Source organism: Leptodactylus fuscus (genome assembly GCF_031893055.1).
Source record: "Leptodactylus fuscus isolate aLepFus1 chromosome 7 unlocalized genomic scaffold, aLepFus1.hap2 SUPER_7_unloc_1, whole genome shotgun sequence".
NCBI lineage: Eukaryota > Metazoa > Chordata > Amphibia > Anura > Leptodactylidae > Leptodactylus > Leptodactylus fuscus.
In genome coordinates this window covers 71,748-202,802 of record NW_027439807.1, presented here as the reverse complement: position 1 = coordinate 202,802, position 131,055 = coordinate 71,748, and the positions used below count along the sequence as shown (strand labels likewise).

Here is a 131,055-nt window from a genome sequence, read left to right as displayed (position 1 = left end):
TCCTATCTACAGTCATCTGGTCACACCTAGAACGTCCAACCCTATCCTTCTATCTACAGTCATCTGGTCACACCTAGAACACCCCATCCTCCTATCTAGTCATCTGGTCACACCTAGAATATCCAACCCTATCCTCCTATCTACAGTCATCTGATTACACCTAGAACGTCCAACCCCATCCTCCTATCTACAGTCATCTGATTACACCTAGAACATCCAACCCCATCCTCCTATCTACAGTCATCTGGTCACACCTAGAACGTCCAACCCTATCCTCTACAGTCATCTGGTCACACCTAGAACATCCAACCCCATCCTCCTATCTACAGTCATCTGGTCACACCTAGAACATCCAACCCTATCCTCCTATCTACAGTCATCTGATTACACCTAGAACATCCAACCCCATCCTCCTATCTACAGTCATCTGGTCACACCTAGAACGTCCAACCCTATCCTCCTATCTACAGTCATCTGATCACACCTAGAACATCCAACTTCATCCTCCTATCTACAGTCATCTGATCACACCTAGAACACCCAACCCTATCCTTCTATCTACAGTCATCTGATCACACCTTGAACACCCAACCCTATCCTTCTATCTACAGTCATCTGGTCACACCTAGAACATCCAACCCTATCCTCCTATCTACAATCATCTGGTCACACCTAGAACATATAACCCTATCCTCCTATCTACAGTCATCGGATTACACCTAGAACATCCAACCCCATCTTCCTATCTACAGTCATCTGATCACACCTAGAACACCAAACCCTATCCTTCTATCTACAGTCATCTGGTCACACCTAGAACACCCAACCCTATCCTTCTATCTACAGTCATCTGGTCACACCTAGAACACCCAACCCTATCCTTCTATCTACAGTCATCTGGTCACACCTAGAACATCCAACCCCATCCTCCTATCTACAGTCATCTGATCACACCTAGAACACCCAACCCTATCCTTCTATCTACAGTCATCTGGTCACACCTAGAACACCCAACCCTATCCTCCTATCTACAGTCATCTGGTCACACCTAGAACATCCAACCCTATCCTCCTATCTACAGTCATCTGGTCACACCTAGAACCATCCAACCCTATCCTCCTATCTACAGTCATCTGGTCACACCTAGAACATCCAACCCTATCCTTCTATCTACAGTCATCTGGTCACACCTAGAACACCCAACCCTATCCTTCTATCTACAGTCATCTGGTCACACCTAGAACACCCAACCCTATCCTCCTATCTACAGTCATCTGGTCACACCTAGAACATCCAACCCTATCCTTCTATCTAGTCATCTGGTCACACCTAGAACACCCAACCCTATCCTCCTATCTACAGTCATCTGGTCACACCTAGAACATCCAACCCTATCCTCCTATCTACAGTCATCTGGTCACACCTAGAACATCCAACCCCATCCTCCTATCTACAGTCATCTGGTCACACCTAGAACGTCCAACCCTATCCTTCTATCTACAGTCATCTGGTCACACCTAGAACACCCCATCCTCCTATCTAGTCATCTGGTCACACCTAGAATATCCAACCCTATCCTCCTATCTACAGTCATCTGATTACACCTAGAACGTCCAACCCCATCCTCCTATCTACAGTCATCTGATTACACCTAGAACATCCAACCCCATCCTCCTATCTACAGTCATCTGGTCACACCTAGAACGTCCAACCCTATCCTCTACAGTCATCTGGTCACACCTAGAACATCCAACCCCATCCTCCTATCTACAGTCATCTGGTCACACCTAGAACATCCAACCCTATCCTCCTATCTACAGTCATCTGATTACACCTAGAACATCCAACCCCATCCTCCTATCTACAGTCATCTGGTCACACCTAGAACGTCCAACCCTATCCTCCTATCTACAGTCATCTGATCACACCTAGAACATCCAACTTCATCCTCCTATCTACAGTCATCTGATCACACCTAGAACACCCAACCCTATCCTTCTATCTACAGTCATCTGATCACACCTTGAACACCCAACCCTATCCTTCTATCTACAGTCATCTGGTCACACCTAGAACATCCAACCCTATCCTCCTATCTACAATCATCTGGTCACACCTAGAACATATAACCCTATCCTCCTATCTACAGTCATCGGATTACACCTAGAACATCCAACCCCATCTTCCTATCTACAGTCATCTGATCACACCTAGAACACCAAACCCTATCCTTCTATCTACAGTCATCTGGTCACACCTAGAACACCCAACCCTATCCTCCTATCTACAGTCATCTGGTCACACCTAGACCACCCAACCCTATCCTCCTATCTACAGTCATCTGGTCACACCTAGAACGTCCAACCCCATCCTCCTATCTACAGTCATCTGGTCACACCTAGAACGTCCAACCCCATCCTCCTATCTACAGTCATCTGGTCACACCTAGAACATCCAACCCTATCCTTCTATCTACAGTCATCTGATCACACCTTGAACACCCAACCCTATCCTATCTACAGTCATCTGGTCACACCTAGAACACCCAACCCTATCCTATCTACAGTCATCTGGTCACACCTAGAACATCCAACCCCATCCTCCTATCTACAGTCATCTGATCACACCTAGAACACCCAACCCTATCCTTCTATCTACAGTCATCTGGTCACACCTAGAACACCCAACCCTATCCTCCTATCTACAGTCATCTGGTCACACCTAGAACATCCAACCCTATCCTTCTATCTACAGTCATCTGGTCACACCTAGAACATCCAACCCTATCCTCCTATCTACAGTCATCTGGTCACACCTAGAACATCCAACCCTATCCTCCTATCTACAGTCATCTGGTCACACCTAGAACATCCAACCCTATCCTCCTATCTACAGTCATCTGGTCACACCTAGAACATCCAACCCTATCCTCCTATCTACAGTCATCTGGTCACACCTAGAACATCCAACCCTATCCTCCTATCTACAGTCATCGGATTACACCTAGAACATCCAACCCCATCCTCCTATCTACAGTCATCTGGTCACACCTAGAACATCCAACCCCATCTTCCTATCTACAGTCATCTGATCACACCTAGAACACCAAACCCTATCCTTCTATCTACAGTCATCTGATCACACCTTGAACACCCAACCCTATCCTATCTACAGTCATCTGGTCACACCTAGAACACCCAACCCTATCTTTCTATCTACAGTCATCTGGTCACACCTAGAACATCCAACCCTATCCTCCTAGCTACAGTCATCTGGTCACACCTAGAACACCAAACCCTATCCTTCTATCTACAGTCATCTGATCACACCTTGAACACCCAACCCTATCTACAGTCATCTGGTCACACCTAGAAAACCCAACCCTATCCTTCTATCTACAGTCATCTGGTCACACCTAGAACATCCAACCCTATCCTCCTATCTACAGTCATCTGGTCACACCTAGAACATCCAACCCTATCCTCCTATCTACAGTCATCTGGTCACACCTAGAACATCCAACCCTATCCTCCTATCTACAGTCATCTGGTCACACCTAGAACATCCAACCCTATCCTCCTATCTAGTCATCGGATTACACCTAGAACATCCAACCCCATTCTCCTATCTACAGTCATCTGGTCACACCTAGAACATCCAACCCCATCTTCCTATCTACAGTCATCTGATCACACCTAGAACACCCAACCCTATCCTATCTACAGTCATCTGGTCACACCTAGAACACCCAACCCTATCTTTCTATCTACAGTCATCTGGTCACACCTAGAACATCCAACCCTATCCTCCTATCTACAGTCATCTGGTCACACCTAGAACACCCAACCCCATCCTCCTATCTACAGTCATCTGGTCACACCTAGAACATCCAACCCCATCCTCCTATCTGCAGTCCTCTGGTCACACCTAGAACACCCAACCCTATCCTTCTATCTACAGTCATCTGGTCACACCTAGAACATCCAACCCCATCCTCCTATCTGCAGTCCTCTGGTCACACCTAGAACACCCCACCCTCTTATCTGCAGTCCTCTGGTCACATGTAGACTTCCCTCCTTTCTCGGGGATTGGGAGCCCCCTAGTCCTTGAGGTCAGTGGTGCACTAGAGGTTCTGTGGATTCTGGGCTCGCTATATCTCACTACTGTATCTGGCCTTGTAGATTACTTCACAGACCCGGCACTGCGAGATACCATCCTGGAGAACAGAAGCCCCCGATGTCCGCCCTCGGAGCGGTGAGGCCTGCCGCGGTGGATTACAGCCGATCCCGTCCCGTCTTATTGATCACCATCATTGATTCCAGTCTGAAGGACTATTGGAGACGTCTGCTCCTCCGCATCATCCTCTGTGGCGGAGTGATGTCTATCAGAGCCTCCTCCTACAAGATGTCTTATTATATCTACTTACAACTCGCAGTGGCCCTGTCCTCTCTTCTGCTGTTTCCATACACTCCCCCATGGTCTTCTGCTCAGGCTGCTGCGCTGCATTGTGGGAGATGTAGTGGTGATACCAGGAGCATAGATGCAGCCGCAGGCTCTCACATGTCTTAGGCACCCCCTGCTGGTTCAGGGTTTGTATAGAGCTCGTCCTGCTGCGGTGCATTGTGAGAGATGTAGTGCTTACAGAAGGTAGACAGATGTGTGACCACGTGTGGTGGGAGCCTGCCTGACATCCCCCTAGTGATTGTGCAGGTTAAGGGGGGTCCCTAGTGCTAGTCGGTAGAGTCCAAGGTGCAGCTGACCAGACGCTCCGGTCACCTTCTGCATGGTGTGTGGACCATCAGCTTCTGCTGCTCCCTGGCCATGTGGACCAGAAGAAGTGGGAGCACCCTGAAGGCAGCGACCCGTGGATGACGTCCCGTACGGCTGACACCTTCTCGGCTCCGGCTTATATTGGCCCCCCGAAGTCGCTTCATCTGATTGTTCCTGCCGCTCAGCGAGAGGTCACAAGGACCCCCACCTGTCCAGGTCAGGTCTTACTATCTATAGGGGTCGTGTACAAGCTGGGCCCCTCTCTCACGGAAACCGGACTCCCCAATGGCGATCCTGTCTAGCCAAGAAGAGGCAGTTGCTTATTTGTCCAATCCCCAGCACCCCGATCATGTGATACCCAACCCCGCCGCCATTATTCACCGCCTGTTCTGTTCCTAGAAAGCACGGCGGTCACAGGTAACCTTGGCAGCGCGGGCGGTCTCCTATAAACGGCGAAGACTTGTAAATGTGGATGAGAGGCGTCCCTCCCCCATCGCTGCCAGCTTCCAGCTAATGAAAGCCTTTGTTCCTGGCGGTCTCCCCGGAGAAGAGGATGGAAATGAGGAAGAGTCCACGGAGAGCGATGCTATCATTACACTAGATGAGGAGCAGCAGAGCGCTCTCGTAGACCACACCCTGGCTCGGGACCGTCTCATTGGAGTGTCTTCTCCATGGGTCGCTGACTCTTGGATGGTCTACACGTCTGTCTCATGAATATTTCTGGGGGTCACGGCTGAATCTCATCCAGGAGATAAGACCCTCCACTGGCATCGTCCTCCTCCACCAGGGACGCCAAAGACTAGCTGCAGGCCAAGATCTGGTTATGGAGCCAGGGAAACATGGCTGCCACCGTTACTGACGCTCGTATGTCGCCCCGTGTCTCCCAGTCCTGGAGAGTCCACGCGTGACAGACGTGGCGACCATCTTTACAATCTAGTCTTGGCATGCCGCTACTCTCAGGTGCTCTCGGGGAGGCAGTGGTGGAGGAGGATGAACAGAAGATAAGCTGCTGCCGGCGGAGGGTCTTATCTCCTGGACGAGATTCAGCTGCGGCCCCCCGAGATCGCCATGAAATATTCATAAGGCAGACGCGGAGAACGCCCGTGAATACAGAATAGAACTGCCGACGACTGAAGCAGCTCGTACACTGGACACCACATCACATAGATGGGCAACTGGCCCCTGACACCGGGAAGCCACGTGTCCAAGATGGCGGTAAAGAAGCGCTAAGAGTAGTCAGACCGCAGTGAGACATCTGCCCCCTAATGGACATGTCGATGGCGCCTTTAATAAAGATGTCATGAAGCAAATGGGGGTGATGCAGACAAGGGGTTACCCCGTTATTTAGGTAGGTGATGGCGCTATAGAAATAGTGAATTATTAGCCGCTGTCGTGTGGAAGACACGACCATGGAGGTCACAGGGATGGAGCAGGAGAAGACAACGTCGTTGGGTGACATGGTTGTATGTGAGGTACCAAATGGCCAACTATGGCTCTGCCTCCCACTTAGAAGGGCAGCTCTGGAGCACTAACCGCTGCTCCACTAAGTGAAGTCCTGGGCAGAGGCCGAGGCAAGATCTGGTGGGTTGGCTCCAAGCTGCAGAACGTTTCACACAGTCCTCGCTGGTAAACCCTGGTCACCAAAGAACTGTGGCGGTGGATCTGTCAGACCCAACAGGAACAGCAGTGGTGGCTGTGTGAGACCCCGAAGGTGGATCTGTCGGACTTCACAGGTAGATCGATGGTGGATCTGTTAGAGGCCAAAGGTGGATCCGTCAGACCTTACGGAAAGATCGATGGTGGATCTGTCAGACCTTATGGGTAGATCGATGTTGGATCTGACAGACCTTACGGGTAGATCTATGGTGGATCTGTCAGACATTACGGGTAGATCGATGGTGGATCTGTCAGACCTTACGGGTAGATCGATGGTGGATCTGTCAGACCTTACGGGTAGATCGATGGTGGATCTGTCAGACCTTACGGGTAGATCGATGTTGGATCTGACAGACCTTACGGGTAGATCTATGGTGGATCCGTCAGACATTACGGGTAGATCTATGGTGGGTCCGTCAGACCTTACGGGTAGATCGATGGTGGGTCCGTCAGACCTTACGGGTAGATCTATGGTGGATCCGTCAGACCTTACGGGTAGATCGATGGTGGGTCCGTCAGACCTTACGGGTAGATCGATGGTGGGTCCGTCAGACCTTACGGGTAGATCGATGGTGGGTCCGTCAGACCTTACGGGTAGATCGATGGTGGGTCCGTCAGACCTTACGGGTAGATCGATGGTGGGTCCGTCAGACCTTACGGGTAGATCGATGGTGGGTCCGTCAGACCTTACGGGTAGATCGATGGTGGGTCCGTCAGACCTTACGGGTAGATCGATGGTGGGTCCGTCAGACCTTACGGGTAGATCGATGGTGGGTCCGTCAGACCTTACGGGTAGATCGATGGTGGGTCCGTCAGACCTTACGGGTAGATCGATGGTGGGTCCGTCAGACCTTACGGGTAGATCGATGGTGGGTCCGTCAGACCTTACGGGTAGATCGATGGTGGGTCCGTCAGACCTTACGGGTAGATCGATGGTGGGTCCGTCAGACCTTACGGGTAGATCGATGGTGGGTCCGTCAGACCTTACGGGTAGATCGATGGTGGGTCCGTCAGACCTTACGGGTAGATCGATGGTGGGTCCGTCAGACCTTACGGGTAGATCGATGGTGGGTCCGTCAGACCTTACGGGTAGATCGATGGTGGGTCCGTCAGACCTTACGGGTAGATCGATGGTGGGTCCGTCAGACCTTACGGGTAGATCGATGGTGGGTCCGTCAGACCTTACGGGTAGATTGGTCAGACTTTGCCGATAGAGCGGAGGTGGATTGGTCAGACTTTGCCGGTAGAGTGGAGGTGGATCGGTCAGAGCCCGCAGGTATTATGCGCCGCAGTATTCTCAGTGCTACACCGCTTCCTGTGGTGACTGTAAACAAGCCTTACCTGTGCGCAGGTCCCAGACAGTCCACAGGGAGCGCCGCTCAAAATAACCTCCCCGAGCAGATTCTACATAATGACTGGTCCTCGGGGGCGGTGTGTGTCACGTAGGCCAAACAAAGAGACGGCAACTGGGAGACAGACGTCACACGTGTACAGCGAGCTCCTGCCTGGCCGGCACACGCTAAAGGGTTAAAGACAGGCCAGTGCCGATCCCTGCGGAGAGTCCGGGCCGGATTATCGGATGGACGGCGGTTTGTAATTTAATATTCCTGGGGGCCTAAAGCACCCCTGAGAGGGGCCTCAGACTGAAACACCCCCCCCCCATCCATTGCCACCACCACAGCTGCCGCCTCTCGTACCCCAGGCCAGATCTGAAAAATGTGGCAGAATCTGAGCAGAGACCCCCGGCGAGGGGGGGGGGGGGGGGGGCTCGGGGGGTGTTCTGGTCTAGAGCCAGGAACTGAGCGAAACTTTATACTAATGTGAACGTGCCCGATACCACAACAAGAGGTTAGAGTAGAGGACCCAGCAGCAGGGGGCGACACCACCAACCAGAGCAAACCTGGTGTGACAGATCTGATTGTAAGCTCCTGGGCCACAACTAGAAGGGACGGCCGCCTCGTACCTGCTGGTGGAGGAGACAACACAAAGACCTCACACGTGTGACCACACCGCAAAGTAACACTGGCACAGACAGACTGGAGGGAGAGGAGCAATGTGCTGCAGATCTAGTGAGACATCACTGGTGTAATACTCTGCAGAGCACCATGTAGTGTCAGGAGGGAGAGGAGCAATGTGCTGCAGATCTAGTGAGACATCACTGGTGTAATACTCTGCAGAGCACCATGTAGTGTCAGGAGGGAGAGGAGCAATGTGCTGCAGATCTAGTGAGACATCACTGGTGTAATACTCTGCAGAGCACCATGTAGTGTCAGGAGGGAGAGGAGCAATGTGCTGCAGATCTAGTGAGACATCACTGGTGTAATACTCTGCAGAGCACCATGTAGTGTCAGGAGAGAGAGTAGCAATGTGCTGCAGATCTACAGAGATCACTGGTGTAATACTCTGCAGAGAACCATGTAGTGTCAGGAGGGAGAGGAGCAATGTGCTGCAGATCTACAGAGATCACTGGTGTAATACTCTGCAGAGCCCTATGTAGTGTCAGGAGGGAGAGGAGCAATGTGCTGCAGATCTACAGAGATCACTGGTGTAATACTCTGCAGAGCACCATGTAGTGTCAGGAGAGAGAGAGTAGCAATGTGCTGCAGATCTACAGAGATCACTGGTGTAATACTCTGCAGAGCCCTATGTAGTGTCAGGAGGGAGAGGAGCAATGTGCTGCAGATCTACAGAGATCACTGGTGTAATACTCTGCAGAGCACCATGTAGTGTCAGGAGGGAGAGGAGCAATGTGCTGCAGATCTAGTGAGACATCACTGGTGTAATGCTCTGCAGAGCACTATGTAGTGTCAGGAGGGAGAGGAGCAATGTGCTGCAGATCTAGTGAGACATCACTGGTGTAATACTCTGCAGAGCACTATGTAGTGTCAGGAGGGAGAGGAGCAATGTGCTGCAGCTCTAGAGCGGTCACTGGTGTAATAATCTGCAGAGCACCATGTAGTGTCAGGAGGGAGAGGAGCAATGTGCTGCAGATCTAGTGAGACATCACTGGTGTAATACTCTGCAGAGCACTATGTAGTGTCAGGAGGGAGAGGAGCAATGTGCTGCAGCTCTAGAGCGGTCACTGGTGTAATAATCTGCAGAGCACCATGTAGTGTCAGGAGGGAGAGGAGCAATGTGCTGCAGATCTACAGAGATCACTGGTGTAATACTCTGCAGGGCACTATGTAGTGTCAGGCGAGAGAGGAGCAATGTGCTGCAGAGCTCGTGAGACATCACTGGTGTAATACTCTGCAGAGCACCATGTAGTGTCAGGAGGGAGAGTAGCAATGCGCTGCAGATCTAGAGAGGTCACTGGTGTAATGATCTGCAAATTCCCCTCCATGGTAGTGATGCTCTGCAGTGAGAATATCTCTGTATATCACCCCGCCATCCGATGTGTTGATGATGTCATCGTGATGAGTCTGTGATGTCATAACAGTATAATACCCACACGAGATCTGCAGAGCATTGCTCATCTCTGACATCCACATTGTGTTATACCCTGCAGATTATTACACCTCTGTCCTCTCTACATATCTGCAGAACATCGCTCCTCTACCTCCTGATACATAGCGATCTATCCTGCAGAGTATTACTCCTCTAGACTGGCTCATTAACCCCTCCCTGCCCACATCTAGCAGTAATGAGTGGCGGCTGCAGGCTGGCAGTGAAGGCGTTAAGCAGTGTGCTGGGGGGGAGGGGGCTGTTCGGCGCTCTGCCCTCCCCCGTGAGGATCTGCTGCCTGGGGGGGGGACGCACGACATTGTGTCACAGACAATGGAGAGAATGGCAGCCGGCAGGTGTCAGGTTGTGGCAGCAGGAAGAGCCCCCTCCCCCACCGCCGCCTTCTATAGGGGCACAATTCACGTGCGACACTTATCCCGAACCTCCGAGCAAAAGCCGCCCCGCTGCGCGCAAACATTGCTACATGTCCCCTGCCTGCGCCCAATCCCAGAGCGCCGCCGCATCACGTGACCGCACACACAACACGCAGCTTCATCCAATATGGAGGTTGTTTTTATTACAAACGAGACGACGTATCCAGTCCAAAAATGGCGCAAACCGCCACGACACAGCAGACGCCACAGAGCGGGCTCAGTTTGTTGTGGACTTTGGGGGAGTGCTGCCATCTGCTGGTGAATCTGAGGTAATGCCACCTTCTGGGGCTGATTGTGAGGTTGTGTCGCCCTCTGCTGGTGATTCTGAGGTGACTCCTCCCCCTGCCGGTGATTCTGAAGCGACTCCGCCCCCTGCCGGTGAGGCAGTGTTCTGCGCTTGCTTGGACAGCCAGTGCTTGTACCGTTTGGTCTTCGGTTTCATGTAGTGCGCGACGTCCATCGGCACCCGCACCGTGTCAAGGCCGTTCACCTGCGAGGACAACCAAAAATTAGACGGTAACGTAACCCCAAGATGTCCCCTCGGCCCCCCGAACACAACGACGGGAGGAACAAAGAACGTCTTAGTCTCCACACTCCATGGACATCCCAGCGTGTAATGCCTCACTCCTCCTGTGGGGGCGCTGCATAGAAACTACAACAATGAGGTCCCCAAACTGATGGATCCAGCGGCCATGTTATAGTGGTGTCAGTATGGAGCAGACGTGACTGATTGTGGAGAGAACGTCCCTGAGGATACAGGTCATGTGATAACAGGGTGACTTGTGATTGGCTGACCCTTGTGTGGGCAGCCACGATTGTAGGAACTCACCGTCACTTCACACCAGTACTCGCCGAACCTTGTGATGGGCTCATCGGGGATCTTCAGAGCTTCTATAGGAGCCACCACCCCTAGCTGGAGAGAGGAGACGTCTGGTCATCACTGGTCACAAAACACTGCACATGCATGTCCACCTCACCCAGAACATGTCCACCATCCACAGGACCCCAATGGCCACCTCAGACCTCACCCAGAACATGTCCACCATCCACAGGACCCCAATGTCCACCTCAGATCTCACCTAGGACATGTCCACCATCCACAGAACCCCAATGGCCACCTCAGACCTCACCCAGAACATGTCCACCAGACCCCAATGTCTACCTCAGACCTCACCTAGGACATGTCCACCATCCACAGAACCCCAATGGCCACCTCAGACCTCACCCAGAACATGTCCACCAGACCCCAATGTCTACCTCAGACCTCACCTAGGACATGTCCACCATCCACCAGACCCCAATGGCCACCTCAGACCTCACTTAGGACATGTCCACCATCCACAGGACCCCAATGGCCACCTCAGACCTCACCCAGAACATGTCCACCATGAGCAGTGACCCAACCCACTTGCACCTGGCGGACGGCTGTATTGTCTAGTACTCGCTCCGCCATGACGCCACACAAGAGGTTCCTCTTACGTTCTTCAGCAGATGTCGCGCCACAATCTCCTTGTCCAGCTGCCATTTTATACTCGTCTTCATTTCCACCTTCAGCCGGGAATTCTCCAGATATTTCACTGTCTGGAGGCAAAAATCAGAAATCGTGATCAGTGACCGAGCTCCCCCCCCTCCCCCGTGCACAATATGGCGGATGACGAACGGCTCATCCCAATTAGCAGCTTCTTCTTCTATCTTCAGTAAATCCTACAGCTAATCCGCCTTACAGGAGAGGCCGTATGTGCACACTGTGTGCCGCGGGGGGAGGGGCTCACATGTCCCAGCACCCCCTGCTGGTTTACTGGATGTACCACACGTTCTCTGCTGCGGGGCATTGTGGGAAATGTAGTGTTTATACTGGAAAGAGCACAGGGCGGGGCTATATGTACAGCACACATCAGTGGGTGGAGCGCAGGGCGGGGCTCTATGTACAGCACACATCAGTGGGTGGAGCGCAGGGCGGGGCTCTATCACACATCAGTGGGTGGAGCACAGGGCGGGGCTCTATGTACAGCACACATCAGTGGGTGGAGCACAGGGCGGGGCTCTATGTACAGCACACATCAGTGGGTGGAGCGCAGGGAGGGGCTCTATATACAGCACACATCAGTGGGTGGAGCACAGGGCAGGGCTCTATGTACAGCACACATCAGTGGGTGGAGCACAGGGCGGGGCTCTATGTACAGCACACATCAGTGGGTGGAGCGCAGGGCGGGGCTCTATATACAGCACACATCAGTGGGTGGAGCACAGGGCGGGGCTCTATGTACAGCACACATCAGTGGGTGGAGCGCAGGGCGGGGCTCTATGTACAGCACACATCAGTGGGTGGAGCGCAGGGAGGGGCTCTATGTACAGCACACATCAGTGGGTGGAGCGCAGAGCGGGGCTCTATGTACAGCACACATCAGTGGGTGGAGCGCAGGGCGGGGCTCTATGTACAGCACACATCAGTGGGTGGAGCGCAGGGCGGGGCTCTATGTACAGCACACATCAGTGGGTGGATCACAGGGCGGGGCTCTACGTACAGCACACATCAGTGGGTGGAGCGCAGAGCGGGGCTCTATGTACAGCACACATCAGTGGGTGGAGCGCAGGGGGGGGCTCTACATACAGCACACATCAGTGGGTGGAGCGCAGGGCGGGGCTCTATATACAGCACACATCAGTGGGTGGAGCGCAGGGCGGGGCTCTATATACAGCACACATCAGTGGGTGGAGCACAGGGCGGGGCTCTATATACAGCACACATCAGTGGGTGGAGCACAGGGCGGGGCTCTATATACAGCACACATCAGTGGGTGGAGCACAGGGCGGGACTCTATGTACAGCACACATCAGTGGGTGGAGCACAGGGCGGGGCTCTATCACACATCAGTGGGTGGAGCGCAGGGCGGGGCGCTATGTACAGCACACATCAGTGGGTGGAGCACAGGGCAGGGCTCTATGTACAGCACACATCAGTGGGTGGAGCACAGGGAGGGGCTCTATGTACAGCACACATCAGTGGGTGGAGCACAGGGCGGGGCTCTATGTACAGCACACATCAGTGGGTGGAGCGCAGAGCGGGGCTCTATGTACAGCACACATCAGTGGGTGGAGCACAGGGCGGGGCGCTATGTACAGCACACATCAGTGGGTGGAGCGCAGGGCGGGGCTCTATGTACAGCACACATCAGTGGGTGGAGCACAGGGCGGGGCTCTATGTACAGCACACATCAGTGGGTGGAGCACAGGGCGGGGCTCTATCACACATCAGTGGGTGGAGCACAGGGCGGGGCTCTATGTACAGCACACATCAGTGGGTGGAGCGCAGGGCGGGGCTCTATATACAGCACACATCAGTGGGTGGAGCGCAGGGAGGGGCTCTATGTACAGCACACAGTGGGTGGAGCACAGGGCGGGGCTCTATGTACAGCACACATCAGTGGGTGGAGCACAGGGCGGGGCTCTATGTACAGCACACATCAGTGGGTGGAGCACAGGGCGGGGCGCTATGTACAGCACACATCAGTGGGTGGAGCACAGGGCGGGGCTCTATGTACAGCACACATCAGTGGGTGGAGCACAGGGCGGGGCTCTATGTACAGCACACATCAGTGGGTGGAGCACAGGGCGGGGCTCTATGTACAGCACACATCAGTGGGTGGAGCACAGGGCGGGGCACTATGTACAGCACACATCAGTGGGTGGAGCGCAGAGCGGGGCTCTATGTACAGCACACATCAGTGGGTGGGGCGCAGGGCGGGGCTCTATATACAGCACACATTAGTGGGTGGAGCACAGGGAGGGGCTCTATATACAGCACACATCAGTGGGTGGAGCACAGGGAGGGGCTCTATGTACAGCACACATCAGTGGGTGGAGCGCAGGGCGGGGCTCTATGTACAGCACACATCAGTGGGTGGAGCACAGGGCGGGGCGCTATGTACAGCACACATCAGTGGGTGGGGCACAGGGCGGGGCGCTATGTACAGCACACATCAGTGGGTGGAGCACAGGGCGGGGCTCTATATACAGCACACATCAGTGGGTGGAGCGCAGGGCGGGGCTCTATATACAGCACACATCAGTGGGTGGAGCGCAGGGCGGGGCTCTATGTACAGCACACATCAGTGGGTGGAGCACAGGGCGGGGCACTATGTACAGCACACATCAGTGGGTGGAGCGCAGGGCGGGGCACTATGTACAGCACACATCAGTGGGTGGAGCGCAGGGCGGGGCTCTATGTACAGCACACATCAGTGGGTGGAGCGCAGGGCGGGGCTCTATATACAGCACACATCAGTGGGTGGAGCGCAGGGCGGGGCTCTATATACAGCACACATCAGTGGGTGGAGCACAGGGCGGGGCTCTATATACAGCACACATCAGTGGGTGGAGCACAGGGCGGGGCTCTATATACAGCACACATCAGTGGGTGGAGCACAGGGCGGGGCTCTATATACAGCACACATCAGTGGGTGGAGCACAGGGCGGGACTCTATGTACAGCACACATCAGTGGGTGGAGCACAGGGCGGGGCTCTATCACACATCAGTGGGTGGAGCGCAGGGCGGGGCGCTATGTACAGCACACATCAGTGGGTGGAGCACAGGGCAGGGCTCTATGTACAGCACACATCAGTGGGTGGAGCGCAGAGCGGGGCTCTATGTATAGCACACATCAGTGGGTGGAGCACAGGGAGGGGCTCTATGTACAGCACACATCAGTGGGTGGAGCGCAGAGCGGGGCTCTATGTACAGCACACATCAGTGGGTGGAGCACAGGGCGGGGCGCTATGTACAGCACACATCAGTGGGTGGAGCGCAGGGCGGGGCTCTATGTACAGCACACATCAGTGGGTGGAGCACAGGGCGGGGCTCTATCACACATCAGTGGGTGGAGCACAGGGCGGGGCTCTATGTACAGCACACATCAGTGGGTGGAGCGCAGGGCGGGGCTCTATATACAGCACACATCAGTGGGTGGAGCACAGGGCGGGGCTCTACGTACAGCACACATCAGTGGGTGGAGCGCAGAGCGGGGCTCTATGTACAGCACACATCAGTGGGTGGAGCGCAGGGGGGGGCTCTACATACAGCACACATCAGTGGGTGGAGCGCAGGGCGGGGCTCTATATACAGCACACATCAGTGGGTGGAGCGCAGGGCGGGGCTCTATATACAGCACACATCAGTGGGTGGAGCACAGGGCGGGGCTCTATATACAGCACACATCAGTGGGTGGAGCACAGGGCGGGGCTCTATATACAGCACACATCAGTGGGTGGAGCACAGGGCGGGACTCTATGTACAGCACACATCAGTGGGTGGAGCACAGGGCGGGGCTCTATCACACATCAGTGGGTGGAGCGCAGGGCGGGGCGCTATGTACAGCACACATCAGTGGGTGGAGCACAGGGCAGGGCTCTATGTACAGCACACATCAGTGGGTGGAGCACAGGGAGGGGCTCTATGTACAGCACACATCAGTGGGTGGAGCGCAGAGCGGGGCTCTATGTACAGCACACATCAGTGGGTGGAGCACAGGGCGGGGCGCTATGTACAGCACACATCAGTGGGTGGAGCGCAGGGCGGGGCTCTATGTACAGCACACATCAGTGGGTGGAGCACAGGGCGGGGCTCTATGTACAGCACACATCAGTGGGTGGAGCACAGGGCGGGGCTCTATCACACATCAGTGGGTGGAGCACAGGGCGGGGCTCTATGTACAGCACACATCAGTGGGTGGAGCGCAGGGCGGGGCTCTATATACAGCACACATCAGTGGGTGGAGCGCAGGGAGGGGCTCTATGTACAGCACACAGTGGGTGGAGCACAGGGCGGGGCTCTATGTACAGCACACATCAGTGGGTGGAGCACAGGGCGGGGCTCTATGTACAGCACACATCAGTGGGTGGAGCACAGGGCGGGGCGCTATGTACAGCACACATCAGTGGGTGGAGCACAGGGCGGGGCTCTATGTACAGCACACATCAGTGGGTGGAGCACAGGGCGGGGCTCTATGTACAGCACACATCAGTGGGTGGAGCACAGGGCGGGGCTCTATGTACAGCACACATCAGTGGGTGGAGCACAGGGCGGGGCACTATGTACAGCACACATCAGTGGGTGGAGCGCAGAGCGGGGCTCTATGTACAGCACACATCAGTGGGTGGGGCGCAGGGCGGGGCTCTATATACAGCACACATTAGTGGGTGGAGCACAGGGAGGGGCTCTATATACAGCACACATCAGTGGGTGGAGCACAGGGAGGGGCTCTATGTACAGCACACATCAGTGGGTGGAGCGCAGGGCGGGGCTCTATGTACAGCACACATCAGTGGGTGGAGCACAGGGCGGGGCTCTATGTACAGCACACATCAGTGGGTGGAGCGCAGGGAGGGGCTCTATATACAGCACACATCAGTGGGTGGAGCACAGGGCGGGGCTCTATGTACAGCACACATCAGTGGGTGGAGCACAGGGCGGGGCTCTATGTACAGCACACATCAGTGGGTGGAGCGCAGGGCGGGGCTCTATATACAGCACACATCAGTGGGTGGAGCACAGGGCGGGGCTCTATGTACAGCACACATCAGTGGGTGGAGCGCAGGGCGGGGCTCTATGTACAGCACACATCAGTGGGTGGAGCGCAGGGAGGGGCTCTATGTACAGCACACATCAGTGGGTGGAGCGCAGAGCGGGGCTCTATGTACAGCACACATCAGTGGGTGGAGCGCAGGGCGGGGCTCTATGTACAGCACACATCAGTGGGTGGAGCGCAGGGCGGGGCTCTATGTACAGCACACATCAGTGGGTGGATCACAGGGCGGGGCTCTACGTACAGCACACATCAGTGGGTGGAGCGCAGAGCGGGGCTCTATGTACAGCACACATCAGTGGGTGGAGCGCAGGGGGGGGCTCTACATACAGCACACATCAGTGGGTGGAGCGCAGGGCGGGGCTCTATATACAGCACACATCAGTGGGTGGAGCGCAGGGCGGGGCTCTATATACAGCACACATCAGTGGGTGGAGCACAGGGCGGGGCTCTATATACAGCACACATCAGTGGGTGGAGCACAGGGCGGGGCTCTATATACAGCACACATCAGTGGGTGGAGCACAGGGCGGGACTCTATGTACAGCACACATCAGTGGGTGGAGCGCAGGGCGGGGCGCTATGTACAGCACACATCAGTGGGTGGAGCACAGGGCAGGGCTCTATGTACAGCACACATCAGTGGGTGGAGCGCAGAGCGGGGCTCTATGTACAGCACACATCAGTGGGTGGAGCACAGGGCGGGGCTCTATGTACAGCACACATCAGTGGGTGGAGCACAGGGCGGGGCTCTATCACACATCAGTGGGTGGAGCACAGGGCGGGGCTCTATGTACAGCACACATCAGTGGGTGGAGCGCAGGGCGGGGCTCTATGTACAGCACACAGTGGGTGGAGCACAGGGCGGGGCTCTATGTACAGCACACATCAGTGGGTGGAGCACAGGGCGGGGCTCTATGTACAGCACACATCAGTGGGTGGAGCACAGGGCGGGGCGCTATGTACAGCACACATCAGTGGGTGGAGCACAGGGCGGGGCTCTATGTACAGCACACATCAGTGGGTGGAGCACAGGGCGGGGCTCTATGTACAGCACACATCAGTGGGTGGAGCACAGGGCGGGGCTCTATGTACAGCACACATCAGTGGGTGGAGCACAGGGCGGGGCACTATGTACAGCACACATCAGTGGGTGGAGCGCAGAGCGGGGCTCTATGTACAGCACACATCAGTGGGTGGGGCACAGGGCGGGGCTCTATATACAGCACACATTAGTGGGTGGAGCACAGGGAGGGGCTCTATATACAGCACACATCAGTGGGTGGAGCACAGGGAGGGGCTCTATGTACAGCACACATCAGTGGGTGGAGCGCAGGGCGGGGCTCTATGTACAGCACACATCAGTGGGTGGAGCACAGGGCGGGGCGCTATGTACAGCACACATCAGTGGGTGGGGCACAGGGCGGGGCGCTATGTACAGCACACATCAGTGGGTGGAGCACAGGGCGGGGCTCTATATACAGCACACATCAGTGGGTGGAGCGCAGGGCGGGGCTCTATATACAGCACACATCAGTGGGTGGAGCGCAGGGCGGGGCTCTATGTACAGCACACATCAGTGGGTGGAGCGCAGGGCGGGGCTCTATGTACAGCACACATCAGTGGGTGGAGCACAGGGCGGGGCACTATGTACAGCACACATCAGTGGGTGGAGCGCAGGGCGGGGCACTATGTACAGCACACATCAGTGGGTGGAGCGCAGGGCGGGGCTCTATGTACAGCACACATCAGTGGGTGGAGCGCAGGGCGGGGCTCTATATACAGCACACATCAGTGGGTGGAGCACAGGGCGGGGCTCTATATACAGCACACATCAGTGGGTGGAGCACAGGGCGGGGCTCTATATACAGCACACATCAGTGGGTGGAGCACAGGGCGGGGCTCTATATACAGCACACATCAGTGGGTGGAGCACAGGGCGGGACTCTATGTACAGCACACATCAGTGGGTGGAGCACAGGGCGGGGCTCTATCACACATCAGTGGGTGGAGCGCAGGGCGGGGCGCTATGTACAGCACACATCAGTGGGTGGAGCACAGGGCAGGGCTCTATGTACAGCACACATCAGTGGGTGGAGCGCAGAGCGGGGCTCTATGTATAGCACACATCAGTGGGTGGAGCACAGGGAGGGGCTCTATGTACAGCACACATCAGTGGGTGGAGCGCAGAGCGGGGCTCTATGTACAGCACACATCAGTGGGTGGAGCACAGGGCGGGGCGCTATGTACAGCACACATCAGTGGGTGGAGCGCAGGGCGGGGCTCTATGTACAGCACACATCAGTGGGTGGAGCACAGGGCGGGGCTCTATGTACAGCACACATCAGTGGGTGGAGCACAGGGCGGGGCTCTATCACACATCAGTGGGTGGAGCACAGGGCGGGGCTCTATGTACAGCACACATCAGTGGGTGGAGCGCAGGGCGGGGCTCTATATACAGCACACATCAGTGGGTGGAGCACAGGGAGGGGCTCTATGTACAGCACACAGTGGGTGGAGCACAGGGCGGGGCTCTATGTACAGCACACATCAGTGGGTGGAGCACAGGGCGGGGCTCTATGTACAGCACACATCAGTGGGTGGAGCACAGGGCGGGGCGCTATGTACAGCACACATCAGTGGGTGGAGCACAGGGCGGGGCTCTATGTACAGCACACATCAGTGGGTGGAGCACAGGGCGGGGCTCTATGTACAGCACACATCAGTGGGTGGAGCACAGGGCGGGGCTCTATGTACAGCACACATCAGTGGGTGGAGCACAGGGCGGGGCGCTATGAACAGCACACATCAGTGGGTGGGGCACAGGGCGGGGCTCTATATACAGCACACATTAGTGGGTGGAGCACAGGGAGGGGCTCTATATACAGCACACATCAGTGGGTGGAGCACAGGGAGGGGCTCTATGTACAGCACACATCAGTGGGTGGAGCACAGGGCGGGGCTCTATGTACAGCACACATCAGTGGGTGGAGCGCAGGGCGGGGCTCTATGTACAGCACACATCAGTGGGTGGAGCGCAGGGCGGGGCTCTATGTACAGCACACATCAGTGGGTGGAGCACAGGGCGGGGCGCTATGTACAGCACACATCAGTGGGTGGGGCACAGGGCGGGGCGCTATGTACAGCACACATCAGTGGGTGGAGCACAGGGCGGGGCTCTATGTATAGCACACATCAGTGGGTGGAGCACAGGGCGGGGCTCTATGTATAGCACACATCAGTGGGTGGAGCACAGGGCGGGGCTCTATATACAGCACACATCAGTGGGTGGAGCGCAGGGCGGGGCTCTATATACAGCACACATCAGTGGGTGGGGCACAGGGAGGGGCTCTATATACAGCACACATCAGTGGGTGGAGCACAGGGCGGGGCTCTATATACAGCACACATCAGTGGGTGGAGCGCAGGGCGGGGCTCTATATACAGCACACATCAGTGGGTGGAGCGCAGGGCGGGGCTCTATATACAGCACACATCAGTGGGTGGAGCGCAGGGCGGGGCTCTATGTACAGCACACATCAGTGGGTGGAGCGCAGGGCGGGGCTCTATGTACAGCACACATCAGTGGGTGGAGCACAGGGCGGGGCACTATGTACAGCACACATCAGTGGGTGGAGCGCAGGGCGGGGCACTATGTACAGCACACATCAGTGGGTGGAGCGCAGGGCGGGGCTCTATGTACAGCACACATCAGTGGGTGGAGCACAGGGCGGGGCTCTATGTACAGCACACATCAGTGGGTGGAGCGCAGGGCGGGGCTCTATGTACAGCACACATCAGTGGGTGGAGCGCAGGGCGGGGCTCTATGTACAGCACACATCAGTGGGTGGAGCGCAGGGCGGGGCTCTATGTACAGCACACATCAGTGGGTGGAGCACAGGGCGGGGCACTATGTACAGCACACATCAGTGGGTGGAGCACAGGGCGGGGCACTATGTACAGCACACATCAGTGGGTGGAGCACAGGGCGGGGCTCTATGTACAGCACACATCAGTGGGTGGAGCGCAGGGCGGGGCTCTATGTACAGCACACATCAGTGGGTGGAGCACAGGGCGGGGCACTATGTACAGCACACATCAGTGGGTGGAGCGCAGGGCGGGGCTCTATGTACAGCACACATCAGTGGGTGGAGCGCAGGGCGGGGCTCTATGTACAGCACACAGTGGGTGGAGCACAGGGAGGGGCTCTATGTACAGCACACATCAGTGGGTGGAGCACAGATTTCGGGATAGTCTCACCATCTCGCCCGTCCAGGTCTGTTTTCTGCCTCCAAGCTCACCCGACTGCTGCAACTAGAATGAAGAGATAAAAGCATCAGTAAAGCAGCCGCCCCCTGACCTCACCTGGCCCCGCCCCCACAATCACCCCACCTACCCACCCCAACCTTCTCTCCCTACATATTCCCAGTCCTTAGCCTCCCCTCCACATGCCCAGTCCTTAGCCTCCTTCCCCTCCAAATTCCCAGTCCTTAGCCTCCCCCTCCACATTCTCAGTCCTTAGCCTCCCCTCCCCCTCCACATTCTCAGTCCTTAGCCTCCCCTTATGCCCCCATCTTATTCCCAGTCCTTAGCCTCCCCTCCCCCTCCACATTCTCAGTCCTTAGCCTCCCCTCCCCCTCCACATTCTAAGTCCTTAGCCTCCCCTCATGCCCCCATCTTATTCCCAGTCCTTAGCCTCCCCTCCCCTCATGCCCCCATCTTATTCCCAGTCCTTAGCCTCCCCTCCCCCTCCACATTCTCAGTCCTTAGCCTCCCCTCCCCCTCCACATTCTCAGTCCTTAGCCTCCCCTCATGCCCCCATCTTATTCCCAGTCCTTAGCCTCCCCTCCCCCTCCACATTCCCAGTCCTTACCCTCCTCTCCCCCTCCACATTCTCAGTCCTTAGCCTCCCCTCATGCCCCCATCTTATTCCCAGTCCTTAGCCTCCCCTCCCCCTCCACATTCTCAGTCCTTAGCCTCCCCTCCCCCTCCACATTCTAAGTCCTTAGCCTCCCCTCATGCCCCCATCTTATTCCCAGTCCTTAGCCTCCCCTCCCCCTCCACATTCTCAGTCCTTAGCCTCCCCTCCCCCTCCACATTCTCAGTCCTTAGCCTCCCCTCATGCCCCCATCTTATTCCCAGTCCTTAGCCTCCCCTCCCCCTCCACAGTCCTTAGCCTCCCCTCCCCCTCCACATTCTCAGTCCTTAGCCTCCCCTCCTCCTCCCCATTCTCAGTCCTTAGCCTCCCCTCATGCCCCCATCTTATTCCCAGTCCTTAGCCTCCCCTCCCCCTCCACAGTCCTTAGCCTCCCCTCCCCCTCCACATTCCCAGTCCTTACCCTCCTCTCCCCCTCCACATTCTCAGTCCTTAGCCTCCCCTCATGCCCCCATCTTGTTCCCAGTCCTTAGCCTCCCCTCCCCATTCTCAGTCCTTAGCCTCCCCTCATGCCCCCATCTTATTCCCAGTCCTTAGCCTCCCCTCCCCATTCTCAGTCCTTAGCCTCCCCTCATGCCCCCATCTTATTCCCAGTCCTTAGCCTCCCCTCCCCCTCCACAGTCCTTAGCCTCCCCTCCCCCTCCACATTCCCAGTCCTTACCCTCCTCTCCCCCTCCACATTCTCAGTCCTTAGCCTCCCCTCATGCCCCCATCTTGTTCCCAGTCCTTAGCCTCCCCTCCCCATTCTCAGTCCTTAGCCTCCCCTCATGCCCCCATCTTATTCCCAGTCCTTAGCCTCCCCTCCCCCTCCACATTCTCAGTCCTTAGCCTCCCCTCCCCCTCCACATTCTAAGTCCTTAGCCTCCCCTCATGCCCCCATCTTATTCCCAGTCCTTAGCCTCCCCTCCCCCTCCACATTCTCAGTCCTTAGCCTCCCCTCCCCCTCCACATTCTCAGTCCTTAGCCTCCCCTCATGTCCCCATCTTATTCCCAGTCCTTACCCTCCTCTCCTCCTCCACATTCTCAGTCCTTAGCCTCCCCTCCCCCTCCCCATTCCCAGTCCTTACCCTCCTCTCCTCCTCGAACATCATTTTATTTTCGGGGGAGGCGTAGACCGCCATTCCTTGGGCCAGCAGTTTGTTCCGCCCCATTCTCTTGTCCACCAGCACCGTGTCTCCGCGGCTGCCCAGCTCTGGAAGAGACAGAAGATAATGGCGGCTGCCTGTGGCCCTACATAGAGCGGAGCCCCAGGAGCCCGGCCTTACGGTGCACGTTCTGTGTGAGGATCAGCTCCATCTTCTCCTTCGTGCCATGCTTGGTGTCCTCCAGGACCCGGTAGATTCGGTGTTTGCGGGGGTGGAGGTACGGCTCCTTCCCCTCCTTGGCGAGTGGCACATTCCACCAGCGCTCCACAACCACCGTGCCCTGAAACAACCCCAAAATATCAGGTCAAATGTGGGGAGGGGCCAGGGGGGTAATTATATAGGGCTAACTGGGCAACAGGAGAGGAGGCTGTGGGAGGAGACAACAGGTGTCAGGGGAGGGACATGGGGCTGTGGGAGGAGACAACAGGTGTCAGGGGAGGGACATGGGGCTGTGGGAGGAGACAACAGGCATCAGGGGAGGGGTTTGAGACTGTGGGAGGAGACAACAGGCGTCAGGGGAGGGGTATGAGGCTGTGGGAGGAGACAACAGGCGTCAGGGGAGGGGCATGGGGCTGTGGGAGGAGAGAACAGGCCTCAGGGGAGGGGCATGAGGCTGTGGGAGGAGAGAGCAGGCGTCAGGGGAGGGGCATGAGATAACAGGTATCAGGGGAGGGGCATGAGGCTGTGGGAGGAGAGAGCAGGCGTCAGGGGAGGGGCATGAGGCTGTGGGAGGAGAGAACAGGCCTCAGGGGAGGGGCATGAGGCTGTGGGAGGAGATAACAGGTGTCAGGGGAGGGGCATGGGGCTGTGGGAGGAGATAACAGGTGTCAGGGGAGGGGCATGGGGCTGTGGGAGGAGAGAACAGGTGTCAGGGGAGGGGCATGAGATAACAGGTATCAGGGGAGGGGCATGAGGCTGTGGGAGGAGAGAACAGGCGTCAGGGGAGGGGCATGAGGCTGTGGGAGGAGAGAGCAGGCGTCAGGGGAGGGGCATGAGGCTGTGGGAGGAGAGAACAGGCCTCAGGGGAGGGGCATGAGGCTGTGGGAGGAGATAACAGGTGTCAGGGGAGGGGCATGGGGCTGTGGGAGGAGAGAGCAGGTGTCAGGGGAGGGGCATGGGGCTGTGGGAGGAGAGAACAGGTGTCAGGGGAGGGGCATGAGATAACAGGTATCGGGGAGGGGCATGAGGCTGTGGGAGGAGAGAGCAGGCGTCAGGGGAGGGGCATGAGGCTGTGGGAGGAGAGAGCAGGCCTCAGGGGAGGGGCATGAGGCTGTGGGAGGAGAGAACAGGCGTCAGGGGAGGGGCATGAGGCTGTGGGAGGAGAGAACAGGTGTCAGGGGAGGGGTATGAGGCTGTGGGAGGAGATAACAGGTATCGGGGAGGGGCATGAGGCTGTGGGAGGAGAGAACAGGTGTCAGGGGAGGGGTATGAGGCTGTGGGAGGAGAGAACAGGTGTCAGGGGAGGGGCATGGGGCTGTGGGAGGAGAGAGCAGGTGTCAGGGGAGGGGCATGAGGCTGTGGGAGGAGAGAGCAGGTGTCAGGGGAGGGGCATGAGGCTGTGGGAGGAGAGAGCAGGTCTCAGGGGAGGGGCATGAGGCTGTGGGAGGAGAGAACAGGCCTCAGGGGAGGGGCATGAGGCTGTGGGAGGAGAGAACAGGCCTCAGGGGAGGGGCATGAGGCTGTGGGAGGAGAGAACAGGTGTCAGGGGAGGGGCATGGGGCTGTGGGAGGAGAGAACAGGTGTCAGGGGAGGGGCATGAGATAACAGGTATCAGGGGAGGGGCATGAGGCTGTGGGAGGAGAGAACAGGTATCAGGGGAGGGGCATGGGGCTGTGGGAAGAGAGAGCAGGTGTCAGGGGAGGGGCATGAGGCTGTGGGAGGAGAGAGCAGGTGTCAGGGGAGGGGCATGAGGCTGTGGGAGGAGAGAACAGGCCTCAGGGGAGGGGCATGAGGCTGTGGGAGGAGAGAACAGGCCTCAGGGGAGGGGCATGAGGCTGTGGGAGGAGAGAATAGGCCTCAGGGGAGGGGCATGAGGCTGTGGGAGGAGAGAACAGGCCTCAGGGGAGGGGCATGAGGCTGTGGGAGGAGATAACAGGCATCAGGGGAGGGGCATGAGGCTGTGGGAGGAGATAACAGGTGTCAGGGGAGGGGCATGAGGCTGTGGGAGGAGAGAACAGGTGTCAGGGGAGGGGCATGGGGCTGTGGGAGGAGAGAACAGGTGTCAGGGGAGGGGCATGGGGCTGTGGGAGGAGAGAACAGGTGTCAGGGGAGGGGCATGAGATAACAGGTATCAGGGGAGGGGCATGAGGCTGTGGGAGGAGAGAACAGGTATCAGGGGAGGGGCATGGGGCTGTGGGAGGAGAGAACAGGTGTCAGGGGAGGGGCATGAGATAACAGGTATCAGGGGAGGGGCATGAGATAACAGGTATCAGGGGAGGGGCATGAGGCTGTGGGAGGAGAGAACAGGTATCAGGGGAGGGGCATGGGGCTGTGGGAAGAGAGAGCAGGTGTCAGGGGAGGGGCATGAGGCTGTGGGAGGAGAGAGCAGGTGTCAGGGGAGGGGCATGAGGCTGTGGGAGGAGAGAACAGGCCTCAGGGGAGGGGCATGAGGCTGTGGGAGGAGAGAATAGGCCTCAGGGGAGGGGCATGAGGCTGTGGGAGGAGAGAACAGGCCTCAGGGGAGGGGCATGAGGCTGTGGGAGGAGAGAACAGGCCTCAGGGGAGGGGCATGAGGCTGTGGGAGGAGATAACAGGCATCAGGGGAGGGGCATGAGGCTGTGGGAGGAGAGAATAGGCCTCAGGGGAGGGGCATGAGGCTGTGGGAGGAGAGAACAGGCCTCAGGGGAGGGGCATGAGGCTGTGGGAGGAGATAACAGGCATCAGGGGAGGGGCATGAGGCTGTGGGAGGAGATAACAGGTGTCAGGGGAGGGGCATGGGGCTGTGGGAGGAGAGAACAGGTGTCAGGGGAGGGGCATGGGGCTGTGGGAGGAGAGAACAGGTGTCAGGGGAGGGGCATGAGATAACAGGTATCAGGGGAGGGGCATGAGGCTGTGGGAGGAGAGAACAGGTATCAGGGGAGGGGCATGGGGCTGTGGGAGGAGAGAGCAGGTGTCAGGGGAGGGGCATGAGGCTGTGGGAGGAGAGAGCAGGTGTCAGGGGAGGGGCATGAGGCTGTGGGAGGAGAGAGCAGGTGTCAGGGGAGGGGCATGAGGCTGTGGGAGGAGAGAACAGGTGTCAGGGGGAGGAGCCTTCAGCCAGCTGGCCCATCAGGGGGAGGAGCCCAGCGGTGTGACCTACTGTGATACTGGACTACCTATGGGTATGGTGGCTTCTGCACTGTGACCAGAGTAACACGAAGCCCCGGGCCCCCAGCTCAGGGGCGGATGCAGGGCCGGGCGAGCCGGGCAACCGCCCAGGCCTAACAAAATGATCCCGGTCTGCATGTCCTGACTTCCTACGGACGCCGATGAGCTGAACACATAGGCGTTTAAAGCAGGAGCTGTCACAGCTCAGCTCCTGCTTTAACGCTGAGCTCCGGCATTTGTAGCCGCGATGTGATGACGTCACATCGCGGCTACAATATGTGTATGAGGGAGAGAGCTGCGGGGGAACGAGGGAAGGCGAGTGTGTGTGAGAACAGTATGACACTGGGGCAGATGAAGGGGGGAGAACGGCATGACACTGGGGCAGATGAAGGGGGAAGAACGGCATGACACTGGGGCAGATGAAGGGGGGAGAACGGCATGACACTGGGGCAGATGAAGGGGGGAGAACGGCATGACACTGGGGCAGATGAAGGGGGGAGAACAGCATGACACTGGGGCAAATGAAGGGGGCAGAACGGCATGACACTGGGGCAGATGAAGGGGGGGTAGAACGGCATGACACTGGGGCAGATGAAGGGGGGAGAACGGCATGGCACTGGGGCAAATGAAGGGGGAGAGAACGGCATGACACTGGGGCAAATGAAGGGGGGGGGGGGAGAACGGCCTGACACTGGGGCAGATGAAGGGGGGACATGAAACTGTGGGCAGATAAAGGGGGAGAATGGCATGAAACTGGGGACAGAGATAGAGGGGGGGGACATGAAACTAGGGGTAGATGAAGGGTGTATATGAAACTGGGGGAGAGATGGAGGGGGGACATATAATTTACGGGTGACTGTAGGAGGATTATACTGTGTGGAATCACATGAAAAATTGATGGGAATGGGCGGAGTCACCATAAAAGTGGGCGGGGTCTAATTTGCTGCACGTTTTATTCCCTCTTTCTAGTCTGTTGGGAAGTACAGGTTAGAAGGGCGAGACTCCCCGGTAAGTAGGGCCCCGCCAAAGTCAATTGCCCAGGGAAAACCCTGGATCCGCCACTGCCCCAGCTATAATGCACTGCTCTCCTAATAGTGGGCCCTCGAGGGCCCCGGGCTCATTGCACCCCCTGTGTGTGACATGGCCGCTTCTTACATATAGTAGACAACCCATATAAGGAGATGTTACCCATGGCAACCAATCACATGACGGCTTTCATTCTCACACACCGCTGACATACACCTAGAAGCTGGCTGCTGATTGGCTGCCCTGGCTTCCTCACGAGACACAGTATGGCGGGCCGGGGGCTCAGGGCGGTGCGGTGGGCGCACTCAGGTCACTGCAGGGGCTGACGGGCACTCACCCGGATCTGGGTGACGGTCGGTGACCCGCGGCTCAGGAGGCGGCTGCACGTCCTCAACATCCCGGCGGCTCTGACATCCAAGGGCAGCACATGTGAAGCGGCGGCCAATCAGCGCCTGTCCTGAGCGTCACGTGACCCGCAGGCGCTCTATAGTCAGCACAGTGATGAGTAGAGGGAACAACTGTCATAGCAACGAGACGAGGAATTGTCTCCAAGCAGCGGCCGCCATATTTCCTGAGTCTGAGATCCCCTGCCTGAGGCTTCCTGTGCCTCACACCTCAGCCCCTGCAGTGCAGCCTCCTGGACATCAATCCCTTCAGGTCTGAGCTCGGGGAATATAAAACATGGCTGCAGTTCATTACCCCTGAGGTCGGCCCCGGCCATCTTCTGCTGGGTGCACATTCTAAAAATCTGTATCTCTATCTTGTATGTGCGGCCATTCCGTCTCCACGGAAACATTTGGCTCTTCCCGATTCCTTTACACCCTTCATAGGGCGCCTCCTGCAGGATAACACACGTCACAGACTGAACAATGGCGAGCTGCCCCATTCTTGGTTCCTCCTGGGCGTGGCTTGTCTCTTCTGCTAGTGATGTCATCAGTGACCTCACACCCTTTATAATAAGCCGGATCCTGGTTCTCACAATCCTGAGGAGGCCGAAATTTCAGGGTGTAGATCCTACAAGGATGACTGACAGGTTATATCAGGCCAGGGTGGTGGAGGGGGTGCTGTCCTGGTGGTCACTGATGACATCACAAGTAGAGCAGACAGGCCACGCCCAGGAGGAACCAACAATGACCACCATTGCTCTGACATTCTCCTGTAGGGACTACAATACTGTGCACACGTCCTGTGTCGTACACGCTATACACCTGCGCACGCGTCCTGTGTCGTACACGCTATACACCTGTGCGCGCGTCCTGTGTCGTACACGCTATACACCTGTGCGCGCGTCCTGTGACGTACACGCTATACACCTGTGCGCGCGTCCTGTGTCGTACACGCTATACACCTGTGCGCGCGTCCTGTGTCGTACACGCTATACTCCTGTGCGCGCGTCCTGTGACGTACACGCAAAAAACCTGTGCGCGCGTCCTGTGACGTACACGCTATACACCTGTGCGCGCGTCCTGTGTCGCACACGCTATACACCTGTGCGCGCGTCCTGTGACGTACACGCTATACACCTGCGCACGCGTCCTGTGTCGTACACGCTATACACCTGTGCGCGCGTCCTGTGTCGTACACGCTATACACCTGTGCGCGCGTCCTGTGACGTACACGCTATACACCTGTGCGCGCGTCCTGTGTCGTACACGCTATACACCTGTGCGCGCGTCCTGTGTCGTACACGCTATACACCTGTGCGCGCGTCCTGTGACGTACACGCAAAAAACCTGTGCGCGCGTCCTGTGACGTACACGCTATACACCTGTGCGCGCGTCCTGTGTCGCACACGCTATACACCTGTGCGCGCGTCCTGTGACGTACACGCTATACACCTGTGCGCGCGTCCTGTGACGTACACGCTATACACCTGTGCGCGCGTCCTGTGTCGTACACGCTATACACCTGCGCGCGCGTCCTGTGACGTACACGCTATACACCTGCGCGCGCGTCCCGTGTCGTACACGCTATACACCTGCGCGCGCGTCCCGTGTCGTACACGCTATACACCTGCGCGCGCGTCCCGTGTCGTACACGCTATACACCTGCGCGCGCGTCCCGTGTCGTACACGCTGTACACCTGCGCGCGCGTCCCGTGACGTACACGCTATACACCTGCGCGCGCGTCCCGTGTCGTACACGCTATACACCTGCGCGCGCGTCCCGTGTCGTACACGCTATACACCTGCGCGCGCGTCCCGTGTCGTACACGCTGTACACCTGCGCGCGCGTCCCGTGACGTACACGCTGTACACCTGCGCGCGCGTCCCGTGACGTACACGCTGTACACCTGCGCGCGCGTCCCGTGTCGTACAAGCTGTACACCTGCGCGCGCGTCCCGTGACGTACACGCTATACACCTGCGCGCGCGTCCCGTGACGTACACGCTATACACCTGCGCGCGCGTCCCGTGTCGTACACGCTATACACCTGCGCGCGCGTCCTGTGACGTACACGCTATACACCTGCGCGCGCGTCCTGTGTCGTACACGCTATACACCTGTGCGCGCGTCCTGTGTCGTACACGCTATACACCTGTGCGCGCGTCCTGTGTCGTACACGCTGTACACCTGCGCGCGCGTCCTGTGACGTACACGCTATACACCTGCGCGCGCGTCCTGTGACGTACACGCTATACACCTGTGCGCGCGTCCTGTGACGTACACGCTATACACCTGTGCGCGCGTCCTGTGTCGTACACGCTATACACCTGTGCGCGCGTCCTGTGACGTACACGCAAAAAACCTGTGCGCGCGTCCTGTGACGTACACGCTATACACCTGTGCGCGCGTCCTGTGTCGTACACGCTATACACCTGTGCGCGCGTCCTGTGACGTACACGCTATACACCTGTGCACGCGTCCTGTGTCGTACACGCTATACACCTGTGCGCGCGTCCTGTGACGTACACGCAAAAAACCTGTGCGCGCGTCCTGTGACGTACACGCTATACACCTGTGCGCGCGTCCTGTGTCGTACACGCTATACACCTGTGCGCGCGTCCTGTGACGTACACGCTATACACCTGTGCGCGCGTCCTGTGACGTACACGCTATACACCTGTGCACGCGTCCTGTGGCGTACACGCTATACACCTGTGCGCGCGTCCTGTGTCGTACACGCTATACACCTGTGCGCGCGTCCTGTGTCGTACACGCTATACACCTGTGCGCGCGTCCTGTGACGTACACGCTATACACCTGTGCACGCGTCCTGTGTCGTACACGCTATACACCTGTGCACACGTCCTGTGACGTACACGCTATACACCTGGGGGTGGTTGGTTTTACTGACCACCTGTATGTGGCTGCCCTGACTCCTCCGAGGACCCCGGTAGCCATTAGTCCTGGGTGGTTCAGAGTGATTCCTTAGAGGTGGAGCAGCCTAGTGGTCGGAAGTAGCCATTACACCCGAGCACATAAATATACTCACTTTGCCATGAAGTGGGCGCCTGTAATCCAAACCTTCACCCCGCTCCACCATTTCCCTCCAGGATCCTTGTAGGATGACCCCGCTCCGGCCTCCGGTGTTTCGCCGTCTCTGCTGCCCCTGGCATTCCTGAGATGAGGCGTCTGCAGTTACGGGTGGAGTCGGGACAGTCACATCTGAGACCCCTGACCACGGTACAGTGAATTACTGGGGGAGGGGGCAGCAGGGTCTCTCGGATTGGAGGGGGGGGATATTAATAGACCACTTTCCTCCAGGCGGGCAGGTTGTCCGTCCTCACAGATGCAGCCGCTCCGGCCATGACACCAGCTCTCCTCCAGTTCCGATACGAGCAGGGACAGGACACCCTCCACTGGTTCGGACTCCTGACCCATCAGCGACTCTTTCTGGACTCCGCAGCCCAACTTCTGGAGCAAGCCGAGCCTGAGGGGTAAGGCCCCAAATACTCCATAGGTAACATTATACTCCAGTCACATCCAGAGCAGCACTTAGGGTTGAGAGCCTGAACGGGTCATGTGGTGCTCCTATCTATGGACATGAGTCCTCTAGAGCATATCGTGCAGCTTAGGATGTGACTGGAGAAGAGATTACACTAATTCTCCATTGCACGAGAGATCGGAGTTACCGGCCCTTTCCTCATTCGCAGCCTGGCAGCCATCTTGGAGTTTGTGGAGGTGAAGATGGAGGCAATTTGGGTACTTGTAGGAGTCAGAAAGGAACAGCTGGAGAGAGGTAAGGGGAGGAGCCTGGCGGTGGGTGGGGTTACACGGCGGAGGTGCTGCAAGTGACGGACGCCGCCATGTTCTCCTTATGTAGGTCGTCTCCTCAGAGCTTTCAGTTACGTCGGCTTCGAGGTTGTAAGGCCGGAACAGCGGCAGTGGCTGCCGACCTGCAGCGACAACATCTTCCTGGTCTACGTGATGGACAGGCCGCAGGATAAAAGCCTCCAATAGGAACAAGCTGTGAGGAGGCAATAAACGGCGCAGTGGGCGGAGTCTGGCAGTAAACAAACAGAATAACCTTTATTATTAACAAGAACTGTATGTACAACTGGTAAACATGGAGAACTGGAACGTGTAAGAACGCAAAGTGCAGCAACGGGAGGAGCTCAGGGCTAGTCTTCTATCACTATGACATCACGGCTGGGACTCAGGAGCGGGTCTGTGGAGAGAGAGCAGAAGGGTCAGCAAGAGAGTGTGGTGGCGGGCCAGGAGAGGAGCGTGGCCATAGCCCGAGGGCGGGAGAGGGCCAGAGGGGGAGGAGAGGAGCGTGGCCATAGAGCGAGGGCGGGAGAGGAGCAAGGTCAGAGGACAAGGGTGGGAGAGGGCCAGGGGGGGGGGGGGGGGAAGAGGAGCGTGGCCATAGACCGAGGGCAGGAGAGGAGCAGGAGAGGAGCAGGGCCATAGACCGAGGACGGGAGAGGAGCGGGGCCAGGGGTGGGAAAGGAGTGTGGCTATAGACAGAGGGCGGGGCCAGGGGGTGGGAGAGGAGCGTGGCCATAGAGTGAGGGCAGGAGAGGAGAAGGAGAGGGCCAGGGGCAGGAGAGGAGCAAGGTCAGAGGACAAGGGTGGGAGAGGGCCAGGGGGGGGGGGGGAAGAGGAGCGTGGCCATAGACCGAGGGCAGGAGAGGAGCAGGAGAGGAGCGTGGCCATAGCCCGAGGGCGGGAGAGGGCCAGAGGGGGAGGAGAGGAGCGTGGCCATAGAGCGAGGGCGGGAGAGGAGCAAGGTCAGAGGACAAGGGTGGGAGAGGGCCAGAGGGGGGGGGGGGGGGGAAGAGGAGCGTGGCCATAGACCGAGGGCAGGAGAGGAGCAGGGCCATAGACCGAGGACGGGAGAGGAGCGGGGCCAGGGGTGGGAAAGGAGTGTGGCTATAGACAGAGGGCGGGGCCAGGGGGTGGGAGAGAGCCAGAGGGGGAGGAGAGGAGCGTGGCCATAGAGCGAGGGCGGGAGAGGAGCAAGGTCAGAGGACAAGGGTGGGAGAGGGCCGGGGGGGGGGGGGGGGGTAGAGGAGCGTGGCCATAGACCGAGGGCAGGAGAGGGCCAGGGGCAGGAGAGGAGCAGGGCCATAGACCGAGGACGGGAGAGGAGCGGGGCCAGGGGTGGGAAAGGAGTGTGGCTATAGACAGAGGGCGGGGCCAGGGGGTGGGAGAGAAGCGTGGCCATAGAGCGAGGGCAGGAGAGGAGAAGGAGAGGGCCAGGGGCAGGAAAGGAGTGTGGCCATAGACCGAGGGTGGGGAGAGGAGCGGGGGCAGGGGCAAGAGATGAGCGTGGCCAGGGGGCAGGGGCGGGAGAGGAGCGGGGCCATGGGCCGAGAAGGGTTTTGATGAAGTGCAAAGAGGACAGTGCAGGGGTGGGAGGAGAGTGAGGTGGAGTAAGTGACAGACACCATATGCTGTGATAAGTGCAGTGCACCCCCTCCCTCTGTCAGGACTACGGGCTCCACCGGTGACAGCCATGGGGGCCCCTGTGACTACGGCAGCACAGTGCTTTAGTGAGACCCGTCCTCATCTTTTCACCATCAGGTCACACTGTATTTTACCAGAAGCCCTCGCCTCCTTTTTTCCGCCCATCTGAACCTCCTCAGCGTCTTCTTCGCTGTCTGAGCTGATGGTGATGACGTCTCCGCTGGTGAAGATGGAGCTGGTGGAGGCTTCGTCAGTCAGGTAGTAGAAGCAGCCACGGGGGGAGTAGACGCTGCTGTCCTCCAGATTGGAGGACACAAAGCTCTGCCCCTCTGAGGCGGTGCAGGTGGAGCAGGACATCTCCCCCGAGGTCCCAGAAGATGAAATAGAAGAGCTTGTGTTCTCAGGGGACGGGCTGGAGGTGGCGGCCGGGGCGAGGGCGCTGTTACCAATATTCTGCTCCAAGCTGTCCACTTCCTCCATAGACTCCAGGCAGGGTGAGGGGGAGGAGATGCCGCTCTGCGGGGGGTCAGGGCTGGGGGTCACATCTGCTCGCATCATCTCAATAGACCCATCTGGGATGTAGGTATCCAAGGGTTAACCAACCAAGATGGCGGCATCATTCACAATACTAGACAGACAATGAGGACTAAACTAAGGCTGAGGGGCTGTCACCATGGGGTGGGGGGGATGACCCTGGACCCCCCCCGCCAGGCTCGTACTCTGCACTCACCAGATGCCAGGCGCCCCTCCTCCTGCCGGCTGGAGAAGCTGCCATGTTCTGACCTCATGGACAAGTTGGTGACTTCTTCCTGCAGGGGGCAGCACAGAGTGAGCAGAGAATGCAGAGTGACAGTCAGCAGAGGAGGAGGAGGAGGACACTCACCAGGAGACGAGACACCAGGGATTCATCTTCATCGGCTTTCATGGGGCTGAGCCGATACTGTACAGCATGGCCCTGGCGGATCAGCTCCAAACCGATGTCCAGCATCTGAGAGGAGAAGGACAACGGCCAGAAGATCACAACCCCGGCCAGACATCATATCCCATCCTATAGCCACTAGTTATGATTGCAGCTCTGGATGTGACTTGTGGGTAATGGGGGGGGGGGGGGTCCCTGGACTCACCGGGTCACTGCAGGGGTCATACAGTCCGATCTGGAAGCAGCGAGACCCCCCGGGAGACGGAAAGCTGGAGATTTTGGCCAGCAGCGGCTTCCATTCAGCGCAGTGCGACAACGTGTCAAAAGCGTCCAGGGCTGGATCAGACCAAGCGCCCCCTGCCAGGAGAAGAGAGCGAGTAAGTGCCCCTGGCCCAAGATACCCCCAGTGTGTGGGAGGGGCCCCATATTACAGGATACCCCCAGTGTGTGGGAGGGGCCCCGTATTACAGGATACCCCCAGTGTGTGGGAGGGGCCCCGTATTACAGGATACCCCCAGTGTGTGGGAGGGGCCCCGTATTACAGGAAACCCCCAGTGTGTGGGAGGGGCCCCATATTACAGGATACCCCCAGTGTGTGGGAGGGGCCCCGTATTACAGGAAACCCCCAGTGTGTGGGAGGGGCCCCATATTACAGGATACCCCCAGTGTGTGGGAGGGGCCCCGTATTACAGGATACGCCCAGTGTGTGGGAGGGGCCCCGTATTACAGGATACCCCCAGTGTGTGGGAGGGGCCCCGTATTACAGGATACCCCCAGTGTGTGGGAGGGGCCACCTTGTATCACTGTATATAACAAGATACTCCCCTCGGAGAAAGGTAAGGCCGGACGTGGATGGTCCCGGAGCCCGGGGGGAGGCGCTATAGGACACCACTCACCTCGGGGGGCGACTCCAGAGAGGCAGCATTCAATCGCCTGGAATGGGAGACTCAGGAAGTCACTCCTTGAAAAGAACCAAGTCCCTGGTTATATGGCGCAGAAGGCGGGGCTTGGGGGAGGCAGGGCTACTGCGCCACCACTCACCGGAGCGGGAACAGGTTGTCTCTGGCCACCTCCCAGTTGTCACCATAGTCCACATAGTACAGATCCACGTTCCCATTCTTCAGGAAGCCCAGCACCTCGGCCCGGTACCAGAACCCGTCACTATGGAAAGGGGCCGCCACGATGTCACCCACCTGCAGCTCCGGCACCGCCTCCTGAGCAAGAGTGACATCATTAGAAGGAGGGGCAACAACAAAGCACGGTAGTGACATCATGAGAGGAGGGGCAAGACAGTGACATTATTAGTAGGATGCACAGCAGAGCAAGGTAGTGACGTCATGAGAGGAGGGGCAACATATGAGGGGAGGGGCAAGGTAGTGACGTCATTAGAAAGAGCAACAAGCAAGGTAGTGACATCATGAGAGGAGGCGTAAAAGATCAAGAGAATGACATCACTAGGGGAGGAGCAGCCCTTAGCACCTCCCCCTCACAATGGATCCACCAATAGAGATGTGAATTCCTCTGACATCAGCTTTGCCCGTTTTTGCCCCGGTGAGGTTAGTTTCGGCACTGATATCCCTGCCATGTCAGAGGGGCGGGGCCTTACAGCTCCATAGACTTGTACTCCTTCATCCCTCTACATCCAGGGGGTCCTCTGAGCTGAGGGGGAGTGGCCTGCATGGGCTGGGGCGGGGCCTTACAGCTCCATAGACTTGTACTCCTTCATCCCTCTACATCCAGGGGGTCCTCTGAGGGGGAGTGGCCTGCATGGGCTGGGGCGGGGCCTTACAGCTCCATAGACTTGTACTCCTTCATCCCTCTACATCCAGGGGGTCCTCTGAGCTGAGGGGGAGTGGCCTGCATGGGCTGGGGCGGGGCCTTACCCTCCTCTGCCTTTGGTAGTGGTCACTCATCTCACTGGTCAGTTTGTCCAGCTGCGAGGATCGGGATCCCAGGATCTGTATCCAGAAGTGATTCGGGTTCTCCGCGGCCGACACGTACACGTCCACGTACTCGTCTGCGCGGAAGCTGAAGTCCGGGCTTGGGACTGCAAGACAAAATGGAAGCTAGTCACGTCCAATCAGATGCCCTGCTGGGAATCATGTGACTGGGCAGGAAGCAGAACATACCCTCAAACTTGCAGACGTAAGTGGTGTCAGCCATGTTTTCCTTGGCGGCGGGGTCACTCTCTGTAGAGTCCACGGTCTGGAGAGCTTCCCTGGGCGGCGGCTGTATCTGCTCGTCCTCTGGGTGGCGCTGCTGTTCGGTCTTCTTTACAGCGATGATCTCTTTCCTGCGGGAGCGGAAGGTGGAGGACTCTGCGGCTCGGCGCTGGACGGCGGCCTCCTCCTCTGACGCCTTCTGGAGGAGGGTCTGAGCGGAGGAGGGGCAGAGGGTTATGGGGGGCACTGACACTACTACCCCCCTCATCCTCTCAGTCCCCCCTCCCCCCGCACACCTTGGCGGTCGCCACCTGCTCCCAGGTCCCGCTGACGGTGACGCATCGTGTTGGCGCCATCTGGCCGCCCTCCGCCTGGCGCTCGCAGTCGATTGTGGCCCCAGAACTTCTGCTTATTTCCCGAATCCGCTCGCCCCCGTGCCCTGTAACCAGAGGAGCGCTCACCAGCCTGTGGGGGACATGAAGAGAATGCCAGGGCAGCAGTGCAGACTGACACGGGTGTTACCTATGATGCGGCCGATAGACCTGGCGGGGTAGTGGAGCTCCACCCTCAGCGCCGCGCCGTCCTGCAGGATCCCGTGCAGCAGCTGCTGGGTTTGGCGCACTTGCGCAGGACTACCCTTGAGGGTCAGCTCGCGGTCTCCTCCGCTATTTGTCGCCGTGGTCACTTCAATGTGGGCGTGGCTTTGCTCCATCAGCTGCGGAAGAAAAACGGTAGGAATAACGGTGTACACGAGACTGTGCCATTACGTGGAGGCGCCCGGCGGCGTGACCTACCTGCTCAGCGATGGCGCCGTCCTGCCCTATGAGGAGCTCTGCGGCCCGCTGGGGGAGGGTCACACGTAGCTCGTCCTCTCCGCGGTTCGGGGCTGGAGGAGGACACACAGGTTACCGGACATGGCGGACCGCAGCGGCGGTGGCGGTCTCTGCGCAGCGCGCTCCTCACCTGTCTGCTGGGATCTGGAGTAATACACGTACAGCAGCGCCGCCCCGGCGGACAACCCCAACACCACCTGCTGCCTGGTGCTCAGGCTGGGCCACCGATCCATGGCCCTGCACACACAACTAATGGGGGTCAGAGACAACCGGCTGCAGCTGTCACCGGGACCGGACACCGAGCACTCACCTCCCGGGACACAGGCGCAGCAAGCCGGGATTTATCTCCTCCCCGGACCGGAGATGTGAGGAAGCCTCAGCTGTGGGGGAGGAAGAGGAGGAGGAGGAGGAGGAGGCACTTCCGGGTGCAGCAAGATGGCCGCGGAGTATGCGCAGTGCGCACAACACAGCAGGCGGACGGAACACTAGGAACCTGCACCGGAGGGGTGAGAAGTGCGAAATACCGTGCCGCGTGCCTCATTACTATACCTCATACCTCACTGCTGTACCCGGCTACTGTACCCCACTGCTGTGCCTCATACCTATACCTCATACCTCATAGCTGTACCTCACTACTATACCTCATACCCCACTGCTGTGCCTCATACCCCACTGCTGTGCCTCATACCTCATAGCTGTACCTCATACCTCATAGCTGTACCTCATACCTCACTGCTGTGCCTCATACCTCACTGCTGTACCTCATAGCTGTACCTCATACCTCACTGCTGTGCCTCATAGCTGTGCCTCATACCTCACTGCTGTGCCTCATAGCTGTACCTCATACCTCACTGCTGTGCCTCATAGCTGTACCTCATACCCCACTGCTGTGCCTCATACCTCATAGCTGTACCTCATACCTCATAGCTATACCTCATAGCTGTACCTCATACCCCACTGCTGTGCCTCATACCTCATAGCTGTACCTCATACCTCATAGCTGTACCTCATACCCCACTGCTGTACCCGGCTACTGTACCCCACTGCTGTGCCTCATAGCTATACCTCACTACTATACCTCATAGCTGTACCTCATACCTCACTGCTGTGCCTCATAGCTGTACCTCATACCCCACTGCTGTACCTCATACCTCATAGCTGTACCTCATACCCCACTGCTGTGCCTCATACCTCATAGCTGTACCTCATACCTCATAGCTGTACCTCATACCCCACTGCTGTACCCGGCTACTGTACCCCACTGCTGTGCCTCATAGCTATACCTCACTACTATACCTCATAGCTGTACCTCATACCTCACTGCTGTGCCTCATACCTCACTGCTGTGCCTCATACCTCATAGCTGTACCTCATACCTCATAGCTATACCTCATAGCTGTACCTCATACCTCATAGCTGTACCTCATACCCCACTGCTGTGCCTCATACCTCATAGCTGTACCTCATACCTCATAGCTGTACCTCATACCCCACTGCTGTACCCGGCTACTGTACCCCACTGCTGTGCCTCATAGCTATACCTCACTACTATACCTCATAGCTGTACCTCATACCTCACTGCTGTGCCTCATAGCTGTGCCTCATACCTCACTGCTGTGCCTCATACCTCATAGCTGTACCTCATACCCCACTGCTGTGCCTCATACCTCATAGCTGTACCTCATACCTCACTGCTGTGCCTCATAGCTGTACCTCATACCTCACTGCTGTGCCTCATAGCTGTACCTCATACCTCACTGCTGTGCCTCATTGCTGTACCTCATACCTCACTGCTGTGCCTCATTGCTGTACCTCATACCTCACTGCTGTGCCTCATAGCTGTACCTCATACCTCACTGCTGTGCCTCATACCTCACTGCTGTGCCTCATAGCTGTACCTCATAGCTGTACCTCATACCTCACAGCTGTACCTCATAGCTGTACCTCATACCTCACTGCTGTGCCTCATAGCTGTACCTCATACCTCACTGCTGTACCTCATAGCTGTACCTCATACCTCACTGCTGTGCCTCATACCTCACTGCTGTGCCTCATAGCTGTACCTCATACCTCACTGCTGTACCTCATACCTCATTGCTGTGCCTCATAGCTATACCTCATACCCCACTGCTGTGCCTCATAGCTATACCTCACTACTATACCTCATACCCCACTGCTGTGCCTCATTACTATACCTCATACCTCACTGCTGTGCCTCATAGCTGTACCTCATACCCCACTGCTGTGCCTCATAGCTATACCTCACTACTATACCTCATACCCCACTGCTGTGCCTCATTACTATACCTCATACCTCACTGCTGTGCCTCATAGCTGTACCTCATACCCCACTGCTGTGCCTCATAGCTATACCTCACTACTATACCTCATACCCCACTGCTGTGCCTCATTACTATACCTCATACCTCACTGCTGTGCCTCATAGCTATACCTCATACCCCACTGCTGTGCCTCATACCTCATAGCTGTACCTCATACCTCATAGCTATACCTCATAGCTGTACCTCATACCTCACTGCTGTGCCTCATAGCTGTACCTCATACCTCACTGCTGTTCCTCATAGCTGTACCTCATACCTCACTGCTGTGCCTCATAGCTGTACCTCATACCTCACTGCTGTGCCTCATAGCTGTACCTCATACCTCACTGCTGTGCCTCATAGCTGTACCTCATACCTCACTGCTGTGCCTCATTGCTGTACCTCATACCTCACTGCTGTGCCTCACTGCTGTGCCTCATACCTCACTGCTGTGCCTCATACCTCACTGCTGTGCCTCATACCTCACTGCTGTGCCTCATACCTCACTGCTGTGCCTCATAGCTGTACCTCATAGCTGTACCTCATACCTCATAGCTGTACCTCATACCTCACTGCTGTGCCTCATAGCTGTACCTCATACCTCACTGCTGTGCCTCATAGCTGTACCTCATACCTCACTGCTGTGCCTCATAGCTGTACCTCATACCTCACTGTTGTGCCTCATAGCTGTACCTCATACCTCACTGCTGTGCCTCATAGCTGTACCTCATACCTCACTGCTGTGCCTCATAGCTGTACCTCATACCTCACTGCTGTACCTCATAGCTGTACCTCATACCTCACTGCTGTGCCTCATACCTCACTGCTGTGCCTCATAGCTGTACCTCATACCTCACTGCTGTACCTCATACCTCATTGCTGTGCCTCATAGCTATACCTCACTGCTGTGCCTCATACTCCACTGCTGTACCTCATACCTCACTGCTGTGCCTCATAGCTATATCTCATACCCCACTGCTGTGCCTCATAGCTATATCTCATACCCCACTGCTGTGCCTCATAGCTGTACCTCATACCTCACTGCTGTGCCTCATAGCTATACCTCACTGCTGTGCCTCATACCTCACTGCTGCACTTCATAGCTATATCTCACTACTAGCCTCTGCCTGTGACTTCGTCTGCTTGTTGTTGGCGTTGATGATCCGCCTATATTCAGCAAATTGCTGCTGCCGATGGTTCACCTGTTCCGGTGTTTCGGCAGCACTTAAGCTGTCCTGCTGCTGAACTCATTCCTCGCGCTGTGCCTGTGATTGTTCCGGCATCTCAGCAGCTCGCTGGGACACCATATAATGAGCATGTTGTTGGATACACATAGAGAGATAACAGCCCTGGGACCTGAGATAAGCGGCTGCAGGAGCAGTGTAATATAGTATGTGACCATAAATCCAGAACAGTAGTGAAGCCATGTCATTTACCCGGATACAAAGTATCCAGAACAGTAGTGAAGCCATGTCATTTACTGGGATACAAAGTAGCCGATGTGTTACTCCAGGTTACAGAGTATCTATGGGACAAATCTCATCCAAATCTGCTCAGTGGTTTCTGTGTGATCGAGGAACAAACATCCAAACTGTCACATGTAGAATATTAGTAGGACTATACCTCTCTGCTGTACCTCAGTACTATATCTCATAGGGAGCGCTATACCCTTCCCGTGCTGGACACTTGCCAAGACCCATTGCTCATTGTCACCTATAGCTGCTATATTGCCCCTACCCCCCACACATGGCGCTCTACTCCCTCCTACATCCACGAGAGGGCTGATGCTGTATATCATCGTTCCGTTCTGATGTTCCGCTCCTGACTAGGCTCAGATGAGTGCACCTAATCTGTGCCGCATTTTTAGTACTCCCATTGAAATAAATTAGAGGCGTTTTTCAGGCAGAACTTGAGGTGGATTCCGCATCAAAATCTGCCTGAAAAAAAACTGTGTAATCTGACTCGCCTGTATCTGGTACCCTCAGTATAACATGTCTCCTGTCCTGTAGTGTCCTCGCCTGTATCTGGTACCCTCGGTATAACGTGTCCTCGCCTGTATCTGGTACTCTCAGTATAACATGTCTCCTGTAGTGTCCTCACCTGTATCTGGTACCCTCGGTATAACATGTCTCCTGTCCTGTAGTGTCCTCGCCTGTATCTGGTACCCTCAGTAAAACATGTCTCCTGTCCTGTAGTGTCCTCGCCTGTATCTGGTACCCTCGGTATATCATGTCTCCTGTCCTGTAGTGTCCTCGCCTGTATCTGGTACCCTCGGTATATCATGTCTCCTGTCCTGTAGTGTCCTCGCCTGTATCTGATACCCTCGGTATAACATGTCTCATGTCCTGTAGTGTCTTCGCCTGTATCTGATACCCTCGGTATAACATGTCTCCTGTCCTGTAGTGTCCTCGCCTGTATCTGATACCCTCGGTATAACATGTCTCCTGTCCTGTAGTGTCCTCGCCTGTATCTGGTACCCTTAGTATAACATGTCTCCTGTCCTGTAGTGTCCTCGCCTGTATCTGGTACCTTCAGTATAACATGTCTCCTGTAGTGTCCTCGCCTGTATCTGGTACCTTCAGTATAACATGTCTCCTGTAGTGTCCTCGCCTGTATCTGATACCCTCGGTATAACATGTCTCCTGCCCTGTAGTGTCCTCGCCTGTATCTGGTACCCTCAGTATAACATGTCTCCTGTAGTGTCCTCGCCTGTATCTGGTACCCTCGGTATAACATGTCTCCTATCCTGTAGTGTCCTCGCCTGTATCTGGTACCCTCAGTATAACATGTCTCCTGTAGTGTCCTCGCCTGTATCTGGTACCCTCAGTATAACATGTCTCCTGTAGTGTCCTCGCCTGTATCTGGTACCCTCAGTATAACATGTCTCCTGTAGTGTCCTCGCCTGTATCTGGTACCCTCAGCATAACATGTCTCCTGTAGTGTCCTCGCCTGTATCTGGTACCCTCAGTATAACATGTCTCCTGTAGTGTCCTCGCCTGTATCTGGTACCCTCAGTATAACATGTCTCCTGTAGTGTCCTCGCCTGTATCTGGTACCCTCGGTATAACATGTCTCCTATCCTGTAGTGTCCTCGCCTGTATCTGGTACCCTCAGTATAACATGTCTCCTGTAGTGTCCTCGCCTGTATCTGGTACCCTCAGTATAACATGTGTCCTCGCCTGTATCTGGTACCCTCAGTATAACATGTCTCCTGTAGTGTCCTCGCCTGTATCTGGTACCCTCGGTATAACATGTCTCCTGTCCTGTAGTGTCCTCGCCTGTATCTGGTACCCTCAGTATAACATGTCTCCTGTAGTGTCCTCGCCTGTATCTGGTACCCTCGGTATAACATGTCTCCTGTAGTGTCCTCGCCTGTATCTGGTACCCTCGGTATAACATGTCTCCTATCCTGTAGTGTCCTCGCCTGTATCTGGTACCCTCATTATAACATGTCTCCTATCCTGTAGTGTCCTCGCCTGTATCTGGTACCCTCGGTATAACATGTCTCCTGTAGTGTCCTCGCCTGTATCTGGTACCCTCGGTATAACATGTCTCCTATCCTGTAGTGTCCTCGCCTGTATCTGGTACCCTCAGTATAACATGTCTCCTGTAGTGTCCTCGCCTGTATCTGGTACCTTCAGTATAACATGTCTCCTGTAGTGTCCTCGCCTGTATCTGGTACCCTTGGTATAACATGTCTCCTGTCCTGTAGTGTCCTCGCCTGTATCTGGTACCCTCAGTATAACATGTCTCCTGTAGTGTCCTCGCCTGTATCTGGTACCCTCAGTATAACATGTCTCCTGTAGTGTCCTCGCCTGTATCTGGTACCCTCAGTATAACACGTCTCCTGTCCTGTAGTGTCCTCGCCTGTATCTGGTACCCTCAGTATAACATGTCTCCTGTAGTGTCCTCGCCTGTATCTGGTACCCTCGGTATAACATGTCTCCTGTCCTGTAGTTTCCTCGCCTGTATCTGGTACCCTCAGTATAACATGTCTCCTGTAGTGTCCTCGCCTGTATCTGGTACCCTCAGTATAACACGTCTCCTGTCCTGTAGTGTCCTCGCCTGTATCTGATACCCTCGGTATAACATGTCTCCTGTAGTGTCCTCGCCTGTATCTGGTACCCTCGGTATAACATGTCTCCTGTAGTGTCCTCGCCTGTATCTGGTACCCTCGGTATAACATGTCTCCTGTAGTGTCCTCGCCTGTATCTGGTACCCTCGGTATAACATGTCTCCTGTAGTGTCCTCGCCTGTATCTGGTACCCTCGGTATAACATGTCTCCTGTAGTGTCCTCGCCTGTATCTGGTACCCTCAGTATAACACGTCTCCTGTCCTGTAGTGTCCTCGCCTGTATCTGGTACCCTCAGTATAACATGTCTCCTGTAGTGTCCTCGCCTGTATCTGGTACCCTCGGTATAACATGTCTCCTGTCCTGTAGTTTCCTCGCCTGTATCTGGTACCCTCAGTATATCATGTCTCCTGTCCTGTAGTGTCCTCGCCTGTATCTGATACCCTCGGTATAACATGTCTCATGTCCTGTAGTGTCTTCGCCTGTATCTGATACCCTCGGTATAACATGTCTCCTGTCCTGTAGTGTCCTCGCCTGTATCTGATACCCTCGGTATAACATGTCTCCTGTCCTGTAGTGTCCTCGCCTGTATCTGGTACCCTTAGTATAACATGTCTCCTGTCCTGTAGTGTCCTCGCCTGTATCTGATACCCTCGGTATAACATGTCTCCTGTAGTGTCCTCGCCTGTATCTGGTACCTTCAGTATAACATGTCTCCTGTAGTGTCCTCGCCTGTATCTGGTACCCTCAGTATAATATGTCTCCTATCCTGTAGTGTCCTCGCCTGTATCTGGTACCCTCAGTATAACATGTCTCCTGTAGTGTCCTCGCCTGTATCTGGTACCCTCGGTATAACATGTCTCCTATCCTGTAGTGTCCTCGCCTGTATCTGGTACCCTCAGTATAACATGTCTCCTGTAGTGTCCTCGCCTGTATCTGGTACCCTCAGTATAACATGTCTCCTGTAGTGTCCTCGCCTGTATCTGGTACCCTCAGTATAACATGTCTCCTGTAGTGTCCTCGCCTGTATCTGGTACCCTCAGCATAACATGTCTCCTGTAGTGTCCTCGCCTGTATCTGGTACCCTCAGTATAACATGTCTCCTGTAGTGTCCTCGCCTGTATCTGGTACCCTCGGTATAACATGTCTCCTATCCTGTAGTGTCCTCGCCTGTATCTGGTACCCTCAGTATAACATGTCTCCTGTAGTGTCCTCGCCTGTATCTGGTACCCTCAGTATAACATGTCTCCTGTAGTGTCCTCGCCTGTATCTGGTACCCTCAGTATAACATGTCTCCTGTAGTGTCCTCGCCTGTATCTGGTACCCTCAGCATAACATGTCTCCTGTAGTGTCCTCGCCTGTATCTGGTACCCTCAGTATAACATGTCTCCTGTAGTGTCCTCGCCTGTATCTGGTACCCTCGGTATAACATGTCTCCTATCCTGTAGTGTCCTCGCCTGTATCTGGTACCCTCAGTATAACATGTCTCATGTCCTGTAGTGTCTTCGCCTGTATCTGATACCCTCGGTATAACATGTCTCCTGTCCTGTAGTGTCCTCGCCTGTATCTGATACCCTCGGTATAACATGTCTCCTGTCCTGTAGTGTCCTCGCCTGTATCTGGTACCCTTAGTATAACATGTCTCCTGTCCTGTAGTGTCCTCGCCTGTATCTGATACCCTCGGTATAACATGTCTCCTGTAGTGTCCTCGCCTGTATCTGGTACCTTCAGTATAACATGTCTCCTGTAGTGTCCTCGCCTGTATCTGGTACCCTCAGTATAATATGTCTCCTATCCTGTAGTGTCCTCGCCTGTATCTGGTACCCTCAGTATAACATGTCTCCTGTAGTGTCCTCGCCTGTATCTGGTACCCTCGGTATAACATGTCTCCTATCCTGTAGTGTCCTCGCCTGTATCTGGTACCCTCAGTATAACATGTCTCCTGTAGTGTCCTCGCCTGTATCTGGTACCCTCAGTATAACATGTCTCCTGTAGTGTCCTCGCCTGTATCTGGTACCCTCAGTATAACATGTCTCCTGTAGTGTCCTCGCCTGTATCTGGTACCCTCAGCATAACATGTCTCCTGTAGTGTCCTCGCCTGTATCTGGTACCCTCAGTATAACATGTCTCCTGTAGTGTCCTCGCCTGTATCTGGTACCCTCGGTATAACATGTCTCCTATCCTGTAGTGTCCTCGCCTGTATCTGGTACCCTCAGTATAACATGTCTCCTGTAGTGTCCTCGCCTGTATCTGGTACCCTCGGTATAACATGTCTCCTATCCTGTAGTGTCCTCGCCTGTATCTGGTACCCTCAGTATAACATGTCTCCTGTAGTGTCCTCGCCTGTATCTGGTACCCTCAGTATAACATGTCTCCTGTAGTGTCCTCGCCTGTATCTGGTACCCTCGGTATAACATGTCTCCTGTCCTGTAGTGTCCTCGCCTGTATCTGGTACCCTCAGTATAACATGTCTCCTGTAGTGTCCTCGCCTGTATCTGGTACCCTCGGTATAACATGTCTCCTGTAGTGTCCTCGCCTGTATCTGGTACCCTCATTATAACATGTCTCCTATCCTGTAGTGTCCTCGCCTGTATCTGGTACCCTCGGTATAACATGTCTCCTGTAGTGTCCTCGCCTGTATCTGGTACCCTCAGTATAACATGTCTCCTGTAGTGTCCTCGCCTGTATCTGGTACCCTCGGTATAACATGTCTCCTATCCTGTAGTGTCCTCGCCTGTATCTGGTACCCTCAGTATAACATGTCTCCTGTAGTGTCCTCGCCTGTATCTGGTACCTTCAGTATAACATGTCTCCTGTAGTGTCCTCGCCTGTATCTGGTACCCTTGGTATAACATGTCTCCTGTCCTGTAGTGTCCTCGCCTGTATCTGGTACCCTCAGTATAACACGTCTCCTGTAGTGTCCTCGCCTGTATCTGGTACCCTTGGTATAACATGTCTCCTGTCCTGTAGTGTCCTCGCCTGTATCTGGTACCCTCAGTATAACATGTCTCCTGTAGTGTCCTCGCCTGTATCTGGTACCCTCAGTATAACATGTCTCCTGTAGTGTCCTCGCCTGTATCTGGTACCCTCAGTATAACACGTCTCCTGTCCTGTAGTGTCCTCGCCTGTATCTGGTACCCTCAGTATAACATGTCTCCTGTAGTGTCCTCGCCTGTATCTGGTACCCTCGGTATAACATGTCTCCTGTCCTGTAGTTTCCTCGCCTGTATCTGGTACCCTCAGTATAACATGTCTCCTGTAGTGTCCTCGCCTGTATCTGGTACCCTCAGTATAACACGTCTCCTGTCCTGTAGTGTCCTCGCCTGTATCTGATACCCTCGGTATAACATGTCTCCTGTAGTGTCCTCGCCTGTATCTGGTACCCTCGGTATAACATGTCTCCTGTAGTGTCCTCGCCTGTATCTGGTACCCTCGGTATAACATGTCTCCTGTAGTGTCCTCGCCTGTATCTGGTACCCTCGGTATAACATGTCTCCTGTAGTGTCCTCGCCTGTATCTGGTACCCTCGGTATAACATGTCTCCTGTAGTGTCCTCGCCTGTATCTGGTACCCTCGGTATAACATGTCTCCTGTAGTGTCCTCGCCTGTATCTGGTACCCTCAGTATAACACGTCTCCTGTCCTGTAGTGTCCTCGCCTGTATCTGGTACCCTCAGTGTAACATGTCTCCTGTCCTATAGTGTCCTCGCCTGTATCTGGTACCCTTAGTATAACATATCTCCTGTCCTGTAGTGTCCTCGCCTGTATCTGATACCCTCGGTATAACATGTCTCCTGTAGTGTCCTCGCCTGTATCTGGTACCTTCAGTATAACATGTCTCCTGTAGTGTCCTCGCCTGTATCTGGTACCCTCAGTATAATATGTCTCCTGTAGTGTCCTCGCCTGTATCTGGTACCCTCGGTATAACATGTCTCCTGTCCTGTAGTTTCCTCGCCTGTATCTGGTACCCTCAGTATATCATGTCTCCTGTCCTGTAGTGTCCTCGCCTGTATCTGATACCCTCGGTATAACATGTCTCATGTCCTGTAGTGTCTTCGCCTGTATCTGATACCCTCGGTATAACATGTCTCCTGTCCTGTAGTGTCCTCGCCTGTATCTGATACCCTCGGTATAACATGTCTCCTGTCCTGTAGTGTCCTCGCCTGTATCTGGTACCCTTAGTATAACATGTCTCCTGTCCTGTAGTGTCCTCGCCTGTATCTGATACCCTCGGTATAACATGTCTCCTGTAGTGTCCTCGCCTGTATCTGGTACCTTCAGTATAACATGTCTCCTGTAGTGTCCTCGCCTGTATCTGGTACCCTCAGTATAATATGTCTCCTGTAGTGTCCTCGCCTGTATCTGATACCCTCGGTATAACATGTCTCCTGCCCTGTAGTGTCCTCGCCTGTATCTGGTACCCTCAGTATAACATGTCTCCTGTAGTGTCCTCGCCTGTATCTGGTACCCTCAGCATAACATGTCTCCTGTAGTGTCCTCGCCTGTATCTGGTACCCTCAGTATAACATGTCTCCTGTAGTGTCCTCGCCTGTATCTGGTACCCTCGGTATAACATGTCTCCTATCCTGTAGTGTCCTCGCCTGTATCTGGTACCCTCAGTATAACATGTCTCCTGTAGTGTCCTCGCCTGTATCTGGTACCCTCGGTATAACATGTCTCCTATCCTGTAGTGTCCTCGCCTGTATCTGGTACCCTCAGTATAACATGTCTCCTGTAGTGTCCTCGCCTGTATCTGGTACCCTCAGTATAACATGTCTCCTGTAGTGTCCTCGCCTGTATCTGGTACCCTCGGTATAACATGTCTCCTGTCCTGTAGTGTCCTCGCCTGTATCTGGTACCCTCAGTATAACATGTCTCCTGTAGTGTCCTCGCCTGTATCTGGTACCCTCGGTATAACATGTCTCCTGTAGTGTCCTCGCCTGTATCTGGTACCCTCGGTATAACATGTCTCCTGTAGTGTCCTCGCCTGTATCTGGTACCCTCGGTATAACATGTCTCCTATCCTGTAGTGTCCTCGCCTGTATCTGGTACCCTCATTATAACATGTCTCCTATCCTGTAGTGTCCTCGCCTGTATCTGGTACCCTCGGTATAACATGTCTCCTGTAGTGTCCTCGCCTGTATCTGGTACCCTCGGTATAACATGTCTCCTGTAGTGTCCTCGCCTGTATCTGGTACCCTCGGTATAACATGTCTCCTGTCCTGTAGTGTCCTCGCCTGTATCTGGTACCCTCAGTATAACATGTCTCCTGTAGTGTCCTCGCCTGTATCTGGTACCCTCGGTATAACATGTCTCCTGTAGTGTCCTCGCCTGTATCTGATACCCTCGGTATATCATGTCTCCTGTAGTGTCCTCGCCTGTATCTGGTACCCTCGGTATAACATGTCTCCTGTAGTGTCCTCGCCTGTATCTGGTACCCTCGGTATAACATGTCTCGGGCCTGTAGTGTCCTCGCCTGTATCTGATACCCTCAGTATAACATGTCTCCTATCCTGTAGTGTCCTCCCCTGTATCTGGTACGCTCAGTATAACATGTCTCCTGTAGTATCCTCGCCTGTATCTGGTACCCTCAGTATAACATGTCTCCTGCCCTGTAGTGTCCTCACCTGTATCTGGTACCCTCGGCATAACATGTCTCGGGCCTGTAGTGTCCTCGCCTGTATCTGGTACCCTCAGTAAAACATGTCTCCTGTAGTGTCCTCGCCTGTATCTGGTACCCTCGGTATAACATGTCTCCTGTAGTGTCCTCGCCTGTATCTGGTACCCTCGGTATAACATGTCTCCTGTCCTGTAGTGTCCTCGCCTGTATCTGGTACCCTCAGTATAACATGTCTCCTGTAGTGTCCTCGCCTGTATCTGATACCCTCGGTATAACATGTCTCCTGTAGTGTCCTCGCCTGTATCTGGTACCCTCAGTATAACATGTCTCCTGCCCTGTAGTGTCCTCACCTGTATCTGGTACCCTCGGCATAACATGTCTCGGGCCTGTAGTGTCCTCGCCTGTATCTGGTACCCTCAGTAAAACATGTCTCCTGTAGTGTCCTTGCCTGTATCTGGTACCCTCGGTATAACATGTCTCCTGTAGTGTCCTCGCCTGTATCTGGTACCCTCGGTATAACATGTCTCCTGTCCTGTAGTGTCCTTGCCTGTATCTGGTACCCTCAGTATAACATGTCTCCTGTAGTGTCCTCGCCTGTATCTGGTACCCTCGGTATAACATGTCTCCTGTCCTGTAGTGTCCTCGCCTGTATCTGGTACCCTCAGTATAACATGTCTCCTGTAGTGTCCTCGCCTGTATCTGGTACCCTCGGTATAACATGTCTCCTGTCCTGTAGTGTCCTCGCCTGTATCTGGTACCCTCAGTATAACATGTCTCCTGTAGTGTCCTCGCCTGTATCTGGTACCCTCGGTATAACATGTCTCCTGTAGTGTCCTCGCCTGTATCTGGTACCCTCGGTATAACATGTCTCCTGTCCTGTAGTGTCCTCGCCTGTATCTGGTACCCTCAGTATAACATGTCTCCTGTAGTGTCCTCGCCTGTATCTGATACCCTCGGTATAACATGTCTCCTGTAGTGTCCTCGCCTGTATCTGGTACCCTCAGTATAACATGTCTCCTGTAGTGTCCTCGCCTGTATCTGGTACCCTCGGTATAACATGTCTCCTGTCCTGTAGTGTCTTCGCCTGTATCTGGTACCCTCAGTATAACATGTCTCCTGTAGTGTCCTCGCCTGTATCTGGTACCCTCGGTATAACATGTCTCCTGTCCTGTAGTGTCCTCGCCTGTATCTGGTACCCTCAGTATAACATGTCTCCTGTAGTGTCCTCGCCTGTATCTGGTACCCTCGGTATAACATGTCTCCTGTAGTGTCCTCGCCTGTATCTGGTACCCTCGGTATAACATGTCTCCTGTCCTGTAGTGTCCTCGCCTGTATCTGGTACCCTCAGTATAACATGTCTCCTGTAGTGTCCTCGCCTGTATCTGATACCCTCGGTATAACATGTCTCCTGTAGTGTCCTCGCCTGTATCTGGTACCCTCAGTATAACATGTCTCCTGCCCTGTAGTGTCCTCACCTGTATCTGGTACCCTCGGCATAACATGTCTCGGGCCTGTAGTGTCCTCGCCTGTATCTGGTACCCTCAGTAAAACATGTCTCCTGTAGTGTCCTTGCCTGTATCTGGTACCCTCGGTATAACATGTCTCCTGTAGTGTCCTCGCCTGTATCTGGTACCCTCGGTATAACATGTCTCCTGTCCTGTAGTGTCCTCGCCTGTATCTGGTACCCTCAGTATAACATGTCTCCTGTAGTGTCCTCGCCTGTATCTGATACCCTCGGTATAACATGTCTCCTGTAGTGTCCTCGCCTGTATCTGGTACCCTCGGTATAACATGTCTCCTGTAGTGTCCTCGCCTTTATCTGATACCCTCGGTATAACATGTCTCCTGTAGTGTCCTCGCCTGTATCTGGTACCCTCGGTATAACATGTCTCCTGTCCTGTAGTGTCCTTGCCTGTATCTGGTACCCTCAGTATAACATGTCTCCTGTAGTGTCCTCGCCTGTATCTGGTACCCTCGGTATAACATGTCTCCTGTCCTGTAGTGTCCTCGCCTGTATCTGGTACCCTCAGTATAACATGTCTCCTGTAGTATCCTCGCCTGTATCTGGTACCCTCGGTATAACATGTCTCCTGTAGTGTCCTCGCCTGTATCTGGTACCCTCGGTATAACATGTCTCCTGTCCTGTAGTGTCCTCGCCTGTATCTGGTACCCTCAGTATAACATGTCTCCTGTAGTGTCCTCGCCTGTATCTGGTACCCTCGGTATAACATGTCTCCTGTCCTGTAGTGTCCTCGCCTGTATCTGGTACCCTCAGTATAACATGTCTCCTGTAGTGTCCTCGCCTGTATCTGGTACCCTCGGTATAACATGTCTCCTGTCCTGTAGTGTCCTTGCCTGTATCTGGTACCCTCAGTATAACATGTGTCCTCGCCTGTATCTGATACCCTCGGTATATCATGTCTCCTGTAGTGTCCTCGCCTGTATCTGGTACCCTCGGTATAACATGTCTCCTGTAGTGTCCTCGCCTGTATCTGGTACCCTCGGTATAACATGTCTCGGGCCTGTAGTGTCCTCGCCTGTATCTGATACCCTCAGTATAACATGTCTCCTATCCTGTAGTGTCCTCCCCTGTATCTGGTACGCTCAGTATAACATGTCTCCTGTAGTATCCTCGCCTGTATCTGGTACCCTCAGTATAACATGTCTCCTGCCCTGTAGTGTCCTCACCTGTATCTGGTACCCTCGGCATAACATGTCTCGGGCCTGTAGTGTCCTCGCCTGTATCTGGTACCCTCAGTAAAACATGTCTCCTGTAGTGTCCTCGCCTGTATCTGGTACCCTCGGTATAACATGTCTCCTGTAGTGTCCTCGCCTGTATCTGGTACCCTCGGTATAACATGTCTCCTGTCCTGTAGTGTCCTCGCCTTTATCTGGTACCCTCAGTATAACATGTCTCCTGTAGTGTCCTCGCCTGTATCTGATACCCTCGGTATAACATGTCTCCTGTAGTGTCCTAGCCTGTATCTGGTACCCTCAGTATAACATGTCTCCTGCCCTGTAGTGTCCTCACCTGTATCTGGTACCCTCGGCATAACATGTCTCGGGCCTGTAGTGTCCTCGCCTGTATCTGGTACCCTCAGTAAAACATGTCTCCTGTAGTGTCCTTGCCTGTATCTGGTACCCTCGGTATAACATGTCTCCTGTAGTGTCCTCGCCTGTATCTGGTACCCTCGGTATAACATGTCTCCTGTCCTGTAGTGTCCTCGCCTGTATCTGGTACCCTCAGTATAACATGTCTCCTGTCCTGTAGTGTCCTCGCCTGTATCTGGTACCCTCAGTATAACATGTCTCCTGTAGTGTCCTCGCCTGTATCTGGTACCCTCGGTATAACATGTCTCCTGTAGTGTCCTCGCCTTTATCTGATACCCTCGGTATAACATGTCTCCTGTAGTGTCCTCGCCTTTATCTGATACCCTCGGTATAACATGTCTCCTGTAGTGTCCTCGCCTGTATCTGGTACCCTCGGTATAACATGTCTCCTGTCCTGTAGTGTCCTTGCCTGTATCTGGTACCCTCAGTATAACATGTCTCCTGTAGTGTCCTCGCCTGTATCTGGTACCCTCGGTATAACATGTCTCCTGTCCTGTAGTGTCCTCGCCTGTATCTGGTACCCTCAGTATAACATGTCTCCTGTAGTATCCTCGACTGTATCTGGTACCCTCGGTATAACATGTCTCCTGTAGTGTCCTCGCCTGTATCTGGTACCCTCGGTATAACATGTCTCCTGTCCTGTAGTGTCCTCGCCTGTATCTGGTACCCTCAGTATAACATGTCTCCTGTAGTGTCCTCGCCTGTATCTGGTACCCTCGGTATAACATGTCTCCTGTCCTGTAGTGTCCTCGCCTGTATCTGGTACCCTCAGTATAACATGTCTCCTGTAGTGTCCTCGCCTGTATCTGATACCCTCGGTATAACATGTCTCCTGTAGTGTCCTCGCCTGTATCTGGTACCCTCAGTATATTATGTCTCCTGCCCTGTAGTGTCCTCACCTGTATCTGGTACCCTCGGCATAACATGTCTCGGGCCTGTAGTGTCCTCGCCTGTATCTGGTACCCTCAGTAAAACATGTCTCCTGTAGTGTCCTTGCCTGTATCTGGTACCCTCGGTATAACATGTCTCCTGTAGTGTCCTCGCCTGTATCTGGTACCCTCGGTATAACATGTCTCCTGTCCTGTAGTGTCCTCGCCTGTATCTGGTACCCTCAGTATAACATGTCTCCTGTAGTGTCCTCGCCTGTATCTGATACCCTCGGTATAACATGTCTCCTGTAGTGTCCTCGCCTGTATCTGGTACCCTCGGTATAACATGTCTCCTGTAGTGTCCTCGCCTTTATCTGATACCCTCGGTATAACATGTCTCCTGTAGTGTCCTCGCCTGTATCTGGTACCCTCGGTATAACATGTCTCCTGTCCTGTAGTGTCCTTGCCTGTATCTGGTACCCTCAGTATAACATGTCTCCTGTAGTGTCCTCGCCTGTATCTGGTACCCTCGGTATAACATGTCTCCTGTCCTGTAGTGTCCTCGCCTGTATCTGGTACCCTCAGTATAACATGTCTCCTGTAGTATCCTCGCCTGTATCTGGTACCCTCGGTATAACATGTCTCCTGTAGTGTCCTCGCCTGTATCTGGTACCCTCGGTATAACATGTCTCCTGTCCTGTAGTGTCCTCGCCTGTATCTGGTACCCTCAGTATAACATGTCTCCTGTAGTGTCCTCGCCTGTATCTGGTACCCTCGGTATAACATGTCTCCTGTCCTGTAGTGTCCTCGCCTGTATCTGGTACCCTCAGTATAACATGTCTCCTGTAGTGTCCTCGCCTGTATCTGGTACCCTCGGTATAACATGTCTCCTGTAGTGTCCTCGCCTGTATCTGGTACCCTCGGTATAACATGTCTCCTGTCCTGTAGTGTCCTTGCCTGTATCTGGTACCCTCAGTATAACATGTGTCCTCGCCTGTATCTGATACCCTCGGTATATCATGTCTCCTGTAGTGTCCTCGCCTGTATCTGGTACCCTCGGTATAACATGTCTCCTGTAGTGTCCTCGCCTGTATCTGGTACCCTCGGTATAACATGTCTCGGGCCTGTAGTGTCCTCGCCTGTATCTGATACCCTCAGTATAACATGTCTCCTATCCTGTAGTGTCCTCCCCTGTATCTGGTACGCTCAGTATAACATGTCTCCTGTAGTATCCTCGCCTGTATCTGGTACCCTCAGTATAACATGTCTCCTGCCCTGTAGTGTCCTCACCTGTATCTGGTACCCTCGGCATAACATGTCTCGGGCCTGTAGTGTCCTCGCCTGTATCTGGTACCCTCAGTAAAACATGTCTCCTGTAGTGTCCTCGCCTGTATCTGGTACCCTCGGTATAACATGTCTCCTGTAGTGTCCTCGCCTGTATCTGGTACCCTCGGTATAACATGTCTCCTGTCCTGTAGTGTCCTCGCCTGTATCTGGTACCCTCAGTATAACATGTCTCCTGTAGTGTCCTCGCCTGTATCTGATACCCTCGGTATAACATGTCTCCTGTAGTGTCCTAGCCTGTATCTGGTACCCTCAGTATAACATGTCTCCTGCCCTGTAGTGTCCTCACCTGTATCTGGTACCCTCGGCATAACATGTCTCGGGCCTGTAGTGTCCTCGCCTGTATCTGGTACCCTCAGTAAAACATGTCTCCTGTAGTGTCCTTGCCTGTATCTGGTACCCTCGGTATAACATGTCTCCTGTAGTGTCCTCGCCTGTATCTGGTACCCTCGGTATAACATGTCTCCTGTCCTGTAGTGTCCTCGCCTGTATCTGGTACCCTCAGTATAACATGTCTCCTGTAGTGTCCTCGCCTGTATCTGATACCCTCGGTATAACATGTCTCCTGTAGTGTCCTCGCCTGTATCTGGTACCCTCGGTATAACATGTCTCCTGTAGTGTCCTCGCCTTTATCTGATACCCTCGGTATAACATGTCTCCTGTAGTGTCCTCGCCTGTATCTGGTACCCTCGGTATAACATGTCTCCTGTCCTGTAGTGTCCTTGCCTGTATCTGGTACCCTCAGTATAACATGTCTCCTGTAGTGTCCTCGCCTGTATCTGGTACCCTCGGTATAACATGTCTCCTGTCCTGTAGTGTCCTCGCCTGTATCTGGTACCCTCAGTATAACATGTCTCCTGTAGTATCCTCGCCTGTATCTGGTACCATCGGTATAACATGTCTCCTGTAGTGTCCTCGCCTGTATCTGGTACCCTCGGTATAACATGTCTCCTGTCCTGTAGTGTCCTCGCCTGTATCTGGTACCCTCAGTATAACATGTCTCCTGTAGTGTCCTCGCCTGTATCTGGTACCCTCGGTATAACATGTCTCCTGTCCTGTAGTGTCCTCGCCTGTATCTGGTACCCTCAGTATAACATGTCTCCTGTAGTGTCCTCGCCTGTATCTGATACCCTCGGTATAACATGTCTCCTGTAGTGTCCTCGCCTGTATCTGGTACCCTCAGTATAACATGTCTCCTGTAGTGTCCTCGCCTGTATCTGGTACCCTCGGTATAACATGTCTCCTGTCCTGTAGTGTCCTCGCCTGTATCTGGTACCCTCAGTATAACATGTCTCCTGTAGTGTCCTCGCCTGTATCTGGTACCCTCGGTATAACATGTCTCCTGTCCTGTAGTGTCCTCGCCTGTATCTGGTACCCTCAGTATAACATGTCTCCTGTAGTGTCCTCGCCTGTATCTGGTACCCTCGGTATAACATGTCTCCTGTAGTGTCCTCGCCTGTATCTGGTACCCTCAGTATAACATGTCTCCTGCCCTGTAGTGTCCTCACCTGTATCTGGTACCCTCGGCATAACATGTCTCGGGCCTGTAGTGTCCTCGCCTGTATCTGGTACCCTCAGTAAAACATGTCTCCTGTAGTGTCCTTGCCTGTATCTGGTACCCTCGGTATAACATGTCTCCTGTAGTGTCCTCGCCTGTATCTGGTACCCTCGGTATAACATGTCTCCTGTCCTGTAGTGTCCTCGCCTGTATCTGGTACCCTCAGTATAACATGTCTCCTGTAGTGTCCTCGCCTGTATCTGATACCCTCGGTATAACATGTCTCCTGTAGTGTCCTCGCCTGTATCTGGTACCCTCGGTATAACATGTCTCCTGTAGTGTCCTCGCCTTTATCTGATACCCTCGGTATAACATGTCTCCTGTAGTGTCCTCGCCTGTATCTGGTACCCTCGGTATAACATGTCTCCTGTCCTGTAGTGTCCTTGCCTGTATCTGGTACCCTCAGTATAACATGTCTCCTGTAGTGTCCTCGCCTGTATCTGGTACCCTCGGTATAACATGTCTCCTGTCCTGTAGTGTCCTCGCCTGTATCTGGTACCCTCAGTATAACATGTCTCCTGTAGTGTCCTCGCCTGTATCTGGTACCCTCGGTATAACATGTCTCCTGTCCTGTAGTGTCCTCGCCTGTATCTGGTACCCTCGGTATAACATGTCTCCTGTAGTGTCCTCGCCTGTATCTGGTACCCTCGGTATAACATGTCTCCTGTCCTGTAGTGTCCTCGCCTGTATCTGGTACCCTCAGTATAACATGTCTCCTGTAGTGTCCTCGCCTGTATCTGGTACCCTCGGTATAACATGTCTCCTGTCCTGTAGTGTCCTTGCCTGTATCTGGTACCCTCAGTATAACATGTGTCCTCGCCTGTATCTGGTACCCTCGGTATAACATGTCTCCTGTCCTGTAGTGGCCCCTGGTGTTCTGCCATGGAGGTGAACCCTGCCAGTGCGGTTTGGAGCCCGGGCCTGGATGAGTCCTCACTCTCGGTGGCCGGCTTAGAGGTGAAGCTTGGATCTCTCGTGACTTTGCTTCTTCTGACCCTCATCAGCGGTCTGACCCCGCTCTTCCTCTTCAGACGTCAGGCTGCCTCTGACATCTTTGGTAAGTCCGGATAGTCGCCACTTATTCAGGAGAAGGGGCAGAGCTCTGACCACCTTAATTTTTTTGATTGCAGGCGGTCGGCGCAGAGTGCTGAGTCTGATCAGCTGTTTCTCCGGTGGCGTTTTCTTGGCCACCTGCCTTCTGGATCTGCTGCCTGACTACCTGTCCGGGATCAATGACGCCCTCATCAGGCTAAACATAACCGTGAGTATGGCGACCACCGTGCCAGGTCACATGACGGGCCGCAACGGCTGTGCCTGACTTAACTCCTTGCTGTCTGTGTCCCCAGCTCCAGTTCCCACTACAGGAGTTCGTCCTGGCCATGGGCTTCTTCCTGGTCCTGGTCTTGGAGCAGATTGTGCTGAATTACAAGGAGCCCCCGGGGTGGTCGGAGGAGACTCACTCCTTGCTGGTCGCTGACTCCAGGATCGCGCACATAGAGCAGCCGCATGTCCATGTAGACGTGAACGCCCACTCAGCGGTGCGGGCGGTGGTCCTGGTGCTGTCGCTCTCCCTACACTCGGTCCTGGAGGGTCTGGCTGTGGGGCTCCTGCAGGAGAGCGGGAAGGTCCTGGAGACGTGCCTGGCACTGCTCATCCACAAGTGCATCATCTCCTTCAGCCTGACCCTGAAGCTGGCGCAAGGCCGCCTCCGCCCCCGCGCCATCCTCTCCTGCCTGCTGCTCTTCGCTTTCATGACTCCTCTGGGCATCGGGCTGGGCATCGTATTAACGGAGAACGTCAACCCCATGCACCAGCTGGCCCGCAGCGTCCTGGAGGGCATCGCCACTGGGACCTTCCTCTACATCACCTTCCTGGAGATCCTGCCCCATGAACTGAGCGCCGGCGACCAACGCATCGTCAAGGTCATCGTCATCCTGTGCGGCTTCTCCGTCATCACCGCCATCTTATTCATCAAGATCTGATGGGTCAAAGGAAAGCCCCGCCCCTGAGGTACCTGACCCCATACTACCTGTACAGAGGGACTCCAGCCAGTGCTCATCAGTATAATACTGTCCCCGATGGTCAGGAGGAGTAGTACACCAGCAGTAACTGATATAGGACTGCCCCCTATGGTCAGGAGGAGTACTACACCAGCAGTAACTGATATAGTACCGCCCCCTATGGTCAGGAGGAGTACTACACCAGCAGTAACTGATATAGTACCGTCCCCGATGGTCAGGAGGAGTACTACACCAGCAGTAACTGATATAATACTGTGTCCGATGGTCAGGAGGAGCACTACACCAGTAGTAACTGATATAGTACTGCCTCTTATGGTCAGGAGGAGTAGTACACCAGCAGTTACTGATATAGTACTGCCCCATATGGTCAGGAGGAGTACTACACCAGCAGTAACTGGTATAGTACCGCCCCCTATGGTCAGGAGGAGTACTACACCAGCAGTAACTGATATAGTACCGCCCCCGATGGTCAGGAGGAGTACTACACCAGCAGTAACTGATATAATACTGTGTCCGATGGTCAGGAGGAGTACTACACCAGCAGTAACTGATATAGTACCGCCCCCTATGGTCAGGAGGAGTACTACACCAGCAGTAACTGATATAGTACCGCCCCATATGGTCAGGAGGAGTACTACACCAGCAGTAACTGATATAGTACTGCCTCTTATGGTCAGGAGGAGTAGTACACCAGCAGTAACTGATATAGTACCGCCCCCTATGGTCAGGAGGAGTACTACACCAGCAGTAACTGATATAGTACCGTCCCCGATGGTCAGGAGGAGTACTACACCAGCAGTAACTGATATAGTACTGCCTCTTATGGTCAGGAGGAGTAGTACACCAGCAGTTACTGATATAGTACTGCCCCATATGGTCAGGAGGAGTAGTACACCAGCAGTAACTGATATACGACTGCCCCCTATGGTCAGGAGGAGTACTACACCAGCAGTAACTGATATAGTACCGCCCCCTATGGTCAGGAGGAGTACTACACCAGCAGTAACTGATATAATACTGCCCCCTATGGTCAGGAGGAGTACTACACCAGCAGTAACTGATATAATACTGTGTCCGATGGTCAGGAGGAGTACTACACCAGCAGTAACTGATATAGTACTGCCTCTTATGGTCAGGAGGAGTAGTACACCAGCAGTTACTGATATAGTACTGCCCCACATGGTCAGGAGGAGTAGTACACCAGCAGTAACTGATATAGTACCGTCCCCGATGGTCAGGAGGAGTACTACACGAGCAGTAACTGATATAGGACTGCCCCCTATGGTCAGGAGGAGTACTACACCAGCAGTAACTGATATAATACCGCCCCCTATGGTCAGGAGGAGTACTACACCAGCAGTAACTGATATAATACTGTGTCCGATGGTCAGGAGGAGTACTACACCAGCAGTAACTGATATAGTACTGCCTCTTATGGTCAGGAGGAGTACTACACCAGCAGTAACTGATATAGGACTGCCCCCTATGGTCAGGAGGAGTACTACACCAGCAGTAACTGATATAGTACCGCCCCCTATGGTCAGGAGGAGTACTACACCAGCAGTAACTGATATAATACCGCCCCCTATGGTCAGGAGGAGTACTACACCAGCAGTAACTGATATAATACCACCCCCTATGGTCAGGAGGAGTACTACACCAGCAGTAACTGATATAGTACCGTCCCCTATGGTCAGAAGGAGTACTACACCAGCAGTAACTGATATAGTACCGTCCCCTATGGTCAGGAGGAGTAGTACACCAGCAGTTACTGATATAGTACTGCCTCTTATGGTCAGGAGGAGTAGTACACCAGCAGTTTCTGATATAGTACTGCCCCACATGGTCAGGAGGAGTAGTACACCAGCAGTAACTGATATAGTACTGCCCCATATGGTCAGGAGGAGTACTACACCAGCAGTAACTGATATAGTACTGCCCCCTATGGCCAGGAGGAGTAGTACACCAGCAGTAACTGATATAATACTGCCCCCTATGGTCAGGAGGAGTAGTACACCAGCAGTAACTGTTCTCACCTGGCTGGGGTTTCTCTGCAGTTTCTGCCCCTCTATGTTACAGAAAATGCCCCCCTAAGTATGATAAGCACAGGGGTCAGGGGGGCTCCATGTCACTTTGCACACTGTCGCCCCCCAGTGGTCAGTTTCATTTCTTACCAGCACCTGAAGATTTACTAGTGAAAAGTTTTGCACAAAAAATAGTGAGAAAAAACAATGGGGATAAGAGCGGGGCGGAGCCTGTGGTTACTATGGTGATCCCCGGGGGGGGGGGGTTATATTTTTAAGGTTTTGATCTTTTGTCTGATAAGCTCCGCCTTAATGACATTAGCCCCGCCTCCCCCTCGTTACTGCCTTGTGTCCTGTGTGACACCGATTCTTTTCGCCACAATATTAACCCCTCGGGTCCTGGTGCCATCTTACAGATTGTAGTATTTTTGTACAAGAGGTTTTATTGGGGGCCCCGATCACATGGGCGATGGGGCCCCACAGATGGGACTGTTACCACATGTCTGGGGCCCCGTTAACCCCTTCTCCTCACGCTTTGCTAGACTTGATATTTTCTAGTGGTTTTGTCACTGTGGGTTTTGTATCTGACGCCATGTTTTGTACTCGGCCGCGCCTGCTAATAAAGATCTATCATTTACACAACTCCATGAGCGGCCCGTGAGTTATTCCTGGGGAAGTATTAGGAGGGTGCACCATATCTTATGTGAGGTGAGTTATACCTGGGGAAGCATTAGGAGGGTGCACCATATCTTATGTGAGGTGAGTTATACCCAGGGAAGTATTAGGAGGGTGCACCATATCTTATGTGAGGTGAGTTAGACCCAGGGAAGTATTAGGCGGGTGCACCATATCTTATGTGAGGTGAGTTATACCTGGGGAAGCATTAGGCGGGTGCACCACAGTCTGTGTGAGGTGAGTTATACCCAGGGAAGTATTAGGAGGGTGCACCATATCTTATGTGAGGTGTTATATACCTGGGGAAGCATTAGGCGGGTGCACCATATCTTATGTGAGGTGTTATATACCTGGGGAAGTATTAGGCGGGTGCACCATATCTTATGTGAGGTGAGTTATATACCTGGGGAAGTATTAGGATGGTGCACCACAGTCCTATGGCCGAACTACTATTTCCGGTTTTGTGACCAGCCTGATGAAGCTTCTGTAATGTGTCATCATTTAGCCATTAATAAAGTTATCAGCTACTGAAGACTTCTCTCAGAAAATGTCTGAGTTTTGTGACGTCAGTCTATGGCTTGGTGTGGCCGGGCAGTAAGGAGTTACTTGGTGCCGGCCGCGCAGTGCACGCCGGGAGATGTAGTTGTAGGCCGTGCCCCGTGTACTGCTGTGCTAGTGCTAGAAACCTCATTTCCCGGCAGACATTGCGTCCCTTTGCGCCCGCGCCTCGCAGGGGTGGGCTGGATTTGTAGTCCTTTTCCGGCTCCTCCGCCACCTGTATTATGGAGTTAGGGCGGAGCAGGACTACACTTCCCGGCGTGCCTTGCGCTGTGGTTTCGCTCCCCCTCCCATCCCATCGGCGGCTGCGGAAGGGCTAGAAAAAAATGGCGGCTCCTGGGGCCAGCGGGCCGGGCTCGGCCTCCAACCCACGCAAGTTCAGCGAGAAGATCGCACTGCAGCGCCAGAGGCAAGCGGAGGAGACGGCAGCCTTCGAGGAGGTCATGATGGATATCGGCTCCACCCGGGTACTGCCCGCGACATATCGCGATATCTGACTCCTCCTGTCATTCTGTTCTCCTGTAACCTGTCAGAGATATCAGACCTGTGGCGTGTGTCATATATGTCATAGATCATACATCACTGGTAACATACATGTCATACATCACTGGTGTTACATATATATCATTCATCACTGGTGTTACATGTGTCATGCATGTCATAGATCTCTGGTGTTACATGTGTCATACATGTCATAGATCTCTGGTGTTACATGTGTCATAGATCTCTGGTTTTAAATGTGTCATACGTGTCAGATCTCTGGTGTTACATGTGTCATACATGTCATAGATCTCTGGTGTTAAATGTGTCATACATGTCAGATCTCTGGTGTTACATGTGTCATACATGTCATAGATCTCTGGTGTTACATGTGTCATACGTGTCATAGATCTCTGGTGTTACATGTGTCATACATGTCATAGATCTCTGGTGTTACATGTGTCATATATGTCATAGATCTCTGGTGTTACATGTGTCATACGTGTCATAGATCTCTGGTGTTACATGTGTCATACATGTCATAGATCTCTGGTGTTACATGTGTCATACGTGTCATAGATCTCTGGTGTTACATGTGTCATACGTGTCATAGATCTCTGGTGTTACATGTGTCATACGTGTCATAGATCTCTGGTGTTACATGTGTCATACGTGTCATAGATCTCTGGTGTTACATGTGTCATACGTGTCATAGATCTCTGGTGTTACATGTGTCATACATGTCATAGATCTCTGGTGTTACATGTGTCATACATGTCATAGATCTCTGGTGTTACATGTGTCATACATGTCATAGATCTCTGGTGTTACATGTGTCATACATGTCATAGATCTCTGGTGTTACATGTGTCATACATGTCAGATCTCTGGTGTTACATGTGTCATACATGTCATAGATCTCTGGTGTTACATGTGTCATACATGTCATAGATCTCTGGTGTTACATGTGTCATACATGTCATAGATCTCTGGTGTTACATGTGTCATATGTCATAGATCTCTGGTGTTACATGTGTCATATGTCATAGATCTCTGGTGTTACATGTGTCATACGTGTCATAGATCTCTGGTGTTACATGTGTCATACGTGTCATAGATCTCTGGTGTTACATGTGCCATACATGTCATAGATCTCTGGTGTTACATGTGTCATACGTGTCATAGATCTCTGGTGTTACATGTGTCATACGTGTCATAGATCTCTGGTGTTACATGTGTCATACGTGTCATAGATCTCTGGTGTTACATGTGTCATACGTGTCATAGATCTCTGGTGCCATCTCAGGGGTTTAGTTGATTGGTCTTGTTTGTCGGCAGCTCCAGGTACAGAAGCTGAGGATGGGGCACATGCGGGGCTCCTACTATGGCGGCTCTCTGCCCAATGTCAACCAGATGAGCAGCGGAACCTCAGAGTTTCAGGTAAATCCTCCCCTCACCGTCCCCCCGCCTGGTCCCTCACCGTCCCCCCGCCTGTCCCTCACTGTACGCCCGCCTGGTCCCTCACTCCCCCTTCTGTTATTGATGTGCCCCCCTTTACCCTACAGGGCCCCCCTCAGTCCCCATTGGAGTCTCGCAGCACCCGCCACCATGGCCTAGTGGAGAGAGTTCACCACAGAGACCCTCGCCGAATGATGTCACCGCTGCGCCGCTACATGCGACAGATATCCTTTTGTGTCCAGTCTGAGGACTTACTGTATGTGTTGGATGGTGGGGGTCCCTCAGCCACGCCCACTTAAAGGCGTTGTCTAGAACTAGAAAACAGACTTTGTCCAGAAGCAGCGCCACATGTGTCCGTGGGCTGTGTGCGGTACTGCAGGCCCTTATCTCTGTGACTGAACGCCCCCTTAATTCTCATGTTTTCCTTAATGACCTCACGTGGACAGCTCACCCTATGGGGCGTCCTATCTGTCCCCGCACCAGGAGGCGTCCTGGAGAAGGTAATATGGCGGCCGTGGGTGTGGTCACTGCACGCTTAACCCTTCACTGCACACCTCTTCCATACACCATATTATATCTTCTACTCCAGTCACATCCAGAGCTGTATCATATGCTGCTCTCTATAGACACCTTCAGAGCTGCATTTCTAGTTCAGCTGCTAGGTCCTGACTTCTGCTCCAGTCACATCCAGAGCTGCAGTCACAGTTACCTTGTTCTATAGCTTCCTGTACACCAGTGTTACTACTACATCGTGTCTTACACTCCAGTCACATCCAGAGCTGCAGTCACAGTTACCTTGTTCTATAGCTTCCTGTACACCAGTGTTACTACTACATCGTGTCTTACACTCCAGTCACATCCAGAGCTGCAGTCACAGTTACCTTGTTCTATAGCTTCCTGTACACCAGTGTTACTACTACATCGTGTCTTACACTCCAGTCACATCCAGAGCTGCAGTCACAGTTACCTTGTTCTATAGCTTCCTGTACACCAGTGTTACATCGTGTCTTACACTCCAGTCACATCCAGAGCTGCAGTCACAGTTACCTTGTTCTATAGCTTCCTGTACACCAGTGTTACATCCTGTCTTACACTCCAGTCACATCCAGAGCTGCAGTCACAGTTACCTTGTTCTATAGCGTCCTGTACACCAGTGTTACTACTACGTCGTGTCTTACACTCCAGTCACATCCAGAGCTGCAGTCACAGTTACCTTGTTCTATAGCTTCCTGTACACCAGTGTTACATCGTGTCTTACACTCCAGTCACATCCAGAGCTGCAGTCACAGTTACCTTGTTCTATAGCTTCCTGTACACCAGTGTTACTACTACATCGTGTCTTACACTCCAGTCACATCCAGAGCTGCAGTCACAGTTACCTTGTTCTATAGCTTCCTGTACACCAGTGTTACATCGTGTCTTACACTCCAGTCACATCCAGAGCTGCAGTCACAGTTACCTTGTTCTATAGCGTCCTGTACACCAGTGTTACTACTACATCGTGTCTTACACTCCAGTCACATCCAGAGCTGCAGTCACAGTTACCTTGTTCTATAGCTTCCTGTACACCAGTGTTACATCGTGTCTTACACTCCAGTCACATCCAGAGCTGCAGTCACAGTTACCTTGTTCTATAGCTTCCTGTACACCAGTGTTACATCGTGTCTTACCCTCCAGTCACATCCAGAGCTGCAGTCACAGTTACCTTGTTCTATAGCTTCCTGTACACCAGTGTTACATCGTGTCTTACACTCCAGTCACACCCAGAGCTGCGGTCACAGTTACCTTGTTCTATAGCTTCCTGTACACCAGTGTTACTACTACATCGTGTCTTACACTCCAGTCACATCCAGAGCTGCAGTCACAGTTACCTTGTTCTATAGCTTCCTGTACACCAGTGTTACTACTACATCGTGTCTTACACTCCAGTCACATCCAGAGCTGCAGTCACAGTTACCTTGTTCTATAGCGTCCTGTACACCAGTGTTACTACTACGTCGTGTCTTACACTCCAGTCACATCCAGAGCTGCAGTCACAGTTACCTTGTTCTATAGCTTCCTGTACACCAGTGTTACATCGTGTCTTACACTCCAGTCACATCCAGAGCTGCAGTCACAGTTACCTTGTTCTATAGCTTCCTGTACACCGGTGTTACATCGTGTCTTACACTCCAGTCACATCCAGAGCTGCAGTCACAGTTACCTTGTTCTATAGCGTCCTGTACACCAGTGTTACATCGTGTCTTACACTCCAGTCACATCCAGAGCTGCAGTCACAGTTACCTTGTTCTATAGCTTCCTGTACACCAGTGTTACATCGTGTCTTACACTCCAGTCACATCCAGAGCTGCAGTCACAGTTACCTTGTTCTATAGCTTCCTGTACACCAGTGTTACATCGTGTCTTACACTCCAGTCACATCCAGAGCTGCAGTCACAGTTACCTTGTTCTATAGCTTCCTGTACACCAGTGTTACATCGTGTCTTACACTCCAGTCACATCCAGAGCTGCAGTCCTGGTTACCTTGTTCTATAGCTTCCTGTACACCAGTGTTACTACTACATCGTGTCTTACACTCCAGTCACATCCAGAGCTGCAGTCACAGTTACCTTGTTCTATAGCTTCCTGTACACCGGTGTTACTACTACATCGTGTCTTACACTCCAGTCACATCCAGAGCTGCAGTCACAGTTACCTTGTTCTATAGCTTCCTGTACACCAGTGTTACTACTGCATCGTGTCTTACCCTCCAGTCACATCCAGAGCTGCAGTCACAGTTACCTTGTTCTATAGCTTCCTGTACACCAGTGTTACATCGTGTCTTACACTCCAGTCACACCCAGAGCTGCGGTCACAGTTACCTTGTTCTATAGCTTCCTGTACACCAGTGTTACATCGTGTCTTACCCTCCAGTCACATCCAGAGCTGCAGTCACAGTTACCTTGTTCTATAGCTTCCTGTACACCAGTGTTACATCGTGTCTTACCCTCCAGTCACATCCAGAGCTGCAGTCACAGTTACCTTGTTCTATAGCTTCCTGTACACCAGTGTTACATCGTGTCTTACACTCCAGTCACATCCAGAGCTGCAGTCACAGTTACCTTGTTCTATAGCTTCCTGTACACCAGTGTTACTACTACATCGTGTCTTACACTCCAGTCACATCCAGAGCTGCAGTCAGTTACCTTGTTCTATAGCTTCCTGTACACCAGTGTTACATCGTGTCTTACACTCCAGTCACATCCAGAGCTGCAGTCACAGTTACCTTGTTCTATAGCTTCCTGTACACCAGTGTTACATCGTGTCTTACACTCCAGTCACATCCAGAGCTGCAGTCACAGTTACCTTGTTCTATAGCTTCCTGTACACCAGTGTTACATCGTGTCTTACACTCCAGTCACATCCAGAGCTGCAGTCACAGTTACCTTGTTCTATAGCTTCCTGTACACCAGTGTTACATCGTGTCTTACACTCCAGTCACATCCAGAGCTGCAGTCACAGTTACCTTGTTCTATAGCTTCCTGTACACCAGTGTTACATCGTGTCTTACACTCCAGTCACATCCAGAGCTGCAGTCACAGTTACCTTGTTCTATAGCTTCCTGTACACCAGTGTTACATCGTGTCTTACACTCCAGTCACATCCAGAGCTGCAGTCACAGTTACCTTGTTCTATAGCTTCCTGTACACCGGTGTTACTACTACATCGTGTCTTACCCTCCAGTCACATCCAGAGCTGCAGTCACAGTTACCTTGTTCTATAGCTTCCTGTACACCAGTGTTACATCGTGTCTTACACTCCAGTCACACCCAGAGCTGCGGTCACAGTTACCTTGTTCTATAGCTTCCTGTACACCAGTGTTACTACTACATCGTGTCTTACACTCCAGTCACATCCAGAGCTGCAGTCACAGTTACCTTGTTCTATAGCTTCCTGTACACCAGTGTTACTACTACATCGTGTCTTACACTCCAGTCACATCCAGAGCTGCAGTCACAGTTACCTTGTTCTATAGCTTCCTGTACACCAGTGTTACTACTACATCGTGTCTTACACTCCAGTCACATCCAGAGCTGCGGTCACAGTTACCTTGTTCTATAGCTTCCTGTACACCAGTGTTACTACTACATCGTGTCTTACACTCCAGTCACATCCAGAGCTGCAGTCACAGTTACCTTGTTCTATAGCTTCCTGTACACCAGTGTTACATCGTGTCTTACACTCCAGTCACATCCAGAGCTGCAGTCACAGTTACCTTGTTCTATAGCTTCCTGTACACCAGTGTTACATCGTGTCTTACACTCCAGTCACATCCAGAGCTGCAGTCACAGTTACCTTGTTCTATAGCTTCCTGTACACCAGTGTTACATCGTGTCTTACACTCCAGTCACATCCAGAGCTGCAGTCACAGTTACCTTGTTCTATAGCTTCCTGTACACCAGTGTTACTACTACATCGTGTCTTACACTCCAGTCACACCCAGAGCTGCGGTCACAGTTACCTTGTTCTATAGCTTCTTGTACACCAGTGTTACATCGTGTCTTACACTCCAGTCACATCCAGAGCTGCAGTCCTGGTTACCTTGTTCTATAGCTTCCTGTACACCAGTGTTACTACTACGTCGTGTCTTACACTCCAGTCACATCCAGAGCTGCAGTCCTGGTTTCGGGAACTGTGTACAATTCCCATGCAGCCAGCAGGATTTTGGCTGCAGCTTTGGATGTGATTGGAGTAGAGGAGTTTATTATGAATGAGGTGCTCTGTGCCTGGTGCTCGCTCATGCTGCGGTGTCGTGTCAGTGTGTCCTCCGGCGCCCTCTAATGACCATCTCTTTTTGTTGTGAAGGACGTTCCCGTGGGGCGGCTCCCCCTCGGACACGGGACAGCTGTTCCGGCTGCCGAGTGCATTAAACAGGTGAAGCATGTTGTCGCTGTGCCCGATCCTGCTCCCCCGCTGCTTCCTGGCTTTGCTTTGCCGCTGCGCTGTGTGAGTGAGTGTTACCGTGTCCCTGCAGTGAGACGCCGCTTCGCCCTGTCTTCTGCCGCCTTGTGCCGGTCGTGCACCCATCCTGACCACATTGTGCCCTCTGTTTCCCCTCCCCCCATTAGAACAAACTCCGATTCTGCTCTGCACACGAGTGTGATGAACCCCGCCTCCAAGGAGCCGTACCCAGGGCCGTCCCAGGGGGTCCCAACCTCCACCCGGAGGAGTGGTAAGTGACTCTACACAAGTGCCATGGGGTCCAGATACATATCACATATTGGTTTACTAACAGCAGCACAGAGTATTTAAAGAGGACCTTTCGTCATCTCCATAAACTCCAGTTGTTTCCATCTGCTAATTGGCGCTGCTTCACTGATTCCGGCACCGTTGGAATTTTTTCTGTAGCCTGCACCGTTGCTGATCAATCAGCGCTGATAGGTTTGGTGTCTGATATTCTAACTAGACTCCCTAAGGATAAGTGGGTGGGGTCAGGTAGGAGCAGGAAAGGGGCGGGACTCAGGGCTTCCTATCCTAGACGGTAGGAGCAGGCGGGGCTGTAACACAGAGCTCCAATCAGGTAGTAGTAACGGACAGGGGGTGTGTCTAAGAGCTCCAATCAGAGGCGGGATTTCACCCACGTGATATTAGGGAGGCTAGTTACTATTAGGCACCAAAAGTGATTGCTCAGGAACGGTGTGAGCTAGAGAAAAAATTCCAACTGCGCCAGGATCGGCCTTGAACTGAAGGTGGTAAAGAGGTTATTCGGGACCCTGCGCTGATCAGCTGATTTGGCTGGGAGGAGAAGAACTTTGGCACCCTCCAAAGCGGTGACCACGGGGTAATTCACTTGGATAGGAGCCGGACTTCTTTTGTCCCTCCTTACATCTTCTTGTGCCCAGAGGCTGATCGGTGCAGGGCCCGGGTGTCAGACCCCACCAATCTAATACTGATGACCTATGAGGACAGATTATCAGGGCTCCTGGACAACTCCTTTAAGGCGCCGGTCACTTGGCTACCTGACACTTTGCTTTACCTCTCGGCAGCCTTCCCGTTCAGCGTTCCAGCGATAGAGGAGTCTCAGGTAGATGGCGCGCACCTTCTGAGCCCCTGCGATGCCAAAAAAGTGAGTGCCCTGTGTCTGTCCCAATGGGTGTGGGCGCCATGTTTGTGTATAACTGTAACCCCCTGTGCTCCTCTCCACAGCTAACCTCCGCCTCTGCTCGCCCCAAATCCTGTGAGGTCCCCGGGATTAAGTGAGTAGAGCCCTGCTTTATGGGAGTGGGCCGGTCCATCTCTGATATAGGGGTGTGCCATTCTTCTCATCCTCTGTCTGTAAATTTCAGCATTTACCCCTCGGTGGACCAGCCTGCCAGTGTTCCCCCAGTGGCCTCTGTGCTTAATACTGGGGGGTCATTACCGGACCTGACCAACCTGCACTTCCCATCACCCCTCCCCACTCCCCTGGACGCAGATGAATCAGGATTCAGCAGCTTGAGTGGGGGGAGCAGCACCGGCAACCTGGCCAGCACCATGACCCACCTGGGGATCAGCAAGGTTGGCTTACCCCCTGGGTATGACTCCGCAGGTAAAACCTAGACCTTCTAGCTCAGTCCTGTGACCACACGTATCACACCCCCGAAACTGCCCCATCACCGCACGTATCACACCCCCAAGACTGCCCCGTCACCGCACGTATCACACCGCCAAGACTGCCCCGTCACCGCACGTATCACACCCCCAAGACTGCTCCGTCACCGCACGTATCACACCCCCAAGACTGCCCCGTCACCGCACGTATCACACCCCCAAGACTGCCCCGTCACCGCACGTATCACACCCCCAAGACTGCCCCGTCACCGCACGTATCACATCCCCAAGACTGCACCGTCACCGCACGTATCACATCCCCAAGACTGCCCCGTCACCGCACGTATCACACCCCCAAGACTGCCCCGTCACCGCACGTATCACACCCCCAAGACTGCCCCGTCACCGCACGTATCACACCCCCAAGACTGCCCCGTCACCGCACGTATCACACCCCCAAGACTGCCCCGTCACCGCACGTATCACACCCCCAAGACTGCCCCGTCACCGCACGTATCACATCCCCAAGACTGCCCCGTCACCTCACGTATCACACCCCCCGTCACCGCACGTATCACACCCCCTCTCACAGCACACGTATCACACCCCCTCTCACAGCACACGTATCACACCCCCTCTCACAGCACACGTATCACACCCCCTCTCACAGCACACGTATCACACCCCCTCTCACAGCACACGTATCACACCCCCTCTCACAGCACACGTATCACACCCCCCTGACTCTCCCGTCTCTGGTCAGTCATTGCTGTTTGTTTGGTTCTAGGTTTTCCGTCTTCGCCCACTGTACCAAACCCTCTGAGCCGCCAGTCCCTGCAGTCCTCGCTGAGTAACCCGAATCTGCAGACGTCCCTCAGCAGCGCCTCCCTGCAGACGTCGTACAGTAACCCGTCCCTGCAGTCCTCGCTCAGCAGCCAGTCCCTGCCCTCCTCGCTCAGCAATCACTCCCTGTCGCCCTCGGCCAGCAGCCACAGCCTGCAGTCCGCCTACAGCACGCCGTCCTCCCCATCTTCATCCTCCTCATCCTCCTTCCCTCCGGCACTGAACACCTCCCCTCGTCGCAGGGTCCCTCTGAGCCCCCTCACGTTGCCAATGGCCAGTGACTCCAGGAGGCCACACCAGAAGCAGTTCTCGCCCACCATGTCGCCGACCCTGACGTCCATCACCCAGGTAACATTTGGGGACATGCCGCTCCTCGCAGCCGTCCTGTCTGGCAGACCCCGCTCATGTCTTGTTTGTTGTCATTGTAGGGAGTCCCACTGGACACCAGCAAAATGCCGGCCGAGCAGAGACTGCCGCCTTACCATTATACTCTCCCAAACATGGCCCTGCATCAGTCCCAGCAGCCTCTGCTCCATTGTCAGCAGCCCGGACACGACTCCCAGCAGCCTCTGCACCATCCCCACCATCAGCCAGTGCACGAATCCCAGCAGCCAGTGCACCATTCCCAGCAGACCGTGCACGAATCCCAGCAGCCTCTGCACCATTCCCAGCAGCCAATACACAATTCCCAGCAGCCTCTGCACCATTCCCAGCAGCCAATACACAATTCCCAGCAGCCTCTGCACCATTCCCAGCAGCCAATACACAATTCCCAGCAACCTCTGCACCATTCCCAGCAGCCAATACACAATTCCCAGCAGCCACCTCATGATTCCCAGCAGCCATTGTTACAGCAGTCTCTGCAGCGGCCTCAGCATCCCTTATCCCAGTCCCAGAATCCCCAACAACAGCCGCCATTGATGCCAAACCAACAGCAAGCCCCGCGGTCTGTAAACCATCATGGGCAGTCCATTCTGGAGGAGATTTCCCAGAAGCCTTTGCCTCAAACCTCCCACAAAAACCATCATGGGGTTCAGCCGTACTCGTATCAGCAGAACTCTGGGGGAACCTTCTACCAGCCGTCAGGAGACTATAATCTTGGCAATGTAAGCAATTGTGTCATCCTGTGCTCTCACTGACTGTCTTCTTTCCCCGTGTCTCGGTAGTGCTCTCGCTGACTGTCTTCTCCCTTCTTTCCTCGTGTCTCGGTGGAGCTCTCGCTGACTGTCTTCTCCCTTCTTTCCTTGTGTCTCGATGGTGCTCTCGCTGACTGTCTTCTTTCCCCGTGTCTCGGTGGTGCTCTCGCTGACTGTCTTCTCCCTTCTTTCCTTGTGTCTCGGTGGTGCTCTCGCTGACTGTCTTCTCCCTTCTTTCCTCGTGTCTCGGTGGTGCTCTCGCTGACTGTCTTCTCCCTTCTTTCCTTGTGTCTCGATGGTGCTCTCGCTGACTGTCTTCTTTCCCCGTGTCTCGGTGGTGCTCTCGCTGACTGTCTTCTCCCTTCTTTCCTCGTGTCTCGGTGGTGCTCTCGCTGACTGTCTTCTCGCTTCTTTCCTCGTGTCTCGGTGGTGCTCTCGCTGACTGTCTTCTCCCTTCTTTCCTTGTGTCTCGGTGGTGCTCTCGCTGACTGTCTTCTCTCTTCTTTCCTCGTGTCTCGGTGGTGCTCTCGCTGACTGTCTTCTCCCTTCTTTCCTCGTGTCTCGGTGGTGCTCTCGCTGACTGTCTTCTCGCTTCTTTCCTCGTGTCTCGGTGGTGCTCTCGCTGACTGTCTTCTCTCTTCTTTCCTTGTGTCTCGGTGGTGCTCTCGCTGACTGTCTTCTCCCTTCTTTCCTTGTGTCTCGGTGGTGCTCTCGCTGACTGTCTTCTCCCTTCTTTCCTTGTGTCTCGGTGGTGCTCTCGCTGACTATCTTCTCCCTTCTTTCCTGGTGTCTCGGTGGTGCTCTCGCTGACTGTCTTCTCCCTTCTTTCCCCGTGTTTCGGTGGTGCTCTCGCTGACTGTCTTCTCCCTTCTTTCCTTGTGTCTCGGTGGTGCTGTCGCTGACTGTCTTCTCCCTTCTTTCCTTGTGTCTCGGTGGTGCTCTCGCTGACTGTCTTCTCTCTTCTTTCCTTGTGTCTCGGTGGTGCTCTCGCTGACTGTCTTCTCTCTTCTTTCCTCGTGTCTCGGTGGTGCTCTCGCTGACTGTCTTCTCCCTTCTTTCCTTGTGTCTCGGTGGTGCTCTCGCTGACTGTCTTCTCCCTTCTTTCCTTGTGTCTCGGTGGTGCTCTCGCTTACTGTCTTCTCCCTTCTTTCCTCGTGTCTCGGTGGTGCTCTCGCTGACTGTCTTCTCCCTTCTTTCCTCGTGTCTCAGTGGTGCTCTCGCTTACTGTCTTCTCCCTTCTTTCCTCGTGTCTCGGTGGTGCTCTCGCTGACTGTCTTCTCTCTTCTTTCCTCGTGTCTCGGTGGTGCTCTCGCTGACTGTCTTCTCTCTTCTTTCCTTGTGTCTCGGTGGTGCTCTCGCTGACTGTCTTCTTTCCTTGTGTCTCGGTGGTGCTCTCGCTGACTGTCTTCTCCCTTCTTTCCCCGTGTCTCGTTGGTGCTCTCGCTGACTGTCTTCTCCCTTCTTTCCCCGTGTCTCGGTGGTGCTCTCGCTGACTGTCTTCTCCCTTCTTTCCTTGTGTCTCGTTGGTGCTCTCGCTGACTGTCTTCTCCCTTCTTTCCCCGTGTCTCGGTGGTGCTCTCGCTGACTGTCTTCTCCCTTCTTTCCTTGTGTCTCGTTGGTGCTCTCGCTGACTGTCTTCTCCCTTCTTTCCCCGTGTCTCGGTGGTGCTCTCGCTGACTGTCTTCTCCCCTCTTTCCTCGTGTCTCGGTGGTGCTCTCGCTGACTGTCTTCTCCCTTCTTTCCTTGTGTCTCGGTGGTGCTCTCGCTGACTGTCTTCTCCCTTCTTTCCTCGTGTCTCGGTGGTGCTCTCGCTGACTGTCTTCTCCCTTCTTTCCTTGTGTCTCGGTGGTGCTCTCGCTGACTGTCTTCTCTCTTCTTTCCTTGTGTCTCGCTGACTGTCTTCTCCCTTCTTTCCTCGTGTCTCGGTGGTGCTCTCGCTGACTGTCTTCTCCCTTCTTTCCTCGTGTCTCGGTGGTGCTCTCGCTGACTGTCTTCTCCCTTCTTTCCTTGTGCCTCGGTGGTGCTCTCGCTGACTGTCTTCTCCCTTCTTTCCTCGTGTCTCGGTGGTGTTCTCGCTGACTGTCTTGTCCCCTCTTTCCTCGTGTCTCGGTGGTGCTCTCCCTGACTGTCTTCTCCCTTCTTTCCTTGTGCCTCGGTGGTGCTCTCGCTGACTGTCTTCTCCCTTCTTTCCTCGTGTCTCGGTCATGCTCTCACTGACTGTCTTCTCTCTTCTTTCCTTGCGTCTCGGTGGTGCTCTCGCTGACTGTCTTCTCCCTTCTTCCCCCGTGTCTCGGTGGTGCTCTCGCTGACTGTCTTCTCCCTTCTTTCCTTGTGCCTCGGTGGTGCTCTCGCTGACTGTCTTCTCCCTTCTTTCCTTGTGCCTCGGTGGTGCTCTCGCTGACTGTCTTCTCCCTTCTTTCCTCGTGTCTCGGTGGTGCTCTCGCTGACTGTCTTCTCCCTTCTTTCCTTGTGTCTCGGTGGTGCTCTCGCTGACTGTCTTCTCCCTTCTTTCCTTGTGTCTCGGTGGTGCTCTCGCTGACTGTCTTCTCCCTTCTTTCCTTGTGTCTCGGTGGTGCTCTCGCTGACTGTCTTCTCCCTTCTTTCCTCGTGTCTCGGTGGTGCTCTCGCTGACTGTCTTCTCTCTTCTTTCCTCGTGTCTCGGTGGTGCTCTCGCTGACTGTCTTCTTTCCTCATGTCTCGGTGGTGCTCTCGCTGTCTGTCTTCTTTCCTCGTGTCTCGGTCGTGCTCTCACTGACTGTCTTCCCCGTTCTTTCCCCGTGTCTCGGTCGTGCTCTCACTGACTGTCTTCTCCCTTCTTTCCTCGTGTCTCGGTGGTGCTCTCGCTGACTGTCTTCTCTCTTCTTTCCTCGTGTCTCGGTCGTGCTCTCACTGGCTGTCTTCTCTCTTCTTTCCCTGTGTCTCGGTGGTGCTCTCGCTGTCTGTCTTCTTTCCTCGTGTCTCGGTGGTGCTCTCGCTGACTGTCTTCTCCCTTCTTTCCTTGTGTCTCGGTGGTGCTCTCGCTGTCTGTCTTCTTTCCTCGTGTCTCGGTCGTGCTCTCACTGGCTGTCTTCTTTCCTCGTGTCTCGGTGGTGCTCTCGCTGTCTGTCTTCTTTCCTCGTGTCTCGGTCGTGCTCTCACTGGCTGTCTTCTTTCCTCGTGTCTCGGTGGTGCTCTCGCTGTCTGTCTTCTTTCCTCGTGTCTCGGTCGTGCTCTCACTGGCTGTCTTCTTTCCTCGTGTCTCGGTGGTGCTCTCACTGACTGTCTTCTTTCCTCGTGTCTCGGTCGTGCTCTCACTGGCTGTCTTCTTTCCTCGTGTCTCGGTCGTGCTCTCACTGGCTGTCTTCTTTCCTCGTGTCTCGGTGGTGCTCTCGCTGTCTGTCTTCTTTCCTCGTGTCTCGGTGGTGCTCTCACTGGCTGTCTTCTCTCTTCTTTCCTTGTGTCTCTGTGGTGCTCTCGCTGTCTGTCTTCTTTCCCCGTGTCTCGGTGGTGCTCTCGCTGTCTGTCTTCTTTCCTCGTGTCTCGGTGGTGCTCTCGCTGACTGTCTTCTCCCTTCTTTCCTTGTGTCTCGGTGGTGCTCTCGCTGACTGTCTTCTCCCTTCTTTCCTTGTGTTTCTGTGGTGCTCTCGCTGTCTGTCTTCTTTCCCCGTGTCTCGGTGGTGCTCTCGCTGTCTGTCTTCTTTCCTCGTGTCTCGGTCGTGCTCTCACTGACTGTCTTCTCTCTTCTTTCCTCGTGTCTCGGTCGTGCTCTCACTGGCTGTCTTCTTTCCTCGTGTCTCGGTGGTGCTCTCGCTGTCTGTCTTCTTTCCTTGTGTCTCGGTGGTGCTCTCGCTGACTGTCTTCTCCCTTCTTTCCTTGTGTCTCTGTGGTGCTCTCGCTGTCTGTCTTCTTTCCCCGTGTCTCGGTGGTGCTCTCGCTGTCTGTCTTCTTTCCTCGTGTCCCGGTCATGCTCTCACTGACTGTCTTCTCTCTTCTTTCCTCGTGTCTCGGTGGTGCTCTCGCTGTCTGTCTTCTTTCCTCGTGTCTCGGTGGTGCTCTCGCTGTCTGTCTTCTTTCCTTGTGTCTCGGTGGTGCTCTCGCTGACTGTCTTCTCCCTTCTTTCCTTGTGTCTCGGTGGTGCTCTCGCTGACTGTCTTCTCCCTTCTTTCCTTGTGTCTCGGTGGTGCTCTCGCTGACTGTCTTCTCCCTTCTTTCCTTGTGTCTCGTTGGTGCTCTCGCTGACTGTCTTCTCCCTTCTTTCCTCGTGTCTCGGTGGTGCTCTCGCTGTCTGTCTTCTTTCCTCGTGTCTCGGTGGTGCTCTCATTGACTGTCTTCTTTCCCCGTGTCTCGGTGGTGCTCTCGCTGTCTGTCTTCTTTCCCTGTGTCTCGGTGGTGCTCTCGCTGTCTGTCTTCTTTCCTCGTGTCTCGGTGGTGCTCTCGCTGACTGTCTTCTCCCTTCTTTCCTCGTGTCTCGGTGGTGCTCTCGCTGACTGTCTTCTCCCTTCTTTCCACAGTCTCTGCTCAGCAGTCTCTTTGATGACTGTGATTTGCAGCTCTCCCCCCAGCAGGCGGGCACTTTGTCTCAGCAGGTATGGCCCCTTCCAGGCGGGGGTGCTAACAGTACATGGAGGAGGGAGGCCGCTGAGTGTTCGGGGTGGCTGATGTCTAATGTCTCTGCTCAGTTTGAACAGTGTAACATGGTGGAGGTGGGACGTCTGGGCCTGGGCGGCAGCTGCTTTCCTGGGGAGTATCCTCCGGTGCAGAACTCCAACTCCTCACAGTCTCTGAAGAAGCTCAACAACTGCAACCGACATGAGCCCATCCCCAACATCATCCTGACCGGTAAGTGTGCGCCCATCACCCGTTATCAGGTGGTCTGACAACTTATTGTAGTCTCTGTTACCCCGGCTGCCTCTCCTTTAAGAAGAAAAAGATTGGACATGTCAAAATCTAAAAGCCCGATCTGATCTCCCCTAACATCTGCCATTGGGGAAGTCAGAAGCCCACATTAAATGGTCTGCCCCCTGTCTGTCCTCCCTCCAGTTTCTGCCCCGCCCCCTGTCTGTCCTCCCTCTAGTTTTGGCCCCGCCCCCTGTCTGTCCTCCCTCCAGTTTCTGCCCCGCCCCTGTCTGTCCTCCCTCTAGTTTCGGCCCCACCCGTCTGTCCTCCCTCCAGTTTCTGCCCCGCCCCTGTCTGTCCTCCCTCTAGTTTCGACCCCGCCCCTGTCTGTCCTTTCTCTAGTTTCGTCCCCGCCCCTGTCTGTCCTCCCTCTAGTTTCGGCCCCGCCCCTGTCTGTACTCCCTCTAGTTTCGGCCCCGCCCCTGTCTGTCCTCCCTCTAGTTTCGACCCCGCCCCTGTCTGTCCTTTCTCTAGTTTCGTCTCCGCCCCTGTCTGTCCTCCCTCTAGTTTCAGCCCCGCACCTGTCTGTCCTCCCTCTAGTTTCAGCCCCGCACCTGTCTGTCCTCCCTCTAGTTTCGGCCCCGCCCCTGTCTGTCCTCTCTTTGGTTTCGGCCCCGCCCCTGTCTGTCCTCCGTCTAGTTTCGGCCCCGCCCCTGTCTGTCCTCTCTTTGGTTTCGGCCCCGCCCCTGTCTGTCCTCTCTTTGGTTTCGGCCCCGCCCCTGTCTGTCCTCCGTCTAGTTTCGGCCCCGCCCCTGTCTGTCCTCTCTTTGGTTTCGGCCCCGCCCCTGTCTGTCCTCTCTTTGGTTTCGGCCCCGCCCCTGTCTATCCTCCGTCTAGTTTCGGCCCCGCCCCTGTCTGTCCTCTCTTTGGTTTCGGCCCCGCCCCTGTCTGTCCTCTCTTTGGTTTCGGCCCCGCCCCTGTCTGTCCTCCCTCTAGTTTCGGCCCCACCCCTGTCTGTCCTCTCTTTGGTTTCGGCCCCGCCCCTGTCTGTCCTCTCTTTGGTTTCGGCCCCGCCCCTGTCTGTCCTCCCTCTAGTTTCGGCCCCACCCCTGTCTGTCCTCTCTTTGGTTTCGGCCCCGCCCCTGTCTGTCCTCCCTCTAGTTTCGGCCCCGCCCCTGTCTGTCCTCTCTTTGGTTTCGGCCCCGCCCCTGTCTGTCCTCTCTTGTTTCAGCCCCGCCCCTGTCTGTCCTCTTTGGTTTTGGCCCCGCCCCTGTCTGTCCTCCCTCTAGTTTCGGCCCCACCCCTGTCTGTCCTCCCTCTAGTTTCGGCCCCACCCCTGTCTGTCCTCTCTTTGGTTTCGGCCCCGCCCCTGTCTGTCCTCCCTCTAGTTTCGGCCCCGCCCCTGTCTGTCCTCTCTTTGGTTTCGGCCCCGCCCCTGTCTGTCCTCTCTTGTTTCAGCCCCGCCCCTGTCTGTCCTCTTTGGTTTCGGCCCCGCCCCTGTCTGTCCTCTCTTTGGTTTCGGCCCCGCCCCTGTCTGTCCTCCCTCTAGTTTCGGCCCCGCCCCTGTCTGTCCTCTCTTTGGTTTCGGCCCCGCCCCTGTCTGTCCTCTCTTGTTTCAGCCCCGCCCCTGTCTGTCCTCTTTGGTTTTGGCCCCGCCCCTGTCTGTCCTCCCTCTAGTTTCGTCCCCGCCCCTGTCTGTCCTCCCTCTAGTTTCGTCCCCGCCCCTGTCTGTCCTCCCTCTAGTTTCGTCCCCGCCCCTGTCTGTTCTTCCTCTAGTTTCGGCCCCGCCCCTGTCTGTCCTCTCTTTGGTTTCGGCCCCGCCCCTGTCTGTCCTCTCTTTGGTTTCGGCCCCGCCCCTGTCTGTCCTCCCTCTAGTTTCGGCCCCGCCCCTGTCTGTCCTCCCTCTAGTTTCGGCCCCGCCCCTGTCTGTCCTCTCTTTGGTTTCGGCCCCGCCCCTGTCTGTCCTCTCTCTTGTTTCGGCCCCGCCCCTGTCTGTCCTCTTTGGTTTTGGCCCCGCCCCTGTCTGTCCTCCCTCTAGTTTCGTCCCCGCCCCTGTCTGTCCTCTCTTTGGTTTCGGCCCCGCCCCTGTCTGTCCTCTCTTTGGTTTCGGCCCCGCCGCTGTCTGTCCTCCGTCTAGTTTCGGCCCCACCCCTGTCTGTCCTCTCTTTGGTTTTGGCCCCGCCCCTGTCTGTCCTCCCTCTAGTTTCGGCCCCACCCCTGTCTGTCCTCTCTTTGGTTTCGGCCCCACCCCTGTCTGTCCTCTCTTTGGTTTCGGCCCCGCCCCTGTCTGTCCTCCCTCTAGTTTCGGCCCCGCCCCTGTCTGTCCTCTCTTTGGTTTCGGCCCCGCCCCTGTCTGTCCTCCCTCTAGTTTCGGCCCCGCCCCTGTCTGTCCTCTCTTTGGTTTCGGCCCCGCCCCTGTCTGTCCTCTCTTTGGTTTTGGCCCCGCCCCTGTCTGTCCTCTCTTTGGTTTCGGCCCCGCCCCCTGTCTGTCCTCCCTCTAGTTTCGGCCCCGCCCCTGTCTGTCCTCCCTCTAGTTTCGGCCCCGCCCCTGTCTGTCCTCTCTTTGGTTTCAGCCCTGTCTGTCCTCTCTTTGGTTTCGGCCCCGCCGCTGTCTGTCCTCCGTCTAGTTTCGGCCCCACCCCTGTCTGTCCTCTCTTTGGTTTCGGCCCCGCCCCTGTCTGTCCTCCCTCTAGTTTCGGCCCCACCCCTGTCTGTCCTCTCTTTGGTTTCGGCCCCGCCCCTGTCTGTCCTCCCTCTGGTTTCGGCCCCGCCCCTGTCTGTCCTCCCTCTAGTTTCGGCCCCACCCCTGTCTGTCCTCTTTGGTTTTGGCCCCACCCCTTTCTGTCCTCCCTCTAGTTTCGGCCCCGCCCCTGTCTATCCTCCCTCTAGTTTCGGCCCCACCCCTGTCTGTCCTCCCTCTAGTTTCGGCCCCCTGTAACGCTCTCCTTCCTCGTCCCTTCCAGCTGTCGACTCCCCTCCCGGCTTCTCCAAGGAGATCACCAGCGCTCTGTCGGCCGTCCCCGGCTTTGAGATCGATCAGTCTTTGGGCCTGGATGAAGATCTTAACATTGAGCCTCTGACCCTGGACGGCCTGAACATGCTGAGTGACCCGTACGCCCCCCTGACCGACCCCCTGGTGGAGGACTCCTTCCGCTCTGACCGGCTGCAGTGAGGAGACTCTTCTGTCTGATCGTACCAGCACCGTCCATCATGGACGTCCGCGAGAGGAGAGCGGCGTCCGGCCTGTGTGTGGAGGAGCCTCAGTCAGCTGGGGCCCGGACACGGCAAGTCCTGGAGGACCTATGGTCATGTGACCAGACCTCCGGCAGGTTGGGGTTGTCGTATGTGCCCCTCAGGGACCGGCGGACGTCCTCAGATCTAGCACTTACACAATGGCGGATCACATCACTATGCAGGGTCGCGCTGGCCGCCATTGATGCTGATACCTGGCCCCTCCCCCACGTCTGCAGGGCCCCCCAGATGTTCTATTTTTCTAGATGAGGGCGCTGGTCACAGATATGGCCGCCGCCGCCGCCCTATTAGCAGCCACTTATTTTTCTATTTTCCGGTTGTCCATAGACTTACATGGTATATTTATTAGTAAGACGTGCCTTTATGTCAGAGCGCCCCCTATACACACAGGTAAGATGGCGGCAGCTCTGTCTGTATCCAGGTATCCCATAGTTACCCTGAAGCCTCCGCCCCCGCTCCACACAACTTTTCTATATTTCTATGTTTTTAGGTAAAACGTATTTATTGACTCCTGATTTTGCAGGCAAAATGTAGATACAGGTGACGTGTCGGGGGAAGGGTCCGACGTCTGCGCTGCGCCCCCACTGAAGGAACTTTCTCACTCTGTCCGCTCCCTTTTCTACCCCGCACTGTATAGATGTATATATTTGTATGGAAGTCGTCCTTTTTATAACATAGCAAAAATAAATGAGAAAAACCAGAAGTGGCCCCGGACTCTGTTTATTATATATGTACCAACCACCATTTATTCACCCCGGCCACAGGGTAGAGCCAGGCCCGGGTCACAATATAGGAGAATACCTAGTAATCACACGTAGTACTCAGAGCGGTCTATAGGTGGCAGTATGGAGAATACCCAGTAATCACATGTAGTACTCAGAGCGGTCTATAGGTGGCAGTATGGAGAATACACAGTAATCACACGTAGTACTCAGAGCGGTCTATAGGTGGCAGTATGGAGAATAACCAGTAATCACATGTAGTACTCAGAGCGGTCTATAGGTGGCAGTATGGAGAATACACAGTAATCACACGTAGTACTCAGAGCGGTCTATAGGTGGCAGTATGGAGAATACACAGTAATCACATGTAGTACTCAGAGCATTCTATAGGTGGCAGTATGGAGAATAACCAGTAATCACATGTAGTACTCAGAGCTGTCTATAGGTGGCAGTATGGAGAATACACAGTAATCACATGTAGTACCAAGCGCACTCTATAGGTGACAGTATGGAGAATACCCAGTAATCACATGTAGTACTCAGAGCTGTCTATAGGTGGCAGTATGGAGAATACCCAGTAATCACATGTAGTACTCAGAGCTGTCTATAGGTGGCAGTATGGAGAATACACAGTAATCACATGTAGTACCAAGCGCACTCTATAGGTGACAGTATGGAGAATACCCAGTAATCACATGTAGTACTGAGAGCAGTCTATAGGTGGCAGTATGGAGAATACCCAGTAATCACATGTAGTACTGAGAGCGGTCTATAGGTGGCAGTATGGAGAATACCCAGTAATCACATGTAGTACTCAGAGCGGTCTATAGGTGGCAGTATGGAGAATACCCAGTAATCACACGTAGTACTCAGAGCAGTCTATAGGTGGCAGTATGGAGAATACCCAGTAATCACATGTAGTACCCAGAGCGGTCTATAGGTGGCAGTATGGAGAATACCCAGTAATCACATGTAGTACTCAGAGCGGTCTATAGGTGGCAGTATGGAGAATACACAGTAATCACATGTAGTACTCAGAGCACTCTATAGGTGACAGTATGGAGAATACCCAGTAATCACATGTAGTACTGAGAGCAGTCTATAGGTGGCAGTATGGAGAATACCCAGTAATCACATGTAGTACTGAGAGCGGTCTATAGGTGGCAGTATGGAGAATACCCAGTAATCACATGTAGTACCCAGAGCGGTCTATAGGTGGCAGTATGGAGAATACCCAGTAATCACATGTAGTACTGAGAGCGGTCTATAGGTGACAGTATGGAGAATACCCAGTAATCACATGTAGTACCCAGAGCGGTCTATAGGTGGCAGTATGGAGAATACCCAGTAATCACATGTAGTACTCAGAGCGGTCTATAGGTGGCAGTATGGAGAATACACAGTAATCACATGTAGTACTCAGAGCTGTCTATAGGTGGCAGTATGGAGAATACCCAGTAATCACATGTAGTACCCAGAGCGGTCTATAGGTGACAGTATGGAGAATACACAGTAATCACATGTAGTACTCAGAGCTGTCTATAGGTGGCAGTATGGAGAATACCCAGTAATCACATGTAGTACCCAGAGCGGTCTATAGGTGGCAGTATGGAGAATACACAGTAATCACATGTATTACTGAGAGCAATCTATAGGTGGCAGTATGGAGAATACCCAGTAATCACATGTAGTACCCAGAGCGGTCTATAGGTGGCAGTATGGAGAATACCCAGTAATCACATGTAGTACTCAGAGCTGTCTATAGGTGGCAGTATGGAGAATACCCAGTAATCACATGTAGTACTCAGAGCTGTCTATAGGTGGCAGTATGGAGAATACCCAGTAATCACATGTAGTACTGAGAGCAGTCTATAGGTGGCAGTATGGAGAATACCCAGTAATCACATGTAGTACTCAGAGCTGTCTATAGGTGGCAGCATGGAGAATACCCAGTAATCACATGTAGTACTCAGAGCGGTCTATAGGTGACAGTATGGAGAATACCCAGTAATCACATGTAGTACTGAGAGCTGTCTATAGGAGGCAGTATGGAGAATGCACAGTAATCACATGTAGTATCAGAGCAGTCTATAGGTGACAGTATGGAGAATACACAGTAATCACATGTACTGAGAGCAGTCTATAGGTGGCAGTATGGAGAATACACAGTAATCACATGTAGTACTGAGAGCAGTCTATAGGTGGCAGTATGGAGAATACACAGTAATCACATGTAGTATCAGAGCAGTCTATAGGTGGCAGTATGGAGAATACACAGTAATCACATGTAGTACTCAGAGCTGTCTATAGGTGGCAGTATGGAGAATACACAGTAATCACATGTAGTACTCAGAGCAGTCTATAGGTGGCAGTATGGAGAATACCCAGTAATCACATGTAGTACTCAGAGCTGTCTATAGGTGGCAGTATGGAGAATACACAGTAATCACATGTAGTACTGAGTACAGTCTATAGGTGGCAGTATGGAGAATACCCAGTAATCACATGTATTATTGAGAGCAGTCTATAGGTGACAGTATGGAGAATACCCAGTAATCACATGTAGTACCCAGAGCGGTCTATAGGTGGCAGTATGGAGAATACACAGTAATCACATGTATTACTGAGAGCAATCTATAGGTGGCAGTATGGAGAATACCCAGTAATCACATGTAGTACCCAGAGCTGTCTATAGGTGGCAGTATGGAGAATACCCGGTAATCACACGTAGAACTCAGAGCGGTCTATAGGTGACAGTATGGAGAATACATAGTAATCACATGTAGTACTCAGAGCAGTCTATAGGTGGCAGTATGGAGAATACACAGTAATCACATGTAGTACTCAGAGCTGTCTATAGGTGGCAGTATGGAGAATACACAGTAATCACATGTAGTACCAGAGCAGTCTATAGGTGGCAGTATGGAGAATACCCAGTAATCACATGTAGTACTGAGAGCAGTCTATAGGTGGCAGTATGGAGAATACCCAGTAATCACATGTAGTACTGAGTGCGGTCTATAGGTGACAGTATGGAGAATACACAGTAATCACATGTAGTACTCAGAGCAGTCTATAGGTGACAGTATGGAGAATACACAGTAATCACATGTAGTACCCAGAGCAGTCTATAGGTGGCAGTATGGAGAATACCCAGTAATCACATGTAGTACTCAGAGCAGTCTATAGGTGGCAGTATGGAGAATACCCAGTAATCACATGTAGTACTCAGAGCTGTCTATAGGTGGCAGTATGGAGAATACACAGTAATCACATGTAGTACCAAGCGCACTCTATAGGTGACAGTATGGAGAATACCCAGTAATCACATGTAGTACCAAGCGCACTCTATAGGTGGCAGTATGGAGAATACCCAGTAATCACATGTAGTACTGAGAGCGGTCTATAGGTGGCAGTATGGAGAATACCCAGTAATCACATGTAGTACTGAGAGCGGTCTATAGGTGGCAGTATGAAGAATACCCAGTAATCACATGTAGTACTGAGAGCGGTCTATAGGTGGCAGTATGGAGAATACCCAGTAATCACATGTAGTACTGAGAGCTGTCTATAGGTGGCAGTATGGAGAATACACAGTAATCACATGTAGTACTGAGAGCAGTCTATAGGTGGCAGTATGGAGAATACCCAGTAATCACATGTATTATTGAGAGCAGTCTATAGGTGGCAGTATGGAGAATACCCAGTAATCACATGTAGTACTCAGAGCGGTCTATAGGTGACAGTATGGAGAATACCCAGTAATCACATGTAGTACCCAGAGCGGTCTATAGGTGGCAGTATGGAGAATACACAGTAATCACATGTATTACTGAGAGCAATCTATAGGTGGCAGTATGGAGAATACCCAGTAATCACATGTAGTACCCAGAGCTGTCTATAGGTGGCAGTATGGAGAATACCCGGTAATCACACGTAGAACTCAGAGCGGTCTATAGGTGACAGTATGGAGAATACATAGTAATCACATGTAGTACTCAGAGCAGTCTATAGGTGGCAGTATGGAGAATACACAGTAATCACATGTAGTACTCAGAGCTGTCTATAGGTGGCAGTATGGAGAATACACAGTAATCACATGTAGTACTGAGAGCAGTCTATAGGTGACAGTATGGAGAATACACAGTAATCACATGTAGTACTCAGAGCTGTCTATAGGTGGCAGTATGGAGAATACACAGTAATCACATGTAGTACTCAGAGCTGTCTATAGGTGGCAGTATGGAGAATACACAGTAATCACATGTAGTACCAAGCGCACTCTATAGGTGACAGTATGGAGAATACCCAGTAATCACATGTAGTACTGAGAGCAGTCTATAGGTGGCAGTATGGAGAATACCCAGTAATCACATGTAGTACTGAGAGCGGTCTATAGGTGGCAGTATGGAGAATACCCAGTAATCACATGTAGTACTGAGAGCGGTCTATAGGTGGCAGTATGGAGAATACACAGTAATCACATGTAGTACTCAGAGCGGTCTATAGGTGGCAGTATGGAGAATACCCAGTGTCACGGGATGGTTAGAGTCCGGCAATAGGCAATGTGTAATATATATTTCATGTGGAATGTATTGTCTAACCTGTTATATACATCAGTGTGTAGTTGGCTGATTAGGGTCTAGTGTGTTAGCACATTGTATGCAAATCCCTCTAACTAGTGAGGACCAGTGAGGACAATGGGTGGAGATAATCTGATCAGTGTCTCCAAGAAGATGTTGGACTGTGCATTGTCCATAGTAGACAGGGAGTCTGCTCTCCTTGGTATAGGTGAGGGGGGAAGGATCTGTGACTCAGCCCTTCCCACCCACAGATAGAGGAAGTAACAGTTTAGTATATAGATGTAGCTGGAGTTAGTATGTGTTAGCCGGCCTGTGCACAGCTCTGCAGAGAGCCAGGACTTAGTTACAGGACCAAGGAACCAAAGCTATCATTGGATTGTGACTTCTGTGGACTTATTGTTATTACAGTTGATGTGACCGCCGCCGGCTACTAACTTTGTGGATTACAATAAATTGCTGTTGTCTCCCGACCTCGTGCGTCCCTGTTGATTCAAGATATTTTCCGGAGGAAGACGTATACTTTTGCTCCGTGACAACTGGTGGCAGCGGTGGGATCAACAGCGGACAGCGAGATGGACTACAGCAGCCCAGCGATTAATGGAGCCACAACCTCAGTATACAGGAACTGGACTATGGCAAGTCTACAAGTAAGGGCCCGGGAACTAAACCTGAGTTATCAGGGAAGAACGAAAGAGCAACTGATCGAGGCACTGGAGGAGATGACCCTGCAAAGCGACCATGAGGAGGGCTGCCCCCAGGAGACTGGAGAGATACAGGAGTGGCAGGTACAGACCCAAAAGAGCAGATGGGTTGTTTTGTATGAGGAGGAATTGGCAGTGCTGGGGCTAGGAGCAACTGCAGAGCAAAGGAGTAGAGCATTACAGAGGGCTCAGGAAACGGAGAAGGAGAAACAGAGAATGGCGCATGAAAAGGAAAGAATGGCGCATGAAATGCGAATGGCTGAGATAACTACGAGGAATTATAATCAAACGTCGACCCCCAGCCCAACAGTGAGAGAACCACCATATGTCTCCCATAAACACTTCAAGACCTTTGATGAAGCGGCTGGGGATGTTGATGGATATTTTCAGGACTTCGAACACCAGTGCCGCCTGATGGAAGTCCCAGAGAAGGATTGGGTCCGGTATCTGGTGGGGCACCTACGAGATGGGGCTGCGGAAGCTCTCAGAGCCATGGACCCTAGTGATCAGCGGGACTATGAGGCCATTAAAAGAGCGGTGCAGAAGTATTATGCAGTCACTCCAGAGACCTACCGAGTTCAGTTCCGCTCTTTGCCTTACAATGGGGGAAGCTCCTTCCACATGTTCGCCCACAAGTTGAAGCAAGCATGCAAGCGCTGGCTAGAAGGAGAGGAGGCTGTCACAGTCGATAAGATCCTCCAAGTCATACTTAAGGAACAGGTCTTTTCCCAGTGCCCCGCTGAGATCCGTGAGTGGGTGCTGGAACGGAACCCAGCCACAGTGGAGCAAGCTGCTTCTCTTGCAGATGAGGGCCTGACCATCAAGCCGCAGTGGAAGAGGTTGTTTGCAGAGGAGCGGAAAACTACCACAGTCCGCCAGACACCCTTCATCCAGCCACCCACCTTTCGTGCCCGGCCTCAGGATTACAATTCCCCCTCTACCCTTGCCCCAGCCCATCGGCCTCCAGCTATGAACAACCCTGTCCCTAGACAACGACCTACTGGAAGAATGCTAGAGCGCAGATGTTTTGGTTGCGGGCGGCCTGGACATTTGCAAGCTAGTTGCCCTGTTAACATGGGGGCACGGGCCACCGTGGCATCTCGGCCTATTCACTACCTGGGAACCACTCCTAGGACAGAAAGTTTGGCCCCATTTCCAGATGACTCCATGAATGACACATCTGTTCCACCTCCAGGGGTCTATGGGATTCAGCCTTCTGCCACACATCCCGCAAACCTTCAGAGGAAGCACTTGCAGGAGGTCCTACTGGATGGCCGAACAGTTGTTGGATTCCGGGACTCGGGAGCTTTCCTAACGGTAGCGGACCCCCGAGTTGTGCGACCCGAGGCCCTAGAGGAGGGCCCTGGCATTTCTATCAAGTTGGCAGGGGGTACTCGGAAACGTATTCCTAAAGCTACCGTGGAACTCGACTATGGTTATGGACCAAAACGATGCACAATTGGTGTGATGAGCGGGCTGCCGGCCGATGTTCTGTTAGGCAACGATGTTGGAAATCTACAGTGCCACTTTGTGGGAGCAGTGACCCGAAGCCAAGCTCAGGGAGAAGCCAACATGGATCCACCGGATTTTCTGACAGATGCCAGCCCTTCAACTCTACAATTTTACCATTCAGTACCGCCGAGGGAACCAACACCAGAACACAGATGGGTTATCCCGGCAGGAGGACATATGAGCTATAGAGACTGATGTGCATTCCCCAATTTACCTGTGTAGGCCAATTGTGTCATGCACATGTTTTGAGAGGGGGAGGGGTTGTCACGGGATGGTTAGAGTCCATACTATAGGCAATGTGTAATATATATTTCATGTGGAATGTATTCTCTAACCTGTTGTAAACATCAATGTGTAGTTGGCTGATTAGGGTCTAGTGTGTTAGCACATTGTATGCAAATACCTCTAACTAGTGAGGACAATGAGTGGAGATAATCTGATCCGTGTCTCCAAGAAGATGTTGGATGGTGCATTGTCCATAGTAGACAGGGAGTCTGCTCTCCTTGGTATAGGTGAGGGGGGAAGGATCTGTGACTCAGCCCTTCCCACCCACAGATATAAGTGTAACAGTCTTAGTATATAGTATATAGCTAGCAGTTAGTATGTGTTAGCCGGCCTGTGCACAGCTCTGCAGAGAGCCAGGACTTAGTTACAGGACCAAGGAACCAAAGTTATCATTGGATTGTGACTTCTGTGGACTTATTGTTATTACGGTTGATGTGACCGCCGCTGGCTACTAACTTTGTGGATTACAATAAATTGCTGTTGTCTCCCGACCTCGTGCGTCCCTGTTGATTCAAGATATTTTCCGGAGGAAGACGTATACTTTTGCTCCGTGACACCCAGTAATCACATGTAGTACCCAGAGCGGTCTATAGGTGGCAGTATGGAGAATACCCAGTAATCACATGTAGTACTCAGAGCTGTCTATAGGTGGCAGTATGGAGAATACCCAGTAATCACATGTAGTACTGAGAGCAGTCTATAGGTGGCAGTATGGAGAATACACAGTAATCACATGTAGTACTCAGAGCAGTCTATAGGTGACAGTATGGAGAATACACAGTAATCACATGTACTGAGAGCGGTCTATAGGTGACAGTATGGAGAATACACAGTAATCACATGTACTGAGAGCAGTCTATAGGTGGCAGTATGGAGAATACCCAGTAATCACATGTAGTACTCAGAGCAGTCTATAGGTGACAGTATGGAGAATACCCAGTAATCACATGTAGTACTGAGAGCTGTCTATAGGTGGCAGTATGGAGAATACACAGTAATCACATGTAGTACTCAGAGCAGTCTATAGGTGGCAGTATGGAGAATACACAGTAATCACATGTAGTATCAGAGCAGTCTATAGGTGGCAGTATGGAGAATACACAGTAATCACATGTAGTATCAGAGCAGTCTATAGGAGGCAGTATGGAGAATGCACAGTAATCACATGTAGTATCAGAGCAGTCTATAGGTGACAGTATGGAGAATACACAGTAATCACATGTAGTACTGAGAGCGGTCTATAGGTGGCAGTATGGAGAATACACAGTAATCACATGTAGTACTCAGAGCAGTCTATAGGTGGCAGTATGGAGAATACACAGTAATCACATGTAGTATCAGAGCAGTCTATAGGTGGCAGTATGGAGAATACCCAGTAATCACATGTAGTACTGAGAGCAGTCTATAGGTGGCAGTATGGAGAATACCCAGTAATCACATGTATTACTGAGAGCAGTCTATAGGTGGCAGTATGGAGAATACACAGTAATAACATGTAGTACTGAGAGCGGTCTATAGGTGGCAGTATGGAGAATACACAGTAATCACACGTAGTACTCAGAGCGGTCTATAGGTGGCAGTATGGAGAATACACAGTAATCACATGTAGTACTCAGAGCGGTCTATAGGTGGCAGTATGGAGAATACCCAGTAATCACATGTAGTACTCAGAGCAGTCTATAGGTGGCAGTATGGAGAATACACAGTAATCACATGTAGTACTCAGAGCGGTCTATAGGTGGCAGTATGGAGAATACACAGTAATCACATGTAGTACTCAGAGCGGTCTATAGGTGACAGTATGGAGAATACCCAGTAATCACACGTAGTACTCAGAGCAGTCTATAGGTGGCAGTATGGAGAATACACAGTAATCACACGTAGTACTCAGAGCGGTCTATAGGTGACAGTATGGAGAATACACAGTAATCACATGTAGTACTCAGAGCAGTCTATAGGTGACAGTATGGAGAATACCCAGTAATCACATGTAGTACCCAGAGCAGTCTATAGGTGGCAGTATGGAGAATACACAGTAATCACATGTAGTACCCAGAGCAGTCTATAGGTGGCAGTATGGAGAATAACCAGTAATCACATGTAGTACTCAGAGCGGTCTATAGGTGGCAGTATGGAGAATACCCAGTAATCACATGTAGTACTCAGAGCTGTCTATAGGTGGCAGTATGGAGAATAACCAGTAATCACATGTAGTACTCAGAGCTGTCTATAGGTGGCAGTATGGAGAATACACAGTAATCACATGTATTACTGAGAGCAATCTATAGGTGGCAGTATGGAGAATACACAGTAATCACATGTAGTACTCAGAGCGGTCTATAGGTGGCAGTATGGAGAATACCCAGTAATCACATGTAGTACTCAGAGCTGTCTATAGGTGGCAGTATGGAGAATACCCAGTAATCACATGTAGTACTCAGAGCGGTCTATAGGTGGCAGTATGGAGAATACACAGTAATCACATGTAGTACTCAGAGCGGTCTATAGGTGGCAGTATGGAGAATACCCAGTAATCACATGTAGTACTCAGAGCAGTCTATAGGTGGCAGTATGGAGAATACACAGTAATCACACGTAGTACTCAGAGCGGTCTATAGGTGACAGTATGGAGAATACCCAGTAATCACCTGTAGTACTGAGAGCAGTCTATAGGTGGCAGTATGGAGAATACCTAGTAATCACATGTAGTACTGAGAGCAGTCTATAGGTGGCAGTATGGAGAATACACAGTAATCACATGTAGTACTGAGAGCGGTCTATAGGTGACAGTATGGAGAATACCCAGTAATAACATGTAGTACTTAGAGCAGTCTATAGGTGGCAGTATGGAGAATACCCAGTAATCACATGTAGTACTGAGAGCGGTCTATAGGTGGCAGTATGGAGAATACCCAGTAATCACATGTAGTACCCAGAGCGGTCTATAGGTGGCAGTATGGAGAATACCCAGTAATCACATGTAGTACTCAGAGCGGTCTATAGGTGGCAGTATGGAGAATACACAGTAATCACATGTAGTACTCAGAGCTGTCTATAGGTGGCAGTATGGAGAATACCCAGTAATCACATGTAGTACCCAGAGCGGTCTATAGGTGACAGTATGGAGAATACCCAGTAATCACATGTAGTACTCAGAGCAGTCTATAGGTGGCAGTATGGAGAATACCCAGTAATCACATGTAGTACCCAGAGCGGTCTATAGGTGGCAGTATGGAGAATACCCAGTAATCACATGTAGTACTCAGAGCGGTCTGTAGGTGGCAGTATGGAGAATACCCAGTAATCACATGTAGTACTCAGAGCAGTCTATAGGTGGCAGTATGGAGAATACCCAGTAATCACATGTAGTACCCAGAGCGGTCTATAGGTGGCAGTATGGAGAATACACAGTAATCACATGTAGTACTCAGAGCTGTCTATAGGTGGCAGTATGGAGAATACCCAGTAATCACATGTAGTACCCAGAGCGGTCTATAGGTGACAGTATGGAGAATACCCAGTAATCACATGTAGTACCCAGAGCGGTCTATAGGTGGCAGTATGGAGAATACCCAGTAATCACATGTAGTACTCAGAGCGGTCTATAGGTGGCAGTATGGAGAATACCCAGTAATCACATGTAGTACTCAGAGCGGTCTATAGGTGGCAGTATGGAGAATACCCAGTAATCACATGTAGTACTCAGAGCGGTCTATAGGTGGCAGTATGGAGAATACCCAGTAATCACATGTAGTACCCAGAGCGGTCTATAGGTGACAGTATGGAGAATACCCAGTAATCACATGTAGTACTCAGAGCGGTCTATAGGTTTCAGTATGGAGAATACACAGTAATCACATGTAGTACTCAGAGCGGTCTATAGGTGGCAGTATGGAGAATACCCAGTAATCACATGTAGTACTCAGAGCAGTCTATAGGTGGCAGTATGGAGAATACACAGTAATCACACGTAGTACTCAGAGCGGTCTATAGGTGACAGTATGGAGAATACCCAGTAATCACCTGTAGTACTGAGAGCAGTCTATAGGTGGCAGTATGGAAAATACCTAGTAATCACATGTAGTACTGAGAGCAGTCTATAGGTGGCAGTATGGAGAATACACAGTAATCACATGTAGTACTGAGAGCGGTCTATAGGTGACAGTATGGAGAATACCCAGTAATAACATGTAGTACTTAGAGCAGTCTATAGGTGGCAGTATGGAGAATACCCAGTAATCACATGTAGTACTGAGAGCGGTCTATAGGTGGCAGTTTGGAGAATACCCAGTAATCACATGTAGTACCCAGAGCGGTCTATAGGTGGCAGTATGGAGAATACCCAGTAATCACATGTAGTACTCAGAGCTGTCTATAGGTGGCAGTATGGAGAATACCCAGTAATCACATGTAGTACTCAGAGCTGTCTATAGGTGGCAGTATGGAGAATACCCAGTAATCACATGTAGTACCCAGAGCGGTCTATAGGTGACAGTATGGAGAATACACAGTAATCACATGTAGTACTCAGAGCTGTCTATAGGTGGCAGTATGGAGAATACCCAGTAATCACATGTAGTACCCAGAGCGGTCTATAGGTGGCAGTATGGAGAATACACAGTAATCACATGTAGTACCCAGAGCGGTCTATAGGTGGCAGTATGGAGAATACCCAGTAATCACATGTAGTACCCAGAGCGGTCTATAGGTGGCAGTATGGAGAATACCCAGTAATCACATGTAGTACTCAGAGCTGTCTATAGGTGGCAGTATGGAGAATACCCAGTAATCACATGTAGTACTCAGAGCTGTCTATAGGTGGCAGTATGGAGAATACCCAGTAATCACATGTAGTACTGAGAGCAGTCTATAGGTGGCAGTATGGAGAATACACAGTAATCACATGTAGTACTCAGAGCTGTCTATAGGTGGCAGCATGGAGAATACCCAGTAATCACATGTAGTACTCAGAGCGGTCTATAGGTGACAGTATGGAGAATACCCAGTAATCACATGTAGTACTGAGAGCTGTCTATAGGAGACAGTATGGAGAATACCCAGTAATCACATGTAGTACTGAGAGCTGTCTATAGGAGGCAGTATGGAGAATGCACAGTAATCACATGTAGTATCAGAGCAGTCTATAGGTGACAGTATGGAGAATACACAGTAATCACATGTACTGAGAGCAGTCTATAGGTGGCAGTATGGAGAATACACAGTAATCACATGTAGTACTGAGAGCAGTCTATAGGTGGCAGTATGGAGAATACACAGTAATCACATGTAGTACTGAGAGCAGTCTATAGGTGGCAGTATGGAGAATACACAGTAATCACATGTAGTACTCAGAGCTGTCTATAGGTGGCAGTATGGAGAATACACAGTAATCACATGTAGTACTCAGAGCTGTCTAAAGGTGGCAGTATGGAGAATACACAGTAATCACATGTAGTACTCAGAGCAGTCTATAGGTGGCAGTATGGAGAATACCCAGTAATCACATGTAGTACTCAGAGCTGTCTATAGGTGGCAGTATGGAGAATACACAGTAATCACATGTAGTACTGAGAGCAGTCTATAGGTGGCAGTATGGAGAATACCCAGTAATCACATGTAGTACTCAGAGCGGTCTATAGGTGACAGTATGGAGAATACCCAGTAATCACATGTAGTACCCAGAGCGGTCTATAGGTGGCAGTATGGAGAATACACAGTAATCACATGTATTACTGAGAGCAATCTATAGGTGGCAGTATGGAGAATACCCAGTAATCACATGTAGTACCCAGAGCTGTCTATAGGTGGCAGTATGGAGAATACCCGGTAATCACACGTAGTACTCAGAGCGGTCTATAGGTGACAGTATGGAGAATATATAGTAATCACATGAAGTACTCAGAGCAGTCTATAGGTGGCAGTATGGAGAATACACAGTAGTCACATGTAGTACTCAGAGCTGTCTATAGGTGGCAGTATGGAGAATACACAGTAATCACATGTAGTACCAGAGCAGTCTATAGGTGGCAGTATGGAGAATACCCAGTAATCACATGTAGTACTGAGAGCAGTCTATAGGTGACAGTATGGAGAATACACAGTAATCACATGTAGTACTCAGAGCAGTCTATAGGTGACAGTATGGAGAATACACAGTAATCACATGTAGTACCCAGAGCTGTCTATAGGTGGCAGTATGGAGAATACACAGTAATCACATGTAGTACTCAGAGCAGTCTATAGGTGGCAGTATGGAGAATACCCAGTAATCACATGTAGTACTCAGAGCTGTCTATAGGTGGCAGTATGGAGAATACACAGTAATCACATGTAGTACTCAGAGCAGTCTATAGGTGGCAGTATGGAGAATACCCAGTAATCACATGTAGTACTCAGAGCTGTCTATAGGTGGCAGTATGGAGAATACACAGTAATCACATGTAGTACCAAGCGCACTCTATAGGTGACAGTATGGAGAATACCCAGTAATCACATGTAGTACTGAGAGCAGTCTATAGGTGGCAGTATGGAGAATACGCAGTAATCACATGTAGTACTGAGAGCGGTCTATAGGTGGCAGTATGGAGAATACCCAGTAATCACATGTAGTACTGAGAGCGGTCTATAGGTGGCAGTATGAAGAATACCCAGTAATCACATGTAGTACTGAGAGCGGTCTATAGGTGGCAGTATGGAGAATACCCAGTAATCACATGTAGTACCCAGAGCGGTCTATAGGTGGCAGTATGGAGAATACCCAGTAATCACATGTAGTACTCAGAGCGGTCTATAGGTGGCAGTATGGAGAATACCCAGTAATCACATGTAGTACTCAGAGCTGTCTATAGGTGGCAGTATGGAGAATACCCAGTAATCACATGTAGTACTGAGAGCAGTCTATAGGTGGCAGTATGGAGAATACACAGTAATCACATGTAGTACTCAGAGCAGTCTATAGGTGACAGTATGGAGAATACACAGTAATCACATGTACTGAGAGCGGTCTATAGGTGACAGTATGGAGAATACACAGTAATCACATGTACTGAGAGCAGTCTATAGGTGGCAGTATGGAGAATACCCAGTAATCACATGTAGTACTCAGAGCGGTCTATAGGTGACAGTATGGAGAATACCCAGTAATCACATGTAGTACTGAGAGCTGTCTATAGGAGGCAGTATGGAGAATGCACAGTAATCACATGTAGTATCAGAGCAGTCTATAGGTGACAGTATGGAGAATACACAGTAATCACATGTACTGAGAGCGGTCTATAGGTGGCAGTATGGAGAATACACAGTAATCACATGTAGTACTCAGAGCAGTCTATAGGTGGCAGTATGGAGAATACACAGTAATCACACGTAGTACTCAGAGCTGTCTATAGGTGGCAGTATGGAGAATACACAGTAATCACATGTAGTACTCAGAGCTGTCTATAGGAGGCAGTATGGAGAATGCACAGTAATCACATGTAGTACTCAGAGCAGTCTATAGGTGACAGTATGGAGAATACACAGTAATCACATGTACTGAGAGCGGTCTATAGGTGGCAGTATGGAGAATACACAGTAATCACATGTAGTACTCAGAGCAGTCTATAGGTGACAGTATGGAGAATACACAGTAATCACATGTACTGAGAGCGGTCTATAGGTGACAGTATGGAGAATACACAGTAATCACATGTACTGAGAGCAGTCTATAGGTGGCAGTATGGAGAATACACAGTAATCACATGTAGTACTGAGAGCAGTCTATAGGTGGCAGTATGGAGAATACACAGTAATCACATGTAGTATCAGAGCTGTCTATAGGTGGCAGTATGGAGAATACCCAGTAATCACATGTAGTACTGAGAGCATTCTATAGGTGGCAGTATGGAGAATACCCAGTAATCACATGTATTACTGAGAGCAGTCTATAGGTGGCAGTATGGAGAATACACAGTAATAACATGTAGTACTGAGAGCGGTCTATAGGTGGCAGTATGGAGAATACACAGTAATCACACGTAGTACTCAGAGCGGTCTATAGGTGGCAGTATGGAGAATACACAGTAATCACATGTAGTACTCAGAGCGGTCTATAGGTGGCAGTATGGAGAATACCCAGTAATCACATGTAGTACTGAGAGCAGTCTATAGGTGGCAGTATGGAGAATACCCAGTAATCACATGTATTATTGAGAGCAGTCTATAGGAGGCAGTATGGAGAATACACAGTAATCACATGTATTATTGAGAGCAGTCTATACGAGGCAGTATGGAGAATACACAGTAATCACATGTACTGAGAGCAGTCTATAGGTGGCAGTATGGAGAATACACAGTAATCACATGTAGTACTGAGAGCAGTCTATAGGTGGCAGTATGGAGAATACACAGTAATCACATGTAGTATCAGAGCAGTCTATAGGTGACAGTATAGAGAATACACAGTAATCACATGTAGTACTGAGAGCAGTCTATAGGTGGCAGTATGGAGAATACACAGTAATCACATGTAGTACTCAGAGCTGTCTATAGGTGGCAGTATGGAGAATACACAGTAATCACATGTAGTACTCAGAGCAGTCTATAGGTGGCAGTATGGAGAATACCCAGTAATCACATGTAGTACTCAGAGCTGTCTATAGGTGGCAGTATGGAGAATACACAGTAATCACATGTAGTACTCAGAGCTGTCTATAGGTGGCAGTATGGAGAATACACAGTAATCACATGTAGTACTGAGAGCAGTCTATAGGTGGCAGTATGGAGAATACCCAGTAATCACATGTATTATTGAGAGCAGTCTATAGGTGGCAGTATGGAGAATACCCAGTAATCACATGTAGTACTCAGAGCGGTCTATAGGTGACAGTATGGAGAATACCCAGTAATCACATGTAGTACCCAGAGCGGTCTATAGGTGGCAGTATGGAGAATACACAGTAATCACATGTATTACTGAGAGCAATCTATAGGTGGCAGTATGGAGAATACCCAGTAATCACATGTAGTACCCAGAGCTGTCTATAGGTGGCAGTATGGAGAATACCCGGTAATCACACGTAGTACTCAGAGCGGTCTATAGGTGACAGTATGGAGAATACATAGTAATCACATGTAGTACTCAGAGCAGTCTATAGGTGGCAGTATGGAGAATACACAGTAATCACATGTAGTACTCAGAGCTGTCTATAGGTGGCAGTATGGAGAATACACAGTAATCACATGTAGTACCAGAGCAGTCTATAGGTGGCAGTATGGAGAATACCCAGTAATCACATGTAGTACTGAGAGCAGTCTATAGGTGACAGTATGGAGAATACACAGTAATCACATGTAGTACTCAGAGCAGTCTATAGGTGACAGTATGGAGAATACACAGTAATCACATGTAGTACCCAGAGCTGTCTATAGGTGGCAGTATGGAGAATACACAGTAATCACATGTAGTACTCAGAGCAGTCTATAGGTGGCAGTATGGAGAATACCCAGTAATCACATGTAGTACTCAGAGCTGTCTATAGGTGGCAGTATGGAGAATACCCAGTAATCACATGTAGTACTCAGAGCGGTCTATAGGTTTCAGTATGGAGAATACACAGTAATCACATGTAGTACTCAGAGCTGTCTATAGGTGGCAGTATGGAGAATACCCAGTAATCACATGTAGTACTCAGAGCGGTCTATAGGTTTCAGTATGGAGAATACACAGTAATCACATGTAGTACTCAGAGCGGTCTATAGGTGGCAGTATGGAGAATACCCAGTAATCACATGTAGTACTCAGAGCAGTCTATAGGTGGCAGTATGGAGAATACACAGTAATCACACGTAGTACTCAGAGCGGTCTATAGGTGACAGTATGGAGAATACCCAGTAATCACCTGTAGTACTGAGAGCAGTCTATAGGTGGCAGTATGGAAAATACCTAGTAATCACATGTAGTACTGAGAGCAGTCTATAGGTGGCAGTATGGAGAATACACAGTAATCACATGTAGTACTGAGAGCGGTCTATAGGTGACAGTATGGAGAATACCCAGTAATAACATGTAGTACTTAGAGCAGTCTATAGGTGGCAGTATGGAGAATACCCAGTAATCACATGTAGTACTGAGAGCGGTCTATAGGTGGCAGTTTGGAGAATACCCAGTAATCACATGTAGTACCCAGAGCGGTCTATAGGTGGCAGTATGGAGAATACCCAGTAATCACATGTAGTACTCAGAGCTGTCTATAGGTGGCAGTATGGAGAATACCCAGTAATCACATGTAGTACTCAGAGCTGTCTATAGGTGGCAGTATGGAGAATACCCAGTAATCACATGTAGTACCCAGAGCGGTCTATAGGTGACAGTATGGAGAATACACAGTAATCACATGTAGTACTCAGAGCTGTCTATAGGTGGCAGTATGGAGAATACCCAGTAATCACATGTAGTACCCAGAGCGGTCTATAGGTGGCAGTATGGAGAATACACAGTAATCACATGTAGTACCCAGAGCGGTCTATAGGTGGCAGTATGGAGAATACCCAGTAATCACATGTAGTACCCAGAGCGGTCTATAGGTGGCAGTATGGAGAATACCCAGTAATCACATGTAGTACTCAGAGCTGTCTATAGGTGGCAGTATGGAGAATACCCAGTAATCACATGTAGTACTCAGAGCTGTCTATAGGTGGCAGTATGGAGAATACCCAGTAATCACATGTAGTACTGAGAGCAGTCTATAGGTGGCAGTATGGAGAATACACAGTAATCACATGTAGTACTCAGAGCTGTCTATAGGTGGCAGCATGGAGAATACCCAGTAATCACATGTAGTACTCAGAGCGGTCTATAGGTGACAGTATGGAGAATACCCAGTAATCACATGTAGTACTGAGAGCTGTCTATAGGAGACAGTATGGAGAATACCCAGTAATCACATGTAGTACTGAGAGCTGTCTATAGGAGGCAGTATGGAGAATGCACAGTAATCACATGTAGTATCAGAGCAGTCTATAGGTGACAGTATGGAGAATACACAGTAATCACATGTACTGAGAGCAGTCTATAGGTGGCAGTATGGAGAATACACAGTAATCACATGTAGTACTGAGAGCAGTCTATAGGTGGCAGTATGGAGAATACACAGTAATCACATGTAGTACTGAGAGCAGTCTATAGGTGGCAGTATGGAGAATACACAGTAATCACATGTAGTACTCAGAGCTGTCTATAGGTGGCAGTATGGAGAATACACAGTAATCACATGTAGTACTCAGAGCTGTCTAAAGGTGGCAGTATGGAGAATACACAGTAATCACATGTAGTACTCAGAGCAGTCTATAGGTGGCAGTATGGAGAATACCCAGTAATCACATGTAGTACTCAGAGCTGTCTATAGGTGGCAGTATGGAGAATACACAGTAATCACATGTAGTACTGAGAGCAGTCTATAGGTGGCAGTATGGAGAATACCCAGTAATCACATGTAGTACTCAGAGCGGTCTATAGGTGACAGTATGGAGAATACCCAGTAATCACATGTAGTACCCAGAGCGGTCTATAGGTGGCAGTATGGAGAATACACAGTAATCACATGTATTACTGAGAGCAATCTATAGGTGGCAGTATGGAGAATACCCAGTAATCACATGTAGTACCCAGAGCTGTCTATAGGTGGCAGTATGGAGAATACCCGGTAATCACACGTAGTACTCAGAGCGGTCTATAGGTGACAGTATGGAGAATATATAGTAATCACATGAAGTACTCAGAGCAGTCTATAGGTGGCAGTATGGAGAATACACAGTAGTCACATGTAGTACTCAGAGCTGTCTATAGGTGGCAGTATGGAGAATACACAGTAATCACATGTAGTACCAGAGCAGTCTATAGGTGGCAGTATGGAGAATACCCAGTAATCACATGTAGTACTGAGAGCAGTCTATAGGTGACAGTATGGAGAATACACAGTAATCACATGTAGTACTCAGAGCAGTCTATAGGTGACAGTATGGAGAATACACAGTAATCACATGTAGTACCCAGAGCTGTCTATAGGTGGCAGTATGGAGGATACACAGTAATCACATGTAGTACTCAGAGCAGTCTATAGGTGGCAGTATGGAGAATACCCAGTAATCACATGTAGTACTCAGAGCTGTCTATAGGTGGCAGTATGGAGAATACACAGTAATCACATGTAGTACTCAGAGCAGTCTATAGGTGGCAGTATGGAGAATACCCAGTAATCACATGTAGTACTCAGAGCTGTCTATAGGTGGCAGTATGGAGAATACACAGTAATCACATGTAGTACCAAGCGCACTCTATAGGTGACAGTATGGAGAATACCCAGTAATCACATGTAGTACTGAGAGCAGTCTATAGGTGGCAGTATGGAGAATACGCAGTAATCACATGTAGTACTGAGAGCGGTCTATAGGTGGCAGTATGGAGAATACCCAGTAATCACATGTAGTACTGAGAGCGGTCTATAGGTGGCAGTATGAAGAATACCCAGTAATCACATGTAGTACTGAGAGCGGTCTATAGGTGGCAGTATGGAGAATACCCAGTAATCACATGTAGTACCCAGAGCGGTCTATAGGTGGCAGTATGGAGAATACCCAGTAATCACATGTAGTACTCAGAGCGGTCTATAGGTGGCAGTATGGAGAATACCCAGTAATCACATGTAGTACTCAGAGCTGTCTATAGGTGGCAGTATGGAGAATACCCAGTAATCACATGTAGTACTGAGAGCAGTCTATAGGTGGCAGTATGGAGAATACACAGTAATCACATGTAGTACTCAGAGCAGTCTATAGGTGACAGTATGGAGAATACACAGTAATCACATGTACTGAGAGCGGTCTATAGGTGACAGTATGGAGAATACACAGTAATCACATGTACTGAGAGCAGTCTATAGGTGGCAGTATGGAGAATACCCAGTAATCACATGTAGTACTCAGAGCGGTCTATAGGTGACAGTATGGAGAATACCCAGTAATCACATGTAGTACTGAGAGCTGTCTATAGGAGGCAGTATGGAGAATGCACAGTAATCACATGTAGTATCAGAGCAGTCTATAGGTGACAGTATGGAGAATACACAGTAATCACATGTACTGAGAGCGGTCTATAGGTGGCAGTATGGAGAATACACAGTAATCACATGTAGTACTCAGAGCAGTCTATAGGTGGCAGTATGGAGAATACACAGTAATCACACGTAGTACTCAGAGCTGTCTATAGGTGGCAGTATGGAGAATACACAGTAATCACATGTAGTACTCAGAGCTGTCTATAGGAGGCAGTATGGAGAATGCACAGTAATCACATGTAGTACTCAGAGCAGTCTATAGGTGACAGTATGGAGAATACACAGTAATCACATGTACTGAGAGCGGTCTATAGGTGGCAGTATGGAGAATACACAGTAATCACATGTAGTACTCAGAGCAGTCTATAGGTGACAGTATGGAGAATACACAGTAATCACATGTACTGAGAGCGGTCTATAGGTGACAGTATGGAGAATACACAGTAATCACATGTACTGAGAGCAGTCTATAGGTGGCAGTATGGAGAATACACAGTAATCACATGTAGTACTGAGAGCAGTCTATAGGTGGCAGTATGGAGAATACACAGTAATCACATGTAGTACTCAGAGCAGTCTATAGGTGGCAGTATGGAGAATACCCAGTAATCACATGTAGTACTGAGAGCATTCTATAGGTGGCAGTATGGAGAATACCCAGTAATCACATGTATTACTGAGAGCAGTCTATAGGTGGCAGTATGGAGAATACACAGTAATAACATGTAGTACTGAGAGCGGTCTATAGGTGGCAGTATGGAGAATACACAGTAATCACACGTAGTACTCAGAGCGGTCTATAGGTGGCAGTATGGAGAATACACAGTAATCACATGTAGTACTCAGAGCGGTCTATAGGTGGCAGTATGGAGAATACCCAGTAATCACATGTAGTACTGAGAGCAGTCTATAGGTGGCAGTATGGAGAATACCCAGTAATCACATGTATTATTGAGAGCAGTCTATAGGAGGCAGTATGGAGAATACACAGTAATCACATGTATTATTGAGAGCAGTCTATAGGAGGCAGTATGGAGAATACACAGTAATCACATGTACTGAGAGCAGTCTATAGGTGGCAGTATGGAGAATACACAGTAATCACATGTAGTACTGAGAGCAGTCTATAGGTGGCAGTATGGAGAATACACAGTAATCACATGTAGTATCAGAGCAGTCTATAGGTGACAGTATAGAGAATACACAGTAATCACATGTAGTACTGAGAGCAGTCTATAGGTGGCAGTATGGAGAATACACAGTAATCACATGTAGTACTCAGAGCTGTCTATAGGTGGCAGTATGGAGAATACACAGTAATCACATGTAGTACTCAGAGCAGTCTATAGGTGGCAGTATGGAGAATACCCAGTAATCACATGTAGTACTCAGAGCTGTCTATAGGTGGCAGTATGGAGAATACACAGTAATCACATGTAGTACTCAGAGCTGTCTATAGGTGGCAGTATGGAGAATACACAGTAATCACATGTAGTACTGAGAGCAGTCTATAGGTGGCAGTATGGAGAATACCCAGTAATCACATGTATTATTGAGAGCAGTCTATAGGTGGCAGTATGGAGAATACCCAGTAATCACATGTAGTACTCAGAGCGGTCTATAGGTGACAGTATGGAGAATACCCAGTAATCACATGTAGTACCCAGAGCGGTCTATAGGTGGCAGTATGGAGAATACACAGTAATCACATGTATTACTGAGAGCAATCTATAGGTGGCAGTATGGAGAATACCCAGTAATCACATGTAGTACCCAGAGCTGTCTATAGGTGGCAGTATGGAGAATACCCGGTAATCACACGTAGTACTCAGAGCGGTCTATAGGTGACAGTATGGAGAATACATAGTAATCACATGTAGTACTCAGAGCAGTCTATAGGTGGCAGTATGGAGAATACACAGTAATCACATGTAGTACTCAGAGCTGTCTATAGGTGGCAGTATGGAGAATACACAGTAATCACATGTAGTACCAGAGCAGTCTATAGGTGGCAGTATGGAGAATACCCAGTAATCACATGTAGTACTGAGAGCAGTCTATAGGTGACAGTATGGAGAATACACAGTAATCACATGTAGTACTCAGAGCAGTCTATAGGTGACAGTATGGAGAATACACAGTAATCACATGTAGTACCCAGAGCTGTCTATAGGTGGCAGTATGGAGAATACACAGTAATCACATGTAGTACTCAGAGCAGTCTATAGGTGGCAGTATGGAGAATACCCAGTAATCACATGTAGTACTCAGAGCTGTCTATAGGTGGCAGTATGGAGAATACACAGTAATCACATGTAGTACCAAGCGCACTCTATAGGTGACAGTATGGAGAATACCCAGTAATCACATGTAGTACTGAGAGCAGTCTATAGGTGGCAGTATGGAGAATATCCAGTAATCACATGTAGTACTGAGAGCGGTCTATAGGTGGCAGTATGGAGAATACCCAGTAATCACATGTAGTACTGAGAGCGGTCTATAGGTGGCAGTATGAAGAATACCCAGTAATCACATGTAGTACTGAGAGCGGTCTATAGGTGGCAGTATGGAGAATACCCAGTAATCACATGTAGTACTCAGAGCGGTCTATAGGTGGCAGTATGGAGAATACCCAGTAATCACATGTAGTACTCAGAGCGGTCTATAGGTGGCAGTATGGAGAATACCCAGTAATCACATGTAGTACTCAGAGCTGTCTATAGGTGGCAGTATGGAGAATACCCAGTAATCACATGTAGTACTCAGAGCAGTCTATAGGTGGCAGTATGGAGAATACACAGTAATCACATGTAGTACTCAGAGCGGTCTATAGGTGGCAGTATGGAGAATACACAGTAATCACATGTAGTACTCAGAGCGGTCTATAGGTGACAGTATGGAGAATACCCAGTAATCACACGTAGTACTCAGAGCAGTCTATAGGTGGCAGTATGGAGAATACACAGTAATCACACGTAGTACTCAGAGCGGTCTATAGGTGACAGTATGGAGAATACACAGTAATCACATGTAGTACTCAGAGCAGTCTATAGGTGACAGTATGGAGAATACCCAGTAATCACATGTAGTACCCAGAGCAGTCTATAGGTGGCAGTATGGAGAATACACAGTAATCACATGTAGTACCCAGAGCAGTCTATAGGTGGCAGTATGGAGAATAACCAGTAATCACATGTAGTACTCAGAGCGGTCTATAGGTGGCAGTATGGAGAATACCCAGTAATCACATGTAGTACTCAGAGCTGTCTATAGGTGGCAGTATGGAGAATAACCAGTAATCACATGTAGTACTCAGAGCTGTCTATAGGTGGCAGTATGGAGAATACACAGTAATCACATGTATTACTGAGTGCAATCTATAGGTGGCAGTATGGAGAATACACAGTAATCACATGTAGTACTCAGAGCGGTCTATAGGTGGCAGTATGGAGAATACCCAGTAATCACATGTAGTACTCAGAGCTGTCTATAGGTGGCAGTATGGAGAATACCCAGTAATCACATGTAGTACTCAGAGCGGTCTATAGGTGGCAGTATGGAGAATACACAGTAATCACATGTAGTACTCAGAGCGGTCTATAGGTGGCAGTATGGAGAATACCCAGTAATCACATGTAGTACTCAGAGCAGTCTATAGGTGGCAGTATGGAGAATACACAGTAATCACACGTAGTACTCAGAGCGGTCTATAGGTGACAGTATGGAGAATACCCAGTAATCACCTGTAGTACTGAGAGCAGTCTATAGGTGGCAGTATGGAGAATACCTAGTAATCACATGTAGTACTGAGAGCAGTCTATAGGTGGCAGTATGGAGAATACACAGTAATCACATGTAGTACTGAGAGCGGTCTATAGGTGACAGTATGGAGAATACCCAGTAATAACATGTAGTACTTAGAGCAGTCTATAGGTGGCAGTATGGAGAATACCCAGTAATCACATGTAGTACTGAGAGCGGTCTATAGGTGGCAGTATGGAGAATACCCAGTAATCACATGTAGTACCCAGAGCGGTCTATAGGTGGCAGTATGGAGAATACCCAGTAATCACATGTAGTACTCAGAGCGGTCTATAGGTGGCAGTATGGAGAATACACAGTAATCACATGTAGTACTCAGAGCTGTCTATAGGTGGCAGTATGGAGAATACCCAGTAATCACATGTAGTACCCAGAGCGGTCTATAGGTGACAGTATGGAGAATACCCAGTAATCACATGTAGTACTCAGAGCAGTCTATAGGTGGCAGTATGGAGAATACCCAGTAATCACATGTAGTACCCAGAGCGGTCTATAGGTGGCAGTATGGAGAATACCCAGTAATCACATGTAGTACTCAGAGCGGTCTGTAGGTGGCAGTATGGAGAATACCCAGTAATCACATGTAGTACTCAGAGCTGTCTATAGGTGGCAGTATGGAGAATACCCAGTAATCACATGTAGTACCCAGAGCGGTCTATAGGTGGCAGTATGGAGAATACACAGTAATCACATGTAGTACTCAGAGCTGTCTATAGGTGGCAGTATGGAGAATACCCAGTAATCACATGTAGTACCCAGAGCGGTCTATAGGTGACAGTATGGAGAATACCCAGTAATCACATGTAGTACCCAGAGCGGTCTATAGGTGGCAGTATGGAGAATACCCAGTAATCACATGTAGTACTCAGAGCGGTCTATAGGTGGCAGTATGGAGAATACCCAGTAATCACATGTAGTACTCAGAGCTGTCTATAGGTGGCAGTATGGAGAATACCCAGTAATCACATGTAGTACTCAGAGCGGTCTATAGGTTTCAGTATGGAGAATACACAGTAATCACATGTAGTACTCAGAGCGGTCTATAGGTGGCAGTATGGAGAATACCCAGTAATCACATGTAGTACTCAGAGCAGTCTATAGGTGGCAGTATGGAGAATACACAGTAATCACACGTAGTACTCAGAGCGGTCTATAGGTGACAGTATGGAGAATACCCAGTAATCACCTGTAGTACTGAGAGCAGTCTATAGGTGGCAGTATGGAAAATACCTAGTAATCACATGTAGTACTGAGAGCAGTCTATAGGTGGCAGTATGGAGAATACACAGTAATCACATGTAGTACTTAGAGCAGTCTATAGGTGGCAGTATGGAGAATACCCAGTAATCACATGTAGTACTGAGAGCGGTCTATAGGTGGCAGTTTGGAGAATACCCAGTAATCACATGTAGTACCCAGAGCGGTCTATAGGTGGCAGTATGGAGAATACCCAGTAATCACATGTAGTACTCAGAGCTGTCTATAGGTGGCAGTATGGAGAATACCCAGTAATCACATGTAGTACTCAGAGCTGTCTATAGGTGGCAGTATGGAGAATACCCAGTAATCACATGTAGTACCCAGAGCGGTCTATAGGTGACAGTATGGAGAATACACAGTAATCACATGTAGTACTCAGAGCTGTCTATAGGTGGCAGTATGGAGAATACCCAGTAATCACATGTAGTACCCAGAGCGGTCTATAGGTGGCAGTATGGAGAATACACAGTAATCACATGTAGTACCCAGAGCGGTCTATAGGTGGCAGTATGGAGAATACCCAGTAATCACATGTAGTACCCAGAGCGGTCTATAGGTGGCAGTATGGAGAATACCCAGTAATCACATGTAGTACTCAGAGCTGTCTATAGGTGGCAGTATGGAGAATACCCAGTAATCACATGTAGTACTCAGAGCTGTCTATAGGTGGTAGTATGGAGAATACCCAGTAATCACATGTAGTACTGAGAGCAGTCTATAGGTGGCAGTATGGAGAATACACAGTAATCACATGTAGTACTCAGAGCTGTCTATAGGTGGCAGCATGGAGAATACCCAGTAATCACATGTAGTACTCAGAGCGGTCTATAGGTGACAGTATGGAGAATACCCAGTAATCACATGTAGTACTGAGAGCTGTCTATAGGAGACAGTATGGAGAATACCCAGTAATCACATGTAGTACTGAGAGCTGTCTATAGGAGGCAGTATGGAGAATGCACAGTAATCACATGTAGTATCAGAGCAGTCTATAGGTGACAGTATGGAGAATACACAGTAATCACATGTACTGAGAGCAGTCTATAGGTGGCAGTATGGAGAATACACAGTAATCACATGTAGTACTGAGAGCAGTCTATAGGTGGCAGTATGGAGAATACACAGTAATCACATGTAGTACTGAGAGCAGTCTATAGGTGGCAGTATGGAGAATACACAGTAATCACATGTAGTACTCAGAGCTGTCTATAGGTGGCAGTATGGAGAATACACAGTAATCACATGTAGTACTCAGAGCTGTCTAAAGGTGGCAGTATGGAGAATACACAGTAATCACATGTAGTACTCAGAGCAGTCTATAGGTGGCAGTATGGAGAATACCCAGTAATCACATGTAGTACTCAGAGCTGTCTATAGGTGGCAGTATGGAGAATACACAGTAATCACATGTAGTACTGAGAGCAGTCTATAGGTGGCAGTATGGAGAATACCCAGTAATCACATGTAGTACTCAGAGCGGTCTATAGGTGACAGTATGGAGAATACCCAGTAATCACATGTAGTACCCAGAGCGGTCTATAGGTGGCAGTATGGAGAATACACAGTAATCACATGTATTACTGAGAGCAATCTATAGGTGGCAGTATGGAGAATACCCAGTAATCACATGTAGTACCCAGAGCTGTCTATAGGTGGCAGTATGGAGAATACCCGGTAATCACACGTAGTACTCAGAGCGGTCTATAGGTGACAGTATGGAGAATATATAGTAATCACATGTAGTACTCAGAGCAGTCTATAGGTGGCAGTATGGAGAATACACAGTAGTCACATGTAGTACTCAGAGCTGTCTATAGGTGGCAGTATGGAGAATACACAGTAATCACATGTAGTACCAGAGCAGTCTATAGGTGGCAGTATGGAGAATACCCAGTAATCACATGTAGTACTGAGAGCAGTCTATAGGTGACAGTATGGAGAATACACAGTAATCACATGTAGTACTCAGAGCAGTCTATAGGTGACAGTATGGAGAATACACAGTAATCACATGTAGTACCCAGAGCTGTCTATAGGTGGCAGTATGGAGGATACACAGTAATCACATGTAGTACTCAGAGCAGTCTATTGGTGGCAGTATGGAGAATACCCAGTAATCACATGTAGTACTCAGAGCTGTCTATAGGTGGCAGTATGGAGAATACACAGTAATCACATGTAGTACTCAGAGCAGTCTATAGGTGGCAGTATGGAGAATACCCAGTAATCACATGTAGTACTCAGAGCTGTCTATAGGTGGCAGTATGGAGAATACACAGTAATCACATGTAGTACCAAGCGCACTCTATAGGTGACAGTATGGAGAATACCCAGTAATCACATGTAGTACTGAGAGCAGTCTATAGGTGGCAGTATGGAGATTACCCAGTAATCACATGTAGTACTGAGAGCGGTCTATAGGTGGCAGTATGGAGAATACCCAGTAATCACATGTAGTACTGAGAGCGGTCTATAGGTGGCAGTATGAAGAATACCCAGTAATCACATGTAGTACTGAGAGCGGTCTATAGGTGGCAGTATGGAGAATACCCAGTAATCACATGTAGTACCCAGAGCGGTCTATAGGTGGCAGTATGGAGAATACCCAGTAATCACATGTAGTACTCAGAGCGGTCTATAGGTGGCAGTATGGAGAATACCCAGTAATCACATGTAGTACTCAGAGCTGTCTATAGGTGGCAGTATGGAGAATACCCAGTAATCACATGTAGTACTGAGAGCAGTCTATAGGTGGCAGTATGGAGAATACACAGTAATCACATGTAGTACTCAGAGCAGTCTATAGGTGACAGTATGGAGAATACACAGTAATCACATGTACTGAGAGCGGTCTATAGGTGACAGTATGGAGAATACACAGTAATCACATGTACTGAGAGCAGTCTATAGGTGGCAGTATGGAGAATACCCAGTAATCACATGTAGTACTCAGAGCGGTCTATAGGTGACAGTATGGAGAATACCCAGTAATCACATGTAGTACTGAGAGCTGTCTATAGGAGGCAGTATGGAGAATGCACAGTAATCACATGTAGTATCAGAGCAGTCTATAGGTGACAGTATGGAGAATACACAGTAATCACATGTACTGAGAGCGGTCTATAGGTGGCAGTATGGAGAATACACAGTAATCACATGTAGTACTCAGAGCAGTCTATAGGTGGCAGTATGGAGAATACACAGTAATCACACGTAGTACTCAGAGCTGTCTATAGGTGGCAGTATGGATAATACACAGTAATCACATGTAGTACTCAGAGCTGTCTATAGGAGGCAGTATGGAGAATGCACAGTAATCACATGTAGTACTCAGAGCAGTCTATAGGTGACAGTATGGAGAATACACAGTAATCACATGTACTGAGAGCGGTCTATAGGTGGCAGTATGGAGAATACACAGTAATCACATGTAGTACTCAGAGCAGTCTATAGGTGACAGTATGGAGAATACACAGTAATCACATGTACTGAGAGCGGTCTATAGGTGACAGTATGGAGAATACACAGTAATCACATGTACTGAGAGCAGTCTATAGGTGGCAGTATGGAGAATACACAGTAATCACATGTAGTACTGAGAGCAGTCTATAGGTGGCAGTATGGAGAATACACAGTAATCACATGTAGTATCAGAGCAGTCTATAGGTGGCAGTATGGAGAATACCCAGTAATCACATGTAGTACTGAGAGCAGTCTATAGGTGGCAGTATGGAGAATACCCAGTAATCACATGTATTACTGAGAGCAGTCTATAGGTGGCAGTATGGAGAATACACAGTAATAACATGTAGTACTGAGAGCGGTCTATAGGTGGCAGTATGGAGAATACACAGTAATCACACGTAGTACTCAGAGCGGTCTATAGGTGGCAGTATGGAGAATACACAGTAATCACATGTAGTACTCAGAGCGGTCTATAGGTGGCAGTATGGAGAATACCCAGTAATCACATGTAGTACTGAGAGCAGTCTATAGGTGGCAGTATGGAGAATACCCAGTAATCACATGTATTATTGAGAGCAGTCTATAGGAGGCAGTATGGAGAATGCACAGTAATCACATGTAGTATCAGAGCAGTCTATAGGTGACAGTATGGAGAATACACAGTAATCACATGTACTGAGAGCAGTCTATAGGTGGCAGTATGGAGAATACACAGTAATCACATGTAGTACTGAGAGCAGTCTATAGGTGGCAGTATGGAGAATACACAGTAATCACATGTAGTATCAGAGCAGTCTATAGGTGGCAGTATAGAGAATACACAGTAATCACATGTAGTACTGAGAGCAGTCTATAGGTGGCAGTATGGAGAATACACAGTAATCACATGTAGTACTCAGAGCTGTCTATAGGTGGCAGTATGGAGAATACACAGTAATCACATGTAGTACTCAGAGCAGTCTATAGGTGGCAGTATGGAGAATACCCAGTAATCACATGTAGTACTCAGAGCTGTCTATAGGTGGCAGTATGGAGAATACACAGTAATCACATGTAGTACTGAGAGCAGTCTATAGGTGGCAGTATGGAGAATACCCAGTAATCACATGTATTATTGAGAGCAGTCTATAGGTGGCAGTATGGAGAATACCCAGTAATCACATGTAGTACTCAGAGCGGTCTATAGGTGACAGTATGGAGAATACCCAGTAATCACATGTACTACCCAGAGCGGTCTATAGGTGGCAGTATGGAGAATACACAGTAATCACATGTATTACTGAGAGCAATCTATAGGTGGCAGTATGGAGAATACCCAGTAATCACATGTAGTACCCAGAGCTGTCTATAGGTGGCAGTATGGAGAATACCCGGTAATCACACGTAGTACTCAGAGCGGTCTATAGGTGACAGTATGGAGAATACATAGTAATCACATGTAGTACTCAGAGCAGTCTATAGGTGGCAGTATGGAGAATACACAGTAATCACATGTAGTACTCAGAGCTGTCTATAGGTGGCAGTATGGAGAATACACAGTAATCACATGTAGTACCAGAGCAGTCTATAGGTGGCAGTATGGAGAATACCCAGTAATCACATGTAGTACTGAGAGCAGTCTATAGGTGACAGTATGGAGAATACACAGTAATCACATGTAGTACTCAGAGCAGTCTATAGGTGACAGTATGGAGAATACACAGTAATCACATGTAGTACCCAGAGCTGTCTATAGGTGGCAGTATGGAGAATACACAGTAATCACATGTAGTACTCAGAGCAGTCTATAGGTGGCAGTATGGAGAATACCCAGTAATCACATGTAGTACTCAGAGCTGTCTATAGGTGGCAGTATGGAGAATACACAGTAATCACATGTAGTACCAAGCGCACTCTATAGGTGACAGTATGGAGAATACCCAGTAATCACATGTAGTACTGAGAGCAGTCTATAGGTGGCAGTATGGAGAATACCCAGTAATCACATGTAGTACTGAGAGCGGTCTATAGGTGGCAGTATGGAGAATACCCAGTAATCACATGTAGTACTGAGAGCGGTCTATAGGTGGCAGTATGAAGAATACCCAGTAATCACATGTAGTACTGAGAGCGGTCTATAGGTGGCAGTATGGAGAATACCCAGTAATCACATGTAGTACTCAGAGCGGTCTATAGGTGGCAGTATGGAGAATACCCAGTAATCACATGTAGTACTCAGAGCGGTCTATAGGTGGCAGTATGGAGAATACCCAGTAATCACATGTAGTACTCAGAGCTGTCTATAGGTGGCAGTATGGAGAATACCCAGTAATCACATGTAGTACTGAGAGCAGTCTATAGGTGGCAGTATGGAGAATACACAGTAATCACATGTAGTACTCAGAGCAGTCTATAGGTGACAGTATGGAGAATACACAGTAATCACATGTACTGAGAGCGGTCTATAGGTGACAGTATGGAGAATACACAGTAATCACATGTACTGAGAGCAGTCTATAGGTGGCAGTATGGAGAATACCCAGTAATCACATGTAGTACTCAGAGCGGTCTATAGGTGACAGTATGGAGAATACCCAGTAATCACACGTAGTACTCAGAGCAGTCTATAGGTGGCAGTATGGAGAATACACAGTAATCACACGTAGTACTCAGAGCGGTCTATAGGTGACAGTATGGAGAATACACAGTAATCACATGTAGTACTCAGAGCAGTCTATAGGTGACAGTATGGAGAATACCCAGTAATCACATGTAGTACCCAGAGCAGTCTATAGGTGGCAGTATGGAGAATACACAGTAATCACATGTAGTACCCAGAGCAGTCTATAGGTGGCAGTATGGAGAATAACCAGTAATCACATGTAGTACTCAGAGCGGTCTATAGGTGGCAGTATGGAGAATACCCAGTAATCACATGTAGTACTCAGAGCTGTCTATAGGTGGCAGTATGGAGAATAACCAGTAATCACATGTAGTACTCAGAGCTGTCTATAGGTGGCAGTATGGAGAATACACAGTAATCACATGTATTACTGAGAGCAATCTATAGGTGGCAGTATGGAGAATACACAGTAATCACATGTAGTACTCAGAGCGGTCTATAGGTGGCAGTATGGAGAATACCCAGTAATCACATGTAGTACTCAGAGCTGTCTATAGGTGGCAGTATGGAGAATACCCAGTAATCACATGTAGTACTCAGAGCGGTCTATAGGTGGCAGTATGGAGAATACACAGTAATCACATGTAGTACTCAGAGCGGTCTATAGGTGGCAGTATGGAGAATACCCAGTAATCACATGTAGTACTCAGAGCAGTCTATAGGTGGCAGTATGGAGAATACACAGTAATCACATGTAGTACTCAGAGCGGTCTATAGGTGGCAGTATGGAGAATACACAGTAATCACACGTAGTACTCAGAGCGGTCTATAGGTGACAGTATGGAGAATACCCAGTAATCACCTGTAGTACTGAGAGCAGTCTATAGGTGGCAGTATGGAGAATACCTAGTAATCACATGTAGTACTGAGAGCAGTCTATAGGTGGCAGTATGGAGAATACACAGTAATCACATGTAGTACTGAGAGCGGTCTATAGGTGACAGTATGGAGAATACCCAGTAATAACATGTAGTACTTAGAGCAGTCTATAGGTGGCAGTATGGAGAATACCCAGTAATCACATGTAGTACTGAGAGCGGTCTATAGGTGGCAGTATGGAGAATACCCAGTAATCACATGTAGTACCCAGAGCGGTCTATAGGTGGCAGTATGGAGAATACCCAGTAATCACATGTAGTACTCAGAGCGGTCTATAGGTGGCAGTATGGAGAATACACAGTAATCACATGTAGTACTCAGAGCTGTCTATAGGTGGCAGTATGGAGAATACCCAGTAATCACATGTAGTACCCAGAGCGGTCTATAGGTGACAGTATGGAGAATACCCAGTAATCACATGTAGTACTCAGAGCAGTCTATAGGTGGCAGTATGGAGAATACCCAGTAATCACATGTAGTACCCAGAGCGGTCTATAGGTGGCAGTATGGAGAATACCCAGTAATCACATGTAGTACTCAGAGCGGTCTGTAGGTGGCAGTATGGAGAATACCCAGTAATCACATGTAGTACTCAGAGCTGTCTATAGGTGGCAGTATGGAGAATACCCAGTAATCACATGTAGTACCCAGAGCGGTCTATAGGTGGCAGTATGGAGAATACACAGTAATCACATGTAGTACTCAGAGCTGTCTATAGGTGGCAGTATGGAGAATACCCAGTAATCACATGTAGTACCCAGAGCGGTCTATAGGTGACAGTATGGAGAATACCCAGTAATCACATGTAGTACCCAGAGCGGTCTATAGGTGGCAGTATGGAGAATACCCAGTAATCACATGTAGTACTCAGAGCGGTCTATAGGTGGCAGTATGGAGAATACCCAGTAATCACATGTAGTACTCAGAGCTGTCTATAGGTGGCAGTATGGAGAATACCCAGTAATCACATGTAGTACTCAGAGCGGTCTATAGGTTTCAGTATGGAGAATACACAGTAATCACATGTAGTACTCAGAGCGGTCTATAGGTGGCAGTATGGAGAATACCCAGTAATCACATGTAGTACTCAGAGCAGTCTATAGGTGGCAGTATGGAGAATACACAGTAATCACACGTAGTACTCAGAGCGGTCTATAGGTGACAGTATGGAGAATACCCAGTAATCACCTGTAGTACTGAGAGCAGTCTATAGGTGGCAGTATGGAAAATACCTAGTAATCACATGTAGTACTGAGAGCAGTCTATAGGTGGCAGTATGGAGAATACACAGTAATCACATGTAGTACTTAGAGCAGTCTATAGGTGGCAGTATGGAGAATACCCAGTAATCACATGTAGTACTGAGAGCGGTCTATAGGTGGCAGTTTGGAGAATACCCAGTAATCACATGTAGTACCCAGAGCGGTCTATAGGTGGCAGTATGGAGAATACCCAGTAATCACATGTAGTACTCAGAGCTGTCTATAGGTGGCAGTATGGAGAATACCCAGTAATCACATGTAGTACTCAGAGCTGTCTATAGGTGGCAGTATGGAGAATACCCAGTAATCACATGTAGTACCCAGAGCGGTCTATAGGTGACAGTATGGAGAATACACAGTAATCACATGTAGTACTCAGAGCTGTCTATAGGTGGCAGTATGGAGAATACCCAGTAATCACATGTAGTACTGAGAGCGGTCTATAGGTGGCAGTATGGAGAATACCCAGTAATCACATGTAGTACCCAGAGCGGTCTATAGGTGGCAGTATGGAGAATACCCAGTAATCACATGTAGTACCCAGAGCGGTCTATAGGTGGCAGTATGGAGAATACCCAGTAATCACATGTAGTACTCAGAGCTGTCTATAGGTGGCAGTATGGAGAATACCCAGTAATCACATGTAGTACTCAGAGCTGTCTATAGGTGGCAGTATGGAGAATACCCAGTAATCACATGTAGTACTGAGAGCAGTCTATAGGTGGCAGTATGGAGAATACACAGTAATCACATGTAGTACTCAGAGCTGTCTATAGGTGGCAGCATGGAGAATACCCAGTAATCACATGTAGTACTCAGAGCGGTCTATAGGTGACAGTATGGAGAATACCCAGTAATCACATGTAGTACTGAGAGCTGTCTATAGGAGACAGTATGGAGAATACCCAGTAATCACATGTAGTACTGAGAGCTGTCTATAGGAGGCAGTATGGAGAATGCACAGTAATCACATGTAGTATCAGAGCAGTCTATAGGTGACAGTATGGAGAATACACAGTAATCACATGTACTGAGAGCAGTCTATAGGTGGCAGTATGGAGAATACACAGTAATCACATGTAGTACTGAGAGCAGTCTATAGGTGGCAGTATGGAGAATACACAGTAATCACATGTAGTACTGAGAGCAGTCTATAGGTGGCAGTATGGAGAATACACAGTAATCACATGTAGTACTCAGAGCTGTCTATAGGTGGCAGTATGGAGAATACACAGTAATCACATGTAGTACTCAGAGCTGTCTAAAGGTGGCAGTATGGAGAATACACAGTAATCACATGTAGTACTCAGAGCAGTCTATAGGTGGCAGTATGGAGAATACCCAGTAATCACATGTAGTACTCAGAGCTGTCTATAGGTGGCAGTATGGAGAATACACAGTAATCACATGTAGTACTGAGAGCAGTCTATAGGTGGCAGTATGGAGAATACCCAGTAATCACATGTAGTACTCAGAGCGGTCTATAGGTGACAGTATGGAGAATACCCAGTAATCACATGTAGTACCCAGAGCGGTCTATAGGTGGCAGTATGGAGAATACACAGTAATCACATGTATTACTGAGAGCAATCTATAGGTGGCAGTATGGAGAATACCCAGTAATCACATGTAGTACCCAGAGCTGTCTATAGGTGGCAGTATGGAGAATACCCGGTAATCACACGTAGTACTCAGAGCGGTCTATAGGTGACAGTATGGAGAATATATAGTAATCACATGTAGTACTCAGAGCAGTCTATAGGTGGCAGTATGGAGAATACACAGTAGTCACATGTAGTACTCAGAGCTGTCTATAGGTGGCAGTATGGAGAATACACAGTAATCACATGTAGTACCAGAGCAGTCTATAGGTGGCAGTATGGAGAATACCCAGTAATCACATGTAGTACTGAGAGCAGTCTATAGGTGACAGTATGGAGAATACACAGTAATCACATGTAGTACTCAGAGCAGTCTATAGTTGACAGTATGGAGAATACACAGTAATCACATGTAGTACCCAGAGCTGTCTATAGGTGGCAGTATGGAGAATACACAGTAATCACATGTAGTACTCAGAGCAGTCTATAGGTGGCAGTATGGAGAATACCCAGTAATCACATGTAGTACTCAGAGCTGTCTATAGGTGGCAGTATGGAGAATACACAGTAATCACATGTAGTACTCAGAGCAGTCTATAGGTGGCAGTATGGAGAATACCCAGTAATCACATGTAGTACTCAGAGCTGTCTATAGGTGGCAGTATGGAGAATACACAGTAATCACATGTAGTACCAAGCGCACTCTATAGGTGACAGTATGGAGAATACCCAGTAATCACATGTAGTACTGAGAGCAGTCTATAGGTGGCAGTATGGAGATTACCCAGTAATCACATGTAGTACTGAGAGCGGTCTATAGGTGGCAGTATGGAGAATACCCAGTAATCACATGTAGTACTGAGAGCGGTCTATAGGTGGCAGTATGAAGAATACCCAGTAATCACATGTAGTACTGAGAGCGGTCTATAGGTGGCAGTATGGAGAATACCCAGTAATCACATGTAGTACCCAGAGCGGTCTATAGGTGGCAGTATGGAGAATACCCAGTAATCACATGTAGTACTCAGAGCGGTCTATAGGTGGCAGTATGGAGAATACCCAGTAATCACATGTAGTACTCAGAGCTGTCTATAGGTGGCAGTATGGAGAATACCCAGTAATCACATGTAGTACTGAGAGCAGTCTATAGGTGGCAGTATGGAGAATACACAGTAATCACATGTAGTACTCAGAGCAGTCTATAGGTGACAGTATGGAGAATACACAGTAATCACATGTACTGAGAGCGGTCTATAGGTGACAGTATGGAGAATACACAGTAATCACATGTACTGAGAGCAGTCTATAGGAGGCAGTATGGAGAATACACAGTAATCACATGTACTGAGAGCGGTCTATAGGTGGCAGTATGGAGAATACACAGTAATCACATGTAGTACTCAGAGCAGTCTATAGGTGACAGTATGGAGAATACACAGTAATCACATGTACTGAGAGCGGTCTATAGGTGGCAGTATGGAGAATACACAGTAATCACATGTAGTACTCAGAGCAGTCTATAGGTGGCAGTATGGAGAATACACAGTAATCACACGTAGTACTCAGAGCTGTCTATAGGTGGCAGTATGGAGAATACACAGTAATCACATGTAGTACTCAGAGCTGTCTATAGGAGGCAGTATGGAGAATGCACAGTAATCACATGTAGTACTCAGAGCAGTCTATAGGTGACAGTATGGAGAATACACAGTAATCACATGTACTGAGAGCGGTCTATAGGTGGCAGTATGGAGAATACACAGTAATCACATGTAGTACTCAGAGCAGTCTATAGGTGACAGTATGGAGAATACACAGTAATCACATGTACTGAGAGCGGTCTATAGGTGACAGTATGGAGAATACACAGTAATCACATGTACTGAGAGCAGTCTATAGGTGGCAGTATGGAGAATACACAGTAATCACATGTAGTACTGAGAGCAGTCTATAGGTGGCAGTATGGAGAATACACAGTAATCACATGTAGTATCAGAGCAGTCTATAGGTGGCAGTATGGAGAATACCCAGTAATCACATGTAGTACTGAGAGCAGTCTATAGGTGGCAGTATGGAGAATACCCAGTAATCACATGTATTACTGAGAGCAGTCTATAGGTGGCAGTATGGAGAATACACAGTAATAACATGTAGTACTGAGAGCGGTCTATAGGTGGCAGTATGGAGAATACACAGTAATCACACGTAGTACTCAGAGCGGTCTATAGGTGGCAGTATGGAGAATACACAGTAATCACATGTAGTACTCAGAGCGGTCTATAGGTGGCAGTATGGAGAATACCCAGTAATCACATGTAGTACTGAGAGCAGTCTATAGGTGGCAGTATGGAGAATACCCAGTAATCACATGTATTATTGAGAGCAGTCTATAGGAGGCAGTATGGAGAATGCACAGTAATCACATGTAGTATCAGAGCAGTCTATAGGTGACAGTATGGAGAATACACAGAAATCACATGTACTGAGAGCAGTCTATAGGTGGCAGTATGGAGAATACACAGTAATCACATGTAGTACTGAGAGCAGTCTATAGGTGGCAGTATGGAGAATACACAGTAATCACATGTAGTATCAGAGCAGTCTATAGGTGGCAGTATAGAGAATACACAGTAATCACATGTAGTACTGAGAGCAGTCTATAGGTGGCAGTATGGAGAATACACAGTAATCACATGTAGTACTCAGAGCTGTCTATAGGTGGCAGTATGGAGAATACACAGTAATCACATGTAGTACTCAGAGCAGTCTATAGGTGGCAGTATGGAGAATACCCAGTAATCACATGTAGTACTCAGAGCTGTCTATAGGTGGCAGTATGGAGAATACACAGTAATCACATGTAGTACTGAGAGCAGTCTATAGGTGGCAGTATGGAGAATACCCAGTAATCACATGTATTATTGAGAGCAGTCTATAGGTGGCAGTATGGAGAATACCCAGTAATCACATGTAGTACTCAGAGCGGTCTATAGGTGACAGTATGGAGAATACCCAGTAATCACATGTACTACCCAGAGCGGTCTATAGGTGGCAGTATGGAGAATACACAGTAATCACATGTATTACTGAGAGCAATCTATAGGTGGCAGTATGGAGAATACCCAGTAATCACATGTAGTACCCAGAGCTGTCTATAGGTGGCAGTATGGAGAATACCCGGTAATCACACGTAGTACTCAGAGCGGTCTATAGGTGACAGTATGGAGAATACATAGTAATCACATGTAGTACTCAGAGCAGTCTATAGGTGGCAGTATGGAGAATACACAGTAATCACATGTAGTACTCAGAGCTGTCTATAGGTGGCAGTATGGAGAATACACAGTAATCACATGTAGTACCAGAGCAGTCTATAGGTGGCAGTATGGAGAATACCCAGTAATCACATGTAGTACTGAGAGCAGTCTATAGGTGACAGTATGGAGAATACACAGTAATCACATGTAGTACTCAGAGCAGTCTATAGGTGACAGTATGGAGAATACACAGTAATCACATGTAGTACCCAGAGCTGTCTATAGGTGGCAGTATGGAGAATACACAGTAATCACATGTAGTACTCAGAGCAGTCTATAGGTGGCAGTATGGAGAATACCCAGTAATCACATGTAGTACTCAGAGCTGTCTATAGGTGGCAGTATGGAGAATACACAGTAATCACATGTAGTACCAAGCGCACTCTATAGGTGACAGTATGGAGAATACCCAGTAATCACATGTAGTACTGAGAGCAGTCTATAGGTGGCAGTATGGAGAATACCCAGTAATCACATGTAGTACTGAGAGCGGTCTATAGGTGGCAGTATGGAGAATACCCAGTAATCACATGTAGTACTGAGAGCGGTCTATAGGTGGCAGTATGAAGAATACCCAGTAATCACATGTAGTACTGAGAGCGGTCTATAGGTGGCAGTATGGAGAATACCCAGTAATCACATGTAGTACTCAGAGCGGTCTATAGGTGGCAGTATGGAGAATACCCAGTAATCACATGTAGTACTCAGAGCGGTCTATAGGTGGCAGTATGGAGAATACCCAGTAATCACATGTAGTACTCAGAGCTGTCTATAGGTGGCAGTATGGAGAATACACAGTAATCACATGTAGTACTCAGAGCAGTCTATAGGTGACAGTATGGAGAATACACAGTAATCACATGTACTGAGAGCGGTCTATAGGTGACAGTATGGAGAATACACAGTAATCACATGTACTGAGAGCAGTCTATAGGTGGCAGTATGGAGAATACCCAGTAATCACATGTAGTACTCAGAGCGGTCTATAGGTGACAGTATGGAGAATACCCAGTAATCACATGTAGTACTGAGAGCAGTCTATAGGTGGCAGTATGGAGAATACCCAGTAATCACATGTAGTACTGAGAGCAGTCTATAGGTGGCAGTATGGAGAATACCCAGTAATCACATGTAGTACTCAGAGCGGTCTATAGGTGACAGTATGGAGAATACCCAGTAATCACATGTAGTACTGAGAGCTGTCTATAGGAGGCAGTATGGAGAATGCACAGTAATCACATGTAGTATCAGAGCAGTCTATAGGTGACAGTATGGAGAATACACAGTAATCACATGTACTGAGAGCGGTCTATAGGTGGCAGTATGGAGAATACACAGTAATCACATGTAGTACTCAGAGCAGTCTATAGGTGGCAGTATGGAGAATACACAGTAATCACACGTAGTACTCAGAGCTGTCTATAGGTGGCAGTATGGAGAATACACAGTAATCACATGTAGTACTCAGAGCTGTCTATAGGAGGCAGTATGGAGAATGCACAGTAATCACATGTAGTACTCAGAGCAGTCTATAGGTGACAGTATGGAGAATACACAGTAATCACATGTACTGAGAGCGGTCTATAGGTGGCAGTATGGAGAATACACAGTAATCACATGTAGTACTCAGAGCAGTCTATAGGTGGCAGTATGGAGAATACACAGTAATCACATGTAGTACTCAGAGCAGTCTATAGGTGACAGTATGGAGAATACACAGTAATCACATGTACTGAGAGCGGTCTATAGGTGACAGTATGGAGAATACACAGTAATCACATGTACTGAGAGCAGTCTATAGGTGGCAGTATGGAGAATACACAGTAATCACATGTAGTACTGAGAGCAGTCTATAGGTGGCAGTATGGAGAATACACAGTAATCACATGTAGTATCAGAGCAGTCTATAGGTGGCAGTATGGAGAATACCCAGTAATCACATGTAGTACTGAGAGCAGTCTATAGGTGGCAGTATGGAGAATACCCAGTAATCACATGTATTACTGAGAGCAGTCTATAGGTGGCAGTATGGAGAATACACAGTAATAACATGTAGTACTGAGAGCGGTCTATAGGTGGCAGTATGGAGAATACACAGTAATCACACGTAGTACTCAGAGCGGTCTATAGGTGGCAGTATGGAGAATACACAGTAATCACATGTAGTACTCAGAGCGGTCTATAGGTGGCAGTATGGAGAATACCCAGTAATCACATGTAGTACTCAGAGCAGTCTATAGGTGGCAGTATGGAGAATACACAGTAATCACATGTAGTACTCAGAGCGGTCTATAGGTGGCAGTATGGAGAATACCCAGTAATCACACGTAGTACTCAGAGCAGTCTATAGGTGGCAGTATGGAGAATACACAGTAATCACACGTAGTACTCAGAGCGGTCTATAGGTGACAGTATGGAGAATACACAGTAATTACATGTAGTACTCAGAGCAGTCTATAGGTGACAGTATGGAGAATACCCAGTAATCACATGTAGTACTGAGAGCTGTCTATAGGTGGCAGTATGGAGAATACACAGTAATCACATGTAGTACTCAGAGCGGTCTATAGGTGGCAGTATGGAGAATACACAGTAATCACATGTAGTATCAGAGCAGTCTATAGGTGACAGTATGGAGAATACACAGTAATCACATGTACTGAGAGCAGTCTATAGGTGGCAGTATGGAGAATACACAGTAATCACATGTAGTACTGAGAGCAGTCTATAGGTGGCAGTATGGAGAATACACAGTAATCACATGTAGTACTGAGAGCGGTCTATAGGTGGCAGTATGGAGAATACCCAGTAATCACATGTAGTACTCAGAGCAGTCTATAGGTGGCAGTATGGAGAATACACAGTAATCACATGTAGTACTGAGAGTGGTCTATAGGTGGCAGTATGGAGAATACACAGTAATCACATGTAGTATCAGAGCAGTCTATAGGTGACAGTATGGAGAATACACAGTAATCACATGTAGTACTGAGAGCGGTCTATAGGTGGCAGTATGGAGAATACCCAGTAATCACATGTAGTACTCAGAGCTGTCTATAGGTGGCAGTATGGAGAATACACAGTAATCACATGTAGTACTGAGAGCAGTCTATAGGTGGCAGTATGGAGAATACACAGTAATCACATGTAGTACTCAGAGCAGTCTATAGGTGGCAGTATGGAGAATACACAGTAATCACATGTAGTACTCAGAGCAGTCTATAGGTGGCAGTATGGAGAATACACAGTAATCACATGTAGTACTCAGAGCGGTCTATAGGTGGCAGTATGGAGAATACACAGTAATCACATGTAGTACTCAGAGCGGTCTATAGGTGGCAGTATGGAGAATACCCAGTAATCACACGTAGTACTCAGAGCAGTCTATAGGTGGCAGTATGGAGAATACACAGTAATCACACGTAGTACTCAGAGCGGTCTATAGGTGACAGTATGGAGAATACACAGTAATCACATGTAGTACTGAGAGCAGTCTATAGGTGACAGTATGGAGAATACACAGTAATCACATGTAGTACCCAGAGCAGTCTATAGGTGGCAGTATGGAGAATACACAGTAATCACACGTAGTACTCAGAGCGGTCTATAGGTGACAGTATGGAGAATACACAGTAATCACATGTAGTACTGAGAGCTGTCTATAGGTGGCAGTATGGAGAATACACAGTAATCACATGTAGTACCCAGAGCAGTCTATAGGTGGCAGAATGGAGAATACACAATAATCACACGTAGTACTCAGAGCGGTCTATAGGTGGCAGTATGGAGAATAACCAGTAATCACATGTAGTACTCAGAGCGGTCTATAGGTGGCAGTATGGAGAATACACAGTAATCACATGTAGTACCAAGCGCACTCTATAGGTGACAGTATGGAGAATACCCAGTAATCACATGTAGTACTGAGAGCAGTCTATAGGTGGCAGTATGGAGAATACCCAGTAATCACATGTAGTACTGAGAGCGGTCTATAGGTGGCAGTATGGAGAATACCCAGTAATCACATGTAGTACCCAGAGCGGTCTATAGGTGGCAGTATGGAGAATACCCAGTAATCACATGTAGTACTCAGAGCGGTCTATAGGTGGCAGTATGGAGAATACACAGTAATCACATGTAGTACTCAGAGCACTCTATAGGTGACAGTATGGAGAATACCCAGTAATCACATGTAGTACTGAGAGCAGTCTATAGGTGGCAGTATGGAGAATACCCAGTAATCACATGTAGTACTGAGAGCGGTCTATAGGTGGCAGTATGGAGAATACCCAGTAATCACATGTAGTACCCAGAGCGGTCTATAGGTGGCAGTATGGAGAATACCCAGTAATCACATGTAGTACTCAGAGCGGTCTATAGGTGGCAGTATGGAGAATACCCAGTAATCACATGTAGTACTCAGAGCAGTCTATAGGTGGCAGTATGGAGAATACCCAGTAATCACATGTAGTACTCAGAGCTGTCTATAGGTGGCAGTATGGAGAATAACCAGTAATCACATGTAGTACTCAGAGCTGTCTATAGGTGGCAGTATGGAGAATACACAGTAATCACATGTATTACTGAGAGCAATCTATAGGTGGCAGTATGGAGAATACACAGTAATCACATGTAGTACTCAGAGCGGTCTATAGGTGGCAGTATGGAGAATACCCAGTAATCACATGTAGTACTCAGAGCTGTCTATAGGTGGCAGTATGGAGAATACCCAGTAATCACATGTAGTACTCAGAGCGGTCTATAGGTGGCAGTATGGAGAATACACAGTAATCACATGTAGTACTCAGAGCGGTCTATAGGTGGCAGTATGGAGAATACCCAGTAATCACATGTAGTACTCAGAGCAGTCTATAGGTGGCAGTATGGAGAATACACAGTAATCACACGTAGTACTCAGAGCGGTCTATAGGTGACAGTATGGAGAATACCCAGTAATCACCTGTAGTACTGAGAGCAGTCTATAGGTGGCAGTATGGAGAATACCTAGTAATCACATGTAGTACTGAGAGCAGTCTATAGGTGGCAGTATGGAGAATACACAGTAATCACATGTAGTACTGAGAGCGGTCTATAGGTGACAGTATGGAGAATACCCAGTAATAACATGTAGTACTTAGAGCAGTCTATAGGTGGCAGTATGGAGAATACCCAGTAATCACATGTAGTACTGAGAGCGGTCTATAGGTGGCAGTATGGAGAATACCCAGTAATCACATGTAGTACCCAGAGCGGTCTATAGGTGGCAGTATGGAGAATACCCAGTAATCACATGTAGTACTCAGAGCGGTCTATAGGTGGCAGTATGGAGAATACACAGTAATCACATGTAGTACTCAGAGCTGTCTATAGGTGGCAGTATGGAGAATACCCAGTAATCACATGTAGTACCCAGAGCGGTCTATAGGTGACAGTATGGAGAATACCCAGTAATCACATGTAGTACTCAGAGCAGTCTATAGGTGGCAGTATGGAGAATACCCAGTAATCACATGTAGTACCCAGAGCGGTCTATAGGTGGCAGTATGGAGAATACCCAGTAATCACATGTAGTACTCAGAGCGGTCTATAGGTGGCAGTATGGAGAATACCCAGTAATCACATGTAGTACTCAGAGCTGTCTATAGGTGGCAGTATGGAGAATACCCAGTAATCACATGTAGTACTCAGAGCGGTCTATAGGTGGCAGTATGGAGAATACACAGTAATCACATGTAGTACTCAGAGCTGTCTATAGGTGGCAGTATGGAGAATACCCAGTAATCACATGTAGTACCCAGAGCGGTCTATAGGTGACAGTATGGAGAATACACAGTAATCACATGTAGTACTCAGAGCTGTCTATAGGTGGCAGTATGGAGAATACCCAGTAATCACATGTAGTACCCAGAGCGGTCTATAGGTGGCAGTATGGAGAATACACAGTAATCACATGTATTACTGAGAGCAATCTATAGGTGGCAGTATGGAGAACACCCAGTAATCACATGTAGTACCCAGAGCGGTCTATAGGTGGCAGTATGGAGAATACCCAGTAATCACATGTAGTACTCAGAGTTGTCCATAGGTGGCAGTATGGAGAATACCCAGTAATCACATGTAGTACTCAGAGCTGTCTATAGGTGGCAGTATGGAGAATACCCAGTAATCACATGTAGTACTGAGAGCAGTCTATAGGTGGCAGTATGGAGAATACACAGTAATCACATGTAGTACTCAGAGCTGTCTATAGGTGGCAGCATGGAGAATACCCAGTAATCACATGTAGTACTCAGAGCGGTCTATAGGTGACAGTATGGAGAATACCCAGTAATCACATGTAGTACTGAGAGCTGTCTATAGGAGGCAGTATGCAGAATGCACAGTAATCACATGTAGTATCAGAGCAGTCTATAGGTGACAGTATGGAGAATACACAGTAATCACATGTACTGAGAGCAGTCTATAGGTGGCAGTATGGAGAATACACAGTAATCACATGTAGTACTGAGAGCAGTCTATAGGTGGCAGTATGGAGAATACACAGTAATCACATGTAGTATCAGAGCAGTCTATAGGTGGCAGTATGGAGAATACACAGTAATCACATGTAGTACTCAGAGCTGTCTATAGGTGGCAGTATGGAGAATACACAGTAATCACATGTAGTACTCAGAGCAGTCTATAGGTGGCAGTATGGAGAATACCCAGTAATCACATGTAGTACTCAGAGCTGTCTATAGGTGGCAGTATGGAGAATACACAGTAATCACATGTAGTACTGAGTACAGTCTATAGGTGGCAGTATGGAGAATACCCAGTAATCACATGTATTATTGAGAGCAGTCTATAGGTGACAGTATGGAGAATACCCAGTAATCACATGTAGTACCCAGAGCGGTCTATAGGTGGCAGTATGGAGAATACACAGTAATCACATGTATTACTGAGAGCAATCTATAGGTGGCAGTATGGAGAATACCCAGTAATCACATGTAGTACCCAGAGCTGTCTATAGGTGGCAGTATGGAGAATACCCGGTAATCACACGTAGAACTCAGAGCGGTCTATAGGTGACAGTATGGAGAATACATAGTAATCACATGTAGTACTCAGAGCAGTCTATAGGTGGCAGTATGGAGAATACACAGTAATCACATGTAGTACTCAGAGCTGTCTATAGGTGGCAGTATGGAGAATACACAGTAATCACATGTAGTACCAGAGCAGTCTATAGGTGGCAGTATGGAGAATACCCAGTAATCACATGTAGTACTGAGAGCAGTCTATAGGTGGCAGTATGGAGAATACCCAGTAATCACATGTAGTACTGAGAGCGGTCTATAGGTGACAGTATGGAGAATACACAGTAATCACATGTAGTACTCAGAGCAGTCTATAGGTGACAGTATGGAGAATACACAGTAATCACATGTAGTACCCAGAGCTGTCTATAGGTGGCAGTATGGAGAATACACAGTAATCACATGTAGTACTCAGAGCAGTCTATAGGTGGCAGTATGGAGAATACCCAGTAATCACATGTAGTACTCAGAGCTGTCTATAGGTGGCAGTATGGAGAATACACAGTAATCACATGTAGTACCAAGCGCACTCTATAGGTGACAGTATGGAGAATACCCAGTAATCACATGTAGTACCAAGCGCACTCTATAGGTGGCAGTATGGAGAATACCCAGTAATCACATGTAGTACTGAGAGCGGTCTATAGGTGGCAGTATGGAGAATACCCAGTAATCACATGTAGTACTGAGAGCGGTCTATAGGTGGCAGTATGAAGAATACCCAGTAATCACATGTAGTACTGAGAGCGGTCTATAGGTGGCAGTATGGAGAATACCCAGTAATCACATGTAGTACTGAGAGCTGTCTATAGGTGGCAGTATGGAGAATACACAGTAATCACATGTAGTACTGAGAGCAGTCTATAGGTGGCAGTATGGAGAATACCCAGTAATCACATGTATTATTGAGAGCAGTCTATAGGTGGCAGTATGGAGAATACCCAGTAATCACATGTAGTACTCAGAGCGGTCTATAGGTGACAGTATGGAGAATACCCAGTAATCACATGTAGTACCCAGAGCGGTCTATAGGTGGCAGTATGGAGAATACACAGTAATCACATGTATTACTGAGAGCAATCTATAGGTGGCAGTATGGAGAATACCCAGTAATCACATGTAGTACCCAGAGCTGTCTATAGGTGGCAGTATGGAGAATACCCGGTAATCACACGTAGAACTCAGAGCGGTCTATAGGTGACAGTATGGAGAATACATAGTAATCACATGTAGTACTCAGAGCAGTCTATAGGTGGCAGTATGGAGAATACACAGTAATCACATGTAGTACTCAGAGCTGTCTATAGGTGGCAGTATGGAGAATACACAGTAATCACATGTAGTACTGAGAGCAGTCTATAGGTGACAGTATGGAGAATACACAGTAATCACATGTAGTACTGAGAGCAGTCTATAGGTGACAGTATGGAGAATACACAGTAATCACATGTAGTACTCAGAGCTGTCTATAGGTGACAGTATGGAGAATACACAGTAATCACATGTAGTACTCAGAGCTGTCTATAGGTGGCAGTATGGAGAATACACAGTAATCACATGTAGTACTCAGAGCTGTCTATAGGTGGCAGTATGGAGAATACACAGTAATCACATGTAGTACCAAGCGCACTCTATAGGTGACAGTATGGAGAATACCCAGTAATCACATGTAGTACTGAGAGCAGTCTATAGGTGGCAGTATGGAGAATACCCAGTAATCACATGTAGTACTGAGAGCGGTCTATAGGTGGCAGTATGGAGAATACCCAGTAATCACATGTAGTACTGAGAGCGGTCTATAGGTGGCAGTATGGAGAATACCCAGTGTCACGGGATGGTTAGAGTCCGGCAATAGGCAATGTGTAATATATATTTCATGTGGAATGTATTCTCTAACCTGTTATATACATCAGTGTGTAGTTGGCTGATTAGGGTCTAGTGTGTTAGCACATTGTATGCAAATCCCTCTAACTAGTGAGGACCAGTGAGGACAATGGGTGGAGATAATCTGATCAGTGTCTCCAAGAAGATGTTGGATGGTGCATTGTCCATAGTAGACAGGGAGTCTGCTCTCCTTGGTATAGGTGAGGGGGGAAGGATCTGTGACTCAGCCCTTCCCACCCACAGATAGAGGAAGTAACAGTTTAGTATATAGATGTAGCTGGAGTTAGTATGTGTTAGCCGGCCTGTGCACAGCTCTGCAGAGAGCCAGAATTTAGTTACAGGACCAAGGAACCAAAGTTATCATTGGATTGTGACTTCTGTGGACTTATTGTTATTACGGTTGATGTGACCGCCGCCGGCTACTAACTTTGTGGATTACAATAAATTGCTGTTGTCTCCCGACCTCTTGCGTCCGTGTTGATTCAAGATATTTTCCGGAGGAAGACGTATACTTTTGCTCCGTGACAACTGGTGGCAGCGGTGGGATCAACAGCGGACAGCGAGATGGACTACAGCAGCCCAGCGATTAATGGAGCCACAACCTCAGTATACAGGAACTGGACTATGGCAAGTCTACAAGTAAGGGCCCGGGAACTAAACCTGAGTTATCAGGGAAGAACGAAAGAGCAACTGATCGAGGCACTGGAGGAGATGACCCTGCAAAGCGACCATGAGGAGGGCTGCCCCCAGGAGACTGGAGAGATACAGGAGTGGCAGGTACAGACCCAAAAGAGCAGATGGGTTGTTTTGTATGAGGAGGAATTGGCAGTGCTGGGGCTAGGAGCAACTGCAGAGCAAAGGAGTAGAGCATTACAGAGGGCTCAGGAAACGGAGAAGGAGAAACAGAGAATGGCGCATGAAAAGGAAAGAATGGCGCATGAAATGCGAATGGCTGAGATAACTACGAGGAATTATAATCAAACGTCGACCCCCAGCCCAACAGTGAGAGAACCACCATATGTCTCCCATAAACACTTCAAGACCTTTGATGAAGCGGCTGGGGATGTTGATGGATATTTTCAGGACTTCGAACACCAGTGCCGCCTGATGGAAGTCCCAGAGAAGGATTGGGTCCGGTATCTGGTGGGGCACCTACGAGATGGGGCTGCGGAAGCTCTCAGAGCCATGGACCCTAGTGATCAGCGGGACTATGAGGCCATTAAAAGAGCGGTGCAGAAGTATTATGCAGTCACTCCAGAGACCTACCGAGTTCAGTTCCGCTCTTTGTCTTACAATGGGGGAAGCTCCTTCCACATGTTCGCCCACAAGTTGAAGCAAGCATGCAAGCGCTGGCTAGAAGGAGAGGAGGCTGTCACAGTCGATAAGATCCTCCAAGTCATACTTAAGGAACAGGTCTTTTCCCAGTGCCCCGCTGAGATCCGTGAGTGGGTGCTGGAACGGAACCCAGCCACAGTGGAGCAAGCTGCTTCTCTTGCAGATGAGGGCCTGACCATCAAGCCGCAGTGGAAGAGGTTGTTTGCAGAGGAGCGGAAAACTACCACAGTCCGCCAGACACCCTTCAGCCAGCCACCCACCTTTCGTGCCCGGCCTCAGGATTACAATTCCCCCTCTACCCTTGCCCCAGCCCATCGGCCTCCAGCTATGAACAACCCTGTCCCTAGACAACGACCTACTGGAAGAATGCTAGAGCGCAGATGTTTTGGTTGCGGGCGGCCTGGACATTTGCAAGCTAGTTGCCCTGTTAACATGGGGGCACGGGCCACCGTGGCATCTCGGCCTATTCACTACCTGGGAACCACTCCTAGGACAGAAAGTTTGGCCCCATTTCCAGATGACTCCATGAATGACACATCTGTTCCACCTCCAGGGGTCTATGGGATTCAGCCTTCCGCCACACATCCCGCAAACCTTCAGAGGAAGCACTTACAGGAGGTCCTACTGGATGGCCGAACAGTTGTTGGATTCCGGGACTCGGGAGCTTTCCTAACGGTAGCGGACCCCCGAGTTGTGCGACCCGAGGCCCTAGAGGAGGGCCCTGGCATTTCTATCAAGTTGGCAGGGGGTACTCGGAAACGTATTCCTAAAGCTACCGTGGAACTCGACTATGGTTATGGACCAAAACGATGCACAATTGGTGTGATGAGCGGGCTGCCGGCCGATGTTCTGTTAGGCAACGATGTTGGAAATCTACAGTGCCACTTTGTGGGAGCAGTGACCCGAAGCCAAGCTCAGGGAGAAGCCAACATGGATCCACCGGATTTTCTGACAGATGCCAGCCCTTCAACTCTACAATTTTACCATTCAGTACCGCCGAGGGAACCAACACCAGAACACAGATGGGTTATCCCGGCAGGAGGACATATGAGCTATAGAGACTGATGTGCATTCCCCAATTTACCTGTGTAGGCCAATTGTGTCATGCACATGTTTTGAGAGGGGGAGGGGTTGTCACGGGATGGTTAGAGTCTATACTATAGGCAATGTGTAATATATATTTCATGTGGAATGTATTCTCTAACCTGTTGTAAACATCAATGTGTAGTTGGCTGATTAGGGTCTAGTGTGTTAGCACATTGTATGCAAATACATCTAACTAGTGAGGACAATGGGTGGAGATAATCTGATCCGTGTCTCCAAGAAGATGTTGGATGGTGCATTGTCCATAGTAGACAGGGAGTCTGCTCTCCTTGGTATAGGTGAGGGGGGAAGGATCTGTGACTCAGCCCTTCCCACCCACAGATATAGGTGTAACAGTCTTAGTATATAGTATATAGCTAGCAGTTAGTATGTGTTAGCCGGCCTGTGCACAGCTCTGCAGAGAGCCAGGACTTAGTTACAGGACCAAGGAACCAAAGTTATCATTGGATTGTGACTTCTGTGGACTTATTGTTATTACGGTTGATGTGACCGCCGCTGGCTACTAACTTTGTGGATTACAATAAATTGCTGTTGTCTCCCGACCTCGTGCGTCCCTGTTGATTCAAGATATTTTCCGGAGGAAGACGTATACTTTTGCTCCGTGACACCCAGTAATCACATGTAGTACCCAGAGCGGTCTATAGGTGGCAGTATGGAGAATACCCAGTAATCACATGTAGTACTCAGAGCTGT

The 131,055-nt window shown here is 50.5% G+C and overlaps 4 protein-coding genes across 5 annotated transcripts; 2 read left to right on the top strand and 2 right to left on the bottom strand.

Moving 5' to 3' along the window:
• Window positions 1–10,427: 10,427 nt before the first annotated feature.
• Window positions 10,428–27,744, bottom strand: MRPL9 (mitochondrial ribosomal protein L9). The gene is made up of 7 exons (XM_075261227.1): window positions 27,637–27,744; window positions 23,088–23,247; window positions 22,890–23,014; window positions 21,147–21,200; window positions 11,784–11,885; window positions 11,134–11,217; window positions 10,428–10,794 (listed from the first exon to the last, which is right to left on the bottom strand). Exons 1-7 carry the CDS (start codon window positions 27,694–27,696, stop codon window positions 10,522–10,524), a joined length of 858 nt encoding a protein of 285 aa, XP_075117328.1. The 5' UTR covers window positions 27,697–27,744; the 3' UTR covers window positions 10,428–10,521.
• Window positions 27,745–31,746: 4,002 nt separating this feature from the next.
• TDRKH (tudor and KH domain containing) lies at window positions 31,747–37,449 on the bottom strand. Of its 2 annotated transcripts, XM_075261230.1 has the most exons (13): window positions 37,199–37,449; window positions 37,030–37,121; window positions 36,758–36,950; window positions 36,532–36,674; window positions 36,203–36,446; window positions 35,957–36,120; window positions 35,115–35,287; window positions 34,970–35,034; window positions 34,279–34,430; window positions 34,038–34,142; window positions 33,885–33,963; window positions 33,289–33,726; window positions 31,747–31,910 (listed from the first exon to the last, which is right to left on the bottom strand). In XM_075261230.1, the coding sequence occupies exons 1-13, from the start codon at window positions 37,299–37,301 to the stop codon at window positions 31,864–31,866; spliced, it is 1,998 nt and encodes a 665-aa protein (XP_075117331.1). In that variant the 5' UTR covers window positions 37,302–37,449; the 3' UTR covers window positions 31,747–31,863. The 2 variants fall into 2 exon arrangements, with proteins under 2 accessions (XP_075117331.1, XP_075117332.1); XM_075261231.1 differs by lacking the exon at window positions 33,289–33,726.
• A 78-nt stretch (window positions 37,450–37,527) lies between these two features.
• Window positions 37,528–59,119, top strand: SLC39A1 (solute carrier family 39 member 1). The gene is made up of 4 exons (XM_075261220.1): window positions 37,528–37,574; window positions 56,827–57,020; window positions 57,094–57,224; window positions 57,310–59,119. The coding sequence occupies exons 2-4, from the start codon at window positions 56,846–56,848 to the stop codon at window positions 57,943–57,945; spliced, it is 942 nt and encodes a 313-aa protein (XP_075117321.1). The 5' UTR covers window positions 37,528–37,574; window positions 56,827–56,845; the 3' UTR covers window positions 57,946–59,119.
• Window positions 59,120–61,554: 2,435 nt separating this feature from the next.
• On the top strand, window positions 61,555–80,481 carry CRTC2 (CREB regulated transcription coactivator 2). Its single transcript, XM_075261219.1, has 14 exons — window positions 61,555–61,708; window positions 63,060–63,161; window positions 63,287–63,403; window positions 63,618–63,679; window positions 68,025–68,093; window positions 68,288–68,391; window positions 69,206–69,285; window positions 69,366–69,415; window positions 69,506–69,747; window positions 70,537–70,940; window positions 71,021–71,698; window positions 76,219–76,293; window positions 76,387–76,546; window positions 79,507–80,481. Exons 1-14 carry the CDS (start codon window positions 61,568–61,570, stop codon window positions 79,713–79,715), a joined length of 2,493 nt encoding a protein of 830 aa, XP_075117320.1. The 5' UTR covers window positions 61,555–61,567; the 3' UTR covers window positions 79,716–80,481.
• Window positions 80,482–131,055: the final 50,574 nt, after the last annotated feature.

Excerpts from the sequence above, each read along its gene's own strand:
- CRTC2 (XM_075261219.1), top strand. The coding sequence starts at position 61,568 with ATGGCGGCTCCTGGGGCCAGCGGGCCGGGCTCGGCCTCCAACCCACGC. Across the intron at positions 68,392-69,205 it reads AACCTCCACCCGGAGGAGTG|CCTTCCCGTTCAGCGTTCCA; the intron begins GTAAGTGACTCT and ends ACCTCTCGGCAG. Across the intron at positions 69,286-69,365 it reads GCCCCTGCGATGCCAAAAAA|CTAACCTCCGCCTCTGCTCG; the intron begins GTGAGTGCCCTG and ends TCCTCTCCACAG.
- SLC39A1 (XM_075261220.1), top strand. The coding sequence starts at position 56,846 with ATGGAGGTGAACCCTGCCAGTGCGGTTTGGAGCCCGGGCCTGGATGAG. Across the intron at positions 57,021-57,093 it reads GGCTGCCTCTGACATCTTTG|GCGGTCGGCGCAGAGTGCTG; the intron begins GTAAGTCCGGAT and ends TTTTGATTGCAG. Across the intron at positions 57,225-57,309 it reads TCATCAGGCTAAACATAACC|CTCCAGTTCCCACTACAGGA; the intron begins GTGAGTATGGCG and ends CTGTGTCCCCAG.
- TDRKH (XM_075261230.1), bottom strand. The coding sequence starts at position 37,301 with ATGGATCGGTGGCCCAGCCTGAGCACCAGGCAGCAGGTGGTGTTGGGG. Across the intron at positions 36,447-36,531 it reads AGCAGGTGGCGACCGCCAAG|ACCCTCCTCCAGAAGGCGTC; the intron begins GTGTGCGGGGGG and ends TCCTCCGCTCAG. Across the intron at positions 34,143-34,278 it reads ATGACCCCTGCAGTGACCCG|ATGCTGGACATCGGTTTGGA; the intron begins GTGAGTCCAGGG and ends TTCTCCTCTCAG.
- MRPL9 (XM_075261227.1), bottom strand. The coding sequence starts at position 27,696 with ATGTTGAGGACGTGCAGCCGCCTCCTGAGCCGCGGGTCACCGACCGTC. Across the intron at positions 21,201-22,889 it reads TGTTCGAGGAGGAGAGGAGG|TTGCAGCAGTCGGGTGAGCT; the intron begins GTAAGGACTGGG and ends TCTTCATTCTAG. Across the intron at positions 10,795-11,133 it reads AGTACTGGTGTGAAGTGACG|GTGAACGGCCTTGACACGGT; the intron begins GTGAGTTCCTAC and ends TTGTCCTCGCAG.